Genomic DNA, 116,343 nt, shown 5'->3' on the forward strand with positions numbered 1-116,343 from the left:
TCGGGGTAGATTGCAACAACCAAATAGTTCCGCTCGCATTTGCATTTGTTTAGAATGAGAACTTAGACAGTTGGTATTGGTTCCTTGAACGAGTGAGGTTCATGTTGTTGCTGCACGTCCAGATGTATGCCTTATTAGTAATAGGCATGCACGTTTGCTGCAATCAATACTGAAATTGCAACGTGAAACTGCGACAACGCCTCCATTGTGGCCCGATGTCCAAAACAGATGGTGCATTAGGCATATGGGTGCAAACTTCTATGACCACTTCAAGAACAAGGATCTTAAGAACCTGTTTAAGAGGTTGTGCACCCAAAATCAATAGAGAAAATTCAATGCATTATGGCAGATGCTTGATCAGTTGACTGCAGAGCTAGTGAAGGTAAGGCCATCAGGAACAGGCACGAGTCAGGCTGCAGAGGCTAGGGATTCAATTGAGAAGCCATTTTCACACTGGATTCGAGGTGCACCTAAGGAGAAATGGTCATTCCTTTATGATACCAATGGAATACGGTATGGTATTCAGACAACGAACCATGCGGAGTGTTTTAATATGGTTATGCGTTCTTGTCGTGCCTTTCCTCTTGTGGGAATTGTTGAGTTCATCATGTATGGGTGCATGAAGTATTTCAGAGAGCGTTACATGGCTGCAAGCATAAACATCAGTAACTCCCAAATTCAGTTTTGCACAAGAGTGACACAATATATGCAAGAGAAGATTGAAAAGGTCAAACTGCACCGTGTCATATCGACAGGTACAATGGAGCATAGATTTGAGGTTCTATGCAATGATAGAACTGGTCGTGGTATCCATAGAGATAGGGTGGTACAGGAGAGTTTGATTACAGTAGATGGCAAATCCTTCTACTCCTGCATGAAGCCTAAGTTATTGCATTTGCCATGCTCGCATCTCATTGCGGCATGTGCAGAGTCTGGGTTGCAGCCAGGAGTATTTGTTTCACCTTACTTCAGCAAGGAAGCAGTTGTATCCACCCGGAGACATGAGGTATACGGGATTTGAATAGTGGGGGCTTTCATTCAGGATAATGAGAATAAGATGTTTATTCCTGATCCAGCCACTAAGAAAGGCAAAGGCCGCCGTCAGACACGTCGTATTCGGAACGGTATGGACGAGTCCGAAGCAAGCAAGGCAGAAAAGCATTGCAGCCAATGTGGAGCATTGGGTCACAACTACAAGAAGTGTCCTCAGAATGCACTTCACGATGCTGCTGACGCCGGTCCTTTCGGAAATCCCAGAGATGGAGCACCTCCTACGTTCAGACGACCATCGGCGAGAATTGCTCGTGGAAGGCATTCGGTGTCATGATCCACAATTGTATCGAACATATCTATAATATGTAGTAATCGTGCATCCAGTTTGTATGGAACATATCTGTAATGTATAAATATCGTGCGTGGAGTTTGTATCGAACCTATCTGTAATATATAGTAATCGAACCTATCTATAATGTATAAATATTACGCGTCCAGTTTGTATGAAACATATATGTACCTATGTGTTCTCATATATTTTTGAATGCAGGTATGGAGATGGACTCCTTGCTAGACTCAGTTATCGACTCGAGCCACAGGTCTTACTTTGCAGCAGTTGAGCACCGAGCCCTAGAGGTGCTACGTCCTCGTCCACCCGGGGAGGCGATCTCTATACACCACGATTGGTGTGACAGGTATGTAATGAAATATTATTGTTTATCACTTATGTATTCTTCGGTATTCCTTTGTTTCGACAATTTTGTTTATTGCAGGTTACGTGAGGCCGGTCTACTGACTCTGAGCCGTCTTGTCGAGGGTGGGCCTATTCAGCTCGACCGATCCCTCCTGACGGCGCTCGTCAACAGATGGAGGCCGGAGACACACACGTTCCACCTCTCGTGTGGGGAGATGACTCCTACGCTGCAGGACGTGGCCTACCTCCTCGTGGTCCACTTTTGTGGGTTCTCAAGGAGTGGCTTGCTGTGCTCTGATGATTGGCTCACCAAGATACAGCCGTGGCTAGACCAATGGGAACAGGCAGACGAGCACTTGGTCCATCCAACAGGACCACACACAGACAGCTCCTTTAGGGCTTACCTCACCTGGTACTTACCCCGGACTCGAGCTCGTCTGGTTTATGTTGACACTCACCCACAGCCACACCAGGCGAGGCCTCAGGATGGCTATGCCCGGCACCACGTGGAGGCACTAGCTGTCGCGGTTAGTCTTTTAATCATATTTGCATATATATATATATATATATATATATATATTAATATTCATAAGATAATTCATGTGTTTCTAACTGTTCCTTTACTGAATGGATTCTACCCCGATGCGGGCGCCGGACCTTCTTCTTCCTCCTTTCCACCAGATAACGAGGGCTTCACCTTAGACGACCTCGACAGCTTGACTCCAGACGAGCCTGCCGTGCAAGGTGACCCCGATGTCTTGGGGTATTCACAGCTAGGAGGAGCACCACTTGGGATCTCTCAGCAGCAGACACCGCAGTCTCTTTCGCGTCCTGAGCGACAGGTGAGGTCTTCGGATGTTCTCACCTACTCCGAGGGCCATGTCCATGCCCAGCAGAGGGCTAAGAGGGTCCGACGCCCTAAGGGTGGTTAGATATATCTGATGTTTGTATCTCTGATGTTTATTTGGAATGAGATAGCTGTAGACCGCTTATTTGTATCCGATGTTTATGATTTTGTTAGTTTACTTGTCATTTGTTTATATAGATACTATTGATGTGAACTTGTTATGTTTGTGGGTTCCATAATGCTCGTGAAATAAGGGAAGTTCTGGCGATTTTTTTCCGTGATTTAATGAAGGACAAGTTAGGTGCGGTAGGAGTTAGTGGCCAAGATCCCGCCGACGATGATGACGACTACCGCATACAGTGTAAACTTTGTGACACGCTCGAATAGCTCAAAATAGGAACCATAGTGTATCTAGCTGCGAGTACGAGATCACAGGTTGCCACTGCTCAGCACGGTGATCACGGGTTTCCCAAATGTCGCATTCTTTGCCCAGACATACGTGACAAAAGACGACAACCCAATAGCAGTGCCATTCCACCATTTCAAAAAGATGTGACAACACGGCAACCACACCAGCTCACCTTCAAAGCCGTCTATCTGGCGAGGACGACGGACCTGTCATTCTACAGCGAAGGTCTGTGGCGTGTAGTGGGGAAGGCGGCATCTAGGCGCGATCGACCGAGCCGCAGCAATGCAGTGCTGTGAGTCTGCATGAACAGAGATGCATCGAGTACTCATTTCGAGAATTGAATCTAGACTTTTCAGTGTTAGGTCAGCTAGCCTCTTCACTGTGTTGTCATGTAGCCTTTTTAGGTGCATTTACACTCTACACTCCGGGTATCAGACCTTTGTGCGCCTATAAATACTTCGAAGTTTGTGAACTCCCAGCAGCACTCAAACACCAAAGCTCATTGTATACCCAATGTCTGAAGGTGGGTCTAGCGGGAAGAATTACTACGGTTTTGGGAAAGGAAAAGGGGGAAGAAAGGGAGACCCCATAATATGGGAGGGGCCTCTTGGACCTGATTCCTTTCCGGAACCAGTGTTTGAGTTTCTGCCACAGCACAAGAGTGAATTTACCAATGAAAATCCTCTTCGACAATACGATAACCATAGAGAACCAATGCCAAAATGCAGACATGGTGAAGACTGCTTAATGCAAATGTGCACCGACGGGATGGATGGCGGTCGGCGTTTCTTTAACTGTCAACACGCATGGGTAATACTCGGTTGTTTCATTTTTTATCTTCAATGAGACACCTTACATGAAATTTGTTTTGCAGTCTTTCGATGCTCCAGAAAATTATGGTTTTACTAGGTGCGTCGATCCTGCACCAATTGATTCTGTTCAGAAGTTCATCGAGTACCTCCAGATAAAGATATTTGATCTGGAATGCAAAGTGAACCATTACGAGGAAGTGAGCGAGGGAAACAAAGACGATGAAGATGATGATACCAGCAATGCTGCCGGTTCACAGGATGAATCATGCACTATTCCTTACTGCAACTGCCCTTGTCACAAGAAGAAGGGCCCTGCGCCTCCGGCACCACTGCCTGCACCACCTGCAATGGGTGGATACTGCGGAGAAGGCTCAACGCAGTTTGCTACGTGGGGGTACGGCTACTAGGACTACCCTAGTGCTAGTGACATGCTGCATCGTTGTGTTTGTTATGTGTTTTTTTAAATTACCTAAGGCATGTTAGGTTAGTCCAGAATCTATTTACCGTAGTTTGCAACGGGTTCTGCCATGCCACTGCATGTGTGATGTGTGTTCCATTATCGTTGTATTATGATGTAAACTTGATGGTTCACATTATGTAATGCATTTCTTAGTTCTTATTTCTTATCGTTATATTAATTAAATATTTGCTTTTTAGTATTCTAGTGACATGAAAAGCTCCGAAAATATTAAGGACAAGTTCAAAGATTTCATAGATTCCCGGCTACAACTGCAAATTAATGGTAAAAGTTACAACACACAGAGTCAAGTTCTCAACTGAAAACATAAATAACTAATTGCAGTGGCATGTGCACGCGACAAGGTAATTTCTTGTTACATCTAAACCTACCATGCCTTATGAAATGTAAAATGCCGGGATTATATGGTACTACTCTACTGAGTGCACCGATGATATTTGCCCTTCCTAATTGCTTCGGGCCCAGCTTTCTTCGCACGGCGTGCCCTCTCTCGCTTTCTCTCTCTGTCAGCTTCATGTTCGGCCGCCACCTTACGATCCACCTCCTCCATCCTCTTACGGATCTCTTCTTGCTCTTTCTTGCGCTTCTCCTCTTGCTGTTCCTCGTGCTTCATTCGGCGCCAACGTTCTGCAGCCCACCTTGCTTGTTGTTCCACAAAGTCCTTTGCCTGCTGCGACTGCACGGTGTCGAACCACTGCATAAAATCACAAAGAGGCGGAGGAGACTTTGTCCAATAAAAGTTAGAATCATAACTCAATGTTAGGTCACAAAGAAAAATAGCGTATGTTGTCCTGCTACATTGGCCCGGTCTTTGCCGTATCGCTTAGGTGGATCATATTCGTAGTTCTCACACATAAAGAACCTCATGCCGTAGTCATCTCTTAAAACCTCAGATTGCATGAACTTGCATAACGAACCGCAGAAGCACATTGGCACATCAATTCCTTCAGGTATGGTGGCTACACACTTGCTCCACGGAATGTAGGTTGATCCTGACGAAGACATTGGCGCTATAGTGTGGTGCGCCAAATGATGAACAATGATTTAAATAATGCACATATCGTATACCAAATCGATGCGTGAAAATATAGGTACTGTCATAATTCTATTGTCTTATGCTGCAATATCAATAAGGTACTGTCATAATTCTATTCTAATGTATAATTAATTTAAAAACAAGTCTATAATAGTACTCAAATTGTAATACTAAACGAGTGTTCTAAATCACCAAATCTAATTCAGCTAATCCGCTGATTAAATTAAATTGTTATACAATATCAACGGATTCATACGGAAGTTACCGGTAGATCACAAGTGCGGAATTCGGCAGAGCTTCGCCGCTTTCCTTCTCCTCACCCCTCTCTTTTTTCCTAAATTTTTAGGTTCAAATGACAAGGGAATGGCGGTCAGGTCTTATATAGGGGGGAGGGACCCTGTCGCCCCTGGGGTGGGCGACAGGCCCCCTTTTATTTTTTTTCGGCCATGGACCTCGTTGCAAATTTGAAAAAAAAACATCTAGGGCCTGTCGCCCCCCTATAGGGCGACCGGGGTATTTTTGAAATTTTTCAAAACAGACATATATTTTTGAAATTTTGTTTTTTTTAATATAAAAAAGAAAAAAGTCCATGAGGTAGGCTAAACGTGGCAAGCGCCCAAGCCCAGGTCCGCCGGCCCATCTTTCCTGGGAATTATATATATCTTCCGCCCGCCGCCACCTGTTCAACATTTTGATTTTAGTATTTTTTTTCATATTTCGTGTTTCCAATTTCAACATCACATCTTCTCAGTTTCAACTTCTAAAAATTAATTGTCGAACCTGTTTAAAAATGTGAATTAATTTTATCAAAATATTAAATATATTGCAGTAGTTAATTGGATCAAAATGTATTTTGAAGATAGATAATTTTTTTCATCTTCCATAAGATATACAGTAGCTCTCCATCTCCGCTCCCTCTTCTTCTCCAATGCGGCCGGGGTGTGAGGCCAAGATCTCACCGTCGGCGAGGAAGTGGTCGATGAAATGCGCACGAGAGAAGATCGATGAAACGAATCGTCGATCTCCTCCCCTTCTGGTGTTCACCTGATCTTTATTGCTTTCCAGTCTATCTGAACCTTGGAATTGCTAAACATGTCACCGGCTGCGCTCACCGCTCATCGCCGTAGCGCACAGCATTACTGGTAGTGGGCAGGCACAGGAGCATGCAAATCCTGGCCACCCTCACCCGAAAGCTAGGGGCCTGATTGGTTCTCGGATGAACTCAGCCAGGCTCGCACCACTCATACAGGCTCACGTCGGCCAGGCATGCCACACGCAACAACCTTTTGTTTGGTTTGCATCTGAACGGAGACAGGCTAGCAAGAAACTGCGTTTGGTTGCCTAGCTCGTAGCTGCCAGCTTGCTTTTTTGTCTCTACACGTTTACCCAGGCGCGCTCGTTTTGCATCTCGCAAGCCTGGCCCGCCGGAAACAGTCGATTTTGCCGTATCAGCAGAGCCGGCCCGGTGGTGCATTTTGCATCGTCGGGGCAGGCCCGAAACGTAGTGCAGGTAAGCAATCAGATGGAAGTTGCATCCGGCGAGCCTGGATGACCCCTATGCGGGCATCCAATCAGGCCCTAGATTCTCCTGAGGCAAATGGCTGCCACTGTCTCCGTGCACAAAATCCATCATCTCGAATCAGATTCTGCGCACAAAGCTGGAGCAAAAGAACAGGCTCAGTTCCTAGCTTTCCCCCGCCGCAAGCGCTTTATGCCGTCTCGCCTGCTGACATCGATCTTCTGGACACATCTCGCCGGCCGTCCATGGCGCAAAAGTCAGGATGGTTACATTCCCTCTGCATTTCTTTTCCAGGAATCGTAAAGCAGCTGCTTCAGAAGAGCTTGTTCATCCGCTCTCGCCTACTTGTTCCTCTGCACCAATATATATATGCCGCTGGTCATCAGCTGAGCTTTCATCCCACGGCGCGCAGGGGATTTTCAGTTGGTCAGGCAGGCGAGATATGGGGGCGTCGCCGTCGCGGCATGAGACGTCGTCCGACTCGCCGCGCGCCGGCGAGGGCCGCGCCGTGGCAGTGGCGGCGAGCAGCGCCGCTTCCGGCACCGGCAGCAACAGCAACCAGGCCCAATCGAAGCGGGCGCCGGCTCCGCACATGTTCCACGAGATCGTGGCCCAGGAGAAGGCCGCCACCGCAGCGGAGCTGGAGGATCAGGTGCACGGCGCAGGGATCTACCTGGCTGGGAAAACAAAGGTAAAATTCAGCCATGAACACACCTGAATCTTTGTTACTTGGCTGTACAGAATCATTACAGCTGCAGTGTTCGTGTTGGTGTCTTGAACTCATGATTAATGCAGAAGTACTGGGTGCACGAGAAAACCAGGTGCAACTGTTTCATGCTGTTCCCCAGAGGGCTGTCCATCACTTGGAGCGAGGACCCCAGATACTGGAGCTGGCATCCCCTGAAAGAAACAAGGTAGTCCTCTACAGAAACTATCCTCTCTGTTTTTTTTTATTTTACGAACCGGCACAAGATTGTGCAAATTTGTGGAGAGCCAAAAAAAACGAGACAACAGGATAAGGCTATGCCTGCATGAGCTTGTGGCTGTACAGTGACTGACTCTGTTGCTCTGTCCTGAACCTGCCATGTCTAAACGTCTGACATGCTCCAATTTGATCAGTGATTCCGAGGTCGAGGCGGCGTCGCTGCAGAACGTGTGCTGGCTGGAGATCCACGGGAAGCTGGAGCTGTCCCACCTCACGCCGGGCGTCAGCTACGACGTCGCCTTCGAGGTGATGCTCACCGAGCCGGCGTACGGGTGGACCGCGCCGGTGAACCTCCGGCTCAAGCTCCCCGACGGGACGGTGCAGGAGCGGAAGGAGAAGATGCAGGAGAGGCCCAGGAACCAGTGGATGGAGCTCAAGGCCGGGGAGCTGAAGGCGCAACCGGGGCAGAAGGGCGAGGTGGAGATCTCCTTGTTCGAGTACGATGGTGGGCAGTGGAAGAGGGGCCTCCTCGTCAAGGGCATCAAGGTTGTGCCAAAGGAGTGATTAGCATTTGTTTGATGGTGATCATTATTAGTCTTTGCCTGTCAGGTGTGCTAAGATCAATGAGATACCAGGAATAAAATTGTGCGTGGCACTACAAGTTTTAAGCCTTGAAGGCTGAATGAAACTTGAGTCTTTCTCAGATGACAATGACTCGGACGATGTCAAAGTGATCCACTTGAGAAGCAAAGTTTTGCACCCCCTCCGAAAGGTCGAAGTGTACGTGCCTCTTAATTGATAGTGCAGAACTACTGAGTGATGGCTTCATTCTTTACCAACTCCATCCTGTATAGTCAAGGAGATGACTGGCCTATTGACCGATTTTGATGGTTTTTCCAAAATTAAGGATGCAATGCAAGTGGATAATTAATAGTATTATCTACGTCATCTGAATAATTACCATGGCATGTTATTCCAATTTATTTCTCCTTCCAAATTAATATGTAGAATGTTATTCTGGTTTGTTTTATTAATTTGTTGGGTCGATCCAATTATCTAAATTACTTATAACATCCATATCCAAAATGATATTCCATCCGTCTTGAATTAAAGCTTATTTTGATTTTCTAGATACATAATCTTCACTATATTTACTAGCATAAATGCTCGTGCGCTACTACGGGTTCTTACTATATGTTATGCTCTTAAATCATCATGGGGTAGCTTCCAGTTTAAATTGTCTAATTCATCCCCTCTCCCTCTTAGGCTACTGTACAGCATCCGATCACTTTCACCATTTTCTTGAAAACCCAGCCCATACAATAGGCCAGCGATTTTCACGGTGGCGTAGCAACCGTGAGCACTGAGAAGAGCACCCCCATCTATGGCCATCTCCACGAGATCTGCTCGGCCTTAGATGGTGTACGACGGCAGCTGCGAGGCGGCCCCAATTTGCGGGCATCCCCACAAGAACCATTAAGAGAAACCGCCACCGGAATCCTCGAACCGACCCAGCAAGCATTATTGGAGCCGATCAACACTGCAATAGAGTCTTCGGTCGCCCCAGGCCCCAACCCCAAGCTTTGATCTGCCACCGCCCATCGCCCACTACGCCGTCCTATCATCCCCGCCAGGGACTGACGAAAATCAGACAAGGAATTGACGCGATGTAAAATGCGATGAAAGAGAGAATTGCAGTCAGGCTGGAGTTTTGGTACAAGTAACATGTCGTAGATATTATTACATAACAACATAATATCCTCTCTTTAGAAATATACTAGCAAATATGCCCGTACGTTGCAACAGGATGAAAAAGTTAAACTCCTATCCCACTGAATATGGACTAAAATTTATTAATTGTGACTCTTAAACTGAAATTAAATCATTACGAGTTTCAACTCAAAAGTCTATTTTTACATTTTAATGTAGTATTTTCTTGTATGCTAGTGCGGCCTTAATGGGATAAAATAAAGAGAAAATGTATGTACTCTGTACACGCCCAGTTATGCGTTGCTTCAATAATCAACATCCTTGTAGGAACCATTAGATGAATAATTATAGGAATATAAAATTTCAAAAGAAACTTGATTAATAAAGGAAGCAACATCTTATTATGAGAATTAATATAAGCCAATACAAAATTAAGATGGCCTGCGTCCACATAAAGTTTCCTATTCAGCTATTCGACCTTCCCTCCATTGCCACCGTATGGCCCCTTTGAATTGAAATAGCATATACTAACAAGCCCAGTTCAATAGAAATCAGCCCATCGAGCCACCCCCCGACTAACTCTAGGTAATATAACCAGCCGGCTCACTCCTCCCTCAAATTCTATCCCATTCGGTCGCCGCACCCTGCACCCTGCACCACCACACGACCGCCCGCCGGTCCAGGCCGTTGGCTTGCTCCCCCGACGATCGGGACCCTTCAACCCACGCCACCCGCCCTTGCTTGAGCCCCATCGTCGGCCGCACGCACGCAGCTAGCGGTGGGTCTGCAGAGCAGGGCCACCAGCACGCTGCAATGGCAGTGGTAGGCCGACGGCGCCTTCTCCCGCGGCTCCCCTTCTCCCACTCGACAGTTGCCGTTGACTCAGACTGCTCGAGCAGCTCTGGCTTCTGAAATCGGCAAGTGCATGACGAGGCTTCGACCCTCGTGCTGTTCAGCGGCGAGGCTTCCTCTGCTCCGTCCTTTTTTGGGTGCTTGTGCATCGATTGGATCAAGCTGTTTGTAGTTTAACCGTTTGCTTGTTGTATTGTACATCGAGCCTGATTCGATTTGGATCGATTGCATCGTCAGTGATTGCTGCTGATTTCTATTTGATTATATATATTGACCTCTGGCGATTGTTTTCTCTGTGCATCGTCAGTGATTACATGAGGTGAAGAGTATTTCCTGATTCTTGATTCGTGCTTCCTTCCTGTCGATTTTGATTTTGGATGCGTTAACTAGTTACTCAGTCGATTAAGACGTGGCTCGAATTTGGTGAGGCCGGCGTGGCTTGCATAGCGGAGGGGAGGCGTGGGTCACTGGGCCCACCTGTCAGCACTTCACGTTTGTGTCTTAGACGGATGAAAGTAAACTTAACCGCAGAAACCATCCGCTCTTTATAAATAGATATAGATATAGATATAGAGGTATAGATACTATAAAGCTACATGACCGTTCAATACATCCCTAATCGTTTGGTTACAATTTTTAGAAGGAGACACCTAATTGTGCTCATGTAAGCATCTCCAAGAGTTCTCTATATTTTCTTTCTCATACTTGTTTGTCAATTCTCCAAATAGGTATGGAGAGGAAAAAAAATTCATCTCTAATAGTTCTCTATTTTTATTCAAAAAAAATTAGGCACGAGAAATTTACTCCCGCAAATCCTCACCACATGTCGTCCCTTTCTGATCGGCCTCACCAATAGCGGGAATGATTTTCATCCCAACGCCAAGGACACAGCAGGCCGGCCAAGGCAAAAGACACACCCTGTTTAGTTGGTGAAAAATTGTTGATTTTGGTGCTATAGAATATTTTGTTATTACTTGACAAATAATATCTAATCATAGACTAATTAGACTTAAAAGATTTATCTCGTGCTAATCAGTTAGATTGTGTAATTAGTTACTTTTTAACTGCATTTAATGCTCCATGCATGTGTCCGAACATTCGATGTGACGGTACTGATGAATTTTTTTTGGAAAGGCATGCAGGGCGGCAGGCGCAGGAAGACCGTGTCAGGCCCGTTCACTTTCCAAAAATTTTCCTACAGTAACCATCACATCGAATCTTTGGACACATGCATGAAGCATTAAATGAAGTTGAAAAAAATTACTAATTACACAGTCTAACTAATTAGCACGAGATGAATCTTTTAAGCCTAATTAGTTCATAATTAGATATTATTTGTTAAATAACAACGAAACGTGCTACAGTAACTTTTCATCTACTTTTCACGAACTAAACGGGGCCTCAACCAAGCGCTAGGGGGGCAGGGCAGGGCGGCAGGCCTGTGCCAGGCAGCAGTGCAGGGCGGCAGATGCGGCAGGCCTCTTCCAGGGCGGCCTTGTTTGGTTTTCTAGAATTCTAGAAACAATAACACTTTGACCACTAATTATAATGTCAAACAAAGTCGATTTATAAAATCAACTTCAGAACTTCCGCACTAGGAACCCTGAAGAATCTAACGAGACTTTTGACCACGTGATTAGTGTAGCATCACTGTAGCTAATCATCATCATTAGTTTCGTCGTGAAAAGTTACACTCATCCCTAAAGAGGTTTTGTAAATAGACTTGATTTAGGCCGCCATGCATGCACTATAAGACCCATTCTAAAATCTCTAGAATGGGAACCAAACACGGCCAAGGCGGCATGCCTCCGCCAGGTGTGGCAGGCCTCCGCCATGGCAGTGGCGGTCTGCTTTCCTCGATGGCGATGGCGCGAAGGAAGTCCACGTGCGGCATGAAGGGCGGGGACAAGAGGTGGCGACGAAAAAAACACCCGCGAGAAGCAATAGGGAGTCATGGAGGTGTGCATATCTTTACACACAAAGATAGGCAATATGCCAATTGTTAAGAGATGAGGAATTAGGATAGAAAACTGTTGGAGAGTTTTTTTTTCCTTTTTTCCACAAAAACAAAGATGGGGAAGAGGGATAGAGAACTCTTAGAGATGCTCATCTACATGGATGTCTTCGTTTAATATGCTAGCTATAGAAAAAGGACACCCATTGTACCACACAAACATCAATTTTATCCAAACATTGTCTAATTAAAATTTTCATAAAAATAAGTAATATCAATGTATTGTATATAATATGATGAGTGGAGCAATTACTTATACTTACGGATAATAAAAATAGAACGAAAAACACCTCGTTACTCCAGCATGTACATCTCTATAGACAATGTTCTTGGTACTCTTTCCAGATGGATCAATAGCTATGTTCGTCCTTGCGAGCACACAAATAGACTCACGAGAAATAAGCCTTGATAGAGTGATGAATTATTTGTATCACTCAATGGAAGATGTTCGAGCATGGCCCCTGTACATGCGTACAACCTATTAGCAAATCAATGAACATTGTTCATGGACCAAATTACCATCATCCATTGATTCCGTTTCTTAGCAGAGGCGCATTCAGTCGTTATGCTTGATTTGGATGTAGCTTTCTTGCGATGGTAGTTCTCCCTAGTCTTTGCACGCTTGACCTCCCTTTGCTCTTCCGTCAAACATTTGTAGCTTTCTCTCCTCTTTTTTCTCCTTTCATCACCTGTCTATATTTTCTATTCAGGTACCTTGATAAAAAAAAAACGAACCTTGATACGCTCTAACCCACACCAGTCCACGAGCGCCGGCGACACCGCTTGCAATCAGCGATGATGGCGATGACAAATCGTAGGCCACCAGAGCAGCAACGATGATGGTGATGGCAACGGTGATGTTGATGGTGATGGCGATGGGTAGGCCGGCAAAGGGGCACTCCACACAGAGAAAATGGAGATCTAAGCACCAATGGTGATTCCAAAATGATGTACATGGGAAGTGTAACATAGAATCTTTAAAAATGATGTATCTAGAAAAGTTAAAATGAATAATAATTTAGAATGGAGGGAGTAGAACTATATTCTTTTTGGGTGGAAAGATTATACGGCTATCGTCTATTTTCAATGTTCCGTATTTTTTTCTATTTATCTTTGTATTAAGTAGAAAGAAGTTGGTTACAACGCGCTTCAAGCGCTCACAGGCGGCCATGTGTTAAGGGGTGGTAATGGGTCATGGGCCCTAGTGACCTCTTCACAGCTCAACAATGCCATTAAATTATTTAGTTCAAAATTATATAAGATTATAACCCGACCTTTTTAGGGCCCAGCCCTTAGATTTTCTAGTTCAAAATCTTGGGTCCTTTACCACCCCTAGCTACAGAGGAGCACAACTTAGCGAGGCCAAAGAACAAGGTGGACAGACTCGCAAAACAAGGCCAAAGGCCACAGTTGTCAATGTTCCCGCATTGACAACCACAGTTGTCAATGGCATCATGCATATGCCATTGATGTGGAAATGATGTCCTGGCGCTTGATTGGGAAACGGCCTACCCAACGTCCACGGAGCAAGCGCAGCCCGCAACACCAGTCTCCACTACGCTTATATCAGCAGGCGAGGTCTCGCCACCAGGGGCCGGAGCCTTAGCCGCCAACACTTAACAGGATGGGCTCTCATCATGCTGTTAAGCTTCCACAGGTCCCAGCAGTCCCATATTGGTGCACCATCCTAGCCCTACCCCTCATATGCTCGCTTCTCTCCTGCTGTCAGGCAAAATCAGCATGCAAATGCCCCAGCTCCGACCAGGATCCCAGAAACATGTACACATTGAGCAATACCTTCGACAACCTTCATGGCTACCTGGCTTCAAACTCAAGATATACGACGTTTCTATCAGCTGGTCTCGGGTATTACAAGAAACATCCTCCACCGAAGCTGAACTTATCTGAACCGGCGCTGCTTATCATTGATGAGCAATGGATCGAGTTGTGGGAACCAAGCGGCGATCGGACGACGATCCGCGAGGCATCCTTCAACGTCGTATTCACCATGAGCATCTACCAACCAAACAACCAGACGACGCCAGGTGGTGGTAATCTGATCTTCACCATACTCCCTCGCGACTTTCTGCTTGTCAATGAGCCCTTTGCTATTGCTGCACAACTCTATTCCTCCTGGGACACATCTAACCCTATCGTGGATACCAAACTCGCGGGCAACCAATTCACCATCATGGCCGGTACATGTGACCAGATGGTATCTATTCAGAAGACACTACTTAATAATGACAATAGTTTTGACAGTAGTTTTAACTGTGTGGAAATTGCCATAGAGCCGTCGGGGGCAGTAGTCGGTTCAAGGAAAAAGTACAGTTTTTCGATTGACTACAACTCTCTCGGCCATAATATGACGGTCCAGGTCAGCGTCGTCGACGGCGAAGAGGGAGGAAAGCAAAGCAGCGGCAGCAAGCACCGCGTCAACTTCAGCAACATCGTCTCTTCCCAGTCTGGCTTCTTCAGCTTCTCCTCCTCCATGGGGCAACTCTTTCAACTCGACACCTTCAACTCGACGGTCGACCGGCTCTCCGACGAGTTGGAAAAAATCCCTCACAAGAAGAAATGGACTACTATCATTGTATTGTCCTCCGTTCTCGGATCAGCAGCTGCCACCGTGGTCACGGTAGTTGCTGTGTATTGCTACTTCAACTCCAAGTACAGGGGGTGGAAGAAGGAGCTGGATCAGCTGGCCAAGTCCATCCAGCTGCTTCCAGGGGTGCCAACCCAATTCAGCTTCAGCGATATTCGAAGAGCAACCAACAACTTCCACGAGACGACGAAGCTGGGGCGAGGCGGGTTTGGCGCTGTGTATAGATGCAGGCTCCCTGGCGCCAAAAAGGGTGAGGCGCTCGAGGTCGCCGTTAAGAAGTTCAGTCGGGATGACAACCGACGTTATGAGGACTTCCTAGCAGAGGTCAGCGTCATCAATCGTCTCCGCCACAAAAATATCGTCCCTCTCGTCGGTAATGGCCCATATCCTATACTTTGTCTGTTTATGTATGAAATTACTTTTCCTTTGTCAACTGTATTTGAGGTTCTATTTCTGGTAGACTGGTAGTTAAACAACACTACTACCTCCGGTCATTTAAAGAAGGTTTTCATTCAGCTCATAAAAATTACAAGTGGGCTAAAAGTTTTGTATGAATCGTTTAAATGATGAGGGAGTACAAGATTTTTATGGGTTTTCGTCTTCTTTTTATAATTTTGTCAAATAGTCATGGTTTCCTTTAGCTTAACTGAGGCAATCCCTGAGGTTTGTCTATAGGGTGGCCCAGTTTTTTGTATAGAATAATATTGGTGGAGGATTACCAGTTGCTATTTTGTTTTTATAAACTAGATAAGAATTACATTTGCATACTTGATAGAAATTGTGAGGAAGAATAATAACCCTCAGGTATTTGGAAAAAAAACTTGCTGAGGATGGATATTTTCCTGAATCTAAAAAAGGCATATGAAAAGAATGCTCGAAAAATCTTTGATATAATAGTCGATGCCATATGCATCCGGTGCATGTGTGATATTTCTAAACAATAATCTTTTGCGAGTGTTGGAAAAGGTAGGCAATAGTTTTTCTTCTATATAATTTGTGGAATCAACTAGCAATAAGATGGCATGTGCAAATTGTGCAACTAGACCTATTATGGTTTTATAATTTTCTATTGTTTTTAGGTTATATTTGTGTGCTTCTACTTTATTAATCATTTCTTACTGGGCAATTTGAAATCAACAAAATTAACATATAATTCACTTGACCTCATTGTGTTCCACCGGTCACATGTCTTGTATCATGGGCGTTAACAAATGCAAGATGTTCAACCTCATGCGACCAGGGAACTTAAGACCTTGTTTAACTTGGGCCTCATATAGATTAAAGAAAAAGAATAGTGGTTATATGTTATAAATAGCTCGGCTATTTGGATCCTTGGATTATAAGGTTGGTTGTGTCTACAATATCAAAATAGTAGAGCGGAACGAAATTGTGATATACAATAATTTGGGTTATTGGACATTTATAATAACCAACCCAATTATCTAGGGTGTTTGGGTCTCATAGTGATTTTTTAGCCAATTTTTTTAGTATATAGATGGCATATGCATTAGTGATGCCTCGGAACGCTTTTTTATCTTATCGGATGCACACAAACTTGACGCTATTGATGTTTTATGTTTATCTACATCAAATGTGATACTATTAGAGAAGTTAAACATATGTTTATCTTCCTTGCTTCCCATTATTATATCTGCCTATATATTAGTGCGGGCTAATCAACTGTTTTATCATATTAATATGGGTAGAATTTTTTTATTTAAAACTTTGTTATATTAGTTCCCGCTTTTGAAAGAAAGTCAATAAGTGTTTGTGCATAAATTTTCAGGGTGGTCTTACAATAAAGGAGAGCCCTTACTTATCTACGAGTACATGCCTAATGGTAGCTTGGACCAACATCTCTTCAGGAGCGGTGGTAAACAGCAGCAACCAAATCAGATTAATAGGTGGGACACTCGTTATAACATGGTGAAGGATATTGCTACAGGACTGCACTATGTCCATCATGAGTATGAGCCTATGGTGCTCCACCGTGATATCAAGGCAAACAACATCATGATCGATTCCGCCTTCCAAGGACGCCTAGGGGATTTTGGACTTGCCTGTGTTGTGCCCGAGGGAAAGAAATCCTACACTGACATAGGCGCCCCTGGAACCCTTGGCTTCAGGGCACCTGAGTATGTTCAAAGTGGAAAGGCCACAACCAAGTCGGACATCTTTGCATTCGGGGTCCTCATTCTGGAGATTGTAACAGGCAAGGTGGCGGTTGATGCGCAGTTCTGTCATCTTACAGATTGGGTCTGGCGTCTTCACAAGGAGGGTAGGCTACTCGATGCTATTGACCCTCAGCTAACAACAGAGTTTCAAGCCAGCGATGCCAAGCGCCTGCTACTTCTCGGTTTGGCATGCAGCAACCCGAACCCATCGGACCGGCCAACTATGGTGGAAGCAGTGCAGATCATAACCAAATCGGCACCGCCACCAGACGTGCCTCTTGAGAAGCCAAGGTTTGTGTGGCCACCAGAAGGGCTTTCCTTGAGCTCTGACTACAGCACGGAGCTGAGCAGTTTGGGCAGCAGTCTGACAGTCAGGATCGAGATGACTGCAGGACATGGCTCTTCTGAGAACGGAGGCAATAGTTTGCACCACCGTCCCATCACTCCCATGGCAGGGCCTTCACAGGAGCTTTTCTCCATTTATCACACCGCTGAGTAGTGACTGAAAGGTAGTTGGTTGCGGCATCGATTTGATTTGCTTCACCGAAGCCTTGGGTGTGTTTGTATAAGGGTGTGCCATATGTTGTGTAACCTTTTCAACCTTTTCAGATACGGTGTGTTTGGTTTGTAAGGTAGTAGATAGTAATAAAGTTGAGGTATGTATGAACTAGCATTATAGTTCAATGTAATAACAATCTTTCATAGTTTAACCTATTGATACTCTTAATTACTAATAATGTCTAACAATACAGTAATTGAACGTAGTTTGTGGAGGCAGGCCAATTTAGTTGTTTTGGTCCACTGGTTTGATCCCTCGCTTCACCAAGGATACCATCTACATCATCTTCACCAAGCAATTGGCATGTACTATCTCTGGTGCAATTTAGATCCTCTTTGGTAGAGCTCCGCTCCCAACAGACCCATTTGCAACTCCAGCGGATCCTCTACTAGCCTTTTTTTATGAAACAAGAGGGGTAATCTGAAAGGATCGTGGCCCAAGAAGGGGGTTGAATTGGGACTTTTTCAAATTTCTACCTAGTCCTTAACCTAGACTAGTATTGCCCAATCTACAAATTTGAAACCTAGTCACTAGAGCACGCTAGCAAAAGGTCTTTAGGTAGGTAAACACACTATCATGATCATTTTATCTAGATGTTTGCACACTAGCAAGATCAAAACATAAGCAAGAGTTCACACTACCATGCAAGTTGTCCTAGTCAATCTACAAGCAATTAAGAGCAAGAATAACAACAAATGGATTTAATTGCTTGAAATAAAATTAAGGGACACGAGACAACCGGATTTTTTCCCGTGGTATCGAGGAGTTGACGCCCTCCCAATCCACGTTGGAGCACCCACACAAGGGTACAGCTCCCTTGCTTCACCAAGGAGCAAGTGATCACTAAGAATGCTCCTTCTCCATCTCCGGAACGGCGAGCTTCACACCGTGTACAATCTTCTTGTCTTGGGGCTCCCACAAACTCCAAGAGCTCACCAAGAACCTCCCGATCACCAAGATCGGCTAGGTGCCGTCAAACACCAAGAGTAACAAGCTCCTAAGCCTTCACTTGACCTACACTCAGTTGGCCCTAGCTCAAGCACACTTGCTACACTTGCAAAGGTTGAATTCTTCAAGGTTGAAGCACAATCAATGTACTAGATCTTCTCTCTTTTGCTCAAAGCACTTTCTCTTCATATCAAAGGTGGCCTCAAGTATTCAGGGTGTCAAAGTCACTTCAAATGAGCCAGGGGGTGCCCTTATATAGAGTGGAGAGGGTCAAATGGCCGTTGGAAGTCCACTGCAGAAAAACTGTGACCACCGGAAGAACCGACGGGTGACAAATTTGAGGCGTCGGTTCAACCGGTCTCTCCGTGTCCAATTAGTAGCCGTTGGGGTTTCTGACACAGTATCCAGGCTTGCGTCATTGCACCGATGCATGCTCCGTAGAGGCGTCGGTTCAACCGGTGCTGAAGAGGTGTTCACTGATCAACTCAAACAAGCTCTCTGGAACATAGTACATCCAATGCACCGGTGGTTGATTCTGAAGCGTCGGTTCAACCGGTGCTAAAGAGGAGTTGAGGTCCACCAAAACATGCTCTCTGGAACATAGTACATCTAATGCACCGGTGCTTATCTTTTTGACCATCGGTTCAACCGGTGCTATAGAGATTGTTGATTTGAATTCTGCTTGCTTCCAGAGAGATAGACCGACAGGGACGTCGGAACTTCCGCCAAGCGTCGGATGCACCGATGCTAAGGCATCGGTTAAACCGGTGCTGCTGTTTTTCTTTGTTTTCAACTGAATTGACTTGGATTTGAATGTAACTTTGATTGTTTCTTCTTCCAAGCGTTGTGTTAACTTTTATTGACCATCTTGGGCTGTTTTTAATCGAGTGTGCAAGATTTCTAAGGCCAACTCAATTTTGGTCAAGCTACTAACTCATGAACCCCTCTTAATAGTACGGTCAAGAACTAAAAACTATAAACCCTAGCTAAATCAAGTGTCCTTCATCTCCTTGTGACACTTGAGACTAGAAAGGTTCTTAATCTTTAAAATTGAGTCCTTGGCACGCATGGTTGTTCCGAATTGAGGGGTCTCCTTTCACATTTCATATGAGACTAATCTAATTATAAATTTTCCTTCAAAACACACGTTAGTCGCATACGGTTGTCATTAATCACCGAAACTTACCATTAGCATCTATCGGCCTAGATGCGCTTCATAATCCCCTACTGATTATATATTAAAAGTAAAATGATACAAAAACAAAGTGCAAGTTTAGGAAACAAAAGAAAGAAACGAAGAAAATAAAGTAAATTACACAAGGGCTTCTAGCCATGATGTCATATGAGCTTTGAATCTGACTTTTGCTCTTAGAATTGTAACTTACATTGGAGATCGAAGGAGGAGAGCAATCCAAGAGAGGGGGCCAGAGCACAGCCATAGGACTTGTAGATATATAGGAGAAGATAATATGGGCCACATGGGCCTTACACTATGGGCCTTAACACCCCCCTTCAAACTCAAGGTGGAAGCGGAGGATCTGAAGCATTGAGTTTGAGCATGTTAAACCAATGTTGTTCTTGAGTTTGTGCCTTTGTGAAGAAATCTGCCACTTGCAGTTCCGAGGGCACATACTGAAGATCAATTGTTTTCTGATGACAATGAGACCGAGTGAACGAGGCATCAACACCAATATGCTTTGTGAGTTCATGCTTCACAGAATCATGTGCAATCTGTATGGCGCTAGTATTATCACAGAGAAGAGGCGTGGGACCATCACAAGAGATACCAAAGTCAGCTAACAACCATCGCAACCATATAATCTCCGAAGTAGTGGTGGCCAGAGCTCGAAGCTCTGCCTCTGTACTAGACCGGGATACAGCTGCCTGCTTCTTGGACTTCCACGCAATAGGAGAAGAACCAAGAAAAATACAATAGCCCGTAACCGAATGACGATTGATGGGGTCACTCGCCCAAGTGGCGTCTGAATAGGCATGAAGGTGAAGTGGACTATCACGAGCATAGAACAAACATTGAGAAGATGTCCCCCTTAGGTATCTCAGCACACGAAGTAAATGGCCATAATGAACCGAGGTAGGAGCACTGACAAACTGACTCAAGATATGAACTGCATGAGCAATATCAGGTCTAGTAACAGTGAGATAGACAAGGCTACCAACAATATGCCTATACCGAGAGGGATCCTCCAAAGGTTTACCATCACTAGGACGAAGTTTCAAGTTAAGTTCCATAGGTGTCGCAGCTCTGCGGTGACCACTAAGTCCAGAACGAGCAACAAGATCTAGTATGTACTTAGATTGAGAAAGATAGTAGCCCTTTGTAGATTGCAAAACCTCAATCCCTAAGAAATAACTGAGAGGACCCAAGTCTGACATCTGAAATTGCTCACTGAGTTGCTTCTTCACATGAGAAATATGCTCCGGATCGTCACCTGTAATCAGCATGTCATCAACATATAACAAGAGTAGAGTACGTCCTCGTGGAGAGAGATGAATAAATAAAGCAGGGTCATGCTCACTAGAAGAGAAACCAGCATCCCTGATAACAGAAGCAAATCTCTCAAACCAAGAACGGGGGGCCTGCTTCAAACCATACAAGGCTCGACGAAGACGACAAACATATCCAGAAGGAGCATCAACACCAGGTGGGGGATGCATATAAACTTCTTCATGCAAATCACCATGAAGAAAAGCGTTCTTGACATCCATCTGAGAGATAGTCCAGGAAGAAGAAGCAGCCACATCAATCAGAGTATGAACAGTAGTCATGTGTGCGACTGGAGCAAAGGTTTCATCATAATCGCGACCTTGGGTCTGTTGGAAGCTTCTAGCCACAAGGCGTGCTTTATATCGCTCAATAGACCCATCAGATTTGGTTTTAATTTTGAAGACCCACTTGGATGTAATAGGCACAACCTGTGACGGTAAAGGAACAATATCCCAAGTGCCAGTACGATCAAGGGCAGCCAGCTCCTCAGACATAGCAAGTTGCCACTCTGGAATGAGAGAAGCTTCCTGATAAGTGGATGGTTCACCAACAACAACATTAGCACGAGGATACCCAAACACGGTGCGATCTCGTAGATTGTATCTTTGACCATCCTGTAACAGATCAGGAGCAACAGGAACCGTATGTGACTCATCAACATTAGTAGAATCATCAACAGCAGGAGCATCAGGACTGGCCGAGGTGGTAGTGCTAGAACGGCGAATGTAGACTTGGGTGACAGGTGGTTTAGAAAAAGAATGGGAAGGAGCAGGAGCAGGAGCAGGAGCAGGTGAGGTATGTGAAGGTGGTGAGATGGAAATAGGAATAGGAGGAATAGTTGAAGAGGATGATGGTGTAGTGAATGGGACAGTGGATGGTGGTGTCACAGGAGCATTAGTAGTGGGTGAAATTGGAGGAAGGCACATAAAGGAGGTAGACTCTATGGGAGAATATGAAGAGTGGGTAGAAGAATTGTAAAAGAAAGGACGATTTTCCGCAAAGGTAACATCACGAGAAATACGAATACGGCGAGAAGAAAGATCATAACACCTATATCCTTTATGCTCAGGACTATAACCTAGAAAAACACACTCAACAGATTGTGCAGTCAGTTTAGTCCGCTCGCGAGGTGCAAGTAAGACATAGCATGTACAACCAAAAACTCGAAGATGGTCATATCTCGGAGGAGTACCAAAAAGTACTTCCCCAGGACATTTACCGGCGAGCTTGGAGGACGGCTGTCTATTAATGAGATAAACTGCAGTGGAAACAGCTTCGCCCCAAAAATGAGAAGGAACAAAAGAAGATATCAAAAGGGTGCGAGCCGTCTCTATAAGATGGCGATGTTTGCGTTCAGCAACACCATTCTGAGCATGAGCACCAGGACAAGAAAGCTGAGCAAGAGTACCCTCCGAAGCCAAAAACTGACGAAAAGTATCAGATAAATATTCACCACCAGAGTCGGAACGAAACACTTTGATAGGAGCAGAGAACTGAGTGTGAATCATGCAAACAAAAGACTCATAAATGGAGCGCAACTCAGAGCGATGTTTCATTAAATAGATCCAAGTATAACGAGAGTGATCATCAATAAAAATGACATAATATTTATGACCACCCTTTGAAACAAAAGGAGCTGGGCCCCATACATCAGAATGAACAAGATCAAAAGGTCTACTAGAATGAGAAACACTAGATGGATATGGAAGTTGTATTTGTTTTCCAAGTTTGCAACCCTTACAATGAAAACTAGACTCGACAGATGTATGGCCTAAACATCCTGACTTTACTAAGGTGGACAAACGAGATCCACAGAGGTGACCAAGACGATGATACCATTGGGCAAAAGACGCAGTAGAGACCGATGCAGCGAAAGACACAGGAGGCGGAGCCACGGTGGATGAAGGAAGATGCAAAGTGTCCAAAAGGTAGAGGCTAGGAGCACCCCTACGGCGACGGCCAGTCCCAATCACAGCTCCGCTCCGACGATCCTGAACAAAACATGATGAGTCATCAAATCCAACAAAGCAATTATGGTCTGCAATTTGTCCTACTGAGAGAAGATTCATAGACAGCTGAGGTACAAAAGAAATATTGGGTACAGAAAAACGAGAATTGCAAATTGAACCCTGATGAGTAATATGACAAGATGTACCATCAGCTGTCTGAACTGAAGCACCATCAACGACTGGCTTGCAAGAAGCTAACTCTGACTGATCGGAGGTCACATGAAAGGAAGCCCCTGAGTCAAGAACCCAAGATGGTCATGGAGCAGCAGCAGATGAGGCAGCGGCAACAGACACCGAGCCTCTAGGAGTGGAACCAGTATCATGGCCACGAGCAGCACGACGAGCACGGAAGTCTACCAACTTCTGCGGATAGTGAGCAAAACAATAATCTGAACTGTGATTGGTCTTGCCACAATGTTTACAAGGCTCTAAAGATGAAGCCTTGCGTCCGCCAAACCTCTGGGAAGCAGCCAACACACTGTGAGAGCCTGAACCAGGAGCAATAGACATAGACTTAAGACGGGTCTCTTCTGCAAATAAGTCAGACAAGGCCTGTGACATAGTGAGAGTAGAAGAATCCTGAAGCAGTCGTGTACGAAGAGAATCGTACTCAGCTCGAACACCCATAACGAATCTATATGTAAGAAACTTCTCAATGGATTGATGTGCTGGACACGGATTAGCGGTGCATTCAGGTACCATGGAGGTCAAGGCACCCATCAGTCGATCAAATGCAGTGTAATACTCATCAATAGACATGTCATTTTGCTCAATGACATGAGTTTGCTACATGAACGTGTGTAAGAGGGCACCACTGTCCTGAACATAACGCTCCTTCAAACTGTTCCAAATGCCCTTGGCTGTTTTAAACTTACGAAGGCTCATAATCATGGTTTGTTTAGTACTACTGACCATAGCAGCCATGACTTTCCCATCATTAATCTCCCAGTCCTTAACAGCAGCGGCATTACAACCATCATTGTTAAGCACGGGTTTGTCATCAGTCAAGTGGGAAAGTAAACCATAGCCCCTCAGTGCAGTTTCAACAGAAAAGGACCATTCAGGATAGTTTTGACCATCTAAAATGATATTGATGACTATAGCATTGATCTGAGACATGTTGAAGTGTGCTACCACTGATCAAATCAACAAGGAGTAGCACAAGAAACAGAGACCAAATACCAGACGAGATGCAGCAGCAGCACAGAACAGAGGACTGAGGCACTTGGCAAAACAGAGCACCCACAAAACAGAGCACTTGGCCGCGCGGGCGCTGTGATGGGCAGACGGCGGCGGCGACGGGCCGCGCCGTCTGTGAGGACGAGCCGTCCGGGCGGCGAGGAAGGGAGCCGCGATGGGGCCTTCAGGTGGAGGCGGCACGAATCGGCCGGATCCGCGACGGACGGATGACGGTGACTGGCGGAGCGGACGGCAGCCGCGCGACAGGCGCGGCGGACGGGCTCCGCACGACGGGCGTGAGGCCCCGCAGCAACGTCCGCGACGGGCGGACGGTCGCGCGGATGGAGGACCGCGGCCGCGCAAGGACGAGCCGGTGGGGACGGGCGGTGAAGAGGAGGACGAGGCAGCACAGCGACGGGAAGGGTGGTGGCTCAGATCGAAACCCTAAGCTCTGGTGCCATGTAACTTACATTGGAGATCGAAGGAGGAGAGCAATCCAAGAGAGGGGGCCAGAGCACAGCCATAGGACTTGTAGATATATAGGAGAAGATAATATGGGCCACATGGGCCTTACACTATGGGCCTTGCACTATGGGCCTTAACAAGAATAACTAACGCAAACTCTTTCTTGAAGTGCTGGAGACAATTATGAAGGTTGGGTTGAATTCCTTTGAAGATAAAGTCATTATGTTGCATCCAAATACTCCAACTCATAAACACAATGATTTCCATAAAGAAAGGAACACCAAGTTGAAGCTTGAACTGTTCTAGGGTGACAAAAGGGTCATCCAAGTTCACAATAAGGCCTATCGAGGCCCAGCAAGCCTAAGAGAAAGAACAGTGGATGAAAAGATGAGCCAAGGATTCCTCCATTGCCAATGGGCATAGAACACAGTTGTAATCAGGGATGTCCAAATTTCTTCTTCTAAGCAGCTCTCTGGTACTCAGCCTATCATTTAAAAGCAGCCAAAAGAAAACCTTGTGTTTATTTTGGCAAGTTGATTTCCATAGCCAGTTGAAAGCAGCATGAATGACTCTATGTCCTGTGAGATGTACATATGCTTTAGCTGATGAAAAAAAGGAGTACCCCAAATGTAAGTCCACAGATCATGTTCATCAGTTTCCTGTAAACTATTCAGATCTGCTGCAAGAGTATTCAGCTGTTGCAGAGCAATAGCAAAAATTAGCAGGTGAAACAAATATTCAGGACCCACTGCATCCATAGCAGATTTAATTGAGATTCCTTTTGTCTTGGCAAATGAGAAGAGTTCAAGAAAATTCTGCTCAGGCACTTTATTAAGCCAAAGATCCTCCCAAAATAAACATGTGATTCCATCTTTCACCTGTACCATAGCTAAGCCTTTGTAAGAAACTAGCAATTTTAAGATGTCTCTCCACCAAAATGAGCCTTTTTTTCCTAGTGTTGGGCAGGGGTCCATTGCTATAGTATTTCTCCCAAATGAGCTGCACCCATGGCAGATCAGCTCTGTTAAAGAATTTATGCAAGTATTTCAGAAGTAGCGCTTCATTCTGTGTTCTAAGATTAAGAACACCCAAACCTCCTCCTTTCTTTGGTAAACATACCACGCTCCAAGCAGCTTTTGGTGGATATTTTGCATTAATATTTGCCCCTCTCCAAAGACAGTGCTTTCTGTATTTGTCAATTCTAGCCTTCTATTTTGGGAGGTGTTGGGGATGCACCTAAGATTTCAAGGGGTAAGCACACCTTTGTGTACAAAAGAGGCCCAAAATAGAGGTCTGAGAGCTTGTTTGTGAGGTCTAAGGACTTAGTTGCAGCATCCAGAAACCTGTTTGTAAGTTTTAGGGACTAATCTGTAAATCTCAGGGACCTTCTTGTAATATTCGACCCTACCAATGGAACAAATATAAACAACCATCTCCTCCTCCTCCCTATAAATAGCACCCCATGGGTTGGAGGTAGGGACTTTTGGCTATTTGCTCTCTTGCCCCGTTGCTTGCTCTCCCTCTCATCCTAAAATTACTACATTGAGCTTCGGTCACTCTTTATCTTTTCTGTTTGGTTTCGGCTCATCCGATCTCCAACAGGAGGCCTCCAATCCCCTTCTTCCACCCTCCATTTATGGAGGATCTCTAGGGAGCTCTCTATTGAAAAATAGAATTGATGGCTATTGTTAGAGTTTCAAGCAAATTTGGAGGTTCTTAAAAAATAGAGATAACTTCTATTTAGCATTTAGTGGTTCTGATTTAGAAGGCTGTTGTTGGAATTGCTATGAAAGCTTATCCATAACCTCCCAAATTTGCGAGGTTGTGGACAAACCTCCTTGCATTTCTAAGGTTGAGGAATGAAGGGCACCTGAGTTGTGAAAAACATGAGGAAGAGAAAAGAAAATAAGCTAAGGTTCCAAAACATAGGATTAGAAAAATATCAAGCGAGATATCAAATTCTAAAATGTCTGAATGCTATGTACAGGCTTGGGCATGGCTTCATCGCGCAGGAAGTGCTCGAAGAGCTTCAGGCCTTGCCGCGGGCGGTGGAGGGGAACCTCGTGCCCCGCACCTCGGATCGTCACCAGTGTCAAACCCTTGTACACTTGGCACCATCCACCAACCTAAGCAAGATTCACCACGGCATGACAACATGATAAAAGTTGCTTTGAAAAAAAGAAGGCGGTTAATCTATCATTGTTGCTGTAGTAGTGGCACACTGACACTAACCTCTTTGCCGTCATACCAAGGATACCAGTTTGTCACTGTTGGTAGAGAGAGCGCATCGATGGAGTATCTCGTCCCAGTGAGGGGGACAACAGAATCAGCATCACCGCTGCCAGATAACATGTCCAATGTGAGAGATTAAAATTCACACGGATTTACCAAGTCAAAATTACTGTACTACACACATATCATGATGAAGTGTTATGCCAAAAATCAGTAATGTCTCCAGTTTTAAAGATTTAGTATTCAGAGCAAACCATGTTCACCCAAAAAAAAACAGCATACCTGAACACCCATATCCGTTTGCCTGCTGCAATAAGTTCACGGTAAATAGGAAGCATGGACCTCGGTGAATCTTTCCAATATTCATAAATTGGGTCGCTGCAAACAAACAGTGGTGTTTACTGTCTAGTGCAAAATCTTAATAAGAGCGTAGTTGGGCAGCTTTTACTAGTTGTGACCAAAACAGGACAAAACCAGCAGAACAGACCTGCAGCCTACCCAGGCATATGGTATTCCAGTGACATTGGCGTGTAAAGCTTTCTGCACCTCAGGTAAGTTGTAGTACTTTGTGGAGTACTTTTCGGTGCAGGGATCATATCCTCTGGGAAGCCAGGGCTACATTTGAACAAATGTGTTGTCAGGAGATACAAGAACAAATATGCTTCGTAAGTATAACACTTTCAGAAGTGTGATTATACAGTAAATAGTTGCCAATTATCAAAAGAAGCTAGAAATTAACAATTCAATTATGTGGTACTGCCATGAGTTATCAGCAAAATGTCATGTTTTGGTAGCAAAGCAAACATACCGTTCTTCCTCTTATTAGCCAGCACTTACGCACTGAAGTCTTCTTACAGGTAGGAGTATAGATGCTGTATGCATCAATTTTCCCTTGCTCAGCCACAGCAACTTCTAAAATCTTCTTACACTCCTCCGACGGGTGCTCGGATTCATCGAACTCGCAGGCCAGCCGCAACTTCTCATAGGTTTCATCTGAGATAAGCCCATGCGTCCACCAGTACTCAAATGTTCCAATGTAGTCATGGTAGTCGTCAATTACCGCATTTCCGACCTAGAGCATTGACAGAACACTTGATCATTTCTGACCAGAAATGAGTGAAACTAATCAAGAGAGCATTGAAAAAAAAAATTGAACTTAAGAAGATCGGACCATGAAGCCTTTGAAGTTTAGGATTGGCTTTTCAACTCCTTTGTTGTTCCGGTATACTACCTGAGACAACTGAGGCACATAATGACCTGAAAAACGGTCATAGCAACAGATTTGGCCCGAGGAATGTAAATGTGATCACTAGGAAACGCTAATTGCATAATCTCTCTGCTAAAGTCGACCAATTGCAACAGCAATTCACCTCCGTAGCTCTCCCCTGTGATGTAGAAATCACGATACTTGTACTGTGGAAATCGCTCCAGCCAATTCACCAAGAAAGTGTACGAGTCATGGGCTGCAAAACAGCATTAGCAGGAAACAGAGTTAGAATTACAAAAGAATCATGAAAAATTATAATACTAGAACTAGACAAGTAGCTACATTATCCCTTCCCCCAATTCACCTGTCTTGTTGTCGCCGGCATTGTACAGATCGGAGGTGGTGTTGGAGTAGGAGTAGCCGACGCCGGCCGGCGAGTCCAAGAACAGCATGTTCGCCACTGCAACCCAACCAGCCAATCATCCCCATGGCCAACAAAGCTTCAAATCAAAGCAGGCCACTGCGCATAGGAAGCGAGAAGGCATCGAAATCGGACCTTTGTTCCAGGGGTAGGCGTTCAAGGACAGCGTCCTGCCGTCGGCGTTGATCCGGAAGGCGCCGAGCTCCTCCGACGCGCCGTAGCCGACGGAGGAGCACCCGGGGCCGCCGTTGAGCCAGAGCACGAGCGGCGCGGACTCCGAGGGCACGCCAGCCGCCTCGATGAGCCAGTAGAAGAGCGCCCGCCCCGCGGCCGCGTCGACGGTGACGTAGCCGGAGTACATGGAGAAGTTGACCGGCGGCTGCCCCGGCAGGCTGCCGATGCGGTCCGCCTCCGCCGCTGCCGTCGCGGCCGCGGCGCCGCAGCAGGACAACGCCAGCACGGCGGCCAGAGCCGCGGCGGCCGCCATTGGCGCTCGCGGCGGGTCAGCTGGGGGCGCTGGTTGGAGAAGAGCAGCAGAGCACGCTGGATGAGTTGACGAGGTGTGGAGGTGGAGGACCAATGGAATCGAACGGAACGATGGTAGCTGATGATTCGGGGAAGCGTATTGGTTGTTTACTGTCCCGTACATTGGCCCACTTGTTCTCGCCACGTGTAGCTTGAAACTACATTTCCATCTTTGGGTACACGAGAAATCCGAAAAAGCAAAGAACTGCCCCGTCCACTCCAATGAGCATTATTCTATCCTGATTATTGGTTTTTTTTCGAAAGACCTATTGTTTTTTATCACAGGCGAAATACGTTTGCCTGAAAATGTGGCAACAGATATTTTACAACAAGATGGCTTGGCGCATCTTGTTCTTCCACGACAAGACAAGCGAGATAGCACATTCTAAAACGTCTGAATGCTATCTACAGGCTTGGGCATGGGCTCGTCGCGCAGGAAGTGCTCGAAGAGCTTCAGGCCTTGCCGCGGACGGTGGAGGGGAACCTCGTGCCCCGCGCCGCGGATCGTCACCAGCGTCAAACCTTTGTAAACTTGGCACCATCTAGCAACCTATATAACAAAGATTACATTACACCAGGCTAAAATTTGCTTTGAAAATAAAGAAGCTGGTTAATCTGTCATTGTTGCTGTAGGCCTCTAGAGTACCAGTGTCACCGACTTACCTCTTCATCGTCGTACCAAGGATACCAGTTTGTGACGGTTGGTAGAGAGAGCGCATCGATGGAGTATCTTGTCGCGGTTAGGGGGACAACAGAATCAGCATCACCACTGCCAAATTGTCCAATGTAAGAGATTAAAATCCACTCATTTACCAAATCAAAATGACATACCACCCACATAGTATGATCAATTTATCTTGATTTGTTATGTCAAACATTCACAATTCTGCCACTTTCAAATGTTCGGAATTCAGTGGGCACCATGTTCACAGCAGAAAACGTACCTGAAAACCCATATCCTTATGCCTGCAGCAATAAGTTCACGGTAAATAGGAAGCATGGACTTCGGTGAATCTTTCCAATAGTCAAAAATTGGATCACTGCAAATAACCAGTGGTGTTTAGTGCAAAATATTAAGAACAGGCAACTTTACTGGTGGCCAAACGGAATAGTTGTGACCAAAACAAGATGAAACAAGCAGAACAGACCTGCAGGCTACCCAGGCATATGGTATTCCAGTGACATTGGCATGCAAAGCTTCCTGCACCTCAGGTAAGTTATAGTACTTTGTTGCGTAGTTCTCGGTGCAGGGATCATATCCTCTCGGCAACCAGGGCTACATTTGAAATAATATGTTGTTAGGAGATAGGTCGTCGCACTTATACGCCTCATAAGTTATTATACTTTCAGAAGCGTGCGAATAATACAGTAAATAATCTCATGATGGTCAGAAGAACCTAGGGAAAATCCAACGAACAGTACTACCATCAGCTATCAGGAAAAAAAAAACAAGTTTCTGTAGCAAAGCAAGCATACCATTCTTCCTCTTATCAACCTGCGCTTGTGAAGTGAAGTCTTCTTACAAGTAGGCGTGTAGATACTGTACGCATCAATATTCCCTTGCTCAGCCTCAGCGATATCGTAGATCTTGTCGCATTTCTTAGAGGGGTGCTCAGCTGAATCAAACTCACAGGCTAATCGCAAGTTCTCATAGGTTTCATCAGAGATAAGCCCATGCGTCCACCAATACTCAAATGTGCCCATGTAGTCATGGTAGTCGTCAATTACCGCGTTTCCGACCTAGAGCATCGACAGAACACCAGATCATTTGTGGCCAGAAATGAGCAAACTAATTAAGTGAGCATAGAAATATGAGCTCAAGAAGTTCTGACCATGAAGCCTTTGAAGTTCAGGATTGGCTTTCTAATTCCTTTGTTGTTCCGGTACACTAGCTGAGACAGCTGAGGCACGTAGTGACCTGAAAAGGTAGCCAGTTATCAAACAGAGCTCGAGGAATGTAAATGTGATCACTGGGTAAAGCTAACTGCATAATCCCCATCCTACAGTCGACCAATTTTCACGGCAATTCAGAATTCACCTGCGTAGCTCTCTCCCGTGATGTAGAAATCGCGATGCTTGTACTGCGGAAACCGCTCCAACCAATTCACCAAGAAATTGTACGAATCATGAGCTGCACAGCAACATCGGTAGGAGGTACCGAGGTAGCCGTAAGATCCAAGTCACAGCGACAATATAAGAATGGAAGTAGTACTGGCACCAGACAAGTTGCCGCTAACTAAATTACTCCCGCAGCTCACCTGTCTTGTTGTCACCGGCGGTGTACAGATCGGCCGTGGTGTTGGAGTAGGAGTAGCCGACGCCGGCCGGCGAGTCCAGGAACAGCATGTTCGCCACTGCAACCAGACCAAACAACCAGTCCATCCCTATACCCGTGAGCAAAACAAGCTACACGTTTCCCGATCAAGGGAGGCGAGCACGAGCGCGTGACCGATGAAAAGGAATCGGAACCGGACCTTTGTTCCAGGGGTAAGCGTTCAAGGAGAGCGACCTGCCGTCGGGGTTGATCCGGAAGGCGCCGAGCTCCTCGGACGCGCCGTAGCCGACGGAGGAGCACCCGGGCCCGCCGTTGAGCCAGAGCACGAGCGGCGCGGACTCCGCGGGCGCGCCGGCCGCCTCGATGAGCCAGTAGAAGAGCGCCCGCCCCGCGGCCGCGTCCGCGGTGACGTACCCGGAGTACATGGAGAAGTTGACCGGCGGCTGCCCCGGCAGGCTGCAGATGCGGTCCGCCTCCGCCTCCGCCGTCGCGGGCGCGCCGAAGCATGACAGCGCCAGCACGGCCGCTGCCAGGGCCGCGGCCGCCGCCATTGGCGCTCGCGGCGGGTCAGTGGATGGCAGCTCTCACTGATTGGGGCGGAGCAGAGCAGCGGAGCAAGCAGAGTGGTGAGGAGTGGGGGAGAAACTGGACTGAGCGAAGGGAGCCAAATAGCCAATGGATGGATGGAACGGAATGGCAGCCGAGAATCGGGGCGAGCGTGGGAGGCATGGAGTGGTTGGTTGCTTTTCTCCCGCTGGTTGGTTGGATCGTGTGCGGCCTCTGTGCTTTTTCGTCAGCTCGGGCTCGCCTGCGCTGAGCTCAATGATTGCCGAGGAATTTTTTTTTCCATTTCCTGGCAGGCGACAGCAGAACAATGTCCCTGACGGGCCTGACCGGCGGACCCCACTTCCGCACGAATATTGAGGAGGATCAGACGGCTCACAGCGCCGTCGTCAGAATCCCAAACCCCGGCCGCACTCTTCAGTCTTCACCCCTCTTCCTCCCCTTCTCCTCGCTTCCCTTCCGCTCCAATGGCGCCCCTCCTCTTCGTCCCGCGCCCCGCGCCGGGCTCCCAGCCGGCGCCGGGGCCCGCGGCGCGGCTCAGGCGGGGTGCGAGCACGATCACCTGCGGCCCGCGCGACAACCGGGGCCCGCTCCAGCGCGGGCGGTCGCTCTCCACGGAGGCCATCCTCGCCATCCAGTCGCTGAAGCGCCTCACCGCCGCGGATCGCTCCCCGGCGGCGGCCTCCGCGGCGACCGCGTCCGCGCTCGGCCGCCTCCTCAAGGCCGACCTGGTGGCCGCCATGGCCGAGCTCCAGCGCCAGGGCCACTGGTCCCTCGCCCTCGCCGCGCTCCACGTCGCGCGCGCCGAGCCCTGGTACCGCCCGGACCCGGCGCTCTACGCCGCCTTCGCCTCCTCCGCGCCGGAGGGCTCCGGCGACGACCTGGACGCGCTCGTGGAGGCGTTCCTGGAGGAGAAGGCGCGCGGCGGCGGGTTCGTGGACGGGGAGGAGGACGTGTACAAGCTCACCAGGCTGCTGCGCGCGCTGGTGGCCAAGGGGCGCGGGCGCGCGGCGTGGAGGGTGTACGAGGCGGCGGTGAGGAGGGGAGGGCTCGACGTGGACGAGTACGTGTACAGGGTGACGGCGAGGGGGATGAGGCGGCTGGGGCTCGATGAGGAGGCCGCGGAGGTGGAGGCCGACCTCGCCGAGTGGGAGGCCACCATCTCGCCGCCCGCCAGGGACGTGCTCGACGAAATGCGCGCGAGGGAGAAGAGCAAGACGAAAGCCTCAGCCTCAGCCTCAGCCTCAGCCTCAGCCTCATAGGTTTTTTTTTTTTGACAAAAACGCCCAGAGGCAAGCTTTATTGACCAAGAATAGTTACATCATTGGATATCAAATGGAAAATTGCCGGGGGGGCGGGGGTCATCGTCCAAATAACAGATTGACTCTGTTTGTTTCAGCTATAAACTTGGGCTCAAGATGGCTAGTGATTTTTTTTGGGCTAGAAGGATGAGTGTTCTCGGCTACTGTAGCTATGGTGAATTTTGGTGTCTTGTGATACATATGTTTTAACGTTTATCAGAAATCATACCGCCACTTACAACAAATGCAGGATATATACACTTGGAAAAAATAGGCATTGCAACAGTTTACTTGGGCAGATGGCCGCAAGACAAGGGAAACAGCAGGTCCACTTTATTTCAGCACTTCTATTTGACTATCGTACAACATGCCCAAGCATATCGACAGTTTACTTGCACTATCCATAGGTCACAGTCAGTTCACGCTTTACACACTCACATTTTCCAACTACAGCCTCCGATGCACCAGTATCAAGGGCTAAAGTACACGGCCACTATTCCAATTCGCACATTCTTCCATTTAGGGATCGCGAAATTGCATTTCACATTTTTAATGTATCGGAGGATTTGGCTTCAAGTTTACTCCGATGTATGGATGGAACCAGGAACTCAATCGAGGCCATAGTCTTCGCCAAAGTATTTGTCGACCAACCCGTTGGCTAAATTCCTCATCAGCTCGTTCTCATGGAACTGAAATCTCTCCATAGCCTCGATGCCGTCCTCCCTCTCCACGAGTTTTGGACCTTGCCCATTGGGGTATCCCCTCATCACCTACAATATTATCCAGTTTAAGTTTAATCTGTGCGTGACTTGATGAAAGACAACATCAAGAGTATTGAAGTTCCAGATTCTCTCACCAGTTCCAGGAACTGAAGCCCAAGCCTTGCGCTCTCTATGTCAGCAGATCTCACCAAATTTATAAACCCAGGAAGGCCCCCATCATTTACGATAGCGGCCAAATGATCCACGATTATGTTTGGGGGCCCAGCATTTCCTGCTGGGACAACACACAGATTGCCCAGAGTGTATGCTGCTTCCCTGCGGATGTCAAATTGTGCAGTCATGAGGAGGTGCATCAGCAAAGGCATTGCCTCACTGGCGAAAATCAATTTCTTGTGCTCGAAACTGCCTGCTGCAATATTTGACATGGCCCATGATGCCTCCTATATAAGCAGTCCACTAAATTGATTAAGAATCGTATATGTTTTCTTAAGTCAAAACTATGGAAAAATTAACCAGCAGACAAAAGCATACCTTTTTGAGAACCCTATTGTCACTCTTCAAACATTTTATAAGACTTGATAAGGCTTGATCTGAGAACATATAGTCAGTACTTGGAAAACTATGACATAATTCCGGAAGACAAAATGTGTATAATTTCAGGCTAACCTGTGATACTGTTTCCAACAATTAGGACTGAATCAACCATGTATCCATCACCGGCTACAAGATTTCCTAAACTGCGAAGTACCTAATTTGAAATAGAAGAGTCAATCTGTCTGTGTTGTGAAATCAAATACATTTGTTAGATATTTATTAGCTGCATAATTTACTGGTAGTTGGATGAAACATGATCCTTAACTATAGAATATAGATTAAGTGCAACTCTGTTAGTCTGCAAATCATCAGCATCTTTATCATAACATCGTGACAAATATATCTCATTCTATAAACCACCGATCATTTTGCTGGGCAACAGTGTGTAAATGACGTTTTTTATTTCAGGCAAGTGCCAAAACTGTGAATATGTAAAGGACCGATATGTGATGGAGAAAGCAGATTATACCGGAATGAGTAACTGCAAGTTCTCAGATGATAGGAGGCGTCCAATCAGCAATTGAGGCACCGAACTTCTTACTATTAGGCTGGTAGCTTTTTCTGAAAGTGCTGAAAGATAAACCACTACCCACGCCACCTCAGTTGCTAGCTCTTCATCTCTGAAGGACCCAAAACCACCCATCGGTAGTAGTGATGAGCAAAGCAATATTCCGGTTAGTTATGTCACTTCTTCAGAAAGCTCAACACAATACAAGTACCAGGATTAAAGTGCACAGAGAACATTGTGCCTAGTGGCAAAAAAAAAAAAAGGCATCACAAATGAAAAGATCGAAAGATCGAAAGGAAATAGTTGCTATAATATGCCCAAGTGGAAGGAAGATAAGCCAGTGAATCAATACGAATAGCACCCTAAGTAGCTATAATGTTCCGTATGTTACGGAAAGGAGAAGAGGAGGACTGAACTCTGTATGTCTATTGAATTAGGCCCAAAGGGCTACATATACATGGGACACCCCAAACCCTAGAATAGGAAGATACAATACTACCCTTGACTATTGACCCTTATACCCTTAACACCCCCTCTCAAATGCAACGTGAATGCAATGTCGTTGCATTTGGAGAGTTGATACTAAGCACTAAACTAAAACATAAACATGAAAATGATACATCCAAGGTCCAAAATCAAAGATGTCATCGAAGCGTGCAACTCTTGAACTTGTCAATGTAGAAAATGCTCCTCCACAAGAGGGTACTGCCTTCACAACCGTACTTCAGCAAATAGCCCGAGTCTTCACAAACCAGTACGTCGACTCTTCAACATGAACCTTGCTTTGGAGATTTTGAACTTGACAATAATAGTGAGATGTGTCAAACCAGCCAAAGAGAGGATAGAGAGATCATTGCTGCAAAACGGCAAGCAGGAGGATGACATGATGACGACGACAAATAGACAGCCATTGATCATGACGTGGAGCAAAACGGGTCCGAAAGGGACCAAGAGGGCATTGTCGCACCACAATGATGATGATGTGATTAGCTAAATCGACGGGATTCAGCTAACCATAAAACAAGACAAAGAAATTGGCTCTGATCTGACAATGAATTTTGTGGACACGCACGGCATTGACGAACTAGCTGTGAGCAATTGGACTTGGATTGACATGGATGCAATGCAACAAAGGCAAATGACACTAATGCTAGCAGCAGACTTGGATGGAAACTGATGGAAATATGACACAATATAGTAGATACTAGCAGCAGCAAGCAGCAAGCAAAAGCGAACTATGGATGGAAGCAGCCTAGCAGCAGACAGATAGCAGTAAGCACAATCAAAAGATAAATTTCAGCAGCATAAGATGGATAAAACTGTAGATAAGTCACCAATTTGAACCGTTGCTACTGAAATTAGAGATGATATCACAGCAGTAACAAATGAAGCATCTCAGCCCTCACAGCCCAACCAGAGATTGTAGTGTAGGCCCAAGTGCAGCTGCACCCATGAACGTGTGGCCCAACACCAAAAGTACTTCTTCCAGTGCCCTCTATCCAAACCTGAGCAGCAGCAGAACAGAGCTCTGCCCAGAGGCAGAGCAACAGAGACAGACGGGCGGATGGCGGCAGGAAGCCGCAGGGCATCAGGAGGGCGGACAGACGGGGATGAGGATGGCCGCGACAGGCCGCGAAGTGAAGACCCGCCTCCAGCAGAGCTGCAGCATGTGGATCCGCGAGCGGAGACGAGGCGGAGGCGGAAGTGGAGGTGGCCGCGACGGCGGCCGCGGATGGAGCGGCCGGCGGCAGCGACGTGCTGCGGGCAGCGGTGGAGATCCGCGCGAATGGCGCGGATGGGGGCGCGACGGCGCGGACGGGAGAGGACGGCGCGGACGGGCTCCGCGCGACGGGCGCGGATGGATGGCAGAGGGCCGGCGGACAGGGGCCGCGCGCGCGCAGACGGCGCGCGGGCGGCGCACGGACGGGCGAACGGACGGGCTGCCGGGGAGGCCGTGAAGGTGAAGCAGATCGACGACGAGCGGGTGGTGGACGAGCTGCTGCTATGCCGCGGAGGAGGGCCGGCGACGACTGGGCCTCCTCGATCTGCGGCCGGGAAAGCCAAATCAAGGTCTGGCGGCACTCGATCTGCGCCCGAGGATGACGAATCGAGGGCCGGACGGGCGGATGGTGGAGATCCGAACGGCGGCTGCTGCTGCGACTCAACTACTAAAAAAAAGAGAGAATGGGTTTGGGGCAACCGGAGGAGATGCTGCCGCCCCCGGGAGCAAGTCGAAGCTCCCAGGGGCAGCGCAGCGGGGCGATGAGGGTGGCGGACCGGATCGGAACCTAAAGCTCTGATTCCATGTTACAGAAAGGAGAAGAGTTGGACTGAACTCTGTATGTCTATTGAATTAGGCCCAAAGGGCTACATATACATGGGACACCCCAAACCCTAGAATAGGAAGATACAATACTACCCTTGACTATTGACTCTTATACCCTTAACACCGTACATAAGCATAAGATCAGGGAGCATAACTGGACCCATTTATAATTTATAGTGATTAAGGAACTAACATGAGAACATCCATATCCCAACTTTTAGAAGCTCATTTTAATTGAAAGAGCAGGATAATAAATTGAGCACAATAAAAAGATGTTCATTATGTAAAACATACGCTTTCTCCAAGTTCCGTATGATTGCATTCAGCACACCATCAATGCTAATAAGCTCATTCGCAGCCTTGGGATCAGGCCCCTGGGTTATAGAGAAACAAATGTTTTAGTAAAATGATGCTAGGCCGGAAGCTACATTCATATATGCCAAGCTGATCCATTTGGCAGTGCTTCATTTTTATATAATATCACATCCTGGAACCCATAGAGGATTCCAAGACCAGCTAGCAACACAATGTTTTCTATAAGCTCTTTTTTTTTTACTTTCCTCTTTCTCTACATTTTCTTAACTTGTGATGATCACATAACATTCAAACAGCACTAGTTCTTGAAAAAATTGGAAATAGCATCTAAAATCAAGAAAACCAACAAGTATTACTAACCCATGGGGGTTTTTTATTGCGGTGTGGTTACTGCCAAGATTTGAAACTTATAGTGTGGAGCAATTTAACTTGTATGACCACATAACATAAGCTAGACAAATGTTTTGGAAATAGACCTTGTACGAACCACAAAACATAAGCTAGATAGATGTTTTCGAAAGAGGCCTAAGCTTCTCAGTACAAATATAGATTAAGTTTCAGTTGGGGGGAAATAAAGCTCAAACTTTACAATCTAGTAGCATTATTCTTGAATGGGATCAAGCTCATCTTAAGTTTGAGCCTATGCTTAAGTCCTGTTCATTCCTAAATGGTTAAATATGACCCTGGTAAACTGATTCTGTGACATAACAAGAGTTAAGACGCACAATAAAAGCAAGGGAGCTCATCAACGCAACCTTGATAAGATTTGACAATGCCCAAGCAGCAGTCCTTGCTGTAGAACCCTTGTTTGACAGCATTAAACGAGCAAGGGGCCACAAAGCACCTTGAGCAAGTAATTTGCTTCTCAGGTCTGCTCCTTCACCAGCAACATTACCAATGGCCCATGCACATTGCTCAGCGACAAGTGTGGAGCTCTTCTCTAACCAATATACAAAGATTACAATTTTTAATAAGTATATAAAAAACCAAGGAAAACCAACCTAGTCATTCTTTAGAAAAACACTATGTTATAAACGACTAGAGGCAACTATCACACCCTCATGGAATGGAAAAAATAAAAATTATTTACATTTAACCAAGAATAGAGAGCAAACTGACCACCAAGGTGAGCAATGAGCAATGGTAGAGCAGGCAGTAAGGACTTAGTTTCTTCTGGTTCCCCCGCTGCTATGTTTGTAAGGCACCAAGCAGCCTCCAGCAACTGCAGGGAAAACACACATGATTTTGATAAGAGAAAGATATCAAATGGGTATTTTCATTAACTTATCAAGTACCATGTGAAAGATCAACGTCCGACATTGTAACAGGAAACTGATAATAATTAATAGGTAAGGAATTTCTTTAATGTTAATAAGTAAGGATTTTGGCAGGTAAAAGTGAAAGGTTTACTCAGTTTTGTAGTACCATTACAAGTATACAACTATTGAACAATAAGTGGAACAGGCCCAACCTGTTCATCTGATGATCCAAATGACAGATACTGCACTAGAAGAGGTATTGCTCCAGCTTTAATTGCTGCTTCAACAGGAGGTACTTCAGACTGTGACAACAAACGTCTTAAAGCACGAAGCACCTCTATTTTCTTCTTCTGAGCTCCTTTTCCCCTAAGAGTAACCAAAAGCAAATAGTGAATACTTTCTGATATGTGCTTCTATATTTGTCAGAGAGAGAAAGTTACAAGCACTCAGAGCAAGCCTTTCTCTGCTTACAACATATCAATGTCAATATTCCAAGCAGAGAATCTAAGCTAATTTTTTTTGTTTATTTAACAGAAAAGGGATGTCTGACAAATGACGTGAAATTTGGTTGGTCAATATCTATGAACCATAACAATGGCAGCCTAAGGTTATGGGATCTAAGAGTGAGATGATTAAGAACATGCACAAATAATTCTTCCCATGCACCGTAAACAAAAACTGTATGATGAATCTTGATCAAATGTGATGGAATACAAGTACAGAACTCAAACATAGAGTAACAGGACAAGTATACTATCAAATAATGCACCCTGATCAAGGTTGATATTAACACGAAAGGAAATTTCAATAGTGGAAACATACTGTGGTTGATAAAGGAGATTTCAACTCTACAATATTCAGATTAGTAAATAATATACCGAGAACCATGTTATATTAACACACAAGGATATTTCAATAGTGGAGACATACTGGGTTGATAAAGCAGATTTCAATTCTTCAACAGCTTGAGCCGTCTGGGCTTCAAGATTTGCTTTCTCCTCATCAATAACCATATCACCCTCTTCCATTACAGTCTCGTCACTGCCAGAAAGAGGAGCTCGACATACACGCTTTGCACGCATCAAGGCTTCTCTTCTTTCCTTCCCTACTGCAATAGCATGTTCCCTCCTCCGGCTAGATGCTGAATTGTGCACTGCAACCAGACAGCGAACTGATGAAAGGATAACAGATATAACAACTATCATCATGCTCCAAAATAAGTATGATGCACCAAAATACATTATTTTTATGCATATGTTGTGACATTATTTTTCTGCATATGTTTATGATAGCACAGAGTTAACCTAGCATAGAAACCTACTATATCACACATTTGCTAGTCAAGAAATAAACTGTTACTGTAGTTCGAATAATCATGTATGGAAACTTTAGAATATAAACTTGAAAACATGGCGCTAAAATGGAACTGATGTAACAGCTTGCCCTGATGACCAGAAATATAGGTTTGTACTCTTAGCCAAGGTAGTAAGCAAAAGTGAATTTCAATTTATACTAGTACCCAACTACTCTCTAATTTTCAGGCACACATGTCGAATTGCTGTTCCTCATGCCAATTCACCAGGTTTCGGCTCCTCTAGAAAAATCACTCAAGTGCTTCCCACCTTGATTGCCTACTGAAGTCTTTACGCAAGCACGCACAGTAAGGGGCATTCCGCCACTCCCATTTACTATTCAACTCAACCTACTAATCATCAGTTCTACCAAACACTTCCCGAACCTTGGTCAGGATATGGTTCCTCTTGTAGAAGCCCAAGCCAGGAAATTTCGGGCTCGTCGGACCTCATAACCTGAGCAAAGGAACCGCCACACGGGCTTAAGGGGGGCGCGGCTAGGGCTCGGGCCACGACCGTGCGCGGCAAGTGCCCGGTGAACGACAGAGCCACGCAAGCGAGAGGATACACTAGGGGAGCGTGCGCAAGGTCAAACTCAAACCTGAGGACTTGATGGCATCTCGATGGTGCTGGTGCGGAGAAGCGGAGGACGGCGAGGCGGAGGCGCTTCCGTCGGCCATCTCTGAGTTCCGGCGGCGGAGCTCGTCGGCTGCGTCTTCGAGTTTTTCTTCCCCGGTCTCCCCTCTCTGCCCCCGGATTTGGAGGTTCTCGGCCGCTCGGGCCGGGAGTAAAGTGGAAGTACTACGTGATCCAATTAGATAGAACATGGGCCCATAGAAAATCGAGGGCCTCGGTGGCTTTTTCTGTTTGAACGGCCCAATGGTGGGCCTGACCCATATCTGCCAGTAGCTGTTACCACGGTGGCCCAGTTGCCCGTCGGCAACCAAACCATCCCGACCGGGGCGCGATTCGCTATCGCTTTAGGTGACGAGCCCCGCCAACCATCGCCTGAAGGCGCCGAAAATTAATTTCTACACAGTCCGCACCATCAAACCTCCACCATGGGTCCAATCAAATTTTAGCCCAATCAAAACTCAACACGCAACAAATATCTATGTATAGTGAGCACATGCACATGCAAAAGAGACAAATCTCTTTACGTCATCTATATGCAAACATGTTGAAGATTAAAAAAATTAATAAGTCTTAAACTGTCTATCTAAATAAAATTCTAATTGTACTAGTATCTTTCTTATGACAAGATCTTCAAAACAAAACCACACTTGCCTATATTTGCACGGTATTTTGGAAAAAAAACATTTTTCTAACACTAAATAATTATTTTTGGATACTGGGAACAATTACTTTAACAACACGAACAGATGATTATTTTGTACGAATAAAAAATTAAATATGACGAACAAATAGTAATGGACTACGAACAAAGTATTAAACATCATGAACATTTGATTGTATAGGATAAGTGATGGAAAATGAATATTGAGGAGAAATGAGTCAACATCACCAAATACATTAGTATAAAAATAAATAAATAATTTGATATCATGAACAAATTAATTCTAACTCTTTTAACATGTGCAGGTGCAATTACGCATCACTCAAGGTGATAGTTCAGCTGAAGCATATGTTTTCCGCCGTTGGGCTGGCCCTTTAATACTGTGACTGCACCTAAATAGAAGAAGTTGTGTGCATACATCAATAAAAAGATAATAAAGACGATGTCATCCACGTGCATGCAAATTGGAAAATTAAAAAAGCTGTAAAAATATTTTCAAAACTGAGTATCCAAATTAAATTTAAGGCACAATTATTTTTTTGAAACAAAATTTTCAAAACAGGACCACACTTGTCTATAATTGCACGATATTTTAAAATAGTTTTAGTACTTCTACAATAATTTCAAATTATGGGAACAAATATTGTAACAACACGAACAAATAGTAATATATAAGGAACAAAAATATTAAACGGGGTGAACATTTGACTAAAAAGGATAAATATAAAAAAATAACATCATGAGCAAATGAATCAATATTGTCAAACAATATAATCTACAAAATGAATAATTAATTTAGCATTGCGAACAAATTAGTTACACACAAATATGAAGAACAAATGAATCTATATTGGAAAAAGAAATAATTATAAGCACCTATATAGGTGCTAAACAAGTTAGTATATAATATAATAATAGTTTCATATAATGAATGATTCATAATATTAATAATATTGTGGAATAATATATTATTTGCACAAATGTAACAATCGAATAAATCATTGTTCTTTTGATCAATCCAATATACTTTTATTATTTTTACAATCATAATATACTATAAAATAATAAATTTTTACTACATGAACAATCTCATATACAATCGGATTCAAAGATTGCAGTAATAGAATGGTAAAACTATTACTTTATCACGGATTATAAAATGAAAAACACCATATGTGATTTAGAAGAAAAATTGAATAACTAAATAAGAGGAAAAAACACGTGTGGGTGTTTGGAGGAGGGGGGCTAAAACTTTAGTCTCGTGACATCAGATGTTTGGACACTAACTAGAAATATTAAATATAGGCTACTTACAAAATTAATTACATAAATGGAGGCTAATTGACGAGATAAATCTATTAAACCTAAAATTTTATCCAAAATGGAGGCTACTTACAAAATATTTTTAATACTCATAATTAGTGTCGAACATCCATGACGGGACTAAAGTTTTATCCAAACACCCTATAATAAAAATATTATAAAAATTAGCAAAACAAAAAAGAAAGTATTGGAAGAAAACGAAACAAGCAATGAGGGAAAGAAAGGGCTAAAAAGATATGGAAGAAAATAAAACAAGTAAGCGATGAATAGCAACGCGAGCCAAAAAAAATGAAAATGAAAATAATAAACGGGAGAACCAGACTTTGATTCTGCAGAATTGAACATCAAGCGTACAGCAGCTCCCCCGGCCTTGAATGTTAATTCGTCTCGTCAAAATCAATTTTGCTACAAAGTACAAAGCCATTTATATGATATAACATCCAGCATTGAACTGAGAGAAACAGGCCACACCCACTGTTGGGCCAAATACAGAAAAGAAAAAGCCCAAACTCTAACAGGTCACTCTACAGGCGATGGATATGTGCTTTGCAGCCCGCGCGATGCATAGTCCTGGCGTCCCGACCGAGTTCCTGACAAGAGAAGTCAGTAGCAGTCAACGGTGAAGGCATCCCCTGTTTGTAACCTCAAATGTCCAGTTAGGATTCACTTCACATCAACCTCAATATTTCAGCTGAATGCTGATCACAAACAAGTTGAATCTTAGACATCATTCAGCCATGTGATGGTAGTCTCCCATGTAAAAAAGAAACATACCAAGGATAAACTTTAGTATGATATTTTGAATTTCTCAAGTCGATGGAGGACCACGAACCACAAACACAGGTGATCCAATACAATTCAGAATCCATACAGCAGTCCAGACACACACAGGTGATCCAATACAATTCAGAATCCATACAGAAGTCCAGACACGGAGCACAACATGATCACATATCACAAACTCGTATTTACGGGCGAACAGACTAGATGGCGTCATGGCGAAGGCAGCACAGGTAGCACAGATCCAACTAGAGCAGGGCAAGGGCCGGAGCTGGAATTGCTCACATGCCACGCCCCATTGTCTGCTCCATGGGTGGCATCATGACGAAGACGGAGCGCCCGTTGTTGAAACCAGGATGGGGGACCCTTCGGCGCAGCTCGCGCCCCTCCTGGCAGAGGGCGCAGGGGTGGCAAAGGTAGTGGGTTGCAAGGTCACAGGCAGCCTCTAGGTGCTCGCGCCTCTCCTCATCCTCCACCAGACCACCGCAGCACCCACATTGCCTGGTGAAAGCCTCAAAGCTACCCTGCACAGAGAAGAACATTCAAAGAACTGTGTCAGCATATATTATTTGAGACAGAGCTAGAATAAGTCCTGAATCCAAATAGAGATAGAGGACTGAAACTCTAGAGAGTCAAGACCAACCCAAGCCATTGTAAAATTGCTACTCTCAGTTTAGAGTACAGCTATACACAAATTTCAATTACAGATGGCGAGTGGATAATCATACAAAAGCTGGGAAACCAGCCCAAACACACTTGCCTCAAGATTGTAGCGCCGACGAATAGCTGTACGAGTGGGATGAGAGAACCATGGGGCTAGGCAGTTCCACCCAAAGAGGGAGTTTCCAAGCATATAGAGACCAGTGTAAGGCAAACAGCTGTTTGCAAAAGTGCTTTGTCCAGCCGCAAGCCTCTCAACATTACTGCCATACAGCACGCATGGTGCTACGCTTCCAAGAAGACCTGATAACATCCAAATAATATGTAATTAGTTCTTGGTTAAATTTCCATTTTTTTAAAAAAAGAGGAGCTTGACAAAATCCTCTGAAATTGCAAGGTACAAGAAAAATACATAATCAAGAATTACATAGGCTGTTATTTTGTAAAGTGTGTGTACTACGGGAACAAAGGCTCGACTGCTAATTTCATTGGACAAGTTCAGAAATCATCAGTTCATGCAACTGTTAGCAATAATCCTACTGCTGACAAATTCACCTGCTCCTCCCTATTCCCATGGCTTAAGATCACGTTCTTTTAGGCGGTATTTTATCTGCACTATGTGCTGTCGCAAAAAGTACAATTGTGAATCAATACAGTGTGCTCAACCTCAACTCATTCATGGTATCAGCATAGACTTCAATCAGAAACTTAAGACATGATAACTAAATCTGATAGTGGAAAGATTTATAGTGGACAGCCTTCAGGAAATACTCTACATGCAAACGTGACTATTTTTCACCAAATACACAGCAAGAATCTGGCCATATAAGAGTATAAAAAAACTAGCAAAGTAACAAACTAAATGGTATTTAGTTGAAGGGGGGTAAACCATCACAACTTAGACATGGATCAAACGAAAGAAGTCACAGTCAATAAACCACTATAAGAGTAAAACAGCTGTTGTTGGTTGGTTAGAACAGCACTTTCAGTAGACAATATAGCTCATCCCTTAATTGCAGTATTGCACAAGCTACATAGGACAGCGATGTCAATAGAAAATTTAGCCCATCCTCCTGTACATGTAAAATACGACAGCTCTCTGGAAAATTCAGCTCGCCATCTAGAACCTTTTAGAACTATTAATTTATGAATACCAGGTTAGAGTTATCATACAATTGTTTGCAAGTTCCTAACAAACTGTACAAGGCACATCCTTGACAAGGAAAAAATAGTTTAACCCCAAAATCGCTTATACAGAGTCTAGTACTCATACCAGCTTTACAAGATTCACCAGCTAGAAAGGACCATTCAGACAGGAAAGGGGGTCACATTCCAAAGATCTGTTCAATATCATGTGATAGATATGTATGCAAATTCATGTTATCAGGCCTTTTTTTGCCATGATTTCATACTTGGCATTAATAATTGAACACTCTGAATTCAAAGAAGTTCGATTCAATTAAATATTCATGCAGCATCCTAATTTATGTTCAGCTACAAAATTACTCCAAAAAGTCAGACATGTTGAACAGAAGTTGTAATCATCGTCGGTTGCATAGCGAATCTAACAGCAACTAGGCCTCTCATTGTGGAGATTGCCGAAAATTTCCCAAACAATCTACTCATTTCAACTAAAATCGAGCACGACAGAGGTAATACAACCACCAGCTCATCCCCGAGATCCCCAAACGTGAAACCACGCGCCTCTCAAAAATTAAGCACAGCTGGAACAAAGAGGATCTGATTCTATCAGGTCAAGGGGCACGTACACACTTCGACGTCGCTGCTGCAGAACTCGTCGTTGCGGCCGAGGCAGGAGAGGATCCCGGAGCTCCAGCTCTCCCGCGGGATGGCGTGCGCCGCGACCGGCTCGCCCATCACGACGGGGACCCCATCGGCGTAGAGCTTGGCGGCCTCCGGAGACGGCGCCGGCGCCTGCGGGGCCTTCTCGTCCGCGGGGATGGCGGGGCCGACCGCAGCTGGGAGGAGCGGGCTCGACTCCTCCTCGTGGTTGTCCGCGGCGGCGCCCATGGCGAGAAGCGGATGGGGATGTGGGATTCGAAGCAAGCTACCTAGCGCGAGGTGAGGCGGCGTGGGAGGCGGGGAGGAGGACTTGGCGAGGAACCTAAAATAAGGAGGACAGGCAGAGGAAGCGCGTGGAGACTGGGGATGATGGCGTCTGCTTGCTTCGCTGTTAAGGGAGAGCGTCGAGAGGAGGACGAGACGGGGAACGCGTGTGCCATCGGGGTCAGCCCGTCTTCTTCCTTGGAAAGCGGATTTTACATACTCGACCTGCACGTGCGCTTTCGTGCGTGCAGCTGACAACTGGGCCCTTTCCTTTTACCTTTTGAGGGGTACTGGGCCCTTGCCATTTGCTCTCTTTTACTGAGGGGCCGGATTTGGAAGGAGGCCCAAGCCCAACTAGGGTTCTCTCCCATTCCAGGTCCTTCCCCAGCTTTGCAACTTCTCCCCAGACGCGACGCCGTCAGCCCGTCACGCCGACTTCCGCCGCGGTGATCACCGGAACCCTAGCTGCGGCACCTCTACCGCCAGGCTCTATCCCATCGCTGTGCGTGGCCTCTCGGACTTCCTCGCCGGATTGATCGCTGGTTGTGGTTGGGATGGTAAGCTCTACGCCTCCACACGCCTTAGTTTACTCGCGTCCCTGTTTTTCCTCGTTGAGTTCCTTCGTCCTCGTCTCATCTGCCGACGACCCCTGCCCACATCTCCCCCCCCCCCTCCCCCCTGTCTCCATGGGTGCCGCCCAGCAGCGGAGCCACCACCCTGCTCCTGGTATGGAGCTGCCCGGGGCACTCCCGTGCTAATACTCTAACCTCTATACACCGTGGGGATGGGGCGCTGGGAGCGCTCCGTCGTTCCGGGAGCGCCGCGTGTCGCAGCTGGAGGGGGACGCCCGACGCGGGATGAGGCCCTGCTTTCCGCATCGTGCCGCCTCCCACCTGCGCACCGCCTCCCACCTCGGCTTCCTCCTCTGCCTCTTCCTCCTTTTCCCCTTACTCTCAGCGGCAGCGGGCGGAGAGGCTGAGGGGAGGGGTCAGCGGAGCGGAGCAGATGGTCAGGGGTTGGCCGGCTGGTGCGCTCAGGGTGCAGCTGCTCTGAGCAGCCGCGGAGCGGCGGCGCACCACGCAGCGGGACCGGCGGCGGAGCGGCGGTGGATCCACCGCACGGTCGACCGGCGGCAGAGCCCTTAACCTGCTCGCGGCCAGTGTTTCTCGCTGTTTGGTGAGTTCTAGATTCGGGCGGCGCGGCAGAGGATGGAGGCGGCGATGGATTGCGTGGAGGCGGCCGGCACGGTGGGGCGTGGAGGAGGACCAGAGCGGGTTCCAACCTTCCTGTGGCCGAATCTGCCGAGCGTTGCGCAAGGAACCCCATGAATCTCGCAAATCCAAGGATGAGGATGGAGTAAGGCCTCTTACCTCCTACGCCGCCGGCAAGGACGAACACCTTGCAGCTGCATGTTGCCGCGCTGGATTCGGCCAACGCCGAGAGGAAGAGGCAGCGGAACCGTGGCGTCGTGGTGGATCGATCCGGCCGCCGCCGCGGAGGAAGGGGGCCATGGCTTTTGGCGGCTGCAGAGCTCCCCCGGCGAAGCGGTGCTCTGGAGCATTCTGGTCGGCCAGTAAGGGTCGCGTGCGCCTGTCCCATTTGCCTTTCTGGTGAGTAAATCCTGCGCTTTCTCCGTCCACGAGCGCCATTGCTGGTTCCTTGCCTGATATCTCTGTTTTCCCCCTTCCTCTTCATCCATGTTGTGACGATGCTTCGCCTGTGCGCTTCATATCCAATGCGGCGAGATTCTGATCTTAGTTTATTTTTCCGTGTTCCTGGTTCCATGGATGCATGATGTTACTGCGTTCCGCGGCCGCGTGGTTTGGTCCAGTTGTACTGCTGTTCGCTGCGTCCCTGCCTTCCTTCTGATGTTTTCAACCCTTGGTACCTTGCTTTAGAGATGATTTTTTGTCTTAAAGATCGAAATGCAGCAATAAGTTTGGAGACTCTGTTTTTGTGCGCAACTATTTGGCCAGCCGCAGCGGAGCGCAGAGAGACATGCCCAACGTGACACGGTCCATGGATTTGCCGCGTCCACCTGCTGTGGCTGCAGCGCCTCGGCCCAGCCAAGGCCCACAAAAAAGTATCCACGAGACGGCGCGTCGAAACTGGGCGCGGCGAAGCGCGCTATTGTCCTAGTATTCAAAATCCCCCCATGTCTCCGGCAGCTCTGCAGCAGCTGCGCCATTGCTTGGCATACTGGCTGTGGCTCGGTGGCTCCTGGCGCTGTATCGCCGGAAGTAACTCGCATCCGTGCGGCTTCCCATCCTCTTGCAAACTCAAGCAAAATAAGGCCTTGGTTAAAGTGACTTGTTCAGAGGCTGCCGTATCCTAGTAGCTGCAGGCCGGCAATCGTACCTGTAATGCCCCGCTGATGGAATCAAGCTAGTAAGACTCCTAGAATTTCATCTCCTTAGGCTAAAGCACGCTTTTTGCCTGGTTTTCGTTCTGTTGTTTTGTTTTTTCGATGATATATGATGCTTCAGTACATTGTCTGTGTAATTGTAGCTATACTAATGCTAGAATGAGTCCAAATTGAAGTGAATGCATCATTTCTTTGCTATATCTTAAACATTACCTAAGAATTATATAATTGTCATCTAATAGACGTGATGTTTGGTTACTGTGAAATCTACAAGCTAATTCTTATTGCCATTTCATGCATGTTATCAATATATGCTTATTTATGTGTTAACTACTGCTCATCTGATGATCTGATTCGATGGCTCTGCTTTCACTTTGATGCATGAGTATAGTGAGTACCCCAGGAAAGAAAGAGCTCAAAAGCTGGATATGCAAGAAGACAAAGTTGTTGCTATTTACTTTTATCCAATTTTTGCAGGCAACGCCACTTATAGCAGGACTTGCAGTTGCAGCAACTGCTCTTGCCGGTAGATATAGCATCCAAGCTTGGCAAGCTTATAAGGCAAGGCCTATAGTTCCAAGGATGCACAAATTCTATGAAGGTGGCTTTCAACCTACAATGAACCGAAGGGAAGCTGCATTAATCCTTGGTGTCAGGTGCACATTACATAAAGCTTTTATCATATCTGAACCACAGTCAGTTGTTGATTATGTTTTCTTGCTTATGATTATGAATACGAGTATTCAATTATTTAGTGCCTTTTAAATTATGTTCAGCTAGCAGCAGCTAATCATTTGTTTGTAGAAAACTAGAAATGGAAAGAAATGAATGGAAAAACATACAAACACTAGAAACTTTCCAGGTCTAGTCTTTCTCTTTGCTATCCTCTATCTCTCGTGCAGAAATTTTGTCCATGTAATAGTAATCTGTAGTAATGTGCCCCTTGGAAAATGCATATAACAGTTCATTTGACATAAGTATTGCTGTAAGATGGCATATAGTAATGAAAACAAGACAGTTCATGGTACACTCGAAACTACAGTACATGCAAAGGATTAGTAAGTGCAACTTACCATGGTAAACATATAATATTTTTATTTTTCTGTTTTAGGGTGCTACATTAGTTTCGAACTGGATGAATTGCAAATAAAGCTAATGGAACTTTACTCCTTCCAATTAAGTATGGATTCTGTTGGAAAGCTTTATTAGAATGACGCAACAGCTACATTTGGACAATTTGAATTGAGATGGAAGATTCATCCATTTAGAATATGTACTAGAGTAGAGTTCTTGATCACTCACTTTTGTAGTGTTGTGTTAGCAACTAGTGTATGAGGAGAGGAGCAAGAGTAGAGGTCAAAGTAGCTGGTGGAGCAAAGCCTGCAGAGCAAGATAAGATAAGCAGCACCTCAATGGCATCTGGGATGAGAATATATCGCTTAAAGTTGTGTTCTAAAACTTTAACGGCCTACGAGTACATGTGAAAAGACACTGCCTCACATTTCGGAGACCAAATCACATAATATTTATGCTTATGGACAATGTTTTTAAATCGCCTAATCGTCTGATCGAACAATGGGTGGACCAGACGACTAATCGTGATTAGTCGTCGACTAGGGTCGATTAGTCGGGTCTGATCGACCCTAGTCGTCCACTAGTCGTCCAGGACATTTAGGATCCATATATATATATATACATATATATATACATATATATATACATATATATATATACATATATATATATACACTTATAATATTCATCAGCTTCAACAAAGAAGGACAAAGGAAAGGAAGGAGACAATTTCTGAAAACTTACTAGGATTTTTTCTATCTCTATCTCTTATTGCTCCTTGCTTATCTGGAGCTCGCCGGACCAGTCACCCGTGCTCACGCTCACGCGCCGGCAGAAGGAGGTCGCCAGTCGGGGTAGCTCACCGGAGAGAACGGAGGGAAGAAGGGAGCTCGCCAGAGGGAAAGGAGGGAAGGAGGTCGCGACGGCTAGGAGATGAGGGGCCGGACAGCGGCCTGGAGAGGAGGGTTCGACGGCCGGCAGCAACCTGTGCTCGAGAAAATCAATTAATACGCGCTGAGCTTTGAGGCTTTGTGCTAGGGAATTGGATGAGTGGCGAGAGCAGAGCGAGGCGCATTGGATTGTCCGGCTGATCTGAGCTAGAAGGTGAGGGAACGGCAGCGCGGGGCGGAGGTGGAGCTCCCCGTCGGCGAGCAGCGGGAGGTCGCGGGAGCCACCCCCCTGTCGAGACGAGTGGCTGCCGACAACCCTAGACACGGTCGTGCCCCTCCAGTTTTGTTTCTAACCAAGTGGGCTTGGGCCTCTCACTCTCCAGCCCACAAGCAAACCAGCTACACAAACCTAGTCGAGATCACGCCTAGTCGGACGATTAATCGCTTCTAGTCGCCGATTAGTCGGTCGACCGGTCGATCAGGGTGCCTGATCGAGTCGTGGAGCCTAGTCGAGCACGCTGGACTGATAAAGTCGATTAATCGCGATTAACCGCGCGATTTGAAAACATTGCTTATGGATATCTTGTGACCCCGCAGGTACCCCGGGATGGATTATGCATAGCATCCCAATATCACCTATGTCCTATGCTACTGTCATGTTGGGCCCGCAGCCCCGCACTACAGTCGCCGGGCCCGCCCTAGGGGCTCCACGGTCGTGTCCGATGCTGCTCCTGCCGCGCCGTAAGCGCTCGTGTTTGCTGCGCAGTGCGCACGCAGCCAGTTTGTTAGCAGGACAAAATCTGGGCCTTAAATTTAGCATCTCTTTCCTAGTTTGTTGGGACCACGATTATATATCCTTGTAATTGACAGCGATAGGGTTTAAGCAAGAAGTATTATCCAATTTCCCAAATCCCTTTTCTCTTCCAAAGCAATCGGGTGCTGAGGGGCAAAACCTCGCCTCTAACCATGGATCGCGGCTACAAACCATGTAGCTGGGGTCCTCCTACCCTGTCCCTCAACGCCCTTGACAGCTACCACCAGTAAATGTGTGTTAGTTTGTCACTAGTGGTTGTGGCCCTTCAGATATTTTCTTAACATCCATAATTGGATATTCCTATCAGATAATTATCCGAGTATCGAATAGTAGAGCGTTAGAGCTGCCCCTTTCACCAGCTGTAAGTAAACAAGTATGTGGTGTCGGGAACACAGCTTCAGAGTTCAGAGTAGCTATACTGGTGTCTTTTTATAAGTTCTCATTCCCAGATTAATTAAATGTAGGTCTGAGTTAAAACATTCGCTGGGAAATTCAGTATTTCTTGCAACACATGTTTTGTTTGTTTTCCACTTTATCCAAAATAAATACTGTGCTCTTTTTGTCTAGCGTGTGAGAGGTTTCAATTGTTCAACTAGCTGTACTTCCTCATGCCAACATGCTGGATCAAATCTTTTGTTAGCTATTCAAAATTGAACAGAGTTTTAATCTGTTTATTTGTTTGACCAGTCATTTTTTTAATTGAATTTTAGAAGTGTTTACAGTTTTGTGAAAAATATTCTTATCTGTAATTTAGGACCTAATGATGTTCTTTGCTGTCTGTTTCCGTTGATGTTTCAAGGGAATCTGCCAACGCAGAGAAGGTCAAAGAGGCGCACAAGAGGGTAATGGTCGCCAACCATCCGGATGCGGGTGGAAGTCATTACCTTGCTTCAAAGATTAACGAGGCAAAGGATGTGTTGACTGGGAAAACCAGAGGAGGCGGGTCAGCCTTTTGATTGGAGAATGAACACTGTGTTCTTCCACTGGAAGGATAATTTTGTACCTCCAGACTTAGCATTAGAAGATAGACACAAGACTTGGTGTCATGAAAATTTTTGGACAAATAATTTTGGATCTTTTTGTAGTAGGTTATTAACTTAATAAAACTCAAGGCTCAGTTGTGTCCACGTCTGTGAAGTAACTGCTATACGTGATGAAGGTATTGTTTGCCAATTCTATCTTGGTAATTACATTGCAGTATGCTTCTTCCAAGACTAACAATCTCATGTCGTGGGTTTATCTTCGTCTCTCACCAGTCGCCACTAGACTCTGCTGCTGCTGAGTCTCCTGTTCTTCAGGTATTAGAGTAAATCTTGGCATGTCTAGGTGCCACAACATTATCTGAGACTCAGAACAGTCAGAAGTGACGCCCTTAAGCTTGTTTTCACCTTCCACAGCCATTTGATGTACAATCTGGATGAGATCCTGACATCACCAAAAAAATATTGTCAGGGAATTATCATGGAGAATATAACTGTTGTAACTCAATCACTATTGTGGGGCTCAGATGACAAACCTGAGTAGCGCCTGCTGATGAGTTTCTTCTGACGAGTGATCTTCCTGAATCCCATAGGATTGAGCTCCTGAACCCAATTCCAGAGATGTTTATTTTCAGAGGTTCAGAGCTTGAGTTCCTGTTGCTTGCGCTGGTTTCTACCGCGTCCAGGGAGGCGGAGGTTCTCTCTGTTCCATTAGTGCTTGAATCCTTGAGTACCAGCCTGTGATTTGTGATGAGTTGCAGATTGGTCCCTCTTCTGTTATCTTCTGCTCTGCTGGTGAGATTGTTGCTACCGGCCATGCTGCAAAACCTCTGAAACGAGAATTAGACCAACAGTCAACAGATGCTATTGTTTACGCTGCATTTTGCCGAATTAAGTGCTTATTATTATTAGTGCAAAAAGCGAACGGCCTGCCGGCCAACTTGGCTAGCAACGCTTAGTAGCACCCCCTGCCTGACGGCCGGGTTCGATCCCCGTTGTGGACGAATTTTCCGGCAGGCAGTGCAGGGGTAAAAAAAATCTCACCTGCTGTGCTCGCCGCAAGACATGGCCCTTGTGGGCATGGGTTAGGGTTCGGGCACTCGCTGTGCTCGCCGCAAGACATGGCCCTTGTGGGCATGGGTTAGGGTTCGGGGGGTTTTTCTGTGGTCGCTTCCTCTTAATGAAATACGGTGGGAGCGTTTCACCAACCCGAAAAGAACTAGCAAAAATTATCACAAAAGAAAGTTGCAGTAAAACTGCACGAGGAGGGAGACGTGAAGATATACCTGGTTTGCCTGAGCTCTTGGAAGAAACGGAGGTCATAGATGCTGGAGGCGCCGGCAAAGTGGACGACTCCGTTCAGCCGGTGACGCTCGATGTGGCTCAGCGCCACGCCCCTCTGGTGGTCCACATCGCCGGCGCCGGTGCCGGTGAAGTTCCTGGCGTCGTAGGTGAGGTGCCGGAACATGACACCGGTGCCGCGCAGCACCCGGACCGCCCTCGCCGTCGCCGTCCTGTTCTCGGCGCCCACCACGATCCAGAGCAGCGGCGGCGCGACGTGCCGCAGCGTGTGCGCGAGACGGACCAGCGAGGCGTCCTGCTCCATCCCGCCGTCGGGCCGCGTGGCCGTGACGATCAGCAGGAGGCCGAGGTCGGGGACAGGCGGTGGAGCCGGCGCCGCTGCTGCTCCCTGAGCATTGTTGAGCGGGCCGAGAAACGAGGCGCGGATGTTGGCCGCCGACGGGGCGCCGGTGGCGGCCAACGCGCCGACGGCGAAGCAGAGGGAGAGGTGCACGGCGGCTTCGATCCATGGTTGCACCCTCTTCTTGGACATCTCGGCCGGCTCCATCTCCAGCAGCTAGCTAGTCTATCTGCTTGTCGGTGTAGTGTTTGAACTTTAGAGGGTGAAGCTGGAATTCAGGTTGAATGTAGATGATGTGTTTGTGGTTTAGTTTATATAGAGTCAAGGGCGGGGAGTGGAGAGATTCAGTACTGAAACGGGTGGCTAGCAACTTGCTCTTGTTCGCGGCTGTCACGATTGCATTTGACAAGTTGTAGAATGTCAACCCTCGAGAGTCAACAAAATGTCGGTGCGCAACATGCGGCATTTTGGAAGAAGAGAGGACATCTTGTGAGAGTCATTGTCAGAACGGTTAGTCAAGCTCGTCTAAACATTGTGTGACAGTATATGACCAATGCGCAACATATTGCATTTTTTAATAGGAACATATTGCATTTTGGAAGAAGAGAACTACTACTTTCAATTGCTTGGGTAGTTACATTAGAACAAATGATCATCTGAGCATCCTCAAACATACAGTTGCTAACACGCAGCTGATGAACAAATCTCTGATCTATAGTAAGCTGATCTGATTGGAAAAGAATGCGAGCCTACTTTGCCAATCAAAATTTTATTCATGAAATTTCTTCAAAATTTTATTCATAAATGGTCTGGACAAGACGATAGGGCGATAGGCAACAAAAATTATCAAAAGAGTTGACAGAAAATGCAGAGCATAGATGAGAAACATCAGGAATGGTCAGCCTACTCAGTTGAGTTGTCAGCTTACGAAACATCTCAAAGCTTAATGACAAATTTTGATCACTCCATTTTCACCATGGCTGATCAAATAAATCGCATGTTCATATTCACACACAAAAATCGAATCTGAAATCCCCCAGCTCCAACAAATTAAGCAAAGTTTGGGTAAGCTGGGAGCCCACACAAAGCAGGAAGCCATCAGAGAGGCAGCCTGCAGTTACGCGCGTCTCAGAATCGTCCAGGTCTCGAAGAACTCACACAGCACGGCGTCGCGCATCAGCCTCACCGCGTCCTTGGCCTCGCCGAGGCTGCCTCTGGCGTCCTGCACGAGCTGCCTCGCCGCCGACCGCCACCCTTCCCAGCGCGGGGACTCGATGCCGTTAGAGCGCCACCGTAGGAAGTCCTCGGCCGCGGCGGCCGCCGACGCGGCGGAGCTCAACCGGAGCAGCGCGTCGTGGGCGTGGCGGACGGCGGCCTCCCGGAGGTCCATCCACCGCTTCCACGGCGCGCCGTGGTCGGGTTGGAACAAGCCGATAGGCGCGTCTTCTTCGTCGTCGACCTGTTGGAGGCCGAGGCGCGCGGCGCAGACGACGAAGACGTGCCCGGCCTCGGCGTGAAGCGCGACGAGACGCGTGATCTCGCGGTAGGCGACGGGGAGATCACCCTCGGGGGCCAGCGCGCTGGCCAGGATGTCGGCGGCGTCGGCCCACTTGTCGAAGCCGGAGGACGTGCCATCGACGGCGCCATCCCCGCCACCGTTGTTCACGGAGATCCCGCAGCGGAGCCTGGCCGGGCTACCGCAAGTGGTCTTCAAGGGTACGCCGCGGACGCTGGGATCGCCGCCTCCGGTGGTCTCCTCGTGGACGCCGACGCTGTGATCGCCGCCTCCGGTGGCCTCTACGGGGTCGCTGGCGCCGCGGTCTCCGCCTCGGGCGGTATTCGAAGGCGGAGACGCGGGGTCGTCGGAGTCGTCGAATCCCCACTTGTCCCCGGCGAGCAGCTCGCGGGCGCTCTTGATGCTCGTGATGACCTTTTCCGAGGTGCCGATGAGCAGGAGGGTCGCCGGCACCATCCGCGCCAGATCCATTAACACCCGCTCCTCCATCGCCATGGAGTTGCGTGCTCTATTTGCCTCCCCTCTGGCCTCTTCGCTCTGGGCAACGGCGTTGGACGAGCGGGATGGACAGAGAGGGAGGCGGCGGCGGTTAATACTGGGCTCCTTTTTTTTTATAACAATTACTGGGCTCCTTGAGCCGGCGGAAAAAAATGGGGTACAGCAGGGCTATACAGTTCCATCCGTGCAGCCCTGCCCCGATAGCTGCCACGTGGAGACTGAATCATCGGATGGAACGGGTCGTGAGGGAACGCTCGCTCGCGCCGGTGCACGCGCTCCGCTCGGCTCGTCGCTCGGCTCGTCGTCGCTCCGCTCGTCTCGTCGCTCGGCCGGCCCGTTACAAACTCTCGCCACCGTCGTCTGCTACAACTCGCCGCCGCTGCGAGTCGCTGCCGCCGGCCGCCGCTGCCGGCTGCCGCAACAAGTTGCCGCGCCAACGCCGGACGCCGACGCCGCCAGTCCGTTCCGTCGATCTGGACGACGACGCACGCACCATGGCAAGAGGAGACCGCCACCGTGCACGCACGTTGACACACAGAGTAGATAAATTCATTGGCTCGCATCTTCTTGACAAAAAAAATGAGATTGTTTCTCTCAATAGGAATATTGTATGATGTAATCCACGTCCAACATTATAAATGAGGTATATGGTCCCAGTACAAGTGAAAAAAAAGTCGTATTGCAAATATGCTTGATTTGTCACTCTTCAAAATTTAATTTCTTAACAGCCTGCTGTGATGTGGCAGCTCGATCAACTCCTAGTAAGAGATTTGTATATCCTCCTTGGATATAAGGAGCGCCCACTATAGAAGAATTGCCATACATATTCATGTATGGCATTACGGTATTAGCATATCCACTTTGGATCAATTGAGCAGCCATGGACGAAGATTGCACATACACATCATTTGCAAAGTCTGGCAATGTCTTGTTAGCATCAATGCTACCATCATGAAGATCCTATATAGCAAAATATGAATCTGATTATAACTTGTTGCATGTAAGAAAATCAAATATGAAAAGTGAATATAGTCTAAGGCATATGGCTTACGGTAAATTGCTCTAGATTTGCATCCTCATGTCGTCTATTTTCCACTGCATGTGTTGTATCTTGTCCTATTTTCAAACATATGAAGTTAATTATAATAGCCAAGAACCAGGAAAATATGCTAGAATTGATAGGATCAGTACCTTTCTTTTTACCACTTTTCTTTTTCTTCCCCTTATTCTTTTCAAAGGAGATGGTCCCTCTTTTGTTCTTTGGGCCTTTTACCACCCGAGGGATTCTAAATGATATTTTGCCACTGAATGTGTCTGCTGTAGCGCAATCAGCTGAAACTAGAGGAACCTCATCGTCTTTTTCTTGCATCTTGCTTATAGAATAATCTGCTTCCAAGTCCAACTTATCTATGGCATTCTCCAAATCATCAAGTAGTTCTTTCAACAATGAACACTTCAATGCAAGAGATGTTGCCTTTCGTGAGATCGAGTGTTCAAACTTTCATTCTCATATTCTTGTTTCTCAATACAAAACCCTCTCTTTGCATATTTTGTCCATCTATTCAATATATATTGTGGTGGCAATATGAAAACATCATTTACATTGAAGACTTTGAGGGCATGCTTGCACAATATACCTATAAAATATGGATGTCATACTCCATCAGTTTGTATTAGAAATTATACTATTGCAATTGACTTTGAGGATACATACCTATAGATTCGTACTTTCGGCATGCACATTTAATGGTAATATCTTCTTTATTGAATACGACCGTTGCTCTAATCAGAGTACATATGTGTAATCGTATATGTTAAGATTGATCCATTAGTGTCTAACAATTTACAAGAGAATAAAAATTGTTCTTTAAATTCTTTCTCAAATTCTTTATACATTCTACCTGTATATGACTCAGCAGCAGTCTTCAATAGAGGACAATTTGGGATGTAAGTAACTGGGCTCTTTCGACGTGATTCAAAATCTTCATTCAACTCATTTTTACGAAGGCTACTGGAAACCTTCTCATACTCTACAAGGAGTTCTGAAAGACCCAGCTTCCTACGAAATCTTTTCTTAAATACGTTATTCATACCTTTGCTTCTTTTAGTAGAGTTTATATCAGCTGTAAATGAGTCCCGATACACAGCAGCCCACTTGGTTCTTAAGTCATATAGGTTTAACATCCACTCATTGTCCTCAAGATTGTACTCACGCAACAATTCATTCCATTTCTTGTTGAAGTAAAATTCTGATCTATCTTCATAGACACATCTCTTAAAATCGGGAAGAAACTTCTCAGGATGCTTTTGAATTACATGACCCAGATGCTTAGCAGCATTTAGATAAATATGCCACAAACAAAGACGATGGCTTGTATTTCGGAATACATAAGCAATTGCTCCTGCCATGGCTGCATCTTGATCAGTAAAAATTGTACTAGGATGCTTGCCTGATATTGCTGTTAGAAAGGTTTCAAAAAGCCAAACAAATGACTCAATAGTCTCGTTAAACAATAAAGCAGCCCCAAAAATTATGATATGCTTGTGATGGTTCGTTCCAAGGAGAGGAGCAAAAGGCATTTCAAACTTATTAGTCTGAAATGTGGTGTCAAAAGACACAGCATCACCGAAACACGTGTAATCCATGATAGATTGACCATCTGCCCAAAAAAAATAGCCATCCTACCATCTTCCTGATCTATTTCAATGGCATAAAAAAAAACTAGATCCTCTATCTGCTTATTTTTCAAGTATTCCAATAGTATTTGTGCATCATTGGACTCTAAATACTTCTTGCATTGTCGACCAATCTCATTATTGCAATCAATTTGTGAGAATGGCACTTTGTCAGCTCCACCATAAAATTGCACCATAAACTCAAACACCTGGGATGGCTTCATCCCGCCCTCCCTCATCTGGGCAATCATCTTCCTATCTGCTTCTTCAACACTTCTTTGGGATCTCAATTTCTGCCTTTTATTTAGACTAGCAAGGTAATGGTTGTGATCAAGTACAACCTTTTGCACTGTTCAAACCCCCTCCCTGCTCACACTAAATTGAACACGAGCATTGCAACCAGTCCTTGTAGTACTCTTTGATGATGATTTATTTTTTCGATAACCTTGGCTGCTGCAAACTATATGTTTGTTAGAGATAGTACCATCTTCTCATTTCTTTGTGTCACTCTTTCTAATACTAAACCCAACCTTGCCTGCATAGGTGTTGTACGTATCAAAAGCTACTTTTTCAGATTCAAAAGACATTCCAATTTCAGGAACGATCAGAGTTTGTGTAACTTTATCAGCCGCCTGTTGTATAATCAATGGAGGATTAAAAGCACATTACAACCAAATAAAACATTATGATCATATTTGAATTTCTCATTAAGTTGCTTCAGTTACCTCATCTGGTGTTTCATTCAATATTGCTTCTGCAGTGATGGACTTGGTGCTTTGAACGACCTAGCATGTGCTCACAAATTAATACTAGGTGGAGGATGCGTATCATCAAATCGCAGAAGAAAAATAGGCAATAACTATACCTGTGTTATCTGTTGCCCTTCGTCTCCAAGGCACCCAAGGACACCGTCATGCACAATAGGGACCAACAAGGGCATCGGATGAGACAAGGTCACCGTGGCGGACTCATCTTCGTGTGGTCCTCCTGCCATGGTGCGTGCGTCGTACAGATGGACGGATCGGAGTGGCGGCGGCCGGCGGCAGCGACTCGCAGAGGTGGTGTCGGGGGCCACAATTAGGGCACCCTAATCGGAGTACTAAAATCATCTTAAAAATGCAAATACATATTAGGCAACTGAGCTCACGAAGATCTACGGCCTCCTTCCAATCTGGAAGAAAAGAAAGGACTCAAAGAAGCCCAACACGCGGCCCATCCGCACTCCCCTCGAACCCGCAGTGTGATCTCCGTCTCGCTCGAGGGTTCCCATCGAGACCCTCGACCGCGCCCCGCGTCTCCACCTCGCTCGAGGGTAGCGAGCCTACCCTCGGGGAGGCGAATCGCCTCCGCCTCGCTCGAGGGTAGCGAACCTACCCTCGAGCGGGGCGAATCGTCTCCGTCTCGCTCGAGGCCACCCCTCGACGAAAAGGACAAACAGCCATTCCGCTCACTCGCCCGTCGTACTGAGGCATTAAATGCCAACCACTCCTCCACAGCACCCAGGTCAGACGGCGTCAGGCCGCCATTCCCCACAGTGGCTGTGACCGGAGTCCCGTCCGCCAACTCCGGTCACTGCTCCGCCATCCCGGACGCTGTGGCAACACTGTGGAAATCTACGACGCGGTACGAGACGTGCTCGGCACAGCTCCCATTACTATTCTGCCAACTCCTGCTGTCCGGACTCCACCTCACCACACCAACAGCCCCGGACCCGTCCCCTGCTCGGAAAGGGATCCGGCGTCGCCACATGTCTCCCAAAGAGGGATGCTCAGCACTAGCAGCCGGAGGCCCGGACCTCCCCCCTCGAGGAGTCCGGGACCTCCACGTGACTCCCGGACCCCCTTAGCGCACGCGCTAGCACTCCACCCAGGGGGGGCCGGAACCGCCGTATGCCCCACTACCGCTGGCGCACATATATATGCAAGACCCTGACCTGCAGGGCCCACGGAACATCGCCACGCCACACCTGGAAGACGATACACCCTACAGCGACGACCACGCCGCCTGCTGTGGCTGTCAGGACGCCGGCGCGATTTCCGCAAGGCCGAGGATGATGCCCAGAAAGGCTGCCACATCCGACGCCATGCCCACAGTGTACTTCCCACAGTGCTCGATCACTGCACCCCTGCGATTCGGGGAAAAGACGACGACTTCCACGATCCCCTGCGCATGTACACCGTCACTCCTTGTGTCTATAAAAGGAGGAGGCGGGTTTCCTTTAATGGGGTCACGGTCGGCTTATTCGGTAGGACACAACATTTCGTACTACTAGCAGAGCACACACGCTCCTCTGAAACCCGATATTGGCACTCGGCTCAATTAACTCCTTCTCTAGCAGAGACTTGTGAGCTTCCCTCCCTCTCTCGACTCGTATGTACCCCTACTACAGGCACCTCCGGTGCAAGATAGTATAGTGCTCTCGCACACCTCTTTGCTGGACGCACGACCCCACGGCCGGAACCAGGATAAACCCGTGTGTTACTGTATTGCCTCTTGCATCAACATTTGGGACGAGGAACACGCAGCATCATCACTGGTTAAGTCCGGACCACGGGTCAGGACACCGATAGGTGGCGGCCGGCGGCGACTCGCAACGGCGGCGAGTTGTAGCAGACGACGGACGGCAGCCTGATAATGCCGGCCCTAACATATGTGCGTGCGTCGATGGCGAGAGTTTGTAATGGGCCGGCCGAGCGACGAGACGAGCGGAGCGACGGCGAGCGGAGCGACGAGCCGAGCGGAGCGCGTGCACCGGCGCGAGCCAGCGCTCCCTCACGACCCGTTCCATCCGATGATTCAGTCTCCACGTGGCAGCTACCGGGGCAGGGCTGCACGGATGGAACTGTACAGCCCTGCTGTACCCAATTTTTTTTCCGTCGCAGACGCCGACAAGCGCACGTCCGCTGTGCTGTTCGGGCGTTCCGCTGTGCTGGACGGTGGCGTTGTCTTTTTTTCTTTTATCCGGCCTACTATTCCACTTTGGTCGGCGTATTAATTGAACACATATTATCGTATCTATTCGCCAGCTTTTCGGTTCTCGATTTTCTTTGTAGGGGTGATATGGGATTCACAGTTCTCATTTCACCATCATTTTAATTTTGATAATTGATTAGGTTGGACAAATGACACGTATGATTTTTGTTTCTTTCTTCTAATACTATTTTTACTTCTTTAATTTGCTTTGGTTTTTACCTTCATGCATTAGGTACCAGGCGTTTATTCATCGCGCGCTATTGCACGTCGTTGTGTCGCAGAAGGCTTCCCCCCAATTCTATTGTACAATCCTTTTAGCGTTTTGAAGTGTTTAACAACATTTATAATTCCGGAACATTTTGAACTGTTTAACTACATCTATTCGGAACTTTTTCAAATGTTCTAATGTTCCGGTACAATCTTGAAATAATTTACAAACTATTTCAGAACAATCTGAAATGATTTCCAAACAAACCCATTATTCGCCTAAACGGTTGTTTAGCCCGTTTACACCGTACACAGTGGTATATCATTTCCGTTTAATTGGTTATTTCGACCGTTTAAATAGTCATTTTTCCTGTTTAAACATTCGTTTTACCCGGATAATGAGCTAAACGGCAAGTGACCAACTATTTACCGTTTAGCATTTAGGATAACACTGAACAAACATAAAATATTTTTTAATCATTCAAAACATTATAAAGTGTTTAACACTATTTACTGGGAAGTTTTCTTGTAAATATCTTTTTCAGCACAATCTGAGATGTTCTCAAACTGATCTAAATATTTCGGAACACTCTAAAATGTTTCCAAACAAACCTGAGTAATTTTTAATTATTAAGAACATCATAAAATGTTCTAAACTTTTAAAAATGTTTCCAAAACAAATGTGAAATAGTTTTTTAATCATTCAGAACATTACAAAGTGTTTAACAACACATTATTGAGACTCAGAAATTTTTTTGTGTAAACAATATTTTTGAACATTTTGAGATGCTCCCAAATAAATAAAAAATGTTCCGAAACACTCTAAAATATTCCCAAACAAAGTCTTGAATGTTTTAGAACTAAATAGATTTCAAACAAATACAATGTGTTCAGAACTTTTGGAAATGTTTTAATGTTCCAAAAGAATTTTGAAATATTTCCCAAAGATATCTGAAATGTTTCAGAACATTCTAAAATGTTTTTCAAACAAATCTGAAAATCTTTTTAATCATTCAGAACACTATGAAGTTTTTAGCAGCATTTTTTGGGAACTTTTTGTGAATATTTTTTCCAGCACACTGTGAGATGTTCCCAAACTAATCTAAATGTTTCAGAACACTAAAATATTTCCGAACAAACCTAAATTGTTTTTAATCGTTAAAACATTTATTTAGAATTTTTTGAAATGTTCTAATGTTCCAGTGCAATTCTAAAATATTTTCCAAACATATCTGAAATGTTCCCAAAATTTTAAATTGTTTAACAACATTTAATCAGAACTTTTCGAAATGTTCTAATGTTTCAGTACAAATCTGAAATGTTTCAAACATTTAGAACCTTTCCAAATTGTCTAACAATATTTTACTATCGAACTTTTCTTGTACACACACAAATATTTTTAGGAACACTGAAATGTTTTGGAACTAACCTGAAACAAATCACTTTGGAAACAAATGTTCTTCAAACGATAGCTTAATGGGCCGGCCCCAGCTTCCGCTCCCGCGAGGCGCGGGGCGCGCCCCCAGGCTTTCTGTGACGTGATCACGTGGAGTCGCATAAAGCGACATATAGATGCCCCCGCACGCCCGGGGGCTTCTATTTCTAACGCGCGCGAGGAACCGCGCTGCCATCGCAGAAGGGCGGCTGAGCTCCGCCCCGTCCCTGCTCCCCCGCCTCGTCCGCCTCTCGGGCACCGGCGCCGCCCTCCACCACCGTCCTCCCTAACCGAGCTCGCTGCCACGCGCCGCCGCCTTCTCGTCGCCCCCGCCACCGGCGCCGCCCACCGGTTGTCCGGCCCCGGCCAGCCGGCGGCGCTCCCGCGCCGCCGCGCCCTCCGCCGGCCGAACCGCTCCCGACCTCTTCTCTATGGCCATGGAGCCGCCCCACCCCCAGCAACCCCGGATATTAAGGCCGCCGCCGCCCTCCACCACCCCGGCCGACGGCGACCTCGCCGGCGGCCCCTCCGCCCGCCAACCACCCCTTCCCTCCCCCCTCCCCCCACCCCGAGCTCGCTGGCTGCAGCCGTGCAGCGCCCCCTCCCCTGCTCGAGGTAGAAGAAGATGAACAGAGGGCAGGGTTGAGCGTTCTGCGATGGGTTGCAGCAAAATCGCTCGCCGTGTGGTGCGCGCTGGAGAGGCTCGAGAAGGCCGCCGGGATCGCCACCCGCGTGCACGACGGGCTGGAGGGCGCCCGCGGCCACCTGCGCGCGGCCGCGCTCCTGGCGGCCCTGGACGGGGACGGGGTCGGCGGCGGCGGGGAGGGCGGCGACAGCACCGCACCGTGGGAGCAGAGCCCCTGCTTCGCCGAGCAGCTCAACGGCGCCATGGAGCTCGGCGAAGCCATGAAGGTGCGGGAGCTCGTCGCGGAGACCGCGGGAGCGCACGAGGCGGCATTCGGCTTCATCGGCGGCGCCAAGTGAATTCTCAGTTCTACCGGATTCGCAATATTGATCATTAGATTCGTCATCTGGACGCCTGCTTGCGTTTGTTCTACTCTCTCGTGTCGCGGAGAAATCGAACGTGAATACTTGATGGTTTCGGTGTGATCTCAGCGAGTCAGCGGCTCGGGCGCCCGGCATGATGTCAATTGTCATTCCAAAAGCTTCTGATCATACGTTTCATAGTTCAAACTATGTTGTACACCGTTGATGGCTTGGTTGTTGCTACCATTGCTGCATGGTCGTTGCTTATGTGGATGCTTTGTTGGCCTGCTTAGAGTTCAGTTCAACCGTGTCAATTAAGATGCGTACGGAGTAATAACTAGTAACAATTTTCTGTTAAATCTTTTTTAGAAAAACCTATTATATTTTAATCTAGGTGAATGTTATCTGCCTACTGCCATGGTGGCTGGGTATGCGCAGCAGAGCACCACTGATTGCAGTTAAGGACAATCTAAAGTTCATTTACTGATGCAGTTTTGCATGAACTGATCAGTTAGGCACAAGCATTTTCCTTTCTGTGAAGCTAACATGACAGTACGCAGTTGGAGTTCAAGGCGTCTATCTGCATTTAGTAATTGCATCTTTTCAAGAACAGGGAATTCGTGCAACTCGGCAACATTTAAGTTGAGTAGCAAGCAATGCAGTTAGCATGAAAAGTTCTATTGCACTTTGATGCCCTGTACCTGCCAAAGGGATCAGCAATTGCTATCGACATGCCTATGAACGTGAATGCTGTTGGGATTCCGCAACTGCTACGAACATTTCTGCGAATTCATGCTGTGCTGATTGCCGAACTGCCTACAAGTTCAGTCACTGGATGCAACCGCAGCGGCAACTGAACTGAACAGGCCCATTCGTATTTTCGCAGCTACTGAACAATAACATGCAACGGATTCTACTACAAATCTGACGCATTCACGCATGTAACGAATCAATCAAGAGGTACTCGGTTGAGTTCAGAAGAGTTTCACGAAACAACCATGCATTAGGTAACAACAGAGAGTTCAAAAGATCACACATGGAAATTGGAGTTGTTCAGAACTCCCATCAAGCGATCAAAAGCACAGCGTACGCGAACAATTCACAGCGAAAAAAACGTCTCAGTTGACGCTGAGAGAGCCGCGCGCGCAGTCGCCGGCGGCACCAACCGGTGCCTGGCGTCAACCTCCCTCGCCTCCCAGTCCCAGAGCACCCAGCGCGGCCTCAACCGCGCGCACGGCGGCGACGCGCTCGGCCTCGATGCAGACGTCCTCGCCAGGAACGCCCGGGTGGCCCAGCAGCAGCTTGGCGGCGCTCGAGCGGCGACCTCCGCCGACAATGCGGCCTCGAGCGCCGACCACGCCAGGGACGCCCGGATATGCCAGCAGCACGTCGGCGGCGCTCAGGTGGCCGCGACACGTCCTGGAGCTGGAGCTTGGCGAGAGCGAGGCGCAGGCCGAGGGCGTCGTCGTCGTCGCAGGGGACCAGGTCGATGGACCGTGGCGGCGCCACCGGGCTGGGCCCGACTCTGCGGAGCGCGACGAGGTCGAGCCATGGCGACGAGGGAGGAGGGACGCGGGGGGACGGAGCACGGCAGCTCGAGCGAGGAAGAAGGGGCCTCGTTGTGTAATTTCCATGCATAATATCCGACCGTACGATCTCGATCCAACAGTTGGTAGTGACCCCGGGTGGACGGTATTCATTTACCGTCCACCCCCTCGGGTCGTTGTCTCGCAGGACACCGTCGCCTTCCGGCCGTTCTCGGCACGCTCGCCTCTCCTTCCGCGTGCTGGCGTCCTCCTGAAGGTCCGGCATCGCTTGGCGCGGCGGCGAAGGCCCTCCGCCACCGCTGCTCTCCAGCCCGAAACGTGCGCGCTGTGCGTCGCGGTAAGCTCCGATGCCGTCCGCCACGGGGACGAGGCCGGCGACGCGGAGGCTGCGCTCCGCCACGACGGACCTCGCGGCGGCGGTCGTGTTGCAAATCCTCTTGGTGGCCCTGGTCACAGCCCTCAGGAGGATGCCGCCCGGGTCCCCGTGTCCGTGAGCCCGTGAAGCTCGCGCGCCATGCCGCTCGACGCGGCGCGCCGGCGCCGGATGCAGCACGGCTCCACGCCGTACTCCTTCTGGAGTTCTCGACGCCAGGGCGGTTCTGATCAGTGGCGCGCGTTAACTGAAGGAAGCAACCAACCAAATCGATACTCGAGAGGCTTCAAATCCTCCGAGTCTACGAACCTTTATCGACCAAATGCCACGCGAGACTTCCCTATGCCTGCTGATGATCGAACACGCGGTAACCCTGTCCCTTTTGATCCGTCACGAGGCATCTCTCCTGAAATGTTGCAAGTCAGTTTTCTGACATGCCTGATCCTGAACGCAAGTCATTTCCAGAATATAATCCGATTTGCAGGAATGTAGCTTAATTTGGTTTCCGTGCACATTGCATGCGTCCCCACTGAATTGTTACTGTCAATTTGCTCGAAACCTAACTTCTCCGAAGAGAAGTTGCGCGCCGGTTGTATGAAAGTCTCCATTCCTGAATGCAATGCAACTCAATACTTGTTCGATACCTGAATACAACTGAAAGTCTAGTCACTTCCTGAATGAAACGGCATCGCAAGATTGCAGTCTTATTTTGGTAACCGACAGTACTCCCTCCATTTTTTAATAGACGTCGTTTTTGGTTTCTGAAAAAAGTTAGAAATAGATGTTTGGTTTCAAATAAGCCACCTATTTATAAGTCAGGTGACTTAAAACCAGTGACTTATAAATTAGAGGTGTTTGATTGTAAGTGACTTATATAATTGTCTTTATTCTTTTTCACTCCCTCTCGGGCGCCCCCCCACTATCTCTCTCCTGCCGCACCGCCCTCCTCCTGCGTCATTCCGCCACTGCTGGTTCCTCCTGCGCCGCTCCGCCGTCACCGTCGGCCTCCTCCTGCACACCCTCCACCCTCCTCCCTCCCTCCTCCCGCCCTCCCTCGACGCCTTCACTGCCCCTCCTCCCCTGCCCTCCCTTTCCTCGCCTCCACCGGCCCTTCGCCCCCTCCCTCCCTCCCTCTCCTGGGTCCATGGCGGCGGTGGCGGCCATGACGGAGGCCGGAGATCCGGTCCATCGCGGCCGCGAGAGGTGGCGCCTCGGCTCCTCCGCCACACCGATCCGAGTTCGCGCGGCGCGCGGCGGCCGGATCCGGCGTGAGGAGCGGCCGGTGGCGCAACGAGCTGCGGCCAGTTCGGGAGGGAGGTTGGGAGGGGCGGTGTGCGGAAAAGGGGTACTTATAAGTTTTAAGCAGGAGTGGAGCTACTTATTGCTTATAAGTTGGGATGACTCATAAGTTGGTAGTGTTTGCCAAAATAAGTCACTTTTATCACTTTTTGACTTATAAGAGGTGACTTATTCGGAACCAAACATGACTTTAGTTTACTTGGCACCGTGAGTGGGCAAGCGTTAGCGTGGGGCCGTGAGTGCTGTGGATGGATTTGCATGCCGGCATGTAGAATTGAGGCCTTGTTTAGATGCATAAAGTTTTGTGTGTAAAGCACTATAGCACTTTCTTTTATATTTGGTAATTATTGTCCCGCCATGGGTTAACTAGACTCAAAAAATTCGTCTAGCAACTTATAGCCATGGGTTAACTAGGCTTATAAGATTCGTCTCGCAAATTATAGACAAACTGTATAATTAGTTATTTTATTTAGCTATATTTAATATTTTATACATGTTAAAAGATTCGATGTGATGGAAAATCTTGTAAAATTTTGGAATTTTGAAGGGAACTAATATAAACAAGGCCTGACTAGCTGGAGTATTAATCGAGGTCAGAATTAATCGGAGGGCAGAGAATTTAATCACCTCCTTGGTCTGTGTAGCCAAGGCAAATACTACATTAAAAAAACGGAGGGAGTAGAGTCTAAATAGCACGGTCACGTGGAATCTATCTATTATCTTATTATTTGGTCAACAAACGGAGGCTTCACTTTCACTTTCAAGACTTAGAAATTCTCACGTTAATCGAAGAAAAATAGAAAAATAAAAATTACCCACCACTGCCATTACGATAAAAATTAGCCTAAAATACCCCTATGCCTAACTAAAAATCACTCACCAATGTCATTATGAAAAATTAAATATAAAATTAAATATAAAATACTATTTAGCTATGTATCAGTTACAAATATGTACTATTAATAAAAACTAAATCTAACAACAATCAATCAAAATAAAATGTAAATAAGAATAATTATCAGTATAATATTATTAAAGCTCAACAAATCAAATTGTTATTATAGGTAGATCATAGTTGAATTGTTTTAATCAACAATAAGACATAATTTACAATAATAAATAGGATGATGTATGGTAAAAAAAATAGTATAACCTTTAAGTAAGGATATAATGATATGCAAATGTTTGAATCTTCAATACTAGCCACGCAAATGCGCGGGCTATACGCCTAGTTATCTTATTATTTGGCCAACAAACGGAGCCTATATGTTCGCTCTCAAGGCCTAGAAATTCTCACGTTAATTGAAAAAAATAGAAAAATAAAAATTACCCACCACTGTCATTACGATAAAAATTAGCCTAAAATACCCCTTTGCCTAATTAAAAATCACCCACCAATGCATGGTGTACTAAATGAAGTTTATTTGCAAAATCATTTTAGGTATGGGTGTAACTTTTCACGATGAATCTAATGACGGTAATTAATCCATGATTAGTAACAGTAATACTATAGTAAACATCCTCTAATCGTGCGGTCTAAGACCTCATTAGATTCGTCTCACGAAGTAGCGCAGGGGTTGTGGAGTTACTTTTGCAATCTGCCTTCATTTAATACTAGTAATTAATGGTCAAAGTTTGTGCTACTCCTAGCGTAGCACAAACCAAATAGGGCCCATATGTGTGGTCACTAAATATAACATCTAGAACTTTCTGAATACAACATCTATTGTTAAAAATAACAATGCATACTTGAGAAGGTTCTAGAATAATTTAGAAATGGCAAGAGAGAGGAGTTGCCATGCTTCATGGGAAGATAATACCTGTCTAGAATTAGATAATTTGCATAGTTGGATAAGGATGGGGAAAATTCTAGAGATAAATATTTTGTAAAAAATAGTGTGAAAGTGCCATATTGCATCACCACAACACCAATGAGCACCTATAAATAAAGGTGCTCTTCTTCCCTCTTTTCATACCATGACATAAGTAGGAGGTAGCATGATAGCCATATAGTGTAGTTGTTCCATGGTAGAATAGCCATATAAAGAGTACAAGAGTCTTATGTTATACTAATTTATAGTGAATAAATATTTGAGTTCTCTTATATACTGTTGGTCTCCCGTGTTCATATCTAGGTGAAGGTCTCATCGGTGTAGTGTGGTTATAGGGTCCGAGAAGAAGTGTGCCACACCACCTTGGTACCGCTTCTTGAAAGTTGGTGGGGCACCGCTTTCGCAACAATTGGTATCAAAGCAGGTCAGTCAAGGACCGTTATTAGGAGGAGTTTGTGGTGAGTGCGGTTGACAATGGCTGAGTACCGCGAGTAGGTATTCGAGGGAACCCTATTTAGAGATTTGGCCAGAGGTGTAACACATAGTAGGATTTGGTTGGTGGAGGAGTTGAAGGGACACAGTGGTTTAGGCAGGTTCAGGCCGCCATGGGGCGTAATGCCCTATGTCCTATGTGGTTTCTAGTTGTTCCTTGGTTAGGTCTGAAGGAATTGATTCCTTTACGTGTTGCCTTTATATCCTATTTATGATCCCTTCAACATTGAGGGAAGTTTACTGCTTTTGGTTTGAATGTGTCATCCAGTTAATATTGTGGACTTGTCTATTCATTAGTTTTGTCGCTTGACATTGTTAGCTTTGCACCTTTATTATATCATTTGGTACTACTCTCCATCCAATGACCAAAGTTAATATGAATGTTGTGATATGTGGTCACCTCAACTCTGGCAAGTCCACCACCATCAGCCACCTTATCAAGAATATGATTGTTGGGACCTCACTTGCGGACTTCTGTGTTCTTGTTGTTGATGCCACCGATGGTACCTTTGAGGCCAGTTTTGCTCGTGATAACGTGCAATTCTGGCCAATGCTCTTGGTATGAAGCGGATGATTTGCTGCATCAACATGGTACTTCTACTATTTGTATAATGTATAATTGTATCTAATTCACAACTTGTAGCAACTAGTAGTTGTACATTCTGCTATTGTTGATAATTACATTTTGAAAATTCAAATGGATGCCATCACCCCCAAGTACTCCAAGGAACGGTACAACACAATTGTAGAGCATGTGCGGTCCTTCCTACAGAAGATTGGGTTTGACCCAGCATTCGTGACCATTTCGGGATTGGACGGGGATATTGACCATGAGGTCAGACAACATGGTCTGGTATGAGGGCCTGCCCCTCCTTGATGTGCTGGACAAGATGGAAGATCCCAAGATCTTAGTGGACAAGCAGCCCCTGCGCCTTCCCCTTATATGCATATATAAGATTGGTGGGGTAGGCACCATCTGCAGACTGGTGAAAGTGACGTCGATGGAAAGTGACGTCGATGGAAATGCACCATGAATCTGTGTAGATGGCTCTGCCTGGGGGACATCGTTGGGGTTAATACCCAGGGAGTGGCGTTAAAAGGACTTGAAGCATGTATTTGTGGCATAAAACTTTAGATGTGACCCTGCCAGAGAGGCTACCAGCTTCATTGCTCAAGTCAAAATCTTTCCTAGCGCCAATCCCATTAGAACTCGCAGAGGCTACACCGCACTTATGCATTGTCACACCCGCTAGTGTCCTGTAATGTTAACCGAGTTGCTTGAAAATATTAAACTTCCATCAATGGCGGTGTTAGAGGCAAACCCTGCATTCCTCAAGAACGGGAAGTCTGGGTTTGTTAAGATGGTTCCCACCAGACTATCGGTGGTAGAAGTTTTTGAGGACTGTCGGTCAATCAGACAATTTGTGATCCGGGATAGAGGCCATACGACGGGGTTTGGTACCGTACAGAGCGTGAAGAAGAAAGGCGATAAGGATAAGGATAAGGATAACGGGTACCCCTGACACTGCCCATCACAGTACTTAACCTCCTAGGTGACAGCCTAGGCGGAGGCACTGGGTAGTTGGGCTCAGGATGAGGCCCAACTATCCGAGACGGCCCGACACGAAGGAAACGGCCCGCGCCCCTCGAGAGGGCTCCTCCGTGCCCGATCCCCGCGAAGGGGCTCCGCCTCGCCTGACCCCTGCGGAGGGGTTCCGGCTTGCCCGACCCCCGCGAGGGGACGCCGTCTTCCCCAAAGAGGGGCCTGCTCGGCCCGCGACGACAAGATCCCGGGAAAAAAGGATTTGTCCCATGGACATGATCCCGAGGAATCAGGGATGTGGTTGCTCCACGCCCCTGTACGGACCGAAGTGAGTGATGAAGCAACCCGCGTCCTCCAGATGGCGGCATGGCGCGGCTGCGCCGCCTGGCAATATCAACAGAGGACCTACAGACGTGCGTCGCGCTAGGACGTGCCGAGCCACCGCGCCTCAAAGCTGACGACATGAGCCGCGCGGCGAGAATCCCGCGCCTCCCTCACCGCCAATACAGGAACAGTGCCGGTATGGGAGGCGGCCGACCTACTGAATCGGTCAAGATAGACCAGTAGAGCCTATCGTAGACCATAGGTAGTAAATAGGTGGTAGGCAGGGGACGGATGAATCGGACTCGAACCATTCCACTCAACCACACACGTACACACGCAACCCAGAGACTTGGACCCATGTTCCCTCTCTCGTCCATTTATAACGCCTACTGCAAATCTGAGTGCAAGAGTACGAGCTCGAACTGGACGTAGGGACGTTCTGCCCGAACCAGTATAAACCTTGTGTCTTATCCTTGCACTACTATCTAAACCAGTGACGCGCGCATAAATTTACTAGTCGGTGATTCGGAACACCGACAAAACGAGACCCTACTGTGTGACTGGTAAGACAGATAGCTTGTGTTGACAGAAGAGACATTTTTTTATCTATCTTGTAGTTTGAGGCACCTGAGCTTAGTGACCATCCTCTTCTTGAGCTTGGTGTCCGTATTACCATAGTTGGAGTTACAGCAGTGATTAAGCCACGAACATGGCCTCACGTCGCTTCACAATTGCAACACAGTGTGAATCTCTCTGTTTTGATTCAATTATTTCGTATTTCTGCATGGGACTTTGTTCCGGAGAAACCATAAACCCATCATTGCCATCTGCATTACCTGTGCAGTGCTGTAGCCTGGTCTCCAGCGCCCCTCCACCGGGTACATGTCCGGCGACCTTGCTATCCTGCATCTGCAAAGCGCCATCTCCAACCGCATCGGTGCCCTTGCGCTTGGCTGACATGCTACCACGCCCGTATTTAATCCGCTAGACTGGTGTGCTGCACTCTGCCACCCATCGCTACTCCACCTACGACAAGTTTAGGACCCTCTTTGCTAAGGCTTCAAAAATGGCTCCTCCAAGGCACCAACAACTTCAACTTCAACTTCAACTGGAGCCAAACCCGGCTTCACGGGAAATTCTATTCATCGCACACGCAATTTCGGCCCGACATATTGCAGAAGGCGGCGGTGGCCCGTCGAGCTATAGGAGTTGGGGAGGAAGGGGGTGGAGTGGCTGCCGACCAGCTAGGGGAGTGGAGAGGGTGGCCGAGGAGGGGGTGAAAGTGGGCAGAGCGGCCGGCAGCGAGGTCGCCGGCGGCCGAGGTGGTGGCGGGTGGCGACGGAGCTTTAGTGTTCTGGGCTCCATGGTCGCCGGACCTAAATGAGGGAGCCGGAGGCGGCGACGGCCCGACGATGTTGGTGGTTTGGCCGGCGGAGGGCAAGGCGGTGCGGGAGCGCTGCCAATCGGGCAGGGCAGGAACTTCAGTGGGCGGTGCTGTCGGCGGGGGCGATGGTGAGCAAGGTGAGCGGCGGCGGTGGTGGAGGGCGGCGGCAGAGGCGCCACCGGAGCCATGGGAGGCGGGGGAGCAAGGTCAGAATAGAGGAGGAAGAAGAAGGAGCGCAGGGGAGGTGGGGGAGCAAGGTCAGAATAGAGGAGGAAGAAGAAGGATCCAGGGAGGCGGGGGAGCAAGGTCAGAATAGAGGCGGTGGCAGCCGTCCGCGCCGACGGACCTCAGGGCGACCGTGCATATCCTCCACGTGGTCTCTGGGAAGCCGCCGGGGTATTGGGCGAGGGCGGCGTGTTGTTCGGTAATGTTCATTTTTTCTGTCGTTTGTTGTATGTTTTTTTACCACCAAAGGTCAGCTTCTCTACGGAAATTTTACCAGTCAGTCTTGTACGTCTGCGAAACGTCGGTTCCTGTATGCAAGCCACCTTTTGAATATATGACTTTGCAGGATCATGACTTACTGTGACGCTGAATGATTCCATAAGTCTGAATTTTTCTGAATTATTACGATCACCATATGTGAACGCTCTGTGACCCCTCTCTATAGTCACACCTGCTGTAAACTTTCCAGCCATTTTAAGACTTTCTAGGACTTCGGTTCCACATGAATTCTGGCGCAAGCTGCTCTGTTTTTTTTTTTGCTAGATGATTTGCAGATGTGTTATTTGCCATACATGCACTGATGGCCATACAACAAGTCCTCAAATCCACTCACCGGGTCAGTTTATACATGTTGAACAAATTTTGTCAGTAACAGTACACAGTGAGGTACTGAGCATGTGACCATATGTGGGGTTAATTTGCTAAGTAGGATCTTGATTCTGTGCTCTGGGTGCCGCATGCTTCATGCGTGGAGAACTCTGGACTTTTGATCGATCAATTTTCCACGCGTTCGGAACAGACAAAACGATGGTGACCGTCTCAACTTGTAAAAGCAACACTTGCGCCTGGTTGAACTTAGAAGCTCCGTGCTGCACCCCCTGATTTTGTACTTACCTGCTGAGCTTATTGTTTATAGAGCTTGCAAAAAGCTTATGATTTAATGAAGTTGGTGGAGATCTGAAGATACAAGCACTAGCAATAGGAGCTACGGCAAACTCACAGTTGACACCGACAGCTTCGCGGGCGGCGCCGAATGCCGATCGGAGCGGCGAGCTCCGCCGACCACGCGGCCTCGAGCGCCGACCCCACCAGGGACGCCCGGATAGGCCAGCAGCACGTCGGCGGCGCCGAGGTGGCCGCGGCACGTCCTGGAGCTTGGCGAGAGCGAGGCGCAGGCCGAGGGCGGCGGCGTCGTCGCAGGGGACCAGGTCGATGGACCGTGGCGGCGCCACCGGCTGGGCCGGCCTCTGCGGATCGCGACGAGCTAGAGGCACGGCGACGAGGGAGACAAACACGGCGTCATCGGTCTGGTCATCGAGGGACGCACAGGAGGGACGGAGCACGGCAGTCGAGCGAGGAAGAAGGGGTCTCCTTGTGTAATTCCCGTGCCTAATATCGACCGTACGATCTCGATCCGACAGTTGGTAGTGACCTCAGGGTGGACGGTATTTCATTTACCGTCCAACCCCTCGGGTCGTTGTCCCGCCAGACACCGTCGCGTCCCGGCCGTTCTTGGCACGCTCGCCTCTCCTTCCGCGTGCTGGCGTCCTCCTGAGGTTCCGGTATCACTCCCGGTGAAAGGAACCGGCGCGACGAAGGTCCTCCGCGACCTCTGCTCGCTCCAGCCCGACACCTGCGACGCGCGTCGCTGCAAGCTCCGATGCCGTCCGCGGCAGCTGGTCCTGGCGGCCAGGCACTGCGACAGGGTCCACGGGCTGCTCTTCGTGGCGATCGACGTCGTGGACGCCGACGTGCGGAACTGGAGCCGAAACGAGGGCCCTGCCGCCGGGATCGCCACCCGCGTGCACGACGGGCTGGAGGGCGCCCGCGGCCATCTGCGCGCGGCCGTTTACGCACTCCTGACGGCCCTGGACGGGGTCGGGGTCGGCGGCGGAGGGGAGGGCGGCGACAGCACCGCACCGTGGGAGCACAGCCCCTGTTTCGCTGAGCAGCTCAACGGCGCCATGGAGCCTCGCCAGCCGGTGGATGGCGCGTGGCGGGTCCTCTGCGGCGATCGAGGAGCTCGGCCGCCTCCATGTTGGACGCGCACCTGGCCATCTCGCTGGACGCGTCCTCGAGCTTGCCCTCCGCGAGCGTGATCAGTCTGATGACCCCGCCGCGCTTGGCGTCGCCCGTGCTCCACGCCGATGGCGACTCCAGGTGCCGCAGCGCGGAGGCTAGCAGAGAGCCGGCGCTGTCGCTGAGTTCGCATGCCTCCTCTAGTAGCTTCAGGATCTGCTCCCTCCACGGGTAGCCGCCCTGCTTGTCCATCGCCCTCCTCCTTTCCCCCGTTCTCCTGCCGTCGTCGTCGTCGTCGCGGGGGCCCAGGTCGATGGACCGTGAAGGCGCGCAACCGGGCTGGGCCGGCCTCGGCGGAGAGCGACGAGCTCGAGGCATGGCGACGAGGGAAACAAACAGGGCGTCATCGAGGGACGCAGAGGGGGACGGAGCACGGCAGTCGAGCGAGGAAGAAGGGGTCTCCTTGTGTAATTCCCATGCCTAATATCTATCGTACGATCTCGATCCGACAGTTGGTAGTGACCCCAGGGTGGACGGTATTTCATTTACCGTCCACCCCTCGGGTCGTTGTCTTGCCGGACACCGTCGCCTTCCGGCCGTTCTCGGCCCGCTCGCCTCTCCTTCCGCATACTGGCGTCCTCCTGAAGGTCCGGCATCGCTTGGCGCGGCGAAGGCCCTCCGCGACCGCTGCTCGCCAGCCCGAGACGTGCACGCTGTGCGCCGCGGTAAGCTCCGATGCCGTCCGCCACGGGGACGAGGCAGGCGACGCGGAGGGTGCGCGCCGCCGCCAGCGACGGACCTCGCGGCGGCGGTCGGTGTTGCAAGTCCTCTTGGTTGTGGCCCTGGACACAGCCCACAGGAGGATGCCGCCCGAGTCCCCGTCATGTTGGCGTGGGCGTCGGAGGCCGTCAGCCCGTGAAGCTCGCGCGCCATGCCGCTCGACGCGGCGCACCGGATGCAGCACGGCGCCACGCCGTACTCCTTCTGGAGTTCTCCACGCCAGGGCGGTTCTGATCAGTGGCGCGCGTTAACTGAAGGAAGCAACCAACCAAATCGATACTCGATAGGCTTCAAATCCTCCGAGTCTACGAACCTTTATCGACCAAATGCCACAGAGCTCGCCACACGCGATACTTCCCTATGCCTCCGAGTTTTCTGAAATGCCTGATCCTGAACGCAAGTCATTTCCTGAATATAATCCGATTTGCAGGAACATAGCTTAATTTAATTTCCGTGCACATCGCGTGCGTCGCCACTGAATTGTTACTGTCAATTTGCTCGAAACCTGACTTCTCTTCTGAGAAGTTGCGCGCCCGTTGTATGAAAGTCTCCATTCCTGACTGCAATTTAACCCAATACTTGTTCGATACCTGAATGCAACTGAAATCCTAGTCACTTCCTGAATGAAACCGCATCGCAAGATTCCAGTCTTAATAATTTGGTAACAGAAAGTAGAGTCTAAATAGCACGCGGTCATGACAAATTCATAGAAAACGCCATACCAATAATATTTCAGCGAATACCACAGAGCTCCCCGCATGCTTAGGCGGAATCCCTGCTTTGTCAATTGTTTGGTCATGAACGTGCTACTCAGTTGTCTGAAGTCTGAAATTTCTATTCCTCAACGCATGTGAGAAATTTGCGATTTTACCATCATCAAAAATGGGTTTCGCTAAAATGCCATCAAACTTTTGGGTTTCGCTATAAAACCATTATGAAAATGTGTCTTCCTGCTACAATGCCTTTTCTCTTCTTTTCAATTCATTTCATAATTTCTCGTTTCTCTAACCACATAAACGGACCATTTTGCCCTTGAGACAGCCAGCCTTATCCCCTCAGTCTCCCGCGTCTCCCACCATGCCCACCGTGCATTTCTTGGCAAGCCGAGCTCGCCATCGCCGGCCTCGGGTGCGGACATGGCGTAGGCACGGTGGCGCCATCGCGTCGACGTACGCGAGGCCACGATGCCGCCAGGAAGCTGCGGCATGGCGGCGGCGGCGTTCGGCGGCGTGGCCACGAATGCGGGAGACGGCATCGAGGCGGGAGCACAAGCAGGTAGGAGGCCCAATGGCCGGCAGGACTCCGGTGATGACCTGCAGCTTCTCGAGGTCCTTCGGCTCGGCGCGCGCAGCAGGCTTGGACGTTAGTGATGATTAGTTTCTTACTCCGTTGAAAAATCGATGCTAGCTTGCTTCCTGATTATGGCATGTCGTGCCTGGAACTAATTCAAGCGGTTGCGTGGGGCTTTGAATGCAATATTGGGCGAGGATTAGGAGCAGGCCATGCGGCAAGTCGTCGGTATGCGGCTGATTGGCACAAGCAGAGAGAAGGGGGCGAGAGAAAGTAGAGACTGAGCAGATAAGGCTGGATACACGAGGAGGTGTGCGAAGAACAAATCAAGGGTGTCTTCTGGGAGGGAGATGAAGAGGCCGGCGCCATGGCGTCGTAGCACGCCAGCCCCACGCGCCAGTCCACCAGGTCGTGCGCGTTGACGGCAACAACGGCCGCCAGCGCCACGGCGAGCCCTGCCCTGCTGGCCCCGCCGCCCTCGGACAGCACCGCGAGGCCCGCTGCCAGGAGCAGCGCGGCAACACCTTCCCTTGGAGGAGCCGCGCCGGGAACCCGACCTCCGCCGGCGAGTTTGCAGGGGCCTCGGTGCTGAAGAATACGAAGAGGAAAGGGAGAGAAAGAACGAGCGTTTTCATCCTGTTCGATCTGTCCGGGTTGTAACCGATGTTGCAGGGCATTTTGAGTAGGTTCAGCCAAAGAAAACGTGGAAAAATAAAAAATGATTTGATAAGTGTTGAAAAGGCATTACAGCGTTTTGACATCGTATCATAATGGCGCTCTGGCGAAACCCAAAAATTTAATGACATTCTGGCGTAACCCGTTTCTGGGAATGGCAAAATCGCAAATTTCTCAACGCATGTCACTTTCTGAATAAAATCACAGTGCATGATTACAGCATATTTTGATGTGTTGCCTCCAGCGTTACTTTCTTCTGAAGTGGTAACTACTTGCGAGTGGTGCAAATATTCTGTTAATACACTTGAAGGGATTTTTCTGAACAATACTAACATCTATTGTTTGTAACTCATGAGAGTCAGACTGGTGACATTGCAAGTCTAATTTAGCAACTGCACTGCTCCTTGTTGTGTTACAATGCAAGCACAACAATGACACATGTTTGACTGAGCTCAGCGATTTTGGATGGATGGATTGATGCCTCCCTCGTCATCAATCCCTTTCGTCCCACTCCTACCTGCATGCAGAAAACCAGCAACAGTGTCAATTAATTTGTGGTTCGGCAAGTAATTGGTATTCCATTATTTAGAAACAAGTAATAATGATGGCAAGATGCTCACAATCTGATCTAATGTTAAAATCAGGTATAAATCGAATCTAGGCAAGATGAAACAGCAATGATGATAGAACACACCAGCATTGCAGCAATGCAACTTCAGACGTTGTTGGGATATCGTAGCTGTTGACCGTCATCTTCAAGCTCAATTTTATTCTTTTATACAGTATACACGTTATCTAGTGACAATTAGTGTACTTTCCAATAACAGAGTGATACTATGCCGGAATGATGATTTGGCTTTGGTTTCATGTGTGATCACTAAATATAACATCTAAAACTTTCTGAATCCAACATCTATTGTTGAAAATAACAATGCATACTTGATAAAGTATTAGAATAATTTGGAAATGGCAATACAATAATACTCTAGAATTAGATATTTTGCATAGTTGGATAAGGATGAGGAAAATTCTAGAGATGGATATTTTGTAAAAAATAGTTTGGAAGTTGCCATATTGCATCACCACAACAGCGATGAGCACCTATAAATAGAGGTGCTCTCATCTCCTCTTTTCATACCATGACATAAGAGGTCTCAAGTAAGAGGTAACATGATAATACTCTAGAATTAGATATTTTGCATAGTTGGATAAGGATAAGGAAAATTTTAAAGATAGATATTTTGTAAAAAATAGTGTGGAAGTTGCCATATTGCATCATCACAACACCAATGAGCACCTATAAATAGAGGTGCTCTCATCTCCTCTTTTCATACCATGACATAAGAGGTCTCAAGTAAGAGATAGCATGATAGCCATGAAGTGTAGTTGTTCTCTTATTCTGCATAGAGGAATGAATTATTACTCCATGTGATGACCAAAGTTAAATATGAATGTTGTGATATGTGGCCACCTCAATTCTGGCAAGTCCACCACCATCGACCACCTTATCAATATGAAGGGAGACACTGAAAAGGGTGTTATCGTAAGATATGAATAAAATACTCCAATTAATACCAAGCACGCTAGGATTCTTGACAAGACTGAGCGTGAGAGGGGAGATTAGAATCTGATAAGTACAACTGGACTATAATTGATACAACATCAAGACATGATTGCTAGAACCTCACTTGTGAACTTCGGCGTTCTTGTCATTGATGCCCCTGATGGTGACTTTGAGGCTGATTTTGCTCATGATGGTCAGACCTGTGAACATGAAAATCTAGCTAATGCTCTTTTAATGAAGCAGATGATCTGCTATATCAACAAGACACTTCTACTATTTGTATAATTGTCTCTAATTCACAACATGTATCAAGTAGTAGTTGTACATTCTGCTCTTGTTTGATAATTGAAGTTTAAAAATTTAGATGTATGCCACCACCTCCAACTACTCCAAGAAATTGTATAACACAATTGTGGAGTATGTGCAGTCGTCCTTCCTGCAGAAGATTGGCTTTGACCCAGCATTTGTGCCCATATGGGGCTTGGACAGAGATAATTTGACCACGAGGTCAGTCAACATGGCCTGATTGAGGGCATGCCCCTCCTTGATGCATTGGAAAAGATGGAAGAGCCCAAGATGCCAGTGGACAAGTAGCCCCTGCGTCTTCCCCTTATATGCATGTACAAGATTGGTGGGGTAAGCACCATTTTAGGTGGTTGTGTGCAGACTGGTGAACTGAAAGTTGGGATGATGATGACCTTTGGGCCCACCAGCCTTGAGGGGAAAGTGATGTCGGTGGAAATGCACCATGAATCCGGGCAGATGGCTCTGCCGGGGGACATCATTGTGATTAATACCCAGTGAGTGGCATTAAAGGACTTGAAGCGTGGATTTGTGGCATCAAACTGTAGATGTGACCCTGCCAGGGAGGCTACCAGCTTCATTGCTAAAGACAAAATCATGTCTGTAGGTAATCTCGTGAGAGTTCACAGAGGCTACACCCCAATTATGCAATGTCACACCCGCTAGTATCCTGTAAAGTTCACCGAGTTGCTTGAAAAAATTGAACTTCCATTAATGGCGGTGTTGGAGGCAAACCCTACATTCCTCAGGAATGGGGAGTCTAGGCTTGTTAAGATAGTTCCCACCAGATCGATGTGGTAGAAGTTTTTGAGGACTGCCGGCCACTCGAATGATTTGTGATCCGGGATAGAGGCCAGACGACGTGGAGAAAAAAAGGAGATCCTGCTGTGTGACTAGTAAGAGAGATAGCTCATGTTGACAGTTTTTCAAGGAATGGAGTCAATAGACGTTTTTTTATCTACCTTGTAATGTGAGGCACCTGAGCTTAGTAACCATCCTCTTTTTGAGCTTGGTGACCATATTTCCATAGTTAGAGTTTACAGTAGTGATTAAGCCACAAACATAGTCTCGCATCGCTTCACAACTGCAACACAGTGTGTATCTCTCCATTTTGATTCAATTATTTCGTATTTCTGCATGCGACTTTGTTTCAGATAAATCATAAACCCATCATTGCCATTTGCATTATTTGCACAGTGTCGCAGCCTAGTCTCCAACGCCCCCTCCGCCAGGTACATGTCCAGCAGCCTTTGCTATCCTGCAGCCGCAAAGCGCCATCTCCAACCACATTGTCGTCCTCGCACTTGGCCAACACGCTACCACGCCCGTATTTAATCCACTAGACTGGTGCGCTGCACTCCACTGCCATCGCTACTCCACGTACGACAAGTTTAAGACCCTTCAAAAACAGCTCCACCAAGGCACCAACGGCTTCAACTGGAGCCAAACCCAGCTTCACAGCCGAAGCTACAGAAGCCTCTCGTCGATTTGCACTGGAATGGAGCAAAAAAAATAGGCTTCTCCCCATCCCCGCTCTAATTCGACAAATATATGCCCCTCAAGGTCATGAATATTACAGCAGAATTGTCACACATAACTGCGCACTCCACCCATCGAGCACCTCCGGTGGCAGGGGAACAGTGTGGCGACTGGCAAGGCTGACCCGAAGTAGAACGTCGCTCATTGCGTGAAGGCCCGCCCGCAGAGCGGTGGACGGAGACACGAGAAGATGACGGGGTCGACAACCTCCTCCTGTTGAAGGGATGCAGGTACATGCCACCCAAGCCCCGCGTCGCTTGGCAGCAAACTCCGGGTAGTTGTGGAGGCAGAGCAGCAACAAACATTGCCAGGAAGCAACATGGCAAGGAGCAGAGCAGTAGAACAGGGTGATATTACAATACAGGGCTGGGAGGCAAGGAGAAGATAAGGAAGTAGGTGGAACAGCTTAACGAATAAAGGGAGAGAGAAAGAAGAGAAAAAAATTAAAGAACAAAGAGAAAAAATTGTTATTTTAATCTATAATTATATTCATTAATATTTTTGTTTCATATGATTTATATTATAAATTGAGAGAGAACATAAAATTTGTACAACAAGTCAAACATGTAGGGGTATATTGGACATTACATTTATGAAAAAATAGAAGAAGTCATTCTGCCAAACTTTTACAAAACGGTTTCAGCTCCGCCGTAGAATCCACTCCACCAAATAAGCTACAGTCGGAGCCGAAGCCCTGCCAAACAGGTCTAGATATTCGACACTCTGAACATGTGGCTTTGCAGCTTTGCCACGATCAAGATAGGTTTAGCAAAATCGCCACTTATATCATTGACTCCTTGATTAGCATACCATTAGCATATATATTTTTTTAGTTTATTTTCCCTATTTACCATCAGTCGAAAAGATCAGAACGCTCTTCGTATGTGCGTATACCTAGTTGCTGGATCAATTCGGTAGTATAATTAGTGCGAAAAGAATATCGCGTGGAAACGTGCCCCCCATCTCCCCTAGAACTTCGTGGGCCGCTTGGAGGAGGCTCTGGCGCGGTGCGCTGCCGATTGTCATCTCGTTCATGAGCCGGCGGACGGCATGAAACCCATTTAGATTCTTCTGCATGGTATCTATTCTTGTTTTGTTTGGCAGAGTACAAGATTGTTTGGATTTAAGAGGTTAAACTTTAGTACACTTAGTTATATACTAAATAGTAGGACTAAAATGAATAAAAGTGGAAAATAGCATGTTTATCAAGGAGTCAATGATTTAGTTGGTAATTTATGAAACCAATCTTGATGGTGGCAAATCTGTAAAGCCACATGTTCAGAGTGTTACATATCCAAATTGTGGAGATGCCGACCACGTTCTCTCGAGGCGGGCTATCGTAGAATCGTGTTAAATATCCAAATTGTGGAGACGCCGACCACGTTCTCTCAAGGTGGGCTATCGTAGAATCGTGGAAGGCTCCCGCGTTTGGGTGATGTTGATGCCGATGTTGTGCCGTGACCCGTGAGCCGCTTGTTGTCGGCACCGTGGACCCTAGATTGAAGTACTGAAAATATAACTTGAAAATTACCATATCGAGATCCACCGGCCTCATCACCGTCTCCAATGGTGATGTTCACGTTCTTATTTAACTTGACATCATCTCGGTCCTTGCGGTAGCGGTAATTCTTCGCAAGACGCCCTTCTTTGCCACACACACATAACATGCTTTGACTTTCTCATATTTCTCAGATTTCTTCTTGCAGTTAGTGTTTTTTTTAGGCTTTCCACCATAGTTCATCTTTCCACCAGTAAATGTGTGTTAGTTTGTCACTAGTGGTTGTGGCCCTTCAGATATTTTCCTAACATCCATAATTGGATATTCCTATCAGATAATTATCCGAGTATCGAATAGTAGAGCGTTAGAGCTGCCCCTTTCGCCAGCTGTAAGTAAACAAGTATGTGGTGTCGGGAACACAGCTTCAGAGTTCAGAGTAGCTATACTGGTGTCTTTTTATAAGTTCTCATTCCCAGATTAATTAAATGTAGGTCTGAGTTAAAATATTCCCTGGCAAATTCAGTATTTCTTGCAAAACATGTTTTGTTTGTTTTCCACTTTATCCAAAATAAATACTGTGCTCTTTTTGTCTAGCATATGAGAGGTTTCAATTGTTCAACTAGCTGTACTTCCTCATGCCAACATGCTGGATCAAATCTTTTGTTAGCTATTCAAAATTGAACAGAGTTTTAATCTGTTTATTTGTTTGACCAGTCATTTTTTAATTGAATTTTAGAAGTGTTTACAGTTTTTGTGAAAAATATTCTTATCTGTAATTTAGGACCTAATGATGTTCTTTGCTGTCTGTTTCCATTGATATTTCTAGGGAATCTGCCAACGCAGAGAAGGTCAAAGAGGCGCACAAGAGGGTAATGGTCGCCAACCATCCGGATGCGGGTGGAAGTCATTACCTTGCTTCAAAGATTAACGAGGCGAAGGATGTGTTGACTGGGAAAACCAGAGGAGGCGGGTCGGCCTTTTGATTGGAGAATGAACATTGTGTTCTTCCAGTGGAAGGATAATTTTGTACCTCCAGACTTAGCATTAGAAGATAGGCACAAGACTTGGTGTTATGAAATTTTTTGGACCAATAATATTGGATCTTTTTGTAGTAGGTTATTAACTTCTTAATAAAACTCAAGGCTCAGTTGTGCCCACATCTGTGAAGTAACTGCTATACGTGATGAAGGTATTGTTTGCCAATTCTATCTTGATAATTACATCGCAGCATGCTTCTTCCACGACTAACAATCTCATGTCGTGGGTTTATCTTCGTCTCTCACCAGTCACCACTAGACTCTGCTGCTGCTGCTGAGTCTCCTGTTCTTCAGGTATTAGAGTAAATCTTGGCATGTCTAGGTGCCACAACATTATCTGAGACTCAGAACAGTCAGAAGTGACGCCCTTAAGCTTGTTTTCACCTTCCACGGCCATTTGATGTACAATCTGGATGAGATCCTGACATCACCAAAAAAATATCGTCAGGGAATTATCATGGAGAATCATAACTGTTGTAATACAATCACTATTGTGGGGCTCAAATGACAAACCTGAGTAGCGCCTGCTGATGAGTTTCTCCTGACGAGTGATCTTCCTGAATCCCATAGGATTGAGCTCCTGAACCCAATTCCAGAGATGTTTATTTTCAGAGGTTCAGAGCTTGAGTTCCTGTTTGTGCTGGTATCTGCCGCGTCCAGGGAGGTGGAGGTTCTTTTTGTTCCATTAGTGCTTGAATCCTTTGAGTACCCGCCTGTGATTTGTGATGAGTTGCAGGTTGGTCCCTCTTCTGTTATCACAAACTCTCGCCACCGTCGTCTGCTACAACTCGCCGCTGCTGCGAGTCGCTGCCGCCGGCCGCCGCTGCCGGCTGCCGCAACAAGTTGCCGCGCCAACGCCGGACGCTGACACCGCCAGTCCGTTCCGTCGATCTGGACGACGACGCACGCACCATGGCAAGAGGAGACCGCCACCATGCACGCACGTTGACACACAGAGTAGATAAATTCATTGGCTCGCATCTTCTTGACAAAAAAAATGAGATTGTTTCTCTCAATAGGAATATTGTATGATGTAATCCACGTCCAACATTATAAATGAGGTATATGGTCCCAGTACAAGTGAAAAAAAAGTCGTATTGCAAATATGCTTGATTTGTCACTCTTCAAAATTTAATTTCTTAACAGCCTGCTGTGATGTGGCAGCTCGATCAACTCCTAGTAAGAGATTTGTATATCCTCCTTGGATATAAGGAGCGCCCACTATAGAAGAATTGCCATACATATTCATGTATGGCATTACGGTATTAGCATATCCACTTTGGATCAATTGAGCAGCCATGGACGAAGATTGCACATACACATCATTTGCAAAGTCTGGCAATGTCTTGTTAGCATCAATGCTACCATCATGAAGATCCTATATAGCAAAATATGAATCTGATTATAACTTGTTGCATGTAAGAAAATCAAATATGAAAAGTGAATATAGTCTAAGGCATATGGCTTACGGTAAATTGCTCTAGATTTGCATCCTCATGTCGTCTATTTTCCACTGCATTTGTTGTATCTTGTCCTATTTTCAAACATATGAAGTTAATTATAATAGCCAAGAACCAGGAAAATATGCTAGAATTGATAGGATCAGTACCTTTCTTTTTACCACTTTTCTTTTTCTTCCCTTTATTCTTTTCAAAGGAGATGGTCCCTCTTTTGTTCTTTGGGCCTTTTACCACCCGAGGGATTCTAAATGATATTTTGCCACTGAATGTGTCTGCTGTAGCGCAATCAGCTGAAACTAGAGGAACCTCATCGTCTTTTTCTTGCATGTTGCTTATAGAATTATCTGCTTCCAAGTCCAACTTATCTATGGCATTCTCCAAATCATCAAGTAGTTCTTTCGACAATGAACACTTCAATGCAAGAGATGTTGCCTTTTGTGAGATACGTGCAGCACGAGTGTTCAAACTTTCCTTCTCATATTCTTGTTTCTCAATACAAAACCCTCTCTTTGCATATTTTTTTCCATCTATTCAATATATATTGTGATGGCAATATGAAAACATCATTTACATTGAAGACTTTGAGGGCATGCTTGCACAATATACCTATAAAATATGGATGTCATACTCCATCAGTTTGTATTAGAAATTATACTATTGCAATTGACTTTGAGGATACATACCTATACCTATAGATTCGTACTTTCGGCATGCACATTTAATGGTAATATCTTCTTAATTGAATACGACCGTTGCTCCATAATCAGAGTACATATGTGTAACCGTATATGTTAAGATTGATCCATTAGTGTCTAACAATTTACAAGAGAATAAAAATTGTTCTTTAAATTCTTCCTCAAATTCTTTATACATCCTACCTGTATATGACTCAGCAGCAGTCTTCAATAGAGGACAATTTGGGATGTAAGTAACTGGGCTCTTTCGACGTGATTCAAAATCTTCATTCCTCATTTTTACAAAGGCTACTGGAAACCTTCTCACACTCTACAAGGAGTTCTGAAAGACCCAGCTTCCTACGAAATCTTTTCTTAAATACGTTATTCATACCTTCACTTCTTTGAGTAGAGTTTGTATCAGGTGTAAATGAGTCCCGATACACAGCAGCCCACTTGGTTCTTAAGTCATATAGGTTTAACATCCACTCATTGTCCTCAAGATTGTACTCACGCAACAATTCATTCCATTTCTTGTTGAAGTAAAATTCTGATCTATCTTCATAGACACATCTCTTAAAATCGGGAAGAAACTTCTCGGGATGCTTTTGAATTACATGACCTAGATGTTTAGCAGCATTTAGATAAATATGCCACAAACAAAGACGATGGCTTGTATTCCGGAATACATAAGCAATTGCTCCTGCCATGGCTGCATCTTGATCAGTGAAAATTGTACTAGGATGCTTGCCTGACATTGCTGTTAGAAAGGTTTCAAAAAGCCAAACAAATGACTCAATAGTCTCGTTAAACAATAAAGCAGCCCCAAAAATTATGATATGCATGTGATGGTTCGTTCCAAGGAGAGGAGCAAAAGGCATTTCAAACTTATTAGTCTGAAGGTGTCAAAAGACACAACATCACCGAAACACGCGTAATCCATGATAGATTGACCATCTGCCCAAAAAAAAATAGCCATCCTAACATCTTCCTGATCTATTTCAATGGCATAAAAAAGCTGGATCCTCTATCAGCTTATTTTTCAAGTATTCCAACAGTATTTGTGCATCATTGGACTCTAAATACTTCTTGCGTTGTCGACCAATCTCATTATTGCAATCAATTTATGAGAATGGCACTTTGTCAGCTCCACCATAAAATTGCACCATAAACTCAAACACCTAGGATGGCTTCATCCCGCCCTCCCTCATCTGGGCAATCATCTTCCTATCTGCTTCTTCAACACTTCTTTGGGATCTCAATTTCTGCCTTTTATTTGGACTAGCAAGGTAATGGTTGTGATCAAGTACAACCTTTTATACTGTTCAAACCCCCTCCCTGCTCATACTAAATTGAACACGAGCATTGCAACCAGTCCTTGTAGTACTCTTTGATGATGATTTATTTTTTCGATAACCTTGGCTGCTGCGAACTATATGTTTGTTAGAGATAGTACCATCTTCTCGTTTCTTTGTGTCACTCTTTCTAATACTAAATCCAACATTGCCTGCATAGGTGTTGTATATATCAAAAGCTGCTTTTTCAGATTCAAAAGACATTCCAATTTCAGGAACGATCAGAGTTTGTGTAACTTTATCAGCCGCCTGTTGTCTAATCAATGGAGGATTAAAAGTGCATTACAACCAAATAAAACATTGTGATCATATTTGAATTTCTCATTATCTGGTGTTTCATTCAATATTGCTTCTGCAGTGATGGACTCGGTGCTTTGAACGACCTAGCATGTGCTCACAAATTAGTACTAGGTGGAGGATGCGTATCATCAAATCGCAGAAGAAAAATAGGCAATAACTATACCTGTGTTATCTGTTGCCCTTCGTCTCCAAGGCACCCAAGGACACCGTCATGCACAATAGGGACCAACAAGGGCATCGGATGAGAAAAGGTCACCGTGGCGGACTCGTCTTCGTGTGGTCCTCCTGCCATGGTGCGTGCGTCGTCCAGATCGACGGATCGGAGTGGCGGCGGCCGGCGGCAGCGACTCGCAGCAGTGGTGTGGGGGACCACGATTAGAGGCACCATAATCGAGGTACTAAAATCATCCTAAAAATACAAACACATATTAGACAACTGAGTCCACGAAGGCCTACGGACTTCTTCCAATCTAGAAGAAAGGAAAGGACTCAAAGAAGCACAGCACGCGGCCCATCCGCACCCCCCTCGGACCCGCGGGGTGATCTCCGTCTCGCTCGAGGGCTCCCATCGAGACCCTCGAGCGCGCCCTGCGTCTCCACCTCGCTCGAGGGTATCGAGCCTACCCTCGGGGAGGCGAATCGTCTCCGCCTCGCTCGAGGGTAGCGAACCTATCCTCGAGCGGGACGAATCGTCTCCGTCTCGCTCGAGGCCACCCCTCGACGAAAAGGACAAACGGCCCTTCCGCTCACCCGCCCGTCGTATGGAGGCATTAAATGCCAACAACTCCTCCACAACGCCAACATTAGACGGCGTCAGGCCGCCATTCCCCACAGTGGCTGTGACCGGAGTCCCGTCCGCCAACTCCGGTCACTGCTCCGCCATCCCGGACGCTGTGGCAACACTGTGGGAACCTACGACGCGGTACGAGACATGCTCGGCACAGCTCTCGTTACTATTCTGTCAACTTCTGCTGTCCGGACTCCACCTCACCACACCAACGGCCCCGGACCCGTCCCCTGCTCGGGAAGGGATCCGGCATCGTCACGTGTCCCCCAAGGAGGGATGCTCAGCACTAGCAGCCGAACCTCTCCCCTCGAGGGGTCCGGGACCTCCACATGACTCCCGGACCCCCATAGCGCACGCGCTAGCACTCCACCCAGGGGGGCCCGGGACCGCCACATGCCCCACTACCGCTGGCGCACATATATATGCAAGATCCTGGCCTGCAGGGCCCACGGAACGCCGCCACGCCACACCTGGAAGACAGTACACCCTATAACGACGACCACGCCGCCTGCTGGGGCTGTCAGGACGCCGGCGCGATCTCCGCAAGGCCAAGGACGATGCCCAGGACGACTGCCACGCCCGACGCCATGCCCACAGTGTACTTCCCACAGTGCACGACCACTACACCCCGCGATTCGGGGAAAAGACGACGACTTCCACGATCCCCTACGCATGTACACAGTCCCTCCTTGTGTCTATAAAAAGAGGAGGCATGTTTCCTTTAATGGGGTCGCGGTCGGCTCATTCGGTAGGACATAACGTTTCGTACTACTAGCAGAGGACACACGCTCCTCTGAAATCCGATATTGGCACTCGGCTCAATCAACTCCTTCTCTAGCAGAGACTTGGGAGTTTCCCTCCCTCTCTCGCCTCGCTCGTACCCCCTACTACAGGCACCTCCGGTGCAAGATAGTACAGTGCTCTCGCACACACTTTTGCTGGACGTATGGCCCCACGGCCGGAATCAGGATAAACCCGTGTGTTACTGTATTGTCTCTTGCATCTACATCTAGAACGAGGAACACGCAGCATCATCACTGGTTGGATCCGGACTGCTGGGTCAGGGCACCGACAGGTGGCAGCCGGCGGCGGCGACTCGCAACGGCGGCGAGTTGTAGCAGACGACAGACGGCAGCCTGATAATGCCGGCCCTAACATATGTGCGTGCGTCGATGGCGAGAGTTTGTAACGGGCCGGCCGAGCGACGAGCCGAGCGGAGCGCGTGCACCGGCGCGAGCGAGCGCTCCCTCACGGGGGCGTCTATATGTCGCTTTATGCGACTCCACGTGATCACGTCGCAGAAAGTCTGGGGCGCGCCCCGCGCCTCGCGGGAGCGGAAGCTGGGGCCCGGTCCATTAAGCTATCGTTTGAAGAACATTTGATTCCAAAGTGATTTGTTTCAGGTTAGATCCAAAACATTTCAGTGTTCCTAAAAATATTTGTGTGTGTACAAGAAAAGTTCGATTGTAAAATATTGTTAGACAATTTGGAAAGGTTCTAAATGTTTGAAACTTTTCAAATTGTTCCGAAACATTTCAGATTTGTACTGAAACATTAGAACATTTCGAAAAGTTCTGATTAAATGTTGTTAAACAATTTAAAATTTTGGGAACATTTCAGATATGTTTGGAAAATATTTCAAAATTGCACTGGAACATTAGAACATTTCAAAAAATTCTAAATAAATGTTGAAACGATTAAAAACAATTCAGGTTTGTTCGGAAATATTTTAGTGTTCTGAAACATTTAGATTAGTTTGGGAACATCTCACAGTGTGCTGGAAAAAATATTCACAAAAAGTTCCCAAAAAATGCCGCTAAAAACTTCATAGTGTTCCGAATGATTAAAAATATTTTTAGATTTGTTTGAAAAACATTTTAGAATGTTTCGAAACATTTCAGATATATTTGGGAAACATTTGAAAATTCTTTTGGAACATTAAAACATTTCCAAAAGTTCTGAACACATTGTATTTGTTTGAAATCTATTTAGTTCTAAAACATTCAAGACTTTGTTTGGGAATATTTCAGAGTATTTCGGAACATTTTTTATTTATTTGGTAGCATCTCAGAATGTTCTAAAATATTGTTTACACAAAAAAGTTTCTGAGAAATTTTTGAGACAAAAAATTCTCAATAATGTGTTGTTAAACACTTTGTAATGTTCTGAATGATTAAAAAACTATTTCACATTTGTTTTGGAAACATTTTTAAAAGTTTAGAACATTTTATGATGTTCTTAATAATTAAAAATTACTCAGGTTTGTTTGGAAACATTTAGATCAGTTTGGGAACATCTCAGATTGTGGTGAAAAAGATATTTACAAGAAAACTTCCCAGTAAATAGTGTTAAACACTTCATAATGTTTTAAATGATTAAAAAATATTTCAGGTTTGTTCAGTGTTATCCTAAATGCTAAACGGTAAATAGTCAGTCACCTGCCGTTTAGCTCATTATCCGGGTAAAACGGATGTTTAAACAGGAAAAATGACCGTTTAAATGGTCGAAATAACCAATTAAACGGAAATGATATACCACTGTGCACTGTGTAAATGGGTTAAACAACCGTTTAGGCGAATAATGGGTTTGTTTGGAAATCATTTCAGATTGTTCTGAAACAGTTTGTAAATTATTTCAAGATTGTACTGGAACATTAGAACATTTGAAAAAGTTCTGAATAGATGTAGTTAAACAGTTCAAAATGTTCCAGAATTATAAGTGTTGTTAAACACTTCAAAACGCTAAAATGATTGTACAATAGAATTGGGGGGAAGCCTTCTACGACACAACGACGTGCAATAGCGCGCGTGGAATAAATGCCTGGTACCTAATGCATGAAGGCAAAAACCAAAGCAAATTAAAGAAGTAAAAATAGTATTAGAAGAAAGAAACAAGAATCATACATGTCATTTGTCCAACCTAATCAATTATCAAAATTAAAATGATGGTGAAATGAGATCTGTGAATCTCGTATCACCCCTACATAGAAAACCGAGAACCGAAGAGTTGGCGAATAGATACGATAACATGTGTAATGGAAAGTGGAATAGTAGGCCGGATAAAAAAAAGACAACGCCACTGTCCAGCACACAGCGGAACGCCCGAACAGCACAGCGGACGTGCGCTTGTTGGCTTCTGCGACGGAAAAAAATTGGGTACAGCAGGGCTGTACAGTTCCATCCGTGCAGCCCTGCCCCGATAGCTGCCACGTGGAGACTGAATCATTTTTTTTTTTGCGACGAGTGGAGAACTGGAGACTGAATCATCGGATGGAACGGGTCGTGAGGGAGGGGGGCTTCTATTTCTAGCGCCCGCGAGGAACCGCGCTGCCATCGCAGAAGGGCGGCTGAGCTCCGCCCCGTCCTTGCTCCCCCGCCTCGCCCGCCTCTCGTGTCGCGGAGAAATCGAACGTGATTAGCCCCGGTAATGGTTTGGGTTAAAATAGGTTTAATGGATTGAGTTTTGATATGGATTGTGTTTGGGTGGATCCAAATGGGTTGTATTGGCTAGTGGGGTGAGGTGGAGTTGGTTCTATATAAATATAGATTGGAGTGGATTGGGGTGGGCTGAAATATATTCTTTATGTAAAACAGTATGACTATATATAAATGTCGATCGCGTAAGAGCCGGACCCTAAAAATAAAACCTCGCGTTCACATTATAAAATTTTATCAAAATTGTCTGAAATTTGTTGAAGATGATTCAGTATGACTAGCAGCTACTTTATGCAAAATAGTGTGGCTAGGATTACACGCGTGCCCCACGTCAAGAGCCGGACTCTAGAAATAAAAACTCGTGTTCACACTATAAAATTTTATCGAAATTGACTGAAATTTATTGTAGATGACTCAGTATGACTAGGAGCTACTCTATGCAAAGCAGTGTAGCTAGAACTACACGTGGGTCCCACGTCAAGAGCCGGACGCTAGATATAAAACATCGCGTCCACACTATAAAATTTTATCGAAGTTAACTGAAATTTGTTAGAGATGACTCGGCATGACTAGCAGCTACTTTGTGCAAAACAGTGTGGCTGGAATTATACGTGGGTCTCACGTCAAGAGCCGGACCCTAAAAACAAAACCTCGCGTTCACACTATAAAATTTTATCGAAATTAATTAAAATTTGTTGAAAATGGCTCAATATAACTGACAGCTACTCTGTGTAAAATGGTGTTGCAAAATCTACACTATAAATTCTTTTTAGGAAACAGGTTCTTATTGGGTTGTAACTATAGTTTGGCTAATAGTTTATTACATCATGAGCTAAAATGTTTGGATTGGATTGGTTTATGGTGGTGGTGGTTTGGAGTGATATGAGTAATATTAATTTCTCTAATAAGAATGGATTAGTGTGGATATAGTTTGGTTTCTAACCCATTTGCAGGGCTAAACGTGATCGTTTCGGTGTGATCTCAGCGAGTCAGCGGCTCGGGCGCCCTGGCATGATGTCAATTGTCATTCCCAAAGCTTCTGATCTTACGTTTCAAAGTTCAAACTATGTTGTACACCGTTGATGGCTTGGTTGTTGCTACCATTGCTGCATGGTCGTTGCTTATGTGGATGCTTTGTTGGCCTGCTTAGAGCTCAGTTCAACAGTGTCAATTAAGATGCGTACGGAGTAATAACTAGTAACAATTTTCTGTTAAATCTTTTTTAGAAAAACCTATTATATTTTAATCTAGGCGAATGTTATCTGCCTACTGCCATGGTGGCTGGGTATGCGCAGCAGAGCACCACTGATTGCAGTTACGGACAATCTAAAGTTCATTTACTGATGCAGTTTTGCATGAACTGATCAGTTAGGCACAAGCATTTTCCTTTCTGTGAAGCTAACATGACAGTACGCAGTTGGAGTTCAAGGCGTCTATCTGCATTTAGTAATTGCATCTTTTCAAGAACAGAGAATTCGTGCAACTCGGCAACATTTAAGTTGAGCTGCAAGCAATGCAGTTAGCATGAAAAGTTCTATTGCACTTTGATGCCGACAGAGAATTCGTTGTCTCGCAGGACACCGTCGCCTTCCGGCCGTTCTCGGCACGCTCGCCTCTCCTTCCGCGTGCTGGCGTCCTCCTGAAGGTCCGGCATCGCTTGGCGCGGCGGCGAAGGCCCTCCGCCACCGCTGCTCTCCAGCCCGAAACGTGCGCGCTGTGCGTCGCGGTAAGCTCCGATGCCGTCCGCCACGGGGACGAGGCCGGCGACGCGGAGGCTGCGCTCCGCCACGACGGACCTCGCAGCGTCGGTCGTGTTGCAAATCCTCTTGGTGGCCCTGGCCACAGCCCTCAGGAGGATGCTGCCCGAGTCCCCGTGGCCGTGAGCCCGTGAAGCTCGCGCGCCATGCCGCTCGACGCGGCGCGCCGGCGCCGGATGCAGCACGGCGCCACGCCGTACTCCTTCTGGAGTTCTCGACGCCAGGGCGGTTCTGATCAGTGGCGCGCGTTAACTGAAGGAAGCAACCAACCAAATCGATACTCGAGAGGCTTCAAATCCTCCGAGTCTACGAACCTTTATCGACCAAATGCCACGCGAGACTTCCCTATGCCTGCTGATGATCGAACACGCGGTAACCCTGTCCCTTTTGATCCGTCACGAGGCATCTCTCCTGAAATGTTGCAAGTCAGTTTTCTGACATGCCTGATCCTGAACGCAAGTCATTTCCTGAATATAATCCGATTTGCAGGAATGTAGCTTAATTTGGTTTCCGTGCACATTGCATGCGTCCCCACTGAATTGTTACTGTCAATTTGCTCGAAACCTAACTTCTCAGAAGAGAAGTTGCGCGCCGGTTGTATGAAAGTCTCCATTCCTGAATGCAATGCAACTCAATACTTGTTCGATACCTGAATACAACTGAAAGTCTAGTCACTTCCTGAATGAAACGGCATCGCAAGATTGCAGTCTTATTTTGGTAACCGACAGTACTCCCTCCATTTTTTAATAGACGTCGTATTTGGTTTCTGAAAAAAGTTAGAAATAGATGTTTGGTTTCAAATAAGCCACCTATTTATAAGTCGGGTGACTTAAAACCAGTGACTTATAAATCAGAGGTGTTTGGTTGTAAGTGACTTATATAATTGTATTTCTTCTTTTTCACTCCCTCTCGGCCCCCCCACTCTCTCTCTCCTGCCGCACCGCCCTCCTCCTGCGTCATTCCGCCACTGCTGGTTCCTCCTGCGCCGCTCCGCCATCGCCGTCGGCCTCCTCCTGCACACCCTCCACCCTCCTCCCTCCCTCCTCCCGCCCTCCCTCTACGCCTTCACCGCCCCTCCTCCCCTGCCCTCCCTTTCCTCGCCTCCACCGGCCCTTCGCCCCCTCCCTCCCTCCTTCTCGTGGGTCCATGGCGGCGGTGGCTGCCATGACGGAGGCCGGAGATCCGGTCCATAGCGGCCGCGAGAGGTGGCGCCTCGGCTCCTCCGCCACACCGATCCGAGTTCGCGCGGCGCGCGGCGGCCGGATCCGGCGTGAGGAGCGGCCGGTGGCGCAACGAGCTGCGGCCAGTTCGGGAGGGAGGTTGGGAGGGGCGGTGTGCGGAAAAGGGGTACTTATAAGTTTTAAGCAGGAGTGGAGCTACTTATTGCTTATAAGTTGGGATGACTCATAAGTTGGTAGTGTTTGGCAAAATAAGTCATTTTTTTCACTTTTTGACTTATAAGAGGTGACTTATTTGAAACCAAACAGGACTTTAGTTTACTTGGCACCGTGAGTGGGCAAGCGTTAGCGTGGGGCCGTGAGTGCTGTGGATGGATTTGCATGCCGGCATGTAGAATTGAGGCCTTGTTTAGATGCATAAAGTTTTGGGTGTAAAGCACTATATCACTTTCTTTTGTATTTGGTAATTATTGTCCCACCATGGGTTAACTAGGCTCAAAAAATTCGTCTCGCAAATTATAGCCATGGGTTAACTAGGTTTAAAAGATTCGTCTCGCAAATTATAGACAAACTATATAATTAGTTATTTTATTTAGCTATATTTAATACTTTATGCATGTTAAAAGATTCGATATGATGGAAAATCTTGTAAAATTTTGTAATTTTGAAGGGAACTAATATAAACAAGGCCTGACTAGTTGGAGTATTAATCGAGGTCAGAATTAATCGGAGGGCAGAGAATTTAACCACCTCCTTGGTCTGTGTAGCCAAGGCAAATACTACATTAAAAAAAACGGAGGGAGTAGAGTCTAAATAGCACGGTCACGTCAAATCTATCTTTTATCTTATTATTTGGTAAACAAACGGAGCATTCACATTCACTCTCAAGGCTTATAAATTCTCACATTAATCGAAGAAAAATAGAAAAATAAAAATTACCCACAACTGCCATTACGATAAAAATTAGCCTAAAATACCCCTATGCCTAACTAAAAATCACCCACCAATGCCATTATGAAAAATTAAATATAAAATACCATTTAGCTATGCATCAGTTACAAATATATACTATTAATAAAAACTAAAGCTAACAACAATCAATCAAAATAAAATAAAAATAAGAATAATTATCTGTATAATATTATTAAAGCTCAACAAATCAAATTGTTATTATAGGTAGATCATAGTTGAATTGTTTTAATCAACAATAAGACATAATTTACAATAATAAATAGGATGATGTATGATAAAAAAATAGTATAACATTTAAGTAAGGATATAACGATATGCAAATTTTTGAATCTTCAATACTAGCCACGCAAATGTGCGGGCTATACGCCTAGTTATCTTTTTATTTGGCCAACAAACGGAGCCTCCATGTTCGCTCTCAAGGCCTAAAAATTCTCACATTAATTGAAAAAATAGAAAAATAAAAATTACCCACCAATGCCATTACGATAAAAATTAGCCTAAAATACCCCTGTGTCTAATTAAAAATCACCCACCGATGCCATTATGAAAAATTAAATATAAAATATCATTTAGCTATGTATCAATTACAAATATATATACTACTAACAAAAACTAAAGCTAACAACAGTCAATCAAAATAAAATGAAAATAAGAATAATTATCTGCATAATATTATTAAAGCTCAACAAATCAAATTGTTATTATAGGTAGATCATAGTTGAATTGTTTTAATCAACAATAAGACATAATTTATGATAATAAATAGGATGATGTATGGTAAAAAAAATAGTATAATCTTTAAGTAAGAATACAACGATATGCAAATTTTTGAATTTTCAATACTAGCTGCGCAAATGCGCGGGCTATACGCCCAGTTCATAGAAAACGTCATACTAATAATATTTCAAGGAATACCACAGAGCTCCCCGCATGCTTAAGCGGAATCCCTGCTTTGTCAATTGTTTGGCCATGAACGTGCTACTCAGTTGTCTGAAGTCTGAAATTTCAACGCATGTAACTTTCTGAATAAAATCACAGTGCAAGATTACAACATATTTTGATGTGCCGCCAGTGTGCGAATACCGTACTTTCTTCTGAAGTGGTAGCTACTAGCGAGTGGTGCAAATATTCCGTTAATACACTTGAAGGGTTCTTTTGAACAATACTGACCTTTGTTGTTTGTAACTCAGGAGAGGACTGGTGAGTGGTGACATTGCAAGTCTAATTTAGCAACTGCACTACTCCTTGTTTTTTTGAGCAACCTGCACTACTCCTTGTTGTGTACCAATGCAAGCACACCAATGTTTGCCTTCCTCGTCATCACTCATCAATCCCTTTCGTCCCACTCGTAGGGCAAGATGCAGAAAACCAGCAACAGTGTCAATTAATTTGTGGTTCGGCAAGTAATTGGTATTCCACTATTTAAAAACAAGTAATAATGATGGGCAAGATGCTCACAATCTGATCTAATGTTAAAATCAGGTATGAATCGAATCTAGGCAAGATGAAACAGCAATGATGATAGAACACAGCAGCAATGCAACTTTAGACATTGTTGGGATATGCTAGTATACACGTATACAGTATACACGTTATTCTTCTATTCTTCTATACAGTATACACATTATGCAGTGACAATTAGTGTAGTTGCCAATAACACAGTGATACTATGCCGGAATGATGATTCGGCTCTATCATTGCCCCGTTTGGATCACTCGTAGCACAAAATAGAATCTTCCATACATGGTGTACTAAATGAAGTTTATTTGCAAAATCTTTTTAGGGATGGGTGTAACTTTTCGCGATGAATCTAATGACGGTAATTAATCCATGATTAGTAACAATAATACTATAGTAAACATCCTCTAATCGTGCGGTCTAAGACCTCATTAGATTCGTCTCACGAAGTAGCGCAAGGGTTGTGGAGTTACTTTTGCAATCTGCTTCCATTTAATACTAGTAATTAATGGTCAAAGTTTGTGCTACTCCTAGGGTAGCACAAACCAAATAGGGCCCATATGTGTGGTCACTAAATATAACATCTAGAACTTTCTGAATACAACATCTATTGTTAAAAATAACAATGCATACTTGAGAAGGTTCTAGAATAATTTGGAAATGGCAAGAGAGAGGAGTTGCCATGCTTCATGGGAAGATAATACCTGTCTAGAATTAGATAATTTGCATAGTTGGATAAGGATGGGGAAAATTCTAGAGATAGATATTTTGTAAAAAAAAATAGTGTGAAAATTGCCATATTGCATCACCACAACACCAATGAGCACCTATAAATAAAGGTGCTCTTCTTCCCTCTTTTCATACCATGACATAAGTAGGAGGTAGCATGATAGCCATATAGTGTAGTTGTTCCATGGTAGAATAGCCATATAAAGAGTACAAGAGTCTTATGTTATACTAATTTATAGTGAATAAAGATTTGAGTTCTCTTATATACAGTTGGTCTCCCGTGTTCGTATCTAGGTGAAGGTCTCATCGGTGTAGTGTGGTTATAGGGTCCGAGAAGAAGTGTGCCACACCACCTTGGTACCGCTTCTTGAAAGTTGGTGGGGCACCGCTTTCGCAACAATTGGTATTAAAGCAGGTCAGTCAGGGACCGTTATTAGGAGGAGTTTGTGGTGAGTGCGGTTGACAATGGCTGAGTACCGCGAGTAGGTATTCGAGGGAACCCTATTTAGAGATTCGGCCAGAGGTGTAACACATAGTAGGATTCGGTTGGTGGAGGAGTTGAAGGGACACAGTGGTTTAGACAGGTTCAGGCCGCCTTGGGGCGTAATGCCCTATGTCCTATGTGGTTTCTAGTTGTTCCTTGGTTAGGTCTGAAGGAGTTGATTCCTTTACGTGTTGCCTTTATATCCTATTTAGGTTTACTGCTTTAGGTCTGAAGGAGTTGATTCTGGCCAATGCTCTTGGTATGAAGCGGATGATTTGCTGCATCAACATGGTACTTCTACTATTTGTATAATGTATAATTGTATCTAATTCACAACCTGTAGCAACTAGTAGTTGTACATTCTGCTATTGTTGATAATTACATTTTGAAAATTCAAATGGATGCCATCACCCCCAAGTACTCCTAGGAACGGTACAACACAATTGTAGAGCATGTGCGGTCCTTCCTGCAGAAGATTGGGTTTGACCCAGCATTCGTGACCATTTCGGGATTGGACGGGGATATTGACCATGAGGTCAGACAACATGGTCTGGTATGAGGGCCTGCCCCTCCTTGATGTGCTGGGCAAGATGGAAGATCCCAAGATCTTAGTGGACAAGCAGCCCCTGCGCCTTCCCCTTATATGCATATATAAGATTGGCGGGGTAGGCACCATCTGCAGACTGGTGAACTGAAAGCTAGGATGATGGTGACCTTTGGGCCCACCATCCTTGAGGGGAAAGTGACGTCGATGGAAATGCACCATGAATCCGTGTAGATGGCTCTGCCGGGGGACATCGTTGGGGTTAATACCCAGGGAGTGGCGTTAAAAGGACTTGAAGCATGTATTTGTGGCATAAAACTTTAGATGTGACCCTGCCAGAGAGGCTACCAGCTTCATTGCTCAAGTCAAAATCTTTCCTAGCGCCAATCCCATGAGAACTCGCAGAGGCTACACCACACTTATGCACTGTCACACCCGCTAGTGTCATGTAATGTTAACAGAGTTGCTTGAAAATATTAAACTTCCATCAATGGCGGTGTTAGAGGCAAACCCTGCATTCCTCAAGAATGGGTAGTCTGGGTTTGTTAAGATGGTTCCCACCAGACTATCGGTGGTAGAAGTTTTTTAGGACTGTCGGTCAATCAGACGATTTGTGATCCGGGATAGAGGCCATACGACGGGGTTTGGTACCGTACAGAGCGTGAAGAAGAAAGGCGATAAGGATAAGGATAACGGGTACCCCTGATACTGCCCATCAGAGTACTTAACCTCCTAGGTGACAGCCTAGGCGGAGGCACTGGGTAGTTGGACTCAGGACGAGGCCCAACTATCCGAGACGGCCCGACACGAAGGAAACGACCCGCGCCCCTCAAGAGGGCTCCTCCGTGCCCGATCGCCGTGAAGGGGCTCCGCCTCGCCTGACCCCTGCGGAGGGGTTCCGGCTTTCCCGACCCCCGCGAGGGGACGCCGTCTTCCCCAAAGAGGGGCCTGCTCGGCCCGCGACGACAAGATCCCGGGGAAAAAAGGATTTGTCCCATGGACATGATCCCGGGGAATCAGGGATGTGGTTACTCCACGCCCCTGTACGGACCGAAGTGAGTGATGAAGCAACCCGCGTCCTCCAGACGGCGGCATGGCGCGGCTGCGCCGCCTGACAATATCAACAGAGGACCTACAGATGTGCGTCGCGCTAGGACGTGCCGAGTCGCCGCGCCTCAAAGCTGACGACATGAGCCGCGCGGCGAGAATCCCGCGCCTCCCTCACCGCCAATACAGGAACAGTGCCGGTATGGGAGGCGGCCAACCTACTGAATCGGTCAAGATAGACCAGTAGAGCCTATCGTAGACCATAGGTAGTAAATAGGTGGTAGGCAGGGGACGGATGAATCGGACTCGAACCATTCCACTCAACCACACACGTACACACGCAACCCAGAGACTTGGACCCATGTTCCCTCTCTCGTCCATTTGTAACGCCTACTGCAAATCTGAGTGCAAGAGTACGAGCTCGAACTGGACGTAGGGACGTTCTGCCCGAACCAGTATAAACCTTGTGTCTTATCCTTGCACTACCATCTGAACCAGTGACGCGCGCATAAATTTACTAGTCGGTGATTCGGAACACCGACAAAACGAGACCCTGCTGTGTGACTGGTAAGACAGATAGCTCGTGTTGACAGAAGAGACATTTTTTTTATCTATCTTGTAGTTTGAGGCACCTGAGCTTAGTGACCATCCTCTTCTTGAGCTTGGTGTCCGTATTACCATAGTTGGAGTTACAGCAGTGATTAAGCCACGAACATGGCCTCACGTCGCTTCACAATTGCAACACAGTGTGAATCTCTCTGTTTTGATTCAATTATTTCGTATTTCTGCATGGGACTTTGTTTCGGAGAAACCATAAACCCATCATTGCCATCTGCATTACCTGTGCAGTGCTGTAGCCTGGTCTCCAGCGCCCCTCCACCGGGTACATGTCCAGCGACCTTGCTATCCTGCATTTGCAAAGCGCCATCTCCGACCGCATCGGTGCCCTCGCGCTTGGCTGACATGCTACCACGCCCGTATTTAATCCGCTAGACTGGTGTGCTGCACTCTGCCACCCATCGCTACTCCACCTACGACAAGTTTAGGACCCTCTTTGCTAAGGCTTCAAAAATGGCTCCTCCAAGGCACCAACAACTTCAACTTCAACTGGAGCCAAACCCGGCTTCACGGGAAATTCTATTCATCGCACGCGCAATTTCAGTCCCACATATTTGCAGAAGGCGGCGGTGGCCCGCCGAGCTATAGGAGTTGGGGAGGAAGGGGGTGGAGTGGCTGCCGACGAGCTAGGGGAGTGGAGAGGGTGGCCGAGGAGGGGGTGAAAGTGGGCGGAGCGGCCGGCAGCGAGGTCGCCGGCGGCCGAGGTGGTGGCGGGAGGCGACGGAGCTTTAGTGTTCTGGGCTCCATGGTCGCCGGATCTAAAGGAGGGAGCCGGAGGCGGCGACGGCCCGACGATGTTGGTGGTTTGGCCGGCGGAGGGCAAGGCGGTGCGGGAGCGCTGCCAATCGGGCAGGGCAGGAACTTCAGTGGGCGGTGCCGTCGGTGGGGGCGATGGTGAGCAAGGTGAGTGGCGGCGGTGGTGGAGGGCGGCGGCAGAGGCGCCGCCGGGGCCATGGGAGGCGGGGGAGCAATGTCAGAATAGAGGAGGAAGAAGAAGGAGTGCAGAGGAGGTGGGGGAGCAAGGTCAGAATAGAGGAGGAAGAAGGAGCCAGGGAGGCGGGGGAGCAAGGTCAGAATAGAGGCGGTGGCAGCCGTCCGCACCGACGGACCTCAGGGCGACCGTGCATATCCTCCACGTGGTCTCTGGAAAGCCGCCGGGGTATTGGGCGAGGGCGGCGTGTTGTTCGGTAATGTTCATTTTTTCTGTCGTTTGTTGTATGTTTTTTTACCACCAAAGGTCAGCTTCTCTACGGAAATTTTACCAGTCAGTCTTGTACTTCTGCGAAACGTCGGTTCCTGTATGCAAGCCACCTTTTGAATATATGACTTTGCAGGATCATGACTTACTGTGACGCTGAATGATTCCATAAGTCTGAATTTTTCTGAATTATTACGATCACCATATGTGAACGCTCTGTGACCCCTCTCTATAGTCACACCTGCTGTAAACTTTCCAGCCATTTTAAGACTTTCTAGGACTTCGGTTCCACATGAATTCTGGCGCAAGCTGCTCTGATTTTTTTTTTTGCTGGATGATTTGCAGATGTGTTGTCTGCCATACATGCACTGACGGCCATACAACAAGTCCTCAAATCCACTCACCGGGTCAGTTTATACATGTTGAACAAATTTTGTCAGTAACAGTACACAGTGAGGTACTGAGCATGTGACCATATGAGGGGTCAGTGGCGGAGGACGAAGAAAAATTAAGGTATGGCGAAGCCGATCATTATCAGAGGGGGAGAGAAAGAGTCTGTTCATATAATAACTGTATTGAGATCATATCATACGGCAATAGCAAGGTTTAGCATCAAGATCAGAATAAAAAGGTATGGTTGCTTAACTGTTGTTGCTTAGATTCTTCAACAGAGTGTTTTAACACTCGTATGGTTAACACGCATATGTTAAACAACACTTTCAGTATCAACAGTAGTTATCATTCAAACAAATATTGTCAAGATATACTGTGAAAAGTGAGGAAGCGAATGCATCCCTTGCACCGGAAAGCAATGTTGATAGCATCTGATGGCTTGAGGTCAAAGCTAATGGTGTCCTCTTCATCTCAAGTTTTTGCCGTCATGCATTTTTATCTCAAAACTATCTGATACGCTCCTGAGCTCAACTGCAAGGACAAATTAAAGCTCACATTTAATCACCACACAACAATAGCCCGGTACAAGTGACATGTAGCTAATGCTGACAAAGAAAAGTAGCTCAGTTCTCTTCCGCAGTGAACTTAACTCAGAGTGCGTGTACTCTGAAATCTCGTTCAAGAAAAGAGTTCGGGAAAGCACGGACAGTTACCAGCCTCGATGACGTTGGAGTCGACGAACTCCTCTCCGTTGGCGGCCGAGGCGTCGTCGCCGTCGGAGGACGAGCCGTAGCTGCAGCGAGCTCGCCAGCCGCCCCAGTCCTTCCTCCCAGATCGATGCAACTGCTTGCCTCCCAACACAACTCCTTCCCTCCTCCTCCCAGGACACGCCTCCTTGCTCTCCATGGCTCTCAGCAGTAGATAATGGAGCAGACTATAGGATTTGGGGACAAAGCTAGCAATGAGAGGATTGGGGACGGAGCAGCGACGGAATTGATTTGGGCTGGGGAAGAGAGAGAAGCTGCGTTGGGGAGGATGGGATTGGGGCATTGGGCTGGAGGAGCGCCTGTGGATGGATTTGGCTGGGCGGGAGCTCGAGCAGGAAGGGATTGGAGGAGAGCCTGTGGATGGATTTGGCTAGGTGGGAGCTCGAGCAGGAAGGGATTGGGGGTAGCAGCGTGCTCTGGCGGGAAGGGATCAGAGAAGGATGCGCCCGCTCGAGCGGAGATTTTGGGGTGCGGCGGCGGCGCGCTCGAGCGGAGATTTTGGGGTGCGGCGGCGGCGCGCTCGAGCGGGATTTCAGCAGCAGGTAGGGTTTGGTGGCAGCCGGAGGCGCGCGCGCGAAGGCAGGCAGCGGCTGTGGCGCGGAGGCATGGAGGCGGGGCGCGGAGGCACGGCGCGGAGCCTTCGGGGATCGGGGTCGAGCGGAGCTGCGGAGGGAGCGCCGGGAGCGCCGGGTGGAGCGGTGGAGGAGCCAAGGCCGACGCACCGCAGTTTCCTTGCTGTTCTCTTGTTGGGCTGGGCTGAAATGCAGGGGTACTAAAAATTTTTTTGGGCTTTAAGTATGGCGCGGGCCATAGCGAGCCATAACAGGCCCTCCGCCCCTGTGAGGGGTTAATTTGCTAAGTAGGATCTTGATTCTGTGCTCTGGGTGCCGCATGCTTCATGTGTGGAGAACTCTGGACTTTTGATCGATCAATTTTCCACGCGTTCGGAACAGACAAAACGATGGTGACCGTCTCAACTTGTAAAAGCAACACTTGCGCCTGGTTGAACTTAGAAGCTCCGTGCTGCACCCCCTGATTTTGTACTTACCTGCTGAGCTTATTGTTTATAGAGCTTGCAAAAAGCTTATGATTTAATGAAGTTGGTGGAGATCTGAAGATACAAGCACTAGCAATAGGAGCTACGGCAAACTCACAGTTGACACCGACAGCTTCGCGGGCGGCGCCGAATGCCGATCGGAGCGGCGAGCTCCGCCGACCACGCGGCCTCGAGCGCCGACCCCACCAGGGACGCCCGGATAGGCCAGCAGCACGTCGGCGGCGCGTCCTGGAGCTTGGCGAGAGCGAGGCGCAGGCCGAGGGCGGCGGCGTCGTCGCAGGGGACCAGGTCGATGGACCGTGGCGGCGCCACCGGCTGGGCCGGCCTCTGCGGATCGCGACGAGCTAGAGGCACGGCGACGAGGGAGACAAACACGGCGTCATCGGTCTGGTCATCGAGGGACGCACAGGAGGGACGGAGCACGGCAGTCGAGCGAGGAAGAAGAAGGGGTCTCCTTATGTAATTCCCGTGCCTAATATCGACCGTACGATCTCGATCCGACAGTTGGTAGTGACCTCAGGGTGGACGGTATTTCATTTACCGTCCACCCCCTCGGGTCGTTGTCTCGCCAGACACCGTCGCGTCCCGGCCGTTCTTGGCACGCTCGCCTCTCCTTCCGCGTGCTGGCATCCTCCTGAGGTTCCGGTATCACTCCCGGTGAAAGGAACCGGCGCGACGAAGGTCCTCCGCGACCTCTGCTCGCGCCAGCCCGACACGTGCGACGCGCGTCGCTGCAAGCTCCGATGCCGTCCGCGGCGGCTGGTCCTGGCGGCCAGGCACTGCGACAGGGTCCACGGGCTGCTCTTCGGGGCGATCGACGTCGTGGACGCCGACGTGCGGAACTGGAGCCGAAACGAGGGCCCTGCCGCCGGGATCGCCACCCGCGTGCACGACGGGCTGGAGGGCGCCCGCGGCCATCTGCGCGCGGCCGTTTACGCACTCCTGACGGCCCTGGACGGGGTCGGGGTCGGCGGCGGAGGGGAGGGCGGCGACAGCACCGCACCGTGGGAGCACAGCCCCTGTTTCGCTGAGCAGCTCAACGGCGCCATGGAGCCTCGCCAGCCGGTGGATGGCGCGTGGCGGGTCCTCTGCGGCGATCGAGGAGCTCGGCCGCCTCCATGTTGGACGCGCACCTGGCCATCTCGCTGGACGCGTCCTCGAGCTTGCCCTCCGCGAGCGTGATCAGTCTGATGACCCCGCCGCGCTTGGCGTCGCCCGTGCTCCACGCCGATGGCGACTCCAGGTGCCGCAGCGCGGAGGCTAGCAGAGAGCCGGCACTGTCGCTGAGTTCGCCTGCCTCCTCTAGTAGCTTCAGGATCTGCTCCCTCCACGGGTAGCCGCCCTGCTTGTCCATCGCTCTCCTCCTTTCCCCGTTCTCCTGCCGTCGTCGTCGTCGTCGCGGGGGCCCAGGTCGATGGACCGTTAAGGCGCGCCACCGGGCTGGGCTGGCCTCGGCAGAGAGCGACGAGCTCGAGGCATGGCAACGAGGGAAACAAACAGGGCGTCATCGAGGGACGCAGAGGGGGGACGGAGCACGGCAGTCGAGCGAGGAAGAAGAAGGGGTCTCCTTGTGTAATTCCCATGCCTAATATCTATCGTACGATCTCGATCCGACAGCTGGTAGTGACCCCAGGGTGGACGGTATTTCATTTACCGTCCACCCCTCGGGTCGTTGTCTCGCCGGACACCGTCGCCTTCCGGCCGTTCTCGGCCCGCTCGCCTCTCCTTCCGCATGCTGGCGTCCTCCTGAAGGTCCGGCATCGCTTGGCGCGGCGAAGGCCCTCCGCGACCGCTGCTCTCCAGCCCGAGACGTGCGCGCTGTGCGCCGCGGTAAGCTCCGATGCCGTCCGCCACGGGGACGAGGCTGGCGACGCGGAGGGTGCGCGCCGCCGCCAGCGACGGACCTCGTGGCGGCGGTCGGTGTTGCAAGTCCTCTTGGTTGTGGCCCGAGTCCACAGGAGGATGCCGCCCGAGTCCCCGTCATGTTGGCGTGGGCGTCGAAGGCCGTCAGCCCGTGAAGCTCGCGCGCCATGCCGCTCGACGCGGCGCACCGGATGCAGCACGGCGCCACGCCGTACTCCTTCTGGAGTTCTCGACGCCAGGGCGGTTCTGATCAGTGGCGCGCGTTAACTGAAGGAAGCAACCAACCAAATCGATACTCAATAGTGTTAGAAATCTAGGCAATTTTCGGTATATTTTAATTCCAAAATTAGATGTATAAACTAGCAATATTTCTATGACTTTAAGGAGTAAAATAAAACATGTGTACATGTTTATACTTATCACACATATAAGCATAAACAATATAAATAACCAAAGTTTCAGGGAGTACCCTAAAGCGGGGCCGTTGCCGGAGGCATTGGCTGCGCTGTTACCAACTGGAGTAGACATATACTCGGTTGGCCTCAGTCGAAGTAGTCGAACTAAATCGGTGCAGGAAGAAGTTCGCAGTGCAGTCCCACGAACGGTCACCAAGGTGTAGTCGACGTAGTCGTTCGGCCACCAGAATGTAGTCGACGTAGTCGTTCGGCTCGTCCACCAGGAAGTAGTCGTACAATTGGGCAAAGCCTTAGTATTTTTGAGCAGTCACGCTAAAGCGTTACCCAAAAACCTGATTGCCCGCCTATCCCGTGCAGGATCTCAAGGCGAGCAAGGTTTCGGAGGCCTGCTCACGCTAATTCTGTGCGCGCAGAGATTAGCGTTGGGGAACTCAGTTGTTGCAACTGGAGAGGGAGAAGAGGGGAGCCGAGTTGCCTCAGTGCTCTGGTGCAGGATGGATGAGGGGCATGGCACTCCTTATATAGTGACTCAGGTGCTCAGGTTCGTTGAACCTGGACACCATCAGAGTCATTTAGGTGATGCGGTTATGGCCATTAATTACAGATTTAATTGCACGTTTAATCGCACGATTAATTGCTGTCAACGGCAAAATAGCCATCACATCACATCACATCACACCGCGCCGCGCCACGCCGCACCGCACCGCCCGTCCGGCCGGCCGCACCGCGCCGCGCCGCGCCGCGCCTCGGCCTCGGCCTCGGCCACGGCCACGGCCACGGCCACGGCCACGGCCCGGCCCGGCCCGGCCCGGCGCGGCGAGGCGAGCGAGCGCGCGCGCGCGTGTGGTTCACCGTCCTCCTCTTACCGGCTTCACAAGTGGTGTACAAGAAGTCCACCTTTTAAGTCGGTTGAGATCCTCCTCAATTCCCGGTACGGAATTAAACATTGATTCCCTAGCATTAATAGTGGGCTTTAAATTCTTTTATTGCTTTAGAATAAATGGGCCAAGCCCATTACTCCAACAATCCCCACCAAGAAATTCAAGCCACACTAGAAATACCCTCATTCTCTCTTTGATATACCAGTATTCGACAGAGACTGTTAAGTTGAACTTCCATCTAGGACAAAGGCTACACTTATTCACAACTGTGCAATGGACTATGCCTTGAATTGCCAGTTTTGTGCAAACAAGTTTGACCAGAGCCCTACACTGGTACTAGGCTGCAAAAGCATCCCCGCGGTTTGGAGCTTATAAGTCATACTCCAGGCCCTTCATGAGTTTCTAGAGAATACCCAATTCTCATAGACCATGACCAGTGGTCAAACTCATATAGGTGTGTTCCTTTCAGATGTTCTGTAGGACAACATCTTTTGTTTCAAGAAAACAACTCATTTGTTTAAAAGAAACCACCTGGCACACATTAAGGTATAGACCAACCTGCCATACAGATTAGAAGAGAAATGCACCTTATACACGGAATGAGCCCTTTTCACAAAGGTTCTCTTCTCACAGTCAGACTTTAGTTTTGTTTCACCATCCTAATTCACGGGATCTCCGATCACATAGGACAGGTTTCCACTATAGAATGACTCACGTGGGTCTCAAGCCCAATTCCATAGATGCATTGTCTATCACATTTCGTGAAAGACCCTTTGTAAACTGATCTGCCAGATTTTTAGCCGTCTGAACATAGTCCAGGGCTATAACTCCGGAGTTTCTCAATTTTCTGACAGATTTCAACCGCCTTTTCACATGTCTAGATGACTTCATGTTATCCTTTGAACTATTCACCTTGACAATTACCGTTTGATTGTCACAGTTCATTAGGATTGCCGGTAACGGTTTTTCAACTATCGGCAAGTCCATAAGGAGCTCACGAAGCCACTCAGCCTCAACAGTGGCGGTATCTAATGCTGTGAGTTCTGCTTCCATAGTTGACCTCGTTAAGATGGTCTGCTTGCAAGACTTCCAGGAAACAGCTCCACCACCAAGTGTAAACACATATCCACTTGTGGCCTTTATCTCATCAGCATCAGAAATCCAATTTGAATCACTATACCCTTCTAGTACCCTTGGGTACCCGGTGTAGTGAATTCCATAGTTCATTGTCCCCTTCAGATAGCGCATTACTCTTTCAAGACCCTTCCAATGATCATCTCCCGGGTTTGAAACAAACCGGCTCAGTTTGCTTACAGCAAACGAGATATCAGGTCTTGTAGCGCTCGCTAAATACATTAATGAACCAATGATCTGAGAATATCTCAGCTGATCTCGCATTATCCTTTTGTTCTTTCTAAGAATTAAACTGGCATCATATGGTGTTGAGACAGGTTTATAGTCGCTATAACCAAAGCGACTTAACACCTTCTCCACATAGTGAGACTGTGTAAGAATCACCCCACCATTGATCTCTTTTACCAGCTTTATATTAAGGATAACATCAGCTTCTCCCAGATCCTTCATCTCAAAATTTTGAGATAAAAACTCTTTGACTTCCTTAATCACATTAAGGCTAGTGCCAAAGATCAGTATGTCATCCACATACAAGCACAAAATCACTCCTTCAGCCCCACCATAGCGATAGTACACACATCTGTCAGCTTCGTTCACAACAAAGCCGGCAGAGGTCAAAGTTCTATCAAACTTTTCATGCCACTGCTTAGGCGCTTGCTTGAGACCATATAAAGATTTTAACAACTTACAAACCATTCCTTCTTGACCCTTTGATACAAACCCATCCGGCTGATCCATATAGATCTCCTCTTCTAACTCTCCATTGAGGAAAGCCGTCTTAACGTCCATCTGATGAACGAGAAGACCATAAGAGGCTGCCAAGGAAAGTAACACTCGAATTGTGGTCAATCGGGCAACTGGTGAATAAGTGTCAAAGAAATCTTCTCCTTCTTTTTGTGTATAACCCTTGGCCACAAGCCTAGCCTTGTACTTTTCAATAGTACCATCTGGCCTAAGCTTTTTCTTGAACACCCACTTGCATCCAACCGGTTTACATCCATAAGGACGTTCAACGACCTCCCAGGTTCCATTAGACATAATAGAATCCATCTCACTCCTTACTGCTTCCTTCCAATAGTCAGCATCAGGAGATGAATATGCCTCTTCAATGGTTCTGGGTGTATCATCTATGAGGTATACAATGAAATCATCACCAAAAGACTTTACAGTCCTTTGTCTCTTGCTCTTTCTCGGAGCATCATTGTTATCCTCCTCAGGATTTTCTACAAGTGTATGTTCATTGTGTTCTATCGGCTCAGCAGAGCCATCATCCTTGATGAACTCTTGCCTAGATGAACTTGTTTCATCTCTCATGGGAAAAATGTTTTCAAAAAATGTAGCATCTCTGGACTCCATTATAGTACCAACATGCATGTCAGGTACTCCAGATTTCACTATTAAAAATCTATATCCAACGCTGTGAATAGCATAACCTAGAAAGATACAATCCACAGTTTTAGGTCCAAGCTTACGTTTCTTGGTTATTGGCACACTCACTTTTGCCAAACAACCCCATGTACGTAAGTATGACAGTGTTGGCCTTTTCTTCTCCCATTCCTCGAAAGGAGTTATCTCTTTATTCTTTGTAGGAACACGGTTTAGGACATGACATGCAGTCAATATAGCCTCACCCCACCATTCCTTGGAAAGTCCCGCTGTATCTAACATGGCGTTAACCAAATCCGTTAGAGTGCGGTTCTTTCTTTCGGCAATCCCATTTGACTGAGGTGAATAGGGAGGCGTCCTCTCATGAATAATACCATGTTCCTCACAGAATAAAGTGAATAAATTTGAGAAATACTCGCCACCACGATCTGACCTAATTCTTTTGATCTTTCTCTCAAGTTGGTTTTCTACTTCAGCTTTATAGATTTTAAAGTAGTGTAAAGCTTCATCTTTTGACTTCAACAAATAGATGTAACAAAATCTAGTACTATCATCAATCAAAGTCATGAAATATTTTTTACCACCTTTTGTCAACACTCCATTCATTTCGCACAAATCGGAATGAATTAATTCTAAGGGTGCCAAGCTCCTTGCCTCCGCGGTCTTATGAGGCTTACGAGTTTGTTTTGATTCAACACATACATGACACTTAGAATTTTTGACAAAAGTGAACTTTGGAATTAAGCTCAAATTAGCTAAGCGCATCATACAACCAAAATTAACGTGACAAAGCCTCGAATGCCAAACATTTGTTTCATCAACGTTAATAACATTGTATGCAATTTTATTACAAACATCTGACAAAGAAAGACGGAACAAACCTCCGCTTTCATAACCTTTTCCAACAAAAGTACCAAACTTAGACAAGATACATTTATTGGACTCAAAGACTAATTTGAAACCATCTCTACACAGTAGAGAGCCGCTGACTAAATTCTTCTTGATGGTGGGGACATGCTGCACGTTCTTCAGCTGCACGGTCTTCCCCGAAGTAAACTTCAGATTTACCGTACCAACACCAAGAACACGCGCATGTGATCCGTTCCCCATCAGCAAGGAGGAAGTCCCGCCGGTCTGGTAAGAAGAGAACAAAGAAGCATCAGCACAAACATGAATATTAGCACCAGTATCAACCCACCACTCGGGTGAACCAAAGACTGAAAGAACAGTAGGTAATAAATTACCGTACCCCGAAGTTCCTCCAGGCTCGCTAATAACCATGTTGGCGGAGTTGTTGCCTTTGCGGTTCGGACACTTTGCAGCAAAGTGATCCGTACTAGCGCACACATAGCAAGCTCCCGTCTTCTTCTTCTTCTTAAAAGTGGTTGTCTTCTTAGTCTTTGGTTGGTTTTGCGGTGGCTTTTTCTTGTTCTTATGGGAGTTGTTCTTCTGAACAAGATTGGCACTTGAAGCACCAACAACTCCTTTCCCACGTATGTCCTTTGCTCTCGCCTTCTCCTCAACATCAAGAGTCCCTATGAGTCCATCTATTGTGAACTCCTGTCTCTTATGTTTTAGAGAAGTAGCAAAGTCCCTCCAAGAAGGTGGCAGCTTAGAGATTATACCTCCAGCCACAAACTTATTGGGTAACACACATGGGGACTCTTTGCTGCAATTTTTGAGATCTTTTGCCAGAGTATGTATTTCATGAGCCTGTTCCACTACAGAACGGTCTTCGACCATCCTGTACTCAAGGAACTGCTCCATGATATACAACTCACTCCCGGCGTCAGATACTCCATATTGAGCCTCAAGAGCATCCCACAAAGCTTTGCCAGTTGGCAGCCGGATATAAGAATCCACCAGGTTATCACCGAGAACACTAATGATCAAGCCTCGAAAGAGGATATCAGCCTCATCGAACGCACTCCCTTCCTCTGGAGAGAATTGTTCAGGCTTACCCTCTTTCACATGGATCACTCTCGATAGTGTTAACCACAGTATAAGCCGCTCTTGCCAACGTTTGTAATTTGAACCATCAAAAGGTGATGGTTTGATTGATGCAGCAAAGCTAGATACCGAAAGCCTATTAACACAATCAGGTTTTTGGATTGTTAGAAATCTAGGCAATTTTCGGTATATTTTAATTCCAAAATTAGATGTATAAACTAGCAATATTTTTATGACTTTAAGGAGTAAAATAAAACATGTGTACATGTTTATACTTATCACACATATAAGCATAAACAATATAAATAACCAAAGTTTCAGGGAGTACCCTAAAGCGGGGCCGTTGCCGGAGGCATTGGCTGCGCTGTTACCAACTGGAGTAGACATATACTCGGTTGGCCTCAGTCGAAGTAGTCGAACTAAATCGGTGCAGGAAGAAGTTCGCAGTGCAGTCCCACGAACGGTCACCAAGGTGTAGTCGACGTAGTCGTTCGGCCACCAGAATGTAGTCGACGTAGTCGTTCGGCTCGTCCACCAGGAAGTAGTCGTACAATTGGGCAAAGCCTTAGTATTTTTGAGCAGTCACGCTAAAGCGTTACCCAAAAACCTGATTGCCCGCCTATCCCGTGCAGGATCTCAAGGCGAGCAAGGTTTCGGAGGCCTGCTCACGCTAATTCTGTGCGCGCAGAGATTAGCGTTGGGGAACTCAGTTGTTGCAACTGGAGAGGGAGAAGAGGGGAGCCGAGTTGCCTCAGTGCTCTGGTGCAGGATGGATGAGGGGCATGGCACTCCTTATATAGTGACTCAGGTGCTCAGGTTCGTTGAACCTGGACACCATCAGAGTCATTTAGGTGATGCGGTTATGGCCATTAATTACAGATTTAATTGCACGTTTAATCGCACGATTAATTGCTGTCAACGGCAAAATAGCCATCACATCACATCACGCCGCGCCGCGCCGCGCCGCGCCGCGCCTCGGCCTCGGCCTCGGCCACGGCCACGGCCACGGCCACGGCCACGGCCCGGCCCGGCCCGGCCCGGCCCGGCCCGGCGCGGCGAGGCGAGCGAGCGCGCGCGCGCGTGTGGTTCACCGTCCTCCTCTTACCGGCTTCACAAGTGGTGTACAAGAAGTCCACCTTTTAAGTCGGTTGAGATCCTCCTCAATTCCCGGTACGGAATTAAACATTGATTCCCTAGCATTAATAGTGGGCTTTAAATTCTTTTATTGCTTTAGAATAAATGGGCCAAGCCCATTACTCCAACAATCCCCACCAAGAAATTCAAGCCACACTAGAAATACCCTCATTCTCTCTTTGATATACCAGTATTCGACAGAGACTGTTAAGTTGAACTTCCATCTAGGACAAAGGCTACACTTATTCACAACTGTGCAATGGACTATGCCTTGAATTGCCAGTTTTGTGCAAACAAGTTTGACCAGAGCCCTACACTGGTACTAGGCTGCAAAAGCATCCCCGCGGTTTGGAGCTTATAAGTCATACTCCAGGCCCTTCATGAGTTTCTAGAGAATACCCAATTCTCATAGACCATGACCAGTGGTCAAACTCATATAGGTGTGTTCCTTTCAGATGTTCTGTAGGACAACATCTTTTGTTTCAAGAAAACAACTCATTTGTTTAAAAGAAACCACCTGGCACACATTAAGGTATAGACCAACCTGCCATACAGATTAGAAGAGAAATGCACCTTATACACGGAATGAGCCCTTTTCACAAAGGTTCTCTTCTCACAGTCAGACTTTAGTTTTGTTTCACCATCCTAATTCACGGGATCTCCGATCACATAGGACAGGTTTCCACTATAGAATGACTCACGTGGGTCTCAAGCCCAATTCCATAGATGCATTGTCTATCACATTTCGTGAAAGACCCTTTGTAAACTGATCTGCCAGATTTTTAGCCGTCTGAACATAGTCCAGGGCTATAACTCCGGAGTTTCTCAATTTTCTGACAGATTTCAACCGCCTTTTCACATGTCTAGATGACTTCATGTTATCCTTTGAACTATTCACCTTGACAATTACCGTTTGATTGTCACAGTTCATTAGGATTGCCGGTAACGGTTTTTCAACTATCGGCAAGTCCATAAGGAGCTCACGAAGCCACTCAGCCTCAACAGTGGCGGTATCTAATGCTGTGAGTTCTGCTTCCATAGTTGACCTCGTTAAGATGGTCTGCTTGCAAGACTTCCAGGAAACAGCTCCACCACCAAGTGTAAACACATATCCACTTGTGGCCTTTATCTCATCAGCATCAGAAATCCAATTTGAATCACTATACCCTTCTAGTACCCTTGGGTACCCGGTGTAGTGAATTCCATAGTTCATTGTCCCCTTCAGATAGCGCATTACTCTTTCAAGACCCTTCCAATGATCATCTCCCGGGTTTGAAACAAACCGGCTCAGTTTGCTTACAGCAAACGAGATATCAGGTCTTGTAGCGCTCGCTAAATACATTAATGAACCAATGATCTGAGAATATCTCAGCTGATCTCGCATTATCCTTTTGTTCTTTCTAAGAATTAAACTGGCATCATATGGTGTTGAGACAGGTTTATAGTCGCTATAACCAAAGCGACTTAACACCTTCTCCACATAGTGAGACTGTGTAAGAATCACCCCACCATTGATCTCTTTTACCAGCTTTATATTAAGGATAACATCAGCTTCTCCCAGATCCTTCATCTCAAAATTTTGAGATAAAAACTCTTTGACTTCCTTAATCACATTAAGGCTAGTGCCAAAGATCAGTATGTCATCCACATACAAGCACAAAATCACTCCTTCAGCCCCACCATAGCGATAGTACACACATCTGTCAGCTTCGTTCACAACAAAGCCGGCAGAGGTCAAAGTTCTATCAAACTTTTCATGCCACTGCTTAGGCGCTTGCTTGAGACCATATAAAGATTTTAACAACTTACAAACCATTCCTTCTTGACCCTTTGATACAAACCCATCCGGCTGATCCATATAGATCTCCTCTTCTAACTCTCCATTGAGGAAAGCCGTCTTAACGTCCATCTGATGAACGAGAAGACCATAAGAGGCTGCCAAGGAAAGTAACACTCGAATTGTGGTCAATCGGGCAACTGGTGAATAAGTGTCAAAGAAATCTTCTCCTTCTTTTTGTGTATAACCCTTGGCCACAAGCCTAGCCTTGTACTTTTCAATAGTACCATCTGGCCTAAGCTTTTTCTTGAACACCCACTTGCATCCAACCGGTTTACATCCATAAGGACGTTCAACGACCTCCCAGGTTCCATTAGACATAATAGAATCCATCTCACTCCTTACTGCTTCCTTCCAATAGTCAGCATCAGGAGATGAATATGCCTCTTCAATGGTTCTGGGTGTATCATCTATGAGGTATACAATGAAATCATCACCAAAAGACTTTACAGTCCTTTGTCTCTTGCTCTTTCTCGGAGCATCATTGTTATCCTCCTCAGGATTTTCTACAAGTGTATGTTCATTGTGTTCTATCGGCTCAGCAGAGCCATCATCCTTGATGAACTCTTGCCTAGATGAACTTGTTTCATCTCTCATGGGAAAAATGTTTTCAAAAAATGTAGCATCTCTGGACTCCATTATAGTACCAACATGCATGTCAGGTACTCCAGATTTCACTATTAAAAATCTATATCCAACGCTGTGAATAGCATAACCTAGAAAGATACAATCCACAGTTTTAGGTCCAAGCTTACGTTTCTTGGTTATTGGCACACTCACTTTTGCCAAACAACCCCATGTACGTAAGTATGACAGTGTTGGCCTTTTCTTCTCCCATTCCTCGAAAGGAGTTATCTCTTTATTCTTTGTAGGAACACGGTTTAGGACATGACATGCAGTCAATATAGCCTCACCCCACCATTCCTTGGAAAGTCCCGCTGTATCTAACATGGCGTTAACCAAATCCGTTAGAGTGCGGTTCTTTCTTTCGGCAATCCCATTTGACTGAGGTGAATAGGGAGGCGTCCTCTCATGAATAATACCATGTTCCTCGCAGAATAAAGTGAATAAATTTGAGAAATACTCGCCACCACGATCTGACCTAATTCTTTTGATCTTTCTCTCAAGTTGGTTTTCTACTTCAGCTTTATAGATTTTAAAGTAGTGTAAAGCTTCATCTTTTGACTTCAACAAATAGATGTAACAAAATCTAGTACTATCATCAATCAAAGTCATGAAATATTTTTTACCACCTTTTGTCAACACTCCATTCATTTCGCACAAATC

General features: G+C 47.0%; 13 protein-coding genes and 1 pseudogene across 14 annotated transcripts; 6 read left to right on the forward strand and 8 right to left on the reverse strand.

Annotated features, from left to right (window-relative positions):
* The first annotated feature begins 6,806 nt into the window (after nt 1-6,806).
* On the forward strand, nt 6,807-8,472 carry LOC120705920 (lectin-like). The gene is made up of 3 exons (XM_039990480.1): nt 6,807-7,479; nt 7,584-7,702; nt 7,908-8,472. Exons 1-3 carry the CDS (start codon nt 7,051-7,053, stop codon nt 8,275-8,277), a joined length of 918 nt encoding a protein of 305 aa, XP_039846414.1. The 5' UTR covers nt 6,807-7,050; the 3' UTR covers nt 8,278-8,472.
* A 5,493-nt stretch (nt 8,473-13,965) lies between these two features.
* LOC120710459 (probable L-type lectin-domain containing receptor kinase S.5) lies at nt 13,966-17,716 on the forward strand. The gene is made up of 2 exons (XM_039996142.1): nt 13,966-15,267; nt 16,681-17,716. Exons 1-2 carry the CDS (start codon nt 14,067-14,069, stop codon nt 17,565-17,567), a joined length of 2,088 nt encoding a protein of 695 aa, XP_039852076.1. The 5' UTR covers nt 13,966-14,066; the 3' UTR covers nt 17,568-17,716.
* An 8,742-nt stretch (nt 17,717-26,458) lies between these two features.
* LOC120705922 (serine carboxypeptidase II-1-like) lies at nt 26,459-29,274 on the reverse strand. The gene is made up of 9 exons (XM_039990484.1): nt 28,730-29,274; nt 28,538-28,633; nt 28,337-28,429; nt 28,138-28,223; nt 27,775-28,038; nt 27,454-27,581; nt 27,249-27,344; nt 26,967-27,072; nt 26,459-26,860 (listed from the first exon to the last, which is right to left on the reverse strand). Exons 1-9 carry the CDS (start codon nt 29,241-29,243, stop codon nt 26,696-26,698), a joined length of 1,548 nt encoding a protein of 515 aa, XP_039846418.1. The 5' UTR covers nt 29,244-29,274; the 3' UTR covers nt 26,459-26,695.
* A 33-nt stretch (nt 29,275-29,307) lies between these two features.
* Nucleotides 29,308-32,110, reverse strand: LOC120705923 (serine carboxypeptidase II-1-like). The gene is made up of 9 exons (XM_039990485.1): nt 31,594-32,110; nt 31,378-31,473; nt 31,158-31,250; nt 30,952-31,037; nt 30,596-30,859; nt 30,268-30,395; nt 30,064-30,159; nt 29,783-29,888; nt 29,308-29,669 (listed from the first exon to the last, which is right to left on the reverse strand). The coding sequence occupies exons 1-9, from the start codon at nt 31,943-31,945 to the stop codon at nt 29,505-29,507; spliced, it is 1,386 nt and encodes a 461-aa protein (XP_039846419.1). The 5' UTR covers nt 31,946-32,110; the 3' UTR covers nt 29,308-29,504.
* A 94-nt stretch (nt 32,111-32,204) lies between these two features.
* Nucleotides 32,205-33,504, forward strand: LOC120705924 (protein THYLAKOID ASSEMBLY 8, chloroplastic-like). The gene has a single exon (XM_039990486.1). The coding sequence runs from the start codon at nt 32,426-32,428 to the stop codon at nt 33,218-33,220; it is 795 nt and encodes a 264-aa protein (XP_039846420.1). The 5' UTR covers nt 32,205-32,425; the 3' UTR covers nt 33,221-33,504.
* Nucleotides 33,505-33,567: 63 nt separating this feature from the next.
* On the reverse strand, nt 33,568-41,125 carry LOC120705921 (importin subunit alpha-2-like). 2 transcript variants are annotated; one of them, XM_039990482.1, is made up of 11 exons: nt 40,937-41,125; nt 39,914-40,154; nt 39,196-39,349; nt 38,844-38,946; nt 38,480-38,664; nt 37,704-37,783; nt 35,045-35,195; nt 34,648-34,729; nt 34,513-34,571; nt 34,116-34,421; nt 33,568-34,029 (listed from the first exon to the last, which is right to left on the reverse strand). In XM_039990482.1, the coding sequence occupies exons 1-11, from the start codon at nt 41,013-41,015 to the stop codon at nt 33,868-33,870; spliced, it is 1,602 nt and encodes a 533-aa protein (XP_039846416.1). In that variant the 5' UTR covers nt 41,016-41,125; the 3' UTR covers nt 33,568-33,867. The 2 variants fall into 2 exon arrangements, with proteins under 2 accessions (XP_039846416.1, XP_039846417.1); XM_039990483.1 differs by having other exon boundaries at nt 33,577-34,029; nt 39,914-40,136.
* A 2,588-nt stretch (nt 41,126-43,713) lies between these two features.
* Nucleotides 43,714-46,607, reverse strand: LOC120705925 (cell number regulator 8). Its single transcript, XM_039990487.1, has 3 exons — nt 46,165-46,607; nt 44,496-44,698; nt 43,714-44,259 (listed from the first exon to the last, which is right to left on the reverse strand). The coding sequence occupies exons 1-3, from the start codon at nt 46,424-46,426 to the stop codon at nt 44,017-44,019; spliced, it is 708 nt and encodes a 235-aa protein (XP_039846421.1). The 5' UTR covers nt 46,427-46,607; the 3' UTR covers nt 43,714-44,016.
* A 206-nt stretch (nt 46,608-46,813) lies between these two features.
* Nucleotides 46,814-52,732, forward strand: LOC120705927 (mitochondrial import inner membrane translocase subunit TIM14-1-like). Its single transcript, XM_039990489.1, has 3 exons — nt 46,814-47,019; nt 49,305-49,483; nt 52,405-52,732. Exons 1-3 carry the CDS (start codon nt 47,017-47,019, stop codon nt 52,559-52,561), a joined length of 339 nt encoding a protein of 112 aa, XP_039846423.1. The 5' UTR covers nt 46,814-47,016; the 3' UTR covers nt 52,562-52,732.
* Nucleotides 52,733-52,751: 19 nt separating this feature from the next.
* On the reverse strand, nt 52,752-54,434 carry LOC120705926 (annotated as a pseudogene).
* Nucleotides 54,435-55,174: 740 nt separating this feature from the next.
* On the reverse strand, nt 55,175-56,279 carry LOC120705928. Its single transcript, XM_039990490.1, has one exon. It carries the CDS (start codon nt 56,236-56,238, stop codon nt 55,345-55,347), a length of 894 nt encoding a protein of 297 aa, XP_039846424.1. The 5' UTR covers nt 56,239-56,279; the 3' UTR covers nt 55,175-55,344.
* A 14,144-nt stretch (nt 56,280-70,423) lies between these two features.
* LOC120709442 (elongation factor 1-alpha-like) lies at nt 70,424-70,921 on the forward strand. Its single transcript, XM_039995069.1, has 2 exons — nt 70,424-70,621; nt 70,706-70,921. Exons 1-2 carry the CDS (start codon nt 70,424-70,426, stop codon nt 70,919-70,921), a joined length of 414 nt encoding a protein of 137 aa, XP_039851003.1.
* A 6,600-nt stretch (nt 70,922-77,521) lies between these two features.
* Nucleotides 77,522-84,189, forward strand: LOC120709443 (elongation factor 1-alpha-like). Its single transcript, XM_039995070.1, has 4 exons — nt 77,522-77,699; nt 79,970-80,145; nt 80,231-80,373; nt 84,033-84,189. The coding sequence occupies exons 1-4, from the start codon at nt 77,522-77,524 to the stop codon at nt 84,187-84,189; spliced, it is 654 nt and encodes a 217-aa protein (XP_039851004.1).
* A 150-nt stretch (nt 84,190-84,339) lies between these two features.
* LOC120709444 (probable glucuronosyltransferase Os01g0157700) lies at nt 84,340-101,362 on the reverse strand. Its single transcript, XM_039995071.1, has 4 exons — nt 101,264-101,362; nt 85,505-85,621; nt 84,757-84,942; nt 84,340-84,664 (listed from the first exon to the last, which is right to left on the reverse strand). Exons 1-4 carry the CDS (start codon nt 101,360-101,362, stop codon nt 84,473-84,475), a joined length of 594 nt encoding a protein of 197 aa, XP_039851005.1. The 3' UTR covers nt 84,340-84,472.
* Nucleotides 101,363-102,872: 1,510 nt separating this feature from the next.
* On the reverse strand, nt 102,873-104,054 carry LOC120705929. Its single transcript, XM_039990491.1, has 2 exons — nt 103,345-104,054; nt 102,873-103,162 (listed from the first exon to the last, which is right to left on the reverse strand). The coding sequence occupies exons 1-2, from the start codon at nt 103,679-103,681 to the stop codon at nt 103,098-103,100; spliced, it is 402 nt and encodes a 133-aa protein (XP_039846425.1). The 5' UTR covers nt 103,682-104,054; the 3' UTR covers nt 102,873-103,097.
* Nucleotides 104,055-116,343: the final 12,289 nt, after the last annotated feature.

The sequence above is a fragment of the Panicum virgatum genome, chromosome 5K (genome assembly GCF_016808335.1).
Source record: "Panicum virgatum strain AP13 chromosome 5K, P.virgatum_v5, whole genome shotgun sequence".
Lineage (NCBI taxonomy): Eukaryota > Viridiplantae > Streptophyta > Magnoliopsida > Poales > Poaceae > Panicum > Panicum virgatum.

Excerpts from the sequence above, each read along its gene's own strand:
- LOC120705920 (XM_039990480.1), top strand. The coding sequence starts at position 7,051 with ATGGTTACATTCCCTCTGCATTTCTTTTCCAGGAATCGTAAAGCAGCT. Across the intron at positions 7,480-7,583 it reads ACCTGGCTGGGAAAACAAAG|AAGTACTGGGTGCACGAGAA; the intron begins GTAAAATTCAGC and ends TGATTAATGCAG. Across the intron at positions 7,703-7,907 it reads CATCCCCTGAAAGAAACAAG|TGATTCCGAGGTCGAGGCGG; the intron begins GTAGTCCTCTAC and ends CAATTTGATCAG.
- LOC120710459 (XM_039996142.1), top strand. The coding sequence starts at position 14,067 with ATGTACACATTGAGCAATACCTTCGACAACCTTCATGGCTACCTGGCT. Across the intron at positions 15,268-16,680 it reads AAATATCGTCCCTCTCGTCG|GGTGGTCTTACAATAAAGGA; the intron begins GTAATGGCCCAT and ends ATAAATTTTCAG.
- LOC120705922 (XM_039990484.1), bottom strand. The coding sequence starts at position 29,243 with ATGTACGGGACAGTAAACAACCAATACGCTTCCCCGAATCATCAGCTA. Across the intron at positions 28,430-28,537 it reads TGCCGGCGACAACAAGACAG|CCCATGACTCGTACACTTTC; the intron begins GTGAATTGGGGG and ends GCTGTTTTGCAG. Across the intron at positions 28,224-28,336 it reads CACAGGGGAGAGCTACGGAG|GTCATTATGTGCCTCAGTTG; the intron begins GTGAATTGCTGT and ends ACCGTTTTTCAG.
- LOC120705923 (XM_039990485.1), bottom strand. The coding sequence starts at position 31,945 with ATGGCGGCGGCCGCGGCCCTGGCAGCGGCCGTGCTGGCGCTGTCATGC. Across the intron at positions 31,038-31,157 it reads CACGGGAGAGAGCTACGCAG|GTCACTACGTGCCTCAGCTG; the intron begins GTGAATTCTGAA and ends CTACCTTTTCAG. Across the intron at positions 30,160-30,267 it reads TATGCCTGGGTAGCCTGCAG|TGATCCAATTTTTGACTATT; the intron begins GTCTGTTCTGCT and ends GGTTATTTGCAG.
- LOC120705924 (XM_039990486.1), top strand. The coding sequence starts at position 32,426 with ATGGCGCCCCTCCTCTTCGTCCCGCGCCCCGCGCCGGGCTCCCAGCCG.
- LOC120705921 (XM_039990482.1), bottom strand. The coding sequence starts at position 41,015 with ATGGCCGACGGAAGCGCCTCCGCCTCGCCGTCCTCCGCTTCTCCGCAC. Across the intron at positions 37,784-38,479 it reads CATTGTCAAATCTTATCAAG|GGGCCTGATCCCAAGGCTGC; the intron begins GTTGCGTTGATG and ends TCTATAACCCAG. Across the intron at positions 35,196-37,703 it reads ATACGGAACTTGGAGAAAGC|AGATGAAGAGCTAGCAACTG; the intron begins GTATGTTTTACA and ends TGGGTCCTTCAG.
- LOC120705925 (XM_039990487.1), bottom strand. The coding sequence starts at position 46,426 with ATGGGCGCCGCCGCGGACAACCACGAGGAGGAGTCGAGCCCGCTCCTC. Across the intron at positions 44,699-46,164 it reads CAGCAGCGACGTCGAAGTGT|GTCTTCTTGGAAGCGTAGCA; the intron begins GTACGTGCCCCT and ends GGATGTTATCAG. Across the intron at positions 44,260-44,495 it reads GTCGGCGCTACAATCTTGAG|GGTAGCTTTGAGGCTTTCAC; the intron begins GCAAGTGTGTTT and ends TTCTCTGTGCAG.
- LOC120705927 (XM_039990489.1), top strand. Across the intron at positions 49,484-52,404 it reads GCATTAATCCTTGGTGTCAG|GGAATCTGCCAACGCAGAGA; the intron begins GTGCACATTACA and ends TGATGTTTCAAG.
- LOC120705928 (XM_039990490.1), bottom strand. The coding sequence starts at position 56,238 with ATGGCGATGGAGGAGCGGGTGTTAATGGATCTGGCGCGGATGGTGCCG.
- LOC120709442 (XM_039995069.1), top strand. The coding sequence starts at position 70,424 with ATGACCAAAGTTAATATGAATGTTGTGATATGTGGTCACCTCAACTCT. Across the intron at positions 70,622-70,705 it reads AATTCTGGCCAATGCTCTTG|CAACTAGTAGTTGTACATTC; the intron begins GTATGAAGCGGA and ends CACAACTTGTAG.
- LOC120709443 (XM_039995070.1), top strand. The coding sequence starts at position 77,522 with ATGCCGCCAGGAAGCTGCGGCATGGCGGCGGCGGCGTTCGGCGGCGTG. Across the intron at positions 77,700-79,969 it reads CGCGCGCAGCAGGCTTGGAC|ACATGATTGCTAGAACCTCA; the intron begins GTTAGTGATGAT and ends TACAACATCAAG. Across the intron at positions 80,146-80,230 it reads ACAAGACACTTCTACTATTT|ATGTATGCCACCACCTCCAA; the intron begins GTATAATTGTCT and ends TTAAAAATTTAG.
- LOC120709444 (XM_039995071.1), bottom strand. The coding sequence starts at position 101,362 with ATGCGGTCGGAGATGGCGCTTTGCAAATGCAGGATAGCAAGGTCGCTG. Across the intron at positions 85,622-101,263 it reads CAGGCTACAGCACTGCACAG|GATCTTCATGATGGTAGCAT; the intron begins GTAATGCAGATG and ends TTTGCTATATAG. Across the intron at positions 84,665-84,756 it reads CATCAGCAGGCGCTACTCAG|GATCTCATCCAGATTGTACA; the intron begins GTTTGTCATTTG and ends TGGTGATGTCAG.
- LOC120705929 (XM_039990491.1), bottom strand. The coding sequence starts at position 103,681 with ATGCCCCAATCCCATCCTCCCCAACGCAGCTTCTCTCTCTTCCCCAGC. Across the intron at positions 103,163-103,344 it reads CTCCAACGTCATCGAGGCTG|TTGAGCTCAGGAGCGTATCA; the intron begins GTAACTGTCCGT and ends TTGTCCTTGCAG.